The 130,385-nt window shown below is 35.7% G+C and overlaps 2 protein-coding genes across 5 annotated transcripts; both read right to left on the bottom strand.

The window, feature by feature from the left end:
- Window positions 1–7,037: 7,037 nt before the first annotated feature.
- On the bottom strand, window positions 7,038–17,022 carry LOC149779092 (uncharacterized). The gene is made up of 3 exons (XM_089938560.1): window positions 16,879–17,022; window positions 12,822–12,956; window positions 7,038–7,537 (listed from the first exon to the last, which is right to left on the bottom strand). The coding sequence occupies exons 1-3, from the start codon at window positions 16,928–16,930 to the stop codon at window positions 7,509–7,511; spliced, it is 216 nt and encodes a 71-aa protein (XP_089794686.1). The 5' UTR covers window positions 16,931–17,022; the 3' UTR covers window positions 7,038–7,508.
- Window positions 17,023–46,444: 29,422 nt separating this feature from the next.
- Window positions 46,445–121,105, bottom strand: LOC149779093 (tyramine beta-hydroxylase-like). Of its 4 annotated transcripts, XM_089939647.1 has the most exons (9): window positions 72,763–72,888; window positions 67,638–67,845; window positions 66,976–67,108; window positions 66,022–66,129; window positions 63,858–64,046; window positions 62,273–62,421; window positions 54,123–54,366; window positions 50,798–50,894; window positions 46,445–47,887 (listed from the first exon to the last, which is right to left on the bottom strand). In XM_089939647.1, the coding sequence occupies exons 1-9, from the start codon at window positions 72,771–72,773 to the stop codon at window positions 47,317–47,319; spliced, it is 1,710 nt and encodes a 569-aa protein (XP_089795773.1). In that variant the 5' UTR covers window positions 72,774–72,888; the 3' UTR covers window positions 46,445–47,316. The 4 variants fall into 4 exon arrangements, with proteins under 4 accessions (XP_089795773.1, XP_089795775.1, XP_089795774.1 ...); XM_089939649.1 differs by lacking the exons at window positions 67,638–67,845; window positions 72,763–72,888 and adding an exon at window positions 120,796–121,105; XM_089939648.1 differs by lacking the exon at window positions 67,638–67,845 and having other exon boundaries at window positions 72,763–72,816.
- Between the last annotated feature and the right edge of the window lie 9,280 nt (window positions 121,106–130,385).

The raw sequence follows: 130,385 nt of genomic DNA on the forward strand, positions 1-130,385 counted from the left end.
AATGATCTCATTTCACCTCCGTGTGTTTATGCTTTCTGTAATTCTAAATGTTGACCAGTGATGAGATTTATATCTGCATAGGTTAGTGACGTCACCTTTTAATATTGTAGCAGTTTTGGTATACAATATATGCCACCGATGTTTCAACTAAGAATTCCTTTTTTCAATAAAAGTTTTGTTTTGTTTCTTCTGTTCTTCAACAGCAGTGTAAAGAAACCATACTGTGACGAATTTGCTGACTCGGACTTCCCTGGTGGTCAGAGACTGAGTTCAATAATTTATGGAAATGTCAAAAGTGTAATTTACTCCAACATATTAGGTCATCCCAACCCTATTGATGACTTACGTCCCTTACATTTTTTTATGATCAGTCTGTGATTTAAATTGAAAGCGTCTGAAATTGCTCAAACGGCGTGTGTGGGTAGTGATGTTTTGAGTAAGAAGCAACTTTGGTATATACAAATACAAGATTTATATTCCTTCATAAATACTGGATATATTTCATCTTGTTGTACAAAAAGATAAATGTCAACTCGTGGCTTTGCCACTCGATAAAACATCACGTTTTTCGTACCACACGATAAAATAAAATGGCCGCCATCGTTTAAGAGTCTTGAAGCAGCTGCTTTGTATTTTGTTCCTGTTTTCCATGACTTATGTGTTTGTTGACTGTATTCATATACATTAGTTACTTCATCATGCGTTGGCTGTTCTTTGGAATGTGCTTCTTCTTTTATTTCGTTTTGAAGAAGAGAAAAGCTATTAGGCTTTTTCTCAGTGGTTTTGCCCCATTTATACTACAACCGTTTTTTTGTTTTTGACGTCATCACGATTGACGTCATCATGGTCCATATATGCGACGATGGACGCTTATCCATTGCTTTAAAGAACGATTGCTTGGCGCTCGATACTATTTTGTGGAGTAAACCTGTCAACTTTGGACTACGTTCATCAATTCTTAAATGTAAACGGCAGCTTTAATAGGAAACGTTGTTTCAAATGCGGCAGCATTGAACAGGAAGAAAAATTCAGTTATCTCAATTTCATTCATTCCTTCGCAGCATTCTGAAAACTCGACCGTTAGCTTGGAAAACTTAATTCAAATACTATTAAATCGTCAACCTTGAAGTCTGATCAACCACTGCGCATTGCTTTATTTAACGCGCAATCAGTAGGCCCACCGGAAAGGCGCACAGAAATTGTCAATGCTATTATCGGTCATTATATTTCCGTCTTTTTCTTAACAGAAACATGGCTAAAAATCAGGCGTTCAGCCAAAGTGTGTGGATCTAACATCCTCCGGTTACTCCGTCAAGTGGTTCCCAAGCCATGCTCGTGTGGGTGGAATTGCTGTCATCGCAAAGAAATCCATAATTCACCATCTTGATTAGACATCAACTTTCAATTTCGAACACACGTTGTTTTAGCTGTTCCATACCTTACTCACAATGGAACAAAGGTCAGTCCATTTTTTTCTGTCTCTTTCGCCCTCTTCTTAGTCGAAAACCAAACAAGCTGACCGAATCTGTCTTTTTGGAGCAGTTTCCCCACCTTCTGGAGTATGAAAATTCAACAGCTGGTATCCTGATTAATTATTATTGGAGATTTCAAATTTCACTCTGTCCTGGAAATCCATACCCATAAAAGAAATCATAAATTCTATTCACATGTTCCACCTCAAAGAGTCAGTTAGCCGACCCACCCATATACATAGTCACATTTTCGACTGGATTCTTCATAGACCTGATAATGATATGTTAAATCTTCATTGTTGTCCTACGAACTTGTATCAGATCAATTGCTTGCATTTATTGCTTGACAACAATGCCCTAGCAACCAAGTGCAGATTATCAATTCAAAAGTGTTCTCCATGGTATAGTAGTGTTAGGGAACAGCATCTCACTTCTAAAAGAGAGCGTCGTAAGGCTAAGATGATTTGTCTTTTCACTGGCCTCACTATTCATAAGCAGATCTATGAATCTGCTAAAAAGAATATTACAAATACAGTTCATGCAGCAAAATCAGCCTATTACTGTATTAGGATAGCTCAAAATTTCAGATGCAAAGAGCTCTTCGAGGATACAAGAAAGCTAATGTCATGAAATAAATTTACTTCACTAATAGATGTTACCGATACTTCTCTTCCATTCGGGGAATTCCCTTTTCCCCCAAAACTACCATTGTTAAGCTTCTGTTGATGAAAACTACACTTGAACAGAACGATTTACAGAACTACTGATTTGTTTCTAACCTCTCATTCATTTAAAAAAAATCTAAGTAAAAGTTGTTCTATCGCAGCTTGTATTTTATTTAAATTGAAATAGTCTCTTTACAATGTACAGCCTGCACATTGCCCTCGCTATTGTACTGGAAATGCCCTTCTGAGACATAATGACCCTCGCTCTGCTTTGAATAGCGGATAGATTACAGTCCTCGCCCTCTTTGACTTGTCCTTGGCATTTGACAAAATAGACTATGATATATTACTTCACCGTCTTAAGTATGTATTTGATGTTCAAGATACAGCCCTGGTATGGGTCAAGTTCTAGCGAGTCAAGAGGACACAGAGTATACGTAAATGGAAACCTTTCTAACCATTTGTTCTAGGTTTTGGTGTACACAAGGATCTGTTCTCGGCACCGTTCTCTTCAATCTATACATGCAGCCGCTCCCAAGTGTCATACATCGACATCCGATATCTCACCAGTTGTACGCTGATGACACGCCACATATAGAAATCCCCAGCTGAAGCTGAGGCTACAATCCGAAGCATAGAGAAATGCATGTCCGATGTGAAGTCATGAATGACATGTAACAAGCTGCAGATGAGTGATTATAAATCTGAAACCATCATGACAACCACGCAAAGACTTTCTCATTTATATATTTTACCTCTAACATTAAGTATCAACAATGCCAACATTAAATTTACGCAGTCAGTGCGAAACCACGGTAACATTCTCGACAGTACGCTCTCATTACACCTACATGCAATGAACATATGCAAGGCTGCATGCATGGAGTGGAGACTCATAAGCTCCATTCTCAATTTTCCTTCGGTTGATGCCTCTAAAACCTTAGTACTTTCAAGAATGGACTACTGTACTTCACTTCTATCTGGATCGTCTCACTATCTGTGAAATGTGTTCTCTGTGCTACGTTTCACTGCCGGACTCTAGTCCAACATACCTATCCGACCTTACCCATGTGTACACACCAGCACGATACTTACGCTCCTCTTCTGACAATTGTATACTCATTATTCCCACTATGAAAACAAAGTCATATGGACAGCGTTCTTTTGCATACAGGGCCCAGCAACGTGGAATGAATTGCCCACTGAACTTAGACACAAAGACACAGTGATCACACTCAAGAGTGCTTTCAAAAGTCACTTATTTTGACTGCAAGAACAAACTTAAAGACTTAATAATGTTTCCTACCTTAAATATTCTCAGCATGTTTTTTCTATGTTTTCTAATTTCATGGTGTATGTGTTTGTAATCATATCATTATATATGTTTTATCTTATAGGATGTTGTCTAATGTCATAAAGCGTTTAGAGCTTCTAAAGATTAGGCGCTATACAAGGTCCTCATTATTATTATTATCATTATTATTATTATCTACTACATAAACTTCATAAAGTCGAAATCACGGCTGCTCGAATTATCATTAAAGTACAAAAGACTGTACAAACATTTCCCCTGCTCTGTAACCTTCATTGCCCACCCAATCGATATAGAATCAAATACAAAATATGTTCATTATGCCACATTTCGTTGACTGGCCCCAGTTCAATATACATATATGAGCTCCCCCATGTGTACACCCCATCTGAACCTCTCCTCTTTCGACATTCGCTTTCTCATTGTTCCCATTATTAAAACGAAGTAATACGGACGTTATTTTGCTTACCAAGGCCCAACGGCGGAGATCGGTTTTCCCGTAGATCTTAGACACAAAGACACTGTGATCTCATTAAAGAGTACTCTTAAAATGCACCTTTTCTCACATCAAGAACAGACTTAAAGACTTAATAATGTTTACTTCCTTACTTATTGTCAGAATGTTTTGTTTTGTAATTTCATTGTTTTTGTTATCTTGTCGGTCTATAAGTTTTATGTGTTATCTAATATTGTAAATAGCTTAGAGTTCCTAAGGATCATGCGTTGTACTAAGTCCACGTTATTATTATTATTATTATTATTATTAAATATGTACGTTATTATCGAAGTAGAAGAACATATTCTCTATTTTTGTCATTCTTTGAGAATGTGAGGCTGTTATTTTTTTTAAAATCCAAATAAACGTGTTATTGACAAATGATCACCATCTTAAAGTATAATCTAAAATCATGGACAAAAGATAACTATTTAATATGTTGTTTATTAATGATCCCTTCAATCTACAATCATATATTAGCTCCCCCATGCGTACATCCCTTCTGAACCTCTCATATTTCGACATTCGCATTCTCATTGTTCCCACTATTAAAACGAAGTAATACGGACGTTATTTTGCTTACTAAGGCCCAGCTACGTGGAACGGTTTGCCCGTAGATCTTAGACACAAAGACACTGTGATCTCATTAAAGAGTGCTCTTAAAATACACCCTTTTCGACATCAAGAACAGACTTAATGACTTAATGTTGACTTCCTTACTTATTGTCGGAATGTTTTGTTTTCTAATTTCATTGTTTTTGTAATTATGTCGCTCTATATGTTTAATGTGTTATCTAATATTGTAAAGAGCTTAGAGTGCCTAAGGATCAGGCGTTGTACTAAGTCCACGTTATTATTTTATTTTTATTATTATTATTAAATATGTACGTTATTATCGAAGTAGAAGAACATATTCTCTATCTTTTGTCATTCTTTGAGAATGTGAGCGTGTTTTATTTCCTTTGAATCCAAATAAACATGTTATTTACAAATGATCACCATCTTAAAGTATAATCTACAATCATGGACAAAATGTAACTATTTAATATGTTGTTTGTAAATGATCCCTTCAATCTACAATCATGGATAAAAAATAAACACATACATACACATGCATGCATACATACATACATACATACATACATACACACCAGTTACCTGATGGATTTCGAAAGAGAAACCCCGATATGTTGCCCAGTAGTAGGTCATATGAATGAACACGAACATATATATATATATATATATATATATATATATATATATATATATATATATATATATATATATATATATATATATATATATATATATATTCATTTCTTTTGTCTTACGTTTAACAGTCCTTCCAATATTCCTACTTAATATATGCTACGAAACAATAATGATTCGGACATATTTACTGAACAAAATATGTCGCCGGAAGGCACCGAATCATATGCTGTCACCTAAAGGTAGGCTTTGTTCGGTGTCGCTTTCTCTCCTAGTGTATCTATCTTTATACAGGTACCTACGTTTATTTGTGCCGGTTCCTAGGTTACGAATATGTTCTTATTAAATTACGTATTGATTTGATACAAGAGAAATTGTGCGTGTTTTGGGTAACACGTAAACAACGTGGGGTTAGACGCATACTTATGCAGCAGATTATTATCCACGCTGTCAGTGTAGATATAGGAACATTGTAATGTAAACAACGATAAGAATATCACATTTACATTGAGGTCAAAGTTAGTAGTCAAAATAAGGTTGGAATTCGCATTCGTCTGGAGCAAATTTAAATCACCACGATAGCCATCTTCATAATATTTAAATCACTACTCCAACTCAAAGAATGTTATATTAATTTGGGTTTTCACCGGAAGACTTTTTATAAGGTCAAGTCAGTCTTAAATGAAACTGGTTTAGTTAGTCTTAAATGAAACTGGTGTCACTCGGACATCCAATATTTGACTTTGACGCAATCAGGATCTCACCTAACAATGAGGGTCCTTTAATATCAAGATAAAGGTATTAAGAATAATTATGAAGTGCCAATTATGTTCACCTCAGTAGAATTGTATACATTTTCCCGAATTTGTCATGCCTAACCATATAATATAAAGGCCCGTTATAACGGCACACCATCACAATACACAAATTCATACATATGAACACAACTTAATGAATTGCCAAACAAAAATATTAACAAATTATTATAAATATCGAAACGCTGGCTGTTGAACGAGAGCTCTTCACTCAGTGTCTGCCTGATATATAGACCAATCGACATAGTACCTGTTCTCTGTGACTAATTGCCAGTCTTTAAAAAGAAGTCCCTCTAATTTCTATGGTGTGTGTTGTGAGTGGGGTTGTTTTCTTTTTCTCTCAAATGAATAAATCGAGAAACAAAATAGGATTTGTTAGTAGTTCAAAATTATTTTGACTCTTCTAAAGCTACAGAAATATGAGTTGCAGATGTCCTTTTACGTAGATTCAAAGATTAAAACTCAATCACGGCGACATGCCAAACAAAGACATGAGTTTGCAAGCCATAAGTCGTATGATGGGTGATGCATCTTTATGAAGCATATTTTAATATCTCATGTTCATAGAAGTAAATTCCCGAATGTCCTTAAAAGGTGACATTAGGACTGGCACGTCACATTTTGTAACATTCATATTTAGTCAGTACTCGAAATGTCCAGACGCTGACAACCGGAACTCGTTTCATCCATGAAGTTTGTGAGTCTTAGGCCGAGGACATTCTGACTTTCTAAGTTAGAACCCACGATGACAGGGACCACGGGAACAAATATTACTCATATTTATTAGGAATAAAGGGTGGGAAGGAAAGTCTGTTGTTTGCTCTTATTATATTCTGCTTCACTGTTGACGTTAGCCACATATGATTGGTAATCAACCTTAGGTAGGAATGAAGGGCGGGAAAGAGAATGTGTTGTTTGCTCGCATTGTATTCTGCTTCACTATATAATGTATACCTGACGACTTGTGTTATAAAATAAGACACAATTTAAAATTGTATTAATATTCTGAAATAGAGCATTATTTATTAGTTGACAAATTAGTCAAAGTTTGATATTACAGTGGACAAAACAAGCAGTTTTGAAAAGTAGAAAGTTTTAAAAATCTTGATTTGAAAACTCCTGTGATATATTATGCTGGTAGTCGACAATTCATGTCAAAGATCAGCTAATAGAAAATGTTAGATTTGGATAGATCCATTTCATTTAAATATATGTTATTGTCGAAATATGATAAAATGGGATTCTTCGTACATAATATAATTATTACAATATATTCATCATTACAATAATGACTAATAATAATACAAAATGATGAGAGAGAGAGAGAGAGAGAGAGAGAATGACAGTAATCATGAGTTGAGAAAGTTATTGAAATCATTTGGTATCGGTCAAAAGATCTGCATACATTTTGTACAATTCTGTATTTTGTCTTTTTTTCGCCCTTTCCCCAAAGCAGTGATTCTCAACTAACAGTTGCATATGGCACCGTGATTAATTTTTTCACCAGCTCAGTTTGTTATCTGCTATACTTTGGACAGATCATGAAGATATGCATAGTGGTCTTGGTCCTACCAAAAGAACAAAAAGGGCGTCAATAAGTTGAACACGGAAAAGATCATCTGTTAATGACTTACACTACGTCGTAATCTACGTTACAGGAATAACTTCCCATATATATATGTGTGTGTGTGTGTGTGTGTGTGTCTACTACTCATACTTTACTCATACTTTTTGTGTTACTTTCTCAGGGGTACGATACTTATTAAAAATAAAACAGCAAAAGTTTTCTGTATCATTGAGATTTTTGCAAAATAAAATAGAGATCAGTTGTGGGTATTTGATAATTATTTAAATAATACCCGATCAATTAGACTTGGGGGTATTATTTGCAGTAACTAAACTGTTACTTGATCAGATATAACTGAAATTAAACATTGGACCTGTTTAATGGAAAGAATAGTTCAGTTACGCACAACTATATGGATTTTGGTGGACAGGCGGCTCAAAGCAATATACATCGTCAGTACAAATTTGGACACAATTGGAAATGTTTTAGCTAGTGGTCAAATAAATATCTTATAATCATACGCAATTAAATTTGTAAGCGAACTAAATTCTTTCATCACAAAAGGAGAACGTGCATATGAATTGATGTCTGATGTTTTACAAGAGGATATATTATTTTCTCTAAAGCACGAATGTATTCGGCAACAATCTGCACACAGATAAATAATGCTTGATCAACTCACAGAAATGCAGATTCAGTGTTAGTTTAAGCAACGCATCAAGAGAAAATTTATCTGTCGGTTCTATTGTGGAAATCATTAGCATTTTCATAATAATTCTTTATGAAACCGTTAAAACTCATTCTAACAATGAGGGGTAAAGGAGAGTTGCTATTTTTTTCTCCCTGACAATTTAAATACATGCCATCCATAACGTTTGGTGTATATAATAGCTTTGCTTGGTCGTACAGTTGGTTTACTTTGCAAACATGCTCAAATTGTAGTACCCAACGTTGGAAAAACAGGTTCTAAGCAGGTAGGTAAGTAGACGATAGGTTACGTTTAAATGGAACAATATGTCACATTGGAAGACAATGAAGCATAATCCTAGATAATTTAATAATGTATAACAGGTAAGAGATTATGATCGCATACACTGCATCTATATTTCCATTGAATCCTCGGTTTAGATCTTTTCAACGGCAAACAGTATTTTAGACAATTTTCCTATTCAGGCTTTAATTTGAAAACAGATTAATATATGACTGACTATGACATTTAAAGAGAGACATATCGAATCATGGGTTAGTTTAGCAGACTCACAACCTGTTGGTTGTGGTTTCGGCTCATATCTAGAACATCGCAGCAAGCTGTCGTGATGGTTCGTTTGGTCAGGCCCTTTACTATCTTCACCAGCTAAATAGTCTTTCATACATTTGTCTGAGAGAGGCCAAAATTTAGACGAAAGCAAATGTGTGGCAGCGTACACATGTTTGAATAAACCAAAAGCTTTTAGGCTTTTGTCAACAAGGTACAGTAGCATAGACTATCAGTCAGTTGATCAGAAACAACGTAGGATCACAGGATATGGCCCAGAGACGGATGACTTTCGTAACACATATTCTCCTTCATTATTTCTTCATCGCACGAGTCTAAGGCCTTGTAAAATGAAATAGATTGCTGGTTTTTGGTGATGAGTGCCATATATCTGTAATAAAGTCCAATGATTTCTTTGAAACATGGCTGCGTTTTTACTTCGTTTTCTACAGGTATGCATTAGGACTTACATTGTCTGTGGCGTGACCACTCTGAAGTTACATTGAAGACGACTTGTTGTAGAACAGAGGAAAAGCATTGAAGACTGCAATCCTCTATAATTCCATCAACCAAGTCACAGGCTGAGTTGTTGGCATAACTCTCGCACCTATTTGTTTTTATGTTTTCCTTCGGGTAGTACCAAATAAATTCCAAGCACATTTCATCAATGTTCGCCTCTCCATAACAGTGTAATCGGACCTTCATGTGGATTTGTATACATATGATACATATATGTCATCAATACAGTAACTTGATCTTCGTGTGTTTTGATCGCGTTATCGTTTGATAGTGGAAATACGTGGAGGTTTCGAGCAACATCCGATGCTCCTCTGCTGTCATTTCGATACGATACATACATCCAAATTATGTTACTGCACTAATGATATATTTATTTTATATCATAACAATTATTGCATAATTAAAACTCAACTTTTGTTGATTTGATTTCATCTATCCATCCGTATTAAATATAGTGTAACTTTAGTATGTCCTAACACGTGACTGGTTAGGCGACTTCACAGCGAGGAATCCCGATCTGTATCAGATGCACATCCGGTTTAAATTCAGCCTTTGGAAAATTAGTCTTTATCATGAGTTGTATAAGCATAGGTATATAATACAAAACAATTAACACACTGAAGAATGGGTCTTTATTGCATTTTCATCACTTTATCAGATTGGGATACATTCTCACATTTACCCAAAGGGCTACGTCTCCAGGGGAATGTCCGTGGTGTAGTTGTGTTGTTTATCTTTATATCCAGTTCGAAAGAGTGTACTCTGGATTTGTAAAGAAAAGTGTTTAAAGCTTTAATCTATATTAGCTACAAACAACTGTCAGTGGGTCCATTGCAGTAAAACTATTTTCCCGTCATTTTAAAATATGAATTTTTAACTGCTTCTGAATGCAGCATTTAAAAGAAGATGCGGTTGCAATGGATCTGACTCAGCATCAACAAAACTAAATATAACATAAATTAGAAATGCTTCATTGGTTTTGAATGACATCCAGAAGCATTACAAATTGCAGTGCTCGAATTTTATCACGCTCTATGTGGGAGCCGTGAGTGACCTGTGCTATATTTGAGGCAGCGTGTTATGGATGATAATCAAGTATAATTCTACCTTAAAAGTGCAAATAACCAAATAGGGTGTTTAATGATATGAAATCATACTATAATTGGTTCTCACTATCTTAGAACTAAATTAAACTGAAAGCATTCAATTAGAAATGTCAAAACAATATTCAAACAATTTAATGCGATACATGGCTATACCTGTCGTCAAAAGTGGTTAGCGGTATACTAAGAAGCGTAATAGTGAGAGCCCACTGCTATGTGTCTCCTCCCTCTCCACTTGCCGGGAATGCAGAGTTCCTTAAATATTGCATGATGTTACATGTCTTCCTGCAATTATTTCATGCATATTGCTTGGTAAGCAGATATTGAAAATATCATTTTAATTTACATTCTGTGCATCGAGCCTTTATCCCCTCCGACAATTCCCAGGAGAGGGAGTTAATATTACACCTTTTACTTCGATGGTTTTGAACTACTATTTTTGGTAAATTTCCACTTATCAGTTTAGATTATGTGAAAGTGTAGTGAAGAACGGACGGATAGACAGAGGATATCACAGTATCCCTTCGCCTGACGCTAAAACATGAGAGTTTTAATTTGAAAACAAAGCAGACTGGACCAAGGTGATTATAACTCAGAAACTGGGATAAAAGTGTCTCAAGATATACCACAGTCCTTCTCGTAGAACGTAAACTCATTTGTCAGCACGCTTTGTTAACTGTGTACTTACGACGGAAAAAATGTAAAAATAAATAATGTCAAATACATATTTCCTTTCTGAAACTTTGGATGGAATAGTGTCGTGGACGTCAGGTCTGAACCAAAATGTTTAATTATCAAACACAATCAGTTACAAACTGATACTGAATTAAACAATTAATCATCAAACACAATTCATAACTACACAATTAGACGTTTCCAGTAAGCATATACATATTAAGTTGCAAATTCAGCTACAGTTACATGTGTAATAGAGTACATTTAAATGAGATTGACCGATGTCTGGCCTGACGCGTTTTTTGAAATTCCATATTCTTCTAATTGGCGATGTAAATTTTAAGGATAAAATCTGTAAGATAGAATAAACAGCTGCAAGCAGCACACATGGTTGATTTATGTTCTTGGGCATTATTACTGGAGCAGCGTTGTTTCACGATGCCCTTTAACCATTACGGTTTCGAAAATTACAAAACTCAAGTGACCATGACATTGTTCTGATCAAAGAGCGGAGGTATGACAGAATATTCAAACTCTTCAAGGACAATAACAGTGAATGCAGGCAGCGAATTTCAAATTGTAATTGAATTGAATGCTTTCCTCTATCAAGATAAATATGCAGAAATTTAAAACGACCCCCCCCCTCCAAAAAAAGAGAAAAAAGAACAGAACATAAAAAGCAACAAAACAAAATCCAAGCAATGCCAATCAATAAAACGTCACCAAAGACCGATCATGACGCGAATAAACCAAAGCTGAATAACGATAGTGTTAATCAAATGTTTACAAGCAGTAAATAATGCAGTCTCTGGACCTGACGGATAGAAGTCGCAAAATCTCATTCTAAGGTTTTTAGTCTGGGGGCGACCTCTAAGATGCTAAATAAGTATTTGCTAGTATCAAGCAACCAGTGTCTTCTTCTCCAAAACATTTACACAGATAAAAATATCGAGACCACCATATATGACTGGCTTGTAACTGATTCCCCGTGAAGCCGGGATATTTTGAGCAGAAAGGAACTTGAGAGCTTCCTCCATTTGGACATGGGTTATTCAAGGTGTTTATTCTTTTGGTTCATATTGCTTCCGATTTCATCACATCCGGATCATGCCTAGAATGTAGTGTGACTATGCCTTTTTGGTTCCTTTTTATCACGCCATATATCTCAACTTCTGAATAAATCTCATCGTTGTTTTCAATTGCGTTCATTGTACAGAAAACACACTTTAATGATTTCAAATCAATCCTCAAATATCAGTTTTGGTGCTATACCAGAATATGAGATGATTTATCATCATTAACATAATTCATCTGAATTGTCATTTTCTTTTACTGCATTCAAATTGTTATCATGAAATTGCCTTCATACGTTTCGTTTAAAGATTTTGTTAGTGAAATTTGTATGTCTTTCGTCGTTTTCCTGTCTATCTTATTTTATAGAAAAAATTATTATTATTCGACTTATCTGAATGTCTCTTAGTGTTTTTGTGGAGGTGAAACTTGTCACGTTAAATGGAAACAACGGTAATGATGCAGGCGATGAAGGTGATATGGTGTCGAGAGAAATGGCACTTGCTGCTGCTGATTACGATATATATATATATATATATATATATATATATATATATATATATATATATATATACACACACACACAAACATTTGTTACTATTATAACGATTATAATGTTCATATTTCTTTCACTATATTACATTCTGATGCAGTTGACCTACCCAAGTAATGCATTTGGTTAAATGCCGCCGTTATATACACCGGACCAGTCATTATGATAGCTGTGCAGTCTCCAAGGCAACCTCCCGTTCCTGCCACGCTCTCCTGCCATGACGGAATGTGGAGATGATTTTGACCTATCAACAAAAACAACATCATACTGATGGAGTATTTACGTATAATAGAGTATAACTCCATAGCTGTCAGTGTAATTTTTTGACGTTCAATGTATGTTCCTGTGAACCTGAACTTGTAAAGGATTGACTTAATGTAACAGACATCAATCTTGCCTACAGTTTTGAATGCTACCAACTTTCATTCAAGCCAGTCACGTTTCTACTTCTGCTTCCAAACCTATATATATTATATTGTCTTAATATAGCCCTAATCTGCGACTGAAATCCATTGTTGTTTAAAGATACCGTCGATTCTTACTTATAAGTCCGATACAAAAACTAATTACAGGCCCATATCGCACAATGTGACAGCAGATCTGGGCCTACGCAATTTATCAGAACTAATCAGTATAACACAGACCACAACCTGCGAGCGCAGTGTGCGAGGGCAGATATGGGACTATTTTTCTTTTAATGAGATCCAAATTATACGTGAATACGTACGGTATATGTTGCTCTTAGGGCATTGTTGGGAACATCATAGAAAGTTAGATTTGACAATAAATGCATAACGAAATCTCTAACATGGGAAGTTAATGCAGTCTAAGCATCTAAAAGACTTAAAAAGTTATTGGGACATCGTGGTGTGTATCTGGCCACGTCATATGGCTTCCAGGGCCATGCAATGAGATAACATTTCATTTATTGATATGTTGTTAAATACAAATATCACAGATCCGTCTTAAAACTGAAATAATCTTGTAAATTGCTAACAGCATAATGACCACTCTCCAAATATCATTGATGATGCTACAACGTACGTATGATACCAATAAAATAAAAAGAGTTTAACAAGTGTTTGCCTTTATCTCATGCTTCTTGTATCGCGTCGTTTGGTTTTAGTTGTATTTTAGAGATATGCCGACATATTTCTTACTTTTGACTACCGGAACTGGATACTTGTCGAACAAAAAAGAAGAAATTGCAGTCGTTCTTTTGTTAGTAAACAAGATGTTACAACTTTTATGTGCGTTATATTTTAATCTCCACCTTTTCGCATAGTTAGAAATTGTATCAAGCAGCTGTTGCATTGAATGATACGAGTTAGACAGTACAGTTGTGTCCTCTCGTAATAAGATACAAGGCAGATAGACATCGACAAGTTTAGACCTCGCAAAGTGATCAAATCATCTATCATTACAAGAAAGAGCCAGGCAGAAAAGATACGGCCCTATCCTACACTCTGCCTAATATCGAAGCGTTTGGACAGCTTGCCCGCCAAAAACTGAGCTTGTACACTCTGTTCTCAAACGGGGCCCCGAGTGGCCGAGTGGTCTAAAGCGCTCTCCGTTACGGATCACTGCCATCTCACCTCTGTCTGCGCCGGTTCGAATCTCGGATTCAACCAGTGTGGGTATGTGAGAAAGCTTGCCAGTAGCTTCTCGTGGGTCGGTGGTTCTTTCCAGGGTTTTCCCGGGTTCTTCCTCCAACATTAATACTGGCCGCCATGTATAGCCTATCGTGTGCTGAAAAATGGCGTTAAACCACACACAACTCTTCTCAAACGTGTCTTTCGTGATGCGCCAGGACTTCCATTTGATGCCAAGTCTGTACCGTTGTGCCAAACTGTGTTGAAAGCTTTATCATTATCAAGAAATGTAGCATAGACAGGAGTATCTTTATCCTTATAGTAGCATATATATTCTTTAATACATACAGCTGCAGTGATACTACCACAATTGTTTCTAAAACCCTGTTGCAATGGATTTAGAAAAGAAATCTGCTTATAAATTACAAGTTGTCTATTATATATAATTTTTTCTAAGACTTTCTGAAGCACTGGAACTATAGTTATATCACGGTAATTATTCATATCGAATTTGTTCTTTCCCCCTACTTTAAACATGTATGTATGTATGTATCTATGTAAAATAGCTCTATGCAAATATTTGAATTAATTGGGTATATCGCGCTATGATTTGGATCTGAGTGTTTTAAACTCAATACATCATAGCCTGTGAAGAAATCAGAGCTCAGAACAACTATGCCAGGCTACGTTTCGATCAGATAGTGGATAAATGTACCTTTTAGAGACCTTGACATAGATTAATGATCAAGATACATTTGACTGTGTGGCTCGTTTGACTTTGTCTTCTCCCAGTGAGTAACGGCAATTGTTTCATACGTATGCCAAATGGTCAGGACGTATTTCAGTACCATAGTTCATATTTATCAACATATTAGTAGATATCAACATATTAGTAGATGGCATATGACAGCTAACACACTAGTTAATTCAGATAGATTGAAATGTATCGCATAAATAAAATTATTAATTTAAATGTCGTCTGTGTCGTATACTCTCTTCCCTCTAAACATTCTTATGAATGTATATCGCAGAGCTAATCCAGTTTATTTTATCGCCTAGATCTGAAATTGACATGTTGCCAGACGTATTCATTGATCTAGCCGTGCTTTGAATCGCATTAATTTTGGATTTGACATGATGTAGGGTTTGGTTATTGTGTAAAATCATTATTTTTATGCAAATCTGGCAGCGTATTAATATTAGGCGATTAGGCATGCTGTTCTTCATATATGTATTGTTTGATAATCATTTAGCATCCGTCTGTTTGATGTCATCATTCCGATCTCTGTGTAACATTTCAAGTTGAGATTATAAAATGCTGCACTTCTTCAAATACTTTTCTTCTGTTTTTATTCTCCTTGTCACTCTCTACGGCTTCTCTCACTATTTATCCTATATAAGATCGAAAACATTGCAATGCAAACATTTCTTAACGTTTGATGAATCATCTTTAATTTATCTTACCAGCAGCTAGTATCTCAGTTCCAGAAATATACACAAAAGAGTCGATTGATGAGCAGGAAAGTAGAAGCAATTAATGAGGAGGACTTGCACCTTCTGTTAAAGGTTTGATCTACTACTCAGAAGAAAGGACACGTAAGGACCTAGGTGGACACGTTAGGACCTAGGTAAGTACTGTAGAAGGTCTGAAGAATCTAGCCATAAAGGCTTTAAGAATGTAGGGATGGGTGGAAAAGGAAATTGGAGTGCTTGAACGAACATCGGCAAAGACAAAGACCCCAAACAGAAAGCTTGTATTATAAGAACATTTGAAATGGAATGAAATCATGAATATACATGTATTTGGAGACCTAACACAACTGGTGAAAAGAAGCCATTTGAAATGGAGGGATAAAGTAGCAATAGCAAACAGACAAACATAACGTTTAACAAAAAGGGTACAATAATAGCTACAGCTATTTTATCGCTCGAAGTTTTTAAAGTTAAAGTGATTTGGTTTTTGAAAAGTTTATGACCTTCTGAATGTTTTAGTTGCGTTGTTTGAGCTATGGCTAAACAGAATAGAAACAAATCTATTAAATCCAAGACTGACATTATAACGTGCTCAGCAGGAAACGTTTGCCAAGCACTATTAAATAATCATCCTATCACACTATCAGTAATATTTTGTGCTACTATTGCTGCACAATGGGCTAAATCAAATGTATAATCGGCTAATGTTTTCAACAAATGTTGATGATGCAAAGATGATTTACGTATAGTATTATAGGTTAAAATATTAGCAATTCATAGTCATAGCAGAGTAGATGGAGTTGAGGAGAAATTTGGGTAGTGGAGTTTTTGAAGTAGGAACAACAGCACTTCTTTCCAAACTTACTATTGACAGAACAATGATTGAGGTTCTTGTTGCAATCGCTTTAGCAAGTGCCCAAGAACGCTCACGGCGTTTTACATATAAATAAAAGGGACTAGCGGGAATGAGATAATACAATTGTAAAAAAAACAAAAAAAAAAACAAAAAAAAAAAACATATTGGAATCGCCAGATCATGAATATGGACATTTCACTGAAGACATAATACCAAAAACTAATTCCGCTAAGGATTAAACGTACCTGAATCTCTGCCTTTCTGAAGCTTTGTCCAATTCTGAAACCAGGTTTTCATAAACACTGTTCACTTAAGCTTACAGGCTATACTCCTAGGATATCAGTACAGTTATGGCGGACCGATATGTATCAACGGTACGGCTGATACACTGGAATAAAACACCGACCATTATGCATGAAACAAGGTCGTCAAAAGTGTATTTTCAAGGTTTTAGGATGTATGTATGTATGTATGTATGTATGTATGTATGTAAATACGTACGTACGTAGGTAGTTAGGTAGGTAGGTAGGTATTTTGGCGGATATGTATGTTTTAAGAAGAACATGTTTCGGCAAAGACATTGCCTAACAGTATCTTATTATTGAGTTATTATACCACACGAAAGGTAGATAATATAAATTGCTACCATATTACATCGTGAATGAACTCTGCTACTATATCAGACAGTGAAGTAATTCAACAGCATAATGTATGTCTAAAATGGGATCCCTTCACAGGAGTCTGGATAATTTCATATACATCTTTCCTCCTTTACGTCAACAGTATGCCTTCAGTACATCTTCGAAAGGTGAAGTTGCTTGCAATGTTAATGTGTGGTCACATGTCACCTGATGTAGTTTGCATCATATTTCGCAAAACGTTATTATCTTTAAATACCTAATAAATTATTCTTTTACAAAACCATGCGATATATTTAAAATGTATTATTGAATTGGTGTATGACCCAGATATCGGAGTCTGTGCAACATGGTGAAAGATGATTGAGAACATGGCGGTAGCTTTAAGGTTACGAGGGACTTGATTTTCTCAAGCTGATTTGAATATATACTGTCAGCATTAAATGAGAAAACAATGCTACACATTATCAAAATCAAAATAAAAGGAACTATTTGCATTAATGTACTTGCAGACGTAGCTTGCTGTTCCATTCGCGATATCATTTGGAAATAAACGTATTGATACAAATTTGGATCTATTTTCAACATCATGTCTAATCTGCAAGTAGGATACAATTTACAAGTCGAACCTTTGCCAACACGCAATTGTTTCCAAAAGGGCGTGAAGTATTCACGAGAGCAAAACTATATTCATTCCTAGTGAACACAGGAACATACAGAATACCTGAATTATCCTGAATGGTATGGATTAGGTTGAAGCCAGGGGTTTAGTGTGGCGCTCTGAATAAATGTATCTGTTCCGATGAAATATTGTTTCAAACAGAAAACAAAAACGTTTTGTTCACATGCGGAAACGGACATTGCAGGAACAAATATTGTGATCTCTCGTCAACCAGAAACCACCATACTTCAGTACATAAAATAAGGATACATACAAATTACCCCCACTTTCACTCCCCCTATCCGAGCTTGGTTGGAATAATCCCGTCACAAAACTAAATTTTCCCTGTACATTAGCCAAAACACAACCCTGATCTACCTTGGACGCTAAAGAATCATGTGTTTAATCAATTGCTAAATTATGTTTTGTTGGATTGTGATTGCTGTCACTATGATAGTATTGATATTGACTTTCATTGCTGTCATCTTTACGTTCGAAAAGTAACAACTGTTACATTATGTTAGCTGTTGCTGTGGTAGTGCTGATATTTACTTTCCCGAGTGACATCGTTAGACCCAAAAGTAAACGGTGGTGCATTGTGTTAGCTAATACTATGAAGGGGTTGATATTTACCTTCGGGAGTGATATCTTTACATCCATAAAGAAATATATTTTACATTACGTAAACATTGTCAAGAAGAGGCTCAGTTCCTATTAGGTGATATTCCTTGTCACTTGGGAGGTCCAATGATACACATATAGGTCATGTCGTTGGCGGGAACTAGGGTCAAAGAGAGACGAGTACTAACATTCCTTGTATCTAACAATAATAGAAAAGAGAAAGAAAATACATAATAATAATACACATCTGGAACAATACATGAACAATTTACGGTCAGAAAACAGTAATCTGTTTTAGATTGTATTATCTGTATTGACATTTTCTGTTATCGAATATTAGTGCCTTTTTGAGTTAATGTATTTTGACAGCATATGACGAATAATGTGTGTTAAAATTTCCGGCTCTCAGTTGTAGGTGTTTAATGAATGTTCATTTGAAATACTGCTTCATTTTCTGTATTTGTATTTGTTCTAACCTGTTTTGATCAATCTACTCCCCGATGTTTCCATCTTTCTAGCTTTTCACTATTTGTTTTTCAAACCAAAATTCCAAAACAATGTTATTAAATTTGTTGCATTTAATGATGCCCTAGTCTGACACCCTGTCCAACGGGTAATGAGAACAAGGAAGATATCGGAAATAAACTGTGAACAACATGCATTGTCCTGTAGCTCAATATTACCCAGTCATTAAGGGGTGGTATCAGTATTAATATATCCTATACATGAACCAATAATACTTTAATTCTGCATTTCAGATTTAATTGATCATGTTATATTTTAATTGATCATATCTTTGTAATATACGTCACTTTTCAAAACTCCAAAACGAAATATAATCCTTAATGTTTGGAAATTAGATTTTATAGGTAGTCAGTACATCTTTCTTATCTTTGTAGACCACTATCAAGATGACACCTAAGTTCAGTTACTAACTACCACTTCCTGGTTGTGTCATTTAATATGTAAACAGAATAATTAGAAAATATATGTGAGGTTTAAAATAGGGTAGGTCGTCATGATATATGTCAGCAGGTGACTGTTTCAGAAGATATGAACCGTAGAGAATGAAGAAGTGAAGGAAGATCAAATATATATCTTGTATCACTTGTATAAATACATTTTGCAAATGTTGCCAACTGATACAGGTGAACAAGAAACAATTCTACTTTAAAAGTGATACATATATGTTTAGTTTCTGTATTTGGAAGGACGAAACCCACTGGTGCCTTTTATGATCACAAATCATCTCCCAGCGATACCACTATGCTGACAGCACAAAGGTTAGATAAGATCGTGCAATTCATTCTAAGGAGGTATATTGTTTGCATTTAAACCTCCCAGTTATTGCTCGTTTGAACCAGATGGTGCAAACATGGAATAGCGAGAATATATTAAAGAATAATAATATTTTTATAAATCCTTAGGTTCAGGTAAATTACAAATCACCATCTCGAGTTGAGCTTTGGTCGCATAGCCACTCATGCATCCTATCTTCATAGTCATATCAAAATACGGGTTCAGTTGGATGAAACAATTTTAGATTTTTACCCCTGCTCTATACAAGGAAGTGTTGATCCAAATATCAAATATGTATCAGTCCAACATTATGACTAGAATAATTTATGATATAATTTAAAGATCACAAATTAGCTATTAAAATATTAACTTACTTGAAATTCTGTTATTGGAATTTGAACCCGTCGAAGTGGAACATATTATAAATTTGCTCACACGCAAGAAATAAATGACTCAATCGATAAATTTCATGTTCAAAACTGTCAATAATTATACTACACTAAATATTACTGGGACAATCAGACAGTAGTATTTCAAAACATTTACAAAACGCTAGACATGCCAGGATTGATTACCAAGCAAAATATCGTAGTTTGTAATAACAATAATACTAATAATTCATGTAAAGATGTAAGTGATATGTATTTGGAAAAATAGTGACGCTAAAATTACGTACGGTGACGAACTGGTGCCTGATTAGAACTTTGATATACCTGCAATTTAAGCCAAAATGTACAAAATCCAACATCATTCCTTACGCACGTGTTCTATCTCTTTCTTTGTTTTCTTTCTGTGTACATTTTAACAGAGAAGTTACTTCTTTGACGCCCATTCAATTACAAATGATTTGACTGATTTTCAGAGTTTATAAAATGATAGCAATTAGTAAGAAAAGGTATAGAACAAATTTTAGCAGCGGGGAAATCAGTTCAAATTAACAAGCATTGCAACGGCTCGGCTTCTAATAAGAATATAAAACAAAATACCTCTTTCCGAAGCAAAAAAGGCCGCCTGGTGCACTTAGATTTGGATAAATATCTGGAAGAGGTTAAAGATGGTATTTCTATCAGCATGACCCAATTATTGGTAATATGTTCCCAATCAATCTGAGACCAGCTAGAAAGAAATGCCAAACATGACATTCATGCACTTTAAATATTCAGTGAAATCATGAGAATTTTCAAGTTATTGTTAAGTTTTAAACTAATTAGATAGTATCGATCCCATGAACGTGCAATCACTTTTCTTGGTGGGAAAATCCATAAAATGCAAGGTTATGTACCATCACCTTCAGTTGATAAAGGTGTAGTAACTCTTATGTTTGGTTAAGGGAAACGGTATGATAAAAGCAAAGAATGGTCCGCTCTTTCGACAACTTACATTTTATCAAAAGACTTGTGGATATACTGCTTTGAGGAGGTCTGCCAATTAATGGAAGCAAAGTTAAACTCTCCTTCATTCATAAGAAAGGTTGCAGTTATTAATACGCAAGTAGGATTGCTTTGCTTTATTTCCTCTGTGTTATGGGTTACAAAAGTGACACTAGATAATAATTATTGTGCTCGTCGTGTATTACCATCTATATCGTTTGGACAGGGAACCAAAGTGTTGATTCGCAGAGAAAACTCCAGCGCTAAATAGCGTTTGATTATTTAGCAGCACCCATTCTAAAGCCCGACCCTAAGATATGGTGCAAGTAATGCTTTAACCTAAATCTTAAATCGACATTCACAACTCTGAAGGCAAAAAAAAAAAAAAAAAAAATAATAATAATAAAAAAAAAATATAATGTGTCAATGGTGCAGTATGTGCGTTATTACCCGTTTTGTATCTGATGAATACAATGTCATAGTGGTTCATATATAAGGCTGGATACTACAAAGGTAGGCATGTTTTTATATAATCCAAATGACATTGATAAATATATGCTTTCTTTGGAATTCCTGCATGTAATATAATGTCCATTTTTCTTTTAGTTTTTTCTAAACTTTAAAATATTGCAAGTTGAAGGAGGTTTTCTGTTTTATTTCTTCCGACCCTTTTATTTGATTGTAACTGAATTTAACTTGTGTACTTTCCGTGACTTCATCTAAATGCGGACTTCTCTTATTGTAACTGCAAAGCCAAAATAGGATTCGTGGAAAAGTTTGAATATCTCATCCTTTATATTCTGAATTTCCACATATTCAGGATAGAAACAGACATACAGATGGACAGTCTTTAGTGTTTGAGCTTGTTAGAAGAATTTCAAAGAGACTAAATTAATAATAACCTATTTAGAAATTATCTACGTCAGGCCATCATCCTGAATATAAGATGAGTTGTCAAATTGTAAAGCTAATACAGTTTAATTTGGTATATTTACATACCCGTCCAATGCGTACGTATGAGCTCAATTTCGCAGTCTGCGAATTTATTTATTGCATTGTTTGTTTGATTCTCTCTCGGTTGAAACATTATATACTATTACTGTGAATTTCCACCCTTGTATCAGTTTTAATTTCAAAAGTGATAGGTGTTTATTGCAAGCTATGTCAAAGTTGCATAAATTGAAAAGTGTTTTCGTATACTGTATGTCTACGTGAACAAACACGTGTTATAATAGGCACAATACCAGCATATTAAAAAGTTTAATTCTCCTATTCACCTGTGAAATATGAAAATCTTCATATTCTTCGCATTTGTATCCATCTCCTGTAGATCATGCTGAAGGTAAACATAGATCCCATAACGCTGGGCATGGGGTTTTCACTGTAATACAGGCGGGTTACAAATTGTAATTCTCTAACATATTTCACGTGTATGAGGATGAAATAAAACTCAAACGGCAAAAGCTATTAAAATGTGATGTCTTTAGTGATCGTCTAGTAGATATTGGTAATCTGAATTTCACAGTAAGCGGTTTGATTGAATACATTTTCGCCTTTGATTCTATCCTGGTTGAAACATCACATAATCGTTTAATGCGTATTTGCGAGTCCAATGAGTTGGCAATTTTATTTAATGCATTTTTAGCTTGACCCTTTTTCATGTGACGAATGAAGTAACAAAGTTATCAGTGTATATTTTCTACCTAATGAATGCGTAATTTTGAGCCAAGGACCGGCTTTCATTTCACAGGTTGTTTACGTTGAATTGGAATTAATGTGCATATAGCGTAAAGTTTAATAAACCCTTTGTGACTTCGCGAGGCAATTATCATAAGAGTAAATAAAATATCAGGATATTAAGAAGTTTGATTCCCTGAGTTACTTCTAATATCAAAATTCTTCAATTGTTAAAATTAAGCATGCGGAAGATAAGCATCATTGTTGTATGAGAGAGAGAGAGAGAGAGAGAGAGGGTGGGATGGGGGTGGGGTAGGAAATAGGTACCACATTTTTCAGCATATTTTCTTAACCCTATTTCCAGTGGGCGAAAAATTACATCTAATATGTTTGATATAGATAATGAAGATTTTCTATGTAGTTTCCTTTCAAAGTAATACGTTTTCTTCTGTTGGATTCAGGGACACATCCACTCTGTATAGAATTAGTAGCTTACAGTAATCACATATGTATAACTATAGTTTTCATTCTTCTTTAAAACGAATCAAGAGGACGTCTGGTGTTAGATTCGTTTATTAAATTCTCTAATGTATAACATTTGCTGCCTAGATGCACTGGTGACTGAGGAAATGGAAGGGATACACGCTGGAATGAGGGAAATTATTCAAGGGTTTAAAAGGTGTTTGTTTGATATCTGAGCTATATGAGAAAGTTGGGAAATATGTTATTAAGTATATGTTTGGCTGCTACATAACGTCGAAGACGTCATGATGGATGGACACAGTCTTAAAATGGAGGGACGATATGGGAGGATGGGAGGTTTCCAAAATACTATTGCAGGCTCCTGTGGAAAAATAAATAATAATAATAATCACAAACAACATGATAGTTATTGCTTACTTGCAGATAATATTTCGATTGAAAATATAGATAAAACAGCACAGTTTTTAAATACACTACCCTGATTTCTAATGTCTGCAGTACAAGTCTTACTGATGATGATCAGTTTTGTCTAAGTTTGTTTGTAATAAATATCTGTTATTTCTATCGGTCTTAACATTATGAAACCTTTTCATTGTTGCTAGACAATTTAAGTAGTACTAGTTCTTAAATATTCTCGAACTTCGCCCAAGTGAGTCAAAACGAAAACAAAATACTGCGTTTCTCACTAACATGGCGAGATGATTTTCGCTAGCCAAGGGTCATCGGTTCACTTCGTTCCATATCAACGCTTGGCACATGTAGCTAGCCAAAACAGCGCTTTGAACAATTAGCCTCTTGGGAATAAATTTTTACTGTCTATGGCAGTCAAACATGATTGACTACTTTTTGTTTGACTTTTTGTTTGACTTATTAGTATCTCTTTATGGTGACTTTCCATGCTATACGGATGTCTTGACTTGAAGGAAAAACATATGCAAGGTTCACAGCTGATGACGTATACACGACACATGTATCGTTCTCTAAAGAAGCTGCTGTTTGTATTTCCTACAATTTTCTCAGGTAAAAATAACGACTAATCTGATTGGTACGGTTAATTTGAGCTGCAGAAAGCGGAGTGACCGATTCTCTTATAACTGGCTACATATGTTCATGGTCGATGTGGAACGACGTGAATCTATACGCGCTGGCTAGCGAATATGGGTAGCCAGGTTTTGGCAGTTGTGCCATTGAAGTTTGAGCGCGAAGTGCAAATAATAGCCAGCTGCGAAAATATCTCAAATGGACATGACCAAACAGGGTTACATATTGTAACACTCTTTCTCTTTCTTAGGATTTCAGTACGTTAGTGCGTCACAACGGCTGGCACGCAGTGACCCATCATGTTCCAGCGCAATAAAAAAAAACTAAATTAAAATAATGATGCACGTTCTTTCAGAGATAACATATAGCAGAATATAAGTGCAAACAATCACTATAAATAATCACTGTACGATTTTATTTGTACCTATAATTATTATTAAGGTGATTTTTGATGTCTAAACATTAAAAGCGAATAATTGATGTTGCTAACTTCCCAGTAGTTGTTCTCCTTTAAAAGCTTACCTATTTTTTAACTAGCCCATTTAATTGTAAATAGCCGGGAGTGAACTATTTCTCCAGATTCGAATATATTCTTTAAAACGAATCAGCATTTTCTCAGCTGTATCAGACATTTCATTTGTAATCTCTATTCATATTATGCATTCTTCAAGTCTCTCAAATGGTTCAAGTAACCTCTTTTCTGTCTAGCAAGTATAGCCAAAGCATTGACCAGTTCGACGGGGACTTAAAACTGCGTGATTTCGTGGCTTAGATTTTAACTCTTGCATAATTAAGTTTAAAAATCATGCACGATGTTTGAAAGCGATGTGATGCTATGTACGTGCCGTTCACGACTCGGTTTCTGATTTAAACATTCTAGTATTTCAATGAATCATCGTCTTGATCTGCCAATGAAGTATACAAATAATATGGTGAATAACATTCCTTTCACGTGCACTAAATCACGTATGTCAGGGATTGATTAAGAAAAATATTTTTCACCATCATCATCCAGTTGAATAAAGCTAGATTAAACATGAAAGATTCAAGCTAAATTTTTTAACCTCAACGTGTTTTCTGTTTCTGTTTTTATCTCGTTCTGTTTTATGTATTGCCTTTGAAAAAGACGTATTTAGAGCTGAAAGCGCTGAGTGTAGTTATAGAACTAGTTTTGTACACTTTCGTTGTCAGTTTATAGCATATATATATATATATATATATATATATATATATATATATATATATATATATATATATATATATATAATCACATTAGGCTTAGTTTTCAAACTCCAAAAACTATTACAATTTAATATGCAATTTTTTTTCGTAAGCGACTAGTGCTCACACATGAGCACAGCTTCGCAGTCAACGATTTTCGTTAATGCATTTTCTTGTTTGATTCTCTCCCGGTTTTAAAGTATATATTATTAATGTAACATTTCCACCCTAGTATCAATTTCCATTTAAATGTTATGTCAATATAAAACAAACTTCGTCATCCCCTTATGTATACCGTATGTCTACGTGAACAAACACGTGTAAGAATCGGCACAATACCAGTTTATAAAACGAGTGATTCTCCATGTCTCGTGTAAACTATGAAAATCTTCATATTCTTCGTACCTATATCCGTCTTACGTAAATCAAACTGAAGGTGAACATATGCACCATAACATTGGGATACAAATTACAACTCTCTAATGCACCATAACATTGGGATACAAATTATAACTCTCTATCATATTTCACATGTTAGAATGGTGAAAATATTCAGGCTGCATACATCATTAAAAGGCGGTGTATTTGGTGCCCTGGTACTGCATGTCGGTACTAACAATTTCACAGTCAGCGGTTTGATTGAATACTTAGTTGCCGTTGATAATATCCTGATTGTATAATTATATAACCCGTTTAATGCATATTTAATAGCTCAATTAGTCGGCGATTTGTTCTTGCGTTTTCTTCTTGATTCCATCTCAGCTGAAGAATTTAGTAACAAAGTTATACTTGTGTATTTCTGACCTAATTAGTGTGTAATTTTGAGCCTAAGACGGGATTTACTTTCACAGATTATTGACACTGATAGGAAGTCTTCTAATATGTGTATACATTATTAAGTATTACATACCCCTTGAGCCTACGTGAGGAAATACTCGTCAGAATAAATCAAATATCAGTATATTACGATGTGTGAATTGCAATATGAAACGTGTTTCTTATTTTTCACCGCCTAAAATGAATCATATAGAAGGTAAAGATCGTAGTTGTGTACATGAGAGAGAGAGAGAGAGAGAGAGAGAGGTACCATACCTTTGAGCTTGAGTTATTAGCAATATTTCCTGTGGGCGACAACATTTATCTCATTAGCATGCTTCATATATACAGTGATAATCTTCTATGTAGATTCATTTCGTATTAACAGAGTTACTCTTGTTCGATTCAGGGATACATCCATTCTATTTATATAGCATTTTCGCTTAAATTATTCATTTATGCATGACTGTAGAATTTTGTTTCTAAAAGCTATCACGAGAAAGTCTGCTTTTAGATTCATTCTTCAAAAAGTCTAGTGTAAAGTTTGCGGCAGTGACCGATGAAACGAGCATGATAAAGGCTGGAGGCATTGAAGGATGGAAGTTAATCAAGGTTTAAAATGTATTTGGATTCTGCATCATCTTAGCATTATATCAGAATGTGGGACAATAAATATTATTTTTATTTTATATTTTATGCATGATAATGTCGAAGAACAGGCATAATGGATGCACACAAAACAAAACGGAGGGAAGACGGTTAGAAGAACTGTGGTTTCCAAACTACCATTGCACCCCCATGAGGAAATAATAAAAAATCATCATAAACAGGATTAACTCAGAGATAATAATGTGATTGGAATAATCGGCACAGTTTTGGTTGTGTTTTTTTTTTTATATTCCCATCGAGCTTACCATTGTGGAACATTTCAAATAGTACTAGTGTTAAAATAACTTCGAACTTCGCCCGAGTCAAAATGAAACTAAAAACTTTTCCACCAACAAGGCGATATGATTTTCGCTAATCAACGGTCATCTGTCCACTTCGTCTCACATCAATCCTTGACACATATAGCTAGCCAAAACTGTTTTGAACAATTACCATCTTGCAAATGAAACGTTACTACCGATAGCAATCAAACCAGATTGACCTCCAGTTATTTGACTTAGTATTTCAACTTGGTGTCTTCCATGATATCCAGGTGTCTTGACCTGAACGAAAATCACATAAAAGATGTAAGTTTCTGACATTTACACGGGACATGTATCGTTGTCTACAGAAACTGCTATGCTTATTTCTAGCTATTTTCCCAGGTAAATGTAACGAGCTATCTGCTTAGATCGCACTCTTAGATCAATTGACTTTGAGATACAGAAGCTGGGCGACATATGCCGTCTTAACTACTTACCTTTGCACAGGCTCAGAATGGAACGGCGTGAATCGTTAAGCTTATGGCTAGCGAAGACTGGCGGCCAGATGTTGGCAATTGTACCACTGAAGTTTGTGCGTGAAGCGCAACAAATACGAAAACAATGCAACATCCTATCGTATTGGACATGACCAAACATATCTGAAAATTTTCAATGCGTTAGTTCATCAGAACGGCTCACTCTTAGCCGCCAAGTACCTTCCAGTGTGTTGAAAAACTAAATTAAAAATAATGTACTTATAACTTCTTTAATATATTACCAATAAATGTGATCTTGGTGCACAAAGTCACTATGAATAGTGACGTTGTAGTCTTTATCATTATTTACGTCATTTAGATACAGTCAAATTGATTCTGATGTATAAAGCTTTTAGTAAGAATAACTCTTGTTGCTACATTCGAAATGATTAGTCATGTTTCCTACGTATTTGTCGTAAAGGTGCTTAAAATAGTGACTCTTGTTATGTCCGCGTTTAATAGCCTAACAAATCTTTCCCATAGCACTTTACAATGTAAATATCCACGAGAAACACGCCTCCACCGTTCGAAGATATTCTTTGTGATGAATCACCATTATTGAACATTTCGTTTGTAATCTGTTTTCATGTTAAGCATTCTTCAAGAGTCTCTTTAAATGATTCATGACTCTTTTCTGTACAGCAAATATAGCCAAAACCATTGCCCAGTTCCCCAGTACTAAACACTGCGTGATAACATGTTTTATATTTTAACTTTTGCATAATTAAATTGAATTATCACGCAAGTTATTTGAAAGCGATGTTATGTCATCAACATGTGCAGTTCTCTTTAACATCCTAGTCGTTTGTAAAGTGCCATTCACGCCCGGGGTTCTGATGTAAACATTTCAATGCATTATAGTCTTGATCTGCAATGAACCCTTTGTAGTGTCTTTCATAACCCAGACTTTTGCATAAATAAGTTAACTATGGCACATATTTGATAAAAACTTTTCCCGCACACTTACTTAATATCTGTATAAGTACATGCAATGAGATGTTCTTTTCCTTTTAGTCACCTGTTAATAAACATATTCAACCTTTGTGCCATTAAAGTGACATTATTTCTATGATATTTCGGACTTCGAATTTATGGTTCCAGTAATAATTTAGTTGATACTATTGCACTAATAAAACTATAAGTTCCACATGAGCATCATTAAAAAATGTTTTGTGAGCGATATTGTTCAATCATTTTTTTAGCAAAGCATCAACCTTTTGACATTTACATAGCTTCACTGAATATAAAGTTTATCAAATTTTATTTATAAGAACACTGATCATCTAATGAAATTGCCAATAATGCCATTCAAGTCGAGCAGTTTTTGCATTAATAGAGACATTTACGTCTTTTTTTCTTCTGGATAGTGGTTTATAGCCCATATTATGTGATCAGGCTTTGCATCCAACAGTGACTGTATAGGTGATCTTTTAAACCAAAAAACGGAAAAGGATTTGTTCATAAAACATGACTAACGTTTATCATAATGTACGAATGAAAATGTGGTTATTCAAATCAATCAATATATTGTCGTGTTTTTAGTCTTCCTATTTAATTATAACTCTCACATGATAAGAAGCTGTGCAAACTATCTATCAGTAGTGTCATCCTACTCAGTTTCAGGAAAAAAATCAGATAGCTCAGACTGGTTTTTATTCGTCTGTGCTGAAAAAATATACGAGTGGAATATTTCATATTAGCTTCTGTTTAAGAAGTTTCCGATCACAGGATGGATTGCGAATCCCTCACTTCCCAGCTAGATTAGTAACACGAATGAGTCATGTAAAAATGCTCTTGATACAATAGAATCATTTCTTCGCAAGACTCTGAATACGTTAGAAACTCAGTGTAGCTGAACACATATGATTAACACACGTATTGCACTAGCAGTGGATGCTGGTAAGATAACATAATATACATACTCCTAAATACATTTTCAGTAGTACTTCACATCCATAACGGTAATACTTTAGGTCTGTGGTGCCTATACTATTAAAACATAATAGTTTCAGCTTGTAGAGGTTTCAATCCTGTATATCGGTTCAGAACATCATGACAGAGGAAATGTCAAATGGAGCACAAGCCGATATTTTTCGCAGTAACTCAGATGCAGTAATTAACCATGAGCGTCTTCCTCTTTACGATCACACCTCACCATTTCAGATGTATGTTAGCTATTTTTGCTTCATTTTGCTACTAGTTTTACTTGCTACTTCTGTAGTTCTGTATATACCATTATATTATGTAGTTTTGATTGTAGGTTTCAGTCACTGGTAAACCTGTGTAAGATATTCCTACATAGTTTCCTGTGTATATTCTTAGTTGCTCTTAATTGCGTTTTATTGTTATATCCGTGTTTTGATTACAATTACACCAGTCGTATGTCAGAGTTCTTTACGTATATGCACAATCATGTCCACGTATTTGTCCATCAGAGCTCTCTGAATTGAAATTCTCAGCTTGTAGGACACTCACTGTTTGATCATGGACTCTCGGTGTTTTGAAAACCTAGTCTAAAGATTGTTATGATTGGACTTAATCTTAGGAAACGTGTGTGTGTGTGTGTGTGTGTGAGAGAGAGAGAAGATGCGTTACACACACACATATCTATGCTACATATTATTGGTGTAATGTCATTGCATTGCATCTTTAATTGGAAATTTAATTTGTCTGATGGATTTTAATCCTAGATGCAAATATTTAATAATTATCTATATAATTAGTGTGTGTGTGTTTTATATATCTGAAATATATGTTTTGGTATTTGTGTATGCGTTTGTCTCTTAGGCATAAATAAGCATGAATATATGCGTTCATGTACGCAGATAATTAGGTGTATATATATATATATATATATATATATATATATATATATATATATATATATATATATATATATATATATATATATATGTCTGACTTCCTTAATTTAACTAGGACTTTATTGTTTATAGTCTGAAGATAATTACTATAAGCTATCGTTTTAATGTACTTGGAAACTTATGTAAGTACATTTGTATCGTCCTTTCTTTGGTTGTAGAATATTAACATCTGGATTTTGAGCTGCACTGTTGTATATTTTCAATGGATTCGTCAAAAGACACAATTAACGTGGCTTTTAGAAGACGATGTTTGTGAAACGTGATTTGCTTCTGTGTCAACCAGGACATATTTAACTTACTTTAAAATCGCATTGTAATCTTTCTCAACATATTCAATCTTTCCTTGACAAAGTCAACGAGGTTTTCATATGAATTATTCGAAAGCGGATATACTATGTCTTCAAGTTTATTCTTTTGACAGAAATCGCTGAAGTTAGAAGTCAATGTCGATATGATGACATTCATTTTCAAACTCTAGCTGCCATCGAATGTTCATCAGCCAAATAACTTCAGTTAGAAAAAGGAAGAACGTCTTAAAGACAAAATGTGAATATGCATAGAAATGTAACTAGAAAATTTATTTTACAAAGAACATATGAATAATAAAAGACTTTCTATATCTAAATAGGAGAGACTGATGATATTCTCAAACTGACGGCATTTCAACAGCGGACATTCTCGTTGGCACAGCTACTAGAGAAGCCTATATTACAGGGAACGCCATGAAAATCAACATGATATAACAAGCATGATGGCATACATTTTTCTTTTGTTTCGTTTGTCATGTTGCTCAGTAAAAAATGCAGCAAGTTACTTTATCATAATTTGTATCTTTATCTACTACATATGGTTTATGTAATGTCTAAATCCACATAAAATAAATGACAAACGTTGACAGTGACCTTTTAAACATTGCTGTATTGTATTTAATAAAATGAAAAACAAGAAGCACAGCTTGTTGAGATGGATTGTAATGCCTTTGGAATACAACATTGACATTAGGCATATCATGGAAAAATATCATTTTATTGTACATGCATTTTCACCTGTATAAAGGTACTATATTGCTTCATTTTTTTTTTACATATTTTGTAGCATTAATAAGACATCTTCCTATGCAGTTTTAATTATTATAGTATCATGTATATTTTAGTAATATGTAAAAGAAAGCTTTATTGTATAAATGTTTCTTTTTCATTATGAGAGGAGGTGTTATGTATATATACATTATATTGTTTCCTTGACCTTTGTCCGTGATGAGGGTCGATGTTTTGGCCGATCCGACTATTATGATGTAGTTTGCACCTGAGTTTACTCACAGTTTACTAAAAGCTAAGTTCAAGTCCCCACCTTGTTGACAAATTTTATTATCAGAAATGACCCACATCAGGGTATTATTTTACGTCATAGGTCACTCTACAGTCTGTAAATAGAGGACTCGGTAAATAATAATTCATTCATATTTCGTTATGAGTCTGTGGAATCACTTTTAGTTGCTTAAAGATATAATTTGAGAGGAATCATTTATTTAAAATTTTCATGGGAATTACAAAGTGCTCATTGAGTTTGGACTAAACCCTGGTAATATTGATGACTCATTTATGAACATCTTGGATTACATCATTGTGATACATCAATATTATTGGCACATCATCACCTTTGAGATTATTGGAAATCTTTCGGAACATTCTATATGTTTGGATTTGTAACAGAACATTTAGGAAGTTTGTGGATTTAATTAAAAACGCTGCATGTGTCTTTTAAAGTTTCACTTTTTATTCTTGGAAAATAATTTTTTTAAAAAAATTCTGCTAACTTGATCTGTTTGCATTGTCTGTTAATAAGTGGAAAACGGATACCATGTGTCTAGGTTGAACCCTATTTAATCTTTATTAAATACGCATGAATTATACAGAGAATCGCTGAGGACAATCCAAGCAGCCGAATGAAGTATTTAAAGAAATCTCATGAAATAGTAATCACTGTTTCAGAAATCTCAGATACATTGTCCAAAACATCCTCGAAGAACTCGCACAAGAAAGGTATTCTAGAAACGTTGCCTGTATAAAAAACTTGAAAGAAAAATTGTAAATCTGGTTATTGCTTTTTCACTCTTAGGGCGATACAAGACTCTCTTGCTCGAGCACATGACACTTCAGCGACACTAGATGATATCCACACATAACGTTTCAAATACATTCCCGATAGACCTCTACATATACTGCTAAACATTAACAGTAACATTATAAAAACTGGCGACTTACTGCAGTCTTCAAGGTAAGCAATGGTCATACCAATACCCAATCATGGAAATGACCAAAGCGACTCTTCATCTATCGTCCCATAGCATTAACAAATTGAATTTTGCAAAACCATGATTAGCGATAGACTACTCTGGCAGTCTAGGATTCAGCAACCAACTATATGGCGCTCAATGTGACTTCTGACGCTAGAAAACGCGATCGATCATTTTGCTAAACTTGAAACATTTATTAGAAAAACTTAAATAAAGAAACGTATAACACCAAAATGGAAGTAACGGCATAATGAATGACGATTCAAGCTAGGTTTGAGAGGCCTCCTTCAGAATTTTATCTTCATTATTTGAAAGATAGAAACTACAGAGCTAACACAGGTAGCATCCTTTTTGAAGATTAATCCAAAGTAGATGGGTGTAGGTCAGTGCAGCAGATTGTTCGTCTCTGTATTCCTTAACAAAATTAACAGCTAGTGAAATTTAGTAATTCAAGACCGCTCATTGGATGTGGACAAGTTTTCAGCATATGGGCATAAACAACACCGAGAAACAGTGAATCGTAACTGGCAGAAATTTTCGAAAAGTAACGTATGAATCTCTGCCGATTGCAACCTATTTACGATGACCAAAACTCGATATTGACGGTTATCTTATTCGAGTTGTCGAGGAGAGCAAATTTGTAGGCCTTAGTTGTGACAGTAAACTATTTTTTCTACCTCATATTAACAACCATAAGGACCAATGACAAAAATAACTGGATTTAATAGGAGTCGTGGCCAGCACAGATTGAAGAGCTAATCGGAAGGCTTTTTTTCGGTCATGCACCACATTAATGTGATTGATGCTTAGCAATTATTTAATTGTGTTTAAATCCTACATATTGTAAATCCTACATACAGATGCTTTATTTAAACTATGTCTCACTCCATTTAGACCTTCCCTTTCAGAAAGCATATATTTAGAGGCAACTGACTCATCACTTTATGTCAGACTATATAAAATGGCTCTTCAATATTCCACCAAGCTGTATCTTAATCCATCAAACACCGTATATGATGCAGTTTTAGGCCCAAATACAACTCTTATGCGTTCAGAAACCAAGGTTCATTCTTCATTTTTGGAATACTATTATCGTCTTCACCTCGAAACAGATACAATCAATGCTGCAAATAATGCAAGAGTCTGTATTATCAAAATCACCCAAAATAATATTCGACATTTCCGAATTCATAAAGTCCTCAAGAAATTGTTTCTTTTTCAGAGTAAATTGAATAAATTCAGAGCCTTAGCCATACGTTGCCGTATAAAAACGGATCGAAAGATGGAGACAAAATTGTTGCTGCTATCGTAACCTCCCATAACACCATCCAAATTCCGGATAAAGGCTCAAATTTTATACAGAAATTACAGCTATACTCACAACTGTGAACGACACAGACACCTGTGCTCTGAGTGGCCTTCTTAAGGATTCATAGTTTGTCAGGATAGTAGTACTGCACTTATAAAGTTCTTATTTACTGCAGCATCATACCAGATCTTGAATTCTTAGTTAAAAACTCCATATGTTCCATGTTCTATGCTGAATGAACTTCATGGACTTAACAACATTTGACGTAAATATTTTTTGTTGGAAAAATAGAATATTATACTACATGAGAGAAAACCGTGCAGCTCTTAAAAAGCATAAACGTGAAAAACGTCAATCTACAAGCAAGCATATCTGTTAGAATTTAATAAAGTGCCGACAGTGATTTGATCTCCAACTAGTATTTGTTGCTTTGCTACACACAATTAGAAGCACATATGCTTTGTATTATTATGTCAATTAAGTCTTTTGTATCAAATCAAATAAACTGGATGGAATATGAGAAAGGTTATTAAGATATGATCAAATCAATCGTCCTTTGGTCAATATTCGTATCACCAATCATCCTTGTGATCAGTCGTCCGTGTGGTCAGCAGGTTATGATCAATCAGTCGTATGATGATTAACAATCAAGCATCCAGGTACCGAATATGGTGGTGATAGTCTACAATTATGTTGATATTTGAGCACACACTTTCAAACTTTAACGAACAGTATATACGTTTATCGAATTGAATATACGTTTATTGGAATGTATATACGTTTATCGAATGGCATATACATTTATTGGATTGTATATACGTGTATTGATTCGTATATATCTTTATCAGATTGTATATACGTTTATCGAATGGTATATAAGTTCATTGGATTGTACAAAAGTTTATCGAATTGCTTATACGTTTATTGGTTTGCATATATGTTTATCTAATTGTGTATACGTTTTTCGGTTTGTATATATGTTTATCGAATTGTAAATAGGGTTCTTAAATTTCTTGTGGATATTGATATTTTCTAAACTTCTTCACGTTAATTTGGCGGTTTTTCAAAGAGTTCGCCATACAGATGTGGTGTTCTATTTGAATTATATATCAATTTGCGAGGTTTGCTTGTAACTGCCCCTTCCCTGCCTTTATGGTAATTTGTAGGCTTGTTTATCAGCGGAGAATCGATTTGTCGCATTACAGCTGAAGATATCCGGGTGCTCAGTTGTTTTCCTTTGTTCTTTCAAAACAAGATATCACGTTTCGGTTGTATTGACCTTTGGTTACTCATATGTTTTCTGTACTGATCTTACTTTATTTTTGTGTCTCAGTAGAGATAGATTTACATCATCCCTGTGTTGTTTATTTGCATGCTTTTACAACCGGTAATAATATATTGCCGCTTTCATCACTTAGTTTCCTTTAACGTGTTGTACACACTATGAACATAGTGTAGATCGATGTCAAGGAGAGTAATATGAACAAATAATTGGGCCAATAATACGTAAAGAATATAACTGTAAGCAGGGCATATTAGAAATATTTTAAGTTGGATTAAATGCAATTTTTATAAATGTGATACCTTTGTTAGGCAAGGATGTGTGTACAACATATTAAATATGCTCCATTTTGTCAGTCATTGGTCCCGTTTTCAAATTGCTTGCTTGCTCTTTCTATATAGATGTCGAAATCATGGAGCCTAACGGAGCAAATATTAATTTAAACATAACGTAAGTAGCGCGTGCATTTTGGATCAAGAGAGATTCGAAAGGGGATTAAGAATTATGAACATGTTTAAAAAATTAGGCTCTCTTCTTTTAGGAATATCAAAGATGACTAATGTTGTATGCTTATAAATGTATTGTGTTGACTTAGAAGTCAGCTCTATTATTTTAGCACTGACGAAAATGCGTATAAAGTTAGCGAAGCAAAAATAAGCGTACAAAGGAAAAACATCTACACGTCGAGTTGGATAAGGGCTGGATATTTAACTAAGCTTGAATTCATCGAGATATGATGTAATTGCTTAGTAGTATAAAGAACTATACAATAGCATTTAACAAGGTTGTTTTAAGTTTTTATCGCTGTCAGAAATACAGTTTTCCATATTATTACCATATAATCTAATCTTATTACAAGTTTATTTTGTTTGCTTTGATTAAACCTTTCACCTCTCTCATCTCTAACCATAGTACCAGATTGATTTCCTAGAATATATTTCCATAAAATTATTTTGCTTAGGGCAAAACACCACAAAGTGACTAATATTCTTACGCAGGTTCATTATAACAAAATATATTTCTACACACACACACACACACACACACACACACACACACACACTTTGTAAAGTCTATCATTGAATGCTATCTTAGTTAGACAAACTGACTTCTTTTCTACATGATGAAACTTAGTACAATTGTCCATCAAAAACAATGTAGCAGCCGTACCCCGGAAGCAAGGTATTCAAGCTTGTTAAGCGCTGCCCTGAAACAAAACTTTTTCACTAGTTCCTTTTCGGAACCCAGTCTAAACCTGCGTCCCATCCTCAATAAAATATAAAAGGAAACAATCCAAATTAGCAAACACACAATCATAATCTATTTCTCTCTCTGTCTCTCTCTCATAAAAAAATGGCTTCAATTATCCTGTGTTAGGGAGTTATGATTAGTGTAGTTATGCCCCTTTGTACAACCATAGGGTAATGTTTAAAACTGTTAAATTGTATAATATTCTCACTAAAGTAAGAAGTAAATTACTAAAGATAACTTTGTTAATTTTGTAAAAATAATGTATAAATAAAATTATTCAAAGTTAGGTCAAAAAAGACGATATTTAATTTTTAAACTCAAAAATACCCATGTATTGTTATTTTGATAAGTTGTAGGCAAACAATAAATACGATTATAAAAAGGGAACTTTCCAATAGTGTAGAATGGCAATTTTGATTAGTTACTCTTTTCAAGTTTCTCTAGTGAGGCAGATAAACTGCCTAAAATATGCAAAGTGAAAAGAAATATAACCATTAGTACACTTTTAAGTGTAATTTAAAAAAAGTGTTTGCAGATAACTTTAATATCCCATGACTATATAATTTGTGGTTCATCGTAAGTAGGAGCCTTGCAAATAGCCTGCAAATTTCTTGCTATATTTAAATAAATTTTTTCGGACCACGCAGGACCCTTTCAACAATCATGGAGTAATTTGCTATAGCGGCAGTGGTGACAACGTGAGAGTAACTTCCTTTGATTTTACCTGTTAGTTCTGTTGGGACATAGCTCGGTCGTTTACGTCATTTCGTACAATAATTTTGGATGTCGTTGTAGGAATACGCGTTAATTTAATGTGATTGGTGGTACGCCTCTGGCGGCGTGCAACATGTGGTGACAGCAAAGGCCGAGATTATTTAGACTGACTTTGTCTACATCTGCCACCATATTTTTCGATGTGAACGAAAGTAGTTGAGAATAGTGTTCTTAATGGCGATGAATTGCATCCTAGGTTTCTATGTCGACTTGACATAAGAGGCATCGGGTGCTCCAATTGCTCAAACTCATCAGATATGTAGTGCCAGATTTGATGTCAATGTACCTCACGAATGTAGTTTAATCAAATGTATTCTTTGCTGTATGACCTCTCGCCTACATTTAGTTTTCAATGCCGCTATGATTTCCTCTATGCCTAATTTAAATGTACAAATTCTCCCACCTTACCAGAATGTTTTTCTTTTATCTAATTGAATTCTGAACGAATCTATAACTTAGGAAATCTTTTAGAGAACCAATTCATGCCAATATCATTTTTCGTTCTGGAGGAGTAGCGATAACATTTTCAAAACATGCGATGGCGGCCACAGTGAATGTCCAAGCGGCAGCGTGTTTATTTAGACGCACATAGAAATTCGGATGAATGTGTCTGTGTACAAAGTTTCATGGGAATCTTCAATATTGAGTACGGAGGAGGAGTGACAAAAGAATTTGTGCTAATGGATGGAAAATACAGACCACGGTTATACATTATAAGAGCGGAATTAAAGTATTTCCAAAACCAAAATAATCAAAGTCAAAATGTTTAAGATTACTCGAGGCTATAAATTGGTCTTGCATTCAGTTCCCAATAACAAAATAAGCAAACAGTGTTGACATGGTCCTAACCGATGTCATGTTTTTTTTTTAAAAATCGTATGTGGTTAAATGTCACCAAGGCAGAAGATGTGGAGTCAACAAATCTCGATCAGAACTAACGTATACTTTGAATTTATTTTCAATTTCATGACCCAGAACACCATAGCAAATAATTTCACTGGTCAAAGACCAGATAGCAGATAAAAAATAAAATAAAAATAGAATGAGGTCAAAAGGTGAGAAATGTGAGATGACAATACAACGTTGAAACTTCAAATGCTGCTAACTTTATCAGTGATGATATTTGGGATTGCCTGTTTTAGCCTCTAAAGCGTTTGTTTTCCTGAAAGAGTTAAGTGCTTAATATATAACTATAACAACATCATTGATTCCAACCATGGTTAAATAGAACACAAAAAATATAATTGATTATAAACCTCTAGTACAGTGTTGTGTTCCAACGTTCTGTCTGTCCTCTGTTGACTTTCAAAAGCTGACGATTTAAAAAAAAAATATGTTTTCAAGCTACCACTCAATGCACATTGAGATATTCACAATCTAAATGATAACATCTCTGCTAAGTATTTTAATGTCACGGATTTAAAAAAAACGCTTTCTCTGTAATTGGTTCACATCACCACTAGGTATATATTTTACCCATCAGTGGGAGGACGAGGAAACCGGATAATGACTTTGACAGTTCTCGTGGTCTCGATTGGCAAAAATCTTATAGATTTTCTGGATTGGTTTCTCCTCCATTTCTCTACCTCATTGTCTTCCAGTTATCTCCTTATATTTCCCTTTCGTTGTACAATTTGTCAACTCTTGGTCATAGTCAAAATATCTAACTAGGAGTTTGAACGTCATGTATTATCATGAAGTAGGCTATGAATTAATTTCTCTCTCTCTCTCTCTCTCTCTCTTTCTCTCTCTCTCTCTCATACACACCTATTTCGGGAGTTAAATTGCTCAAACATTTCTTATTCGTCAAGAAAATGTTTTGTTGTTGTTGGTCTTCTTCTTCCTCTTATTATTATTATTATTAATTTACGACCTGGTTTATGTTCATTTGCTATCAGAGGGTAGCAAAGACAGACGTGAAAAATATTTATTATAACATCAAAATTCATAATCCATGGTTTGGTAAATGTACCATTATATTTTATACACACGCCTTGCGAACATCGTAATGTGTTCATTCAATAATTCTTTATTAACTGTTAAATTAATAACACTGTTGTCCTTATTCGAAAAAAATATGACTGGCTGCCAATGAGAATTGTAAAAACATGAGGAAAATTAAAAATTATAAACTCCCATCCCTTTCCTCAGCTGCCTATAGAATGATTTATATTTAGTTCGTGATTGCAACTATTCAAATTTAAGATAGAAGTCCCTCTTCCCCTGTCGCTCTCCCTCACAGTTTTCACACGTACATTTTGAAACTTAATACTACTACTACTAATAATAATAATAACGACAATTCATCTATTACGGAATGTATTTCGACAGTATCGTGCGATGTCACAACTAGTGGTGCTATTCATCTTAGGAGAACAAGGTTACGTTACAGGTGAAAACGTCATAATTACATTCCAAGGATGCATATAAATGAAAGGGAAATGGACAATGCTGGATAGACCTGTATGATAGATATATAAATCATCTTGGGTCAACTCTAACATCAATACCCAGGAAGTGAATATTGTTATTGTGAAGGATCAGAACAAAACTGTGAAAGAATAACGAGTCGTTTTACAGGAATAGAAAGATATCAGAGTGCGCAAAAGTTGTTTATAAGAGATGTACGATGATTAAGATATACCTATCGTCACACCTGCCAGTCCTTTTCTGTCTCTTCACGAGATAATACATTATGATTTAGAAATGTCTAACAGTAATAACAACTAGAAATATATGAACAATCATTATGTTGATACACAAGGTTATATATATATATATATATATATATATATATATATATATATATATATATATATATATATAACAACACCAACACGTAGAATGTGTGACCGGTTTCGCTTTAATGCTTCATCAGACTGTCCCTTGTGTACAATTGGATAAGATTATTCTACTTTGCAAAAAATTTAATTGGTAAAAGTATAATCTAATAACATAAAAATAAGTTTACTAATTCTTTAAAAATGAAATTGCATTTGTAAATTAATTTTCAATACAATATAATTAATTATTTATAAAATACTTCATAGTAAGCGTTATGCACACCATATTTTTTATTATATAAATTGATCTCTAATAACCTATTTAACAGCTGTAAAAATTATATTAGTACATATATTTTATATATTTATCTTTCTAATTTTATTTTATTTTATTTATTAATATTTTTTCGTTTTTCCTTTATTTTCTTCTTTCTTTTTCTCATTTCTATTTATTTATTTTCTATACCTCTAATAAGTGTGCATTATACATAATACAAATGTTACTAAAACTGTTTATCTCTATTTATTAATAAATTTATATATATATATATATATATATATATATATATATATATATATATATATATATATATATATATATATATATAATAAAACTAGAGAAATGCCATAAGTTACTTTGGATTGTATTTCCTTATGTATTGTTTGGAGTCAGGAGCGTCCCAGTAGCAATATGTTAATTCTAGCAAATGTAATTACAGTTGTTGCTGGAAAGAACCCACGAAGGGAACGGGCTTTATAAAGACACTAAAATAGGCTGCTTGATACTTTTAAAGGAAAAATGGCATATAAAACAATCGCTGTCCTTTCAGAATTGGACTAAACGCAATCAAATTCCGATGAATAAAAGTTGCAACAATAGAGAATAGCTTGTATTTGCATTTATGTAAATGACTAACATGTTTGTTACTCATTAGATATACGTAAAGACATTGAAGCTCTTTACAGCGTAGAAGAAACACGCGCATTTTATCCGGGTGTAAACAACATTTTATTCATTGTAGCGAAAGCGATAAGGGGACTTCTTCTGTCAGGATGTACATTAAGTTGATGTTGTTGTTGCTCTGGGGTTTAACGCCATTTTCAGCACAAGATCGGCTATACATGGCGGCCATTATAGCTGGTGGAGGAAGAACCCTGGAAAACCCAGGGAAGAACCACCAGCTCATGATAAGATACTGGCAGGCTTTCCCACGTACCCACGCTAACCGAGCCCTGGACTCGAACCCTCGCAGACAGAGGTGAGATGGCAGTGATCCGGAACGGTGAGCGCTTTTGACCAATCGGCTACTCGGGTGTATATTAAGACCTGCTATATGTATCAACGTTTGTTACTCATAAATGGATTGGTCATGATAATTATAAGAGTATAGCTAACGGACTAGCATTTACAAAATGTAAATATAAGATTGATCTGTTTGGTCCATGTGGAGAAAACGTAGCTGTGATATGACTACTTCAGCTTGGATGACGATTTTATTCTACTCACCCAGAAAATGAAGTAATGACAAGTCAAGTCATTCAGAACAAACGGACTTTTACCTACCTTTCGTTGATCAGATGAAACATGAACATATTTTCATTGTGTATGTATTACTGAATATGTTGCTTTCATTCTTTGAAGTGCCCAGTTAGTGGATATTTATACACACGGCAAATGCATAACTTAAAACAAGCAGGATAATACACAACGTGGAATCAAATACATGAATCAAACATATAATTGCATCACACACACACACACACACACACACACGCAGCACCTAAACCGAACAATTTGTATAAAGTTAAGACCAGATATATTGGATGAAATGGGTGATTGTATTTTTTCTTTCAATACGAAGGAGGATGAGGAAAGAAACACTTTATTTACAATGATTGCGATAAAACATTGCGGTGAATGTTTTGCAAATAGAATGTTTGCAACAAATAGTTTTCGCTAGCGTTATGATTTAAAATACAATTTTATTTAAGACAAAATAGGAATGAAAGATTTTCGTAAGGTACGACCAACACGCTGAAGATGGCACTAAAGCTTTACATTAACTATCTAATGAGAAAAATTTCAAATTGCACTGGACTTTCAGAAACATTTTACTGTTTCCTTATACTCTTCCGTAGGAGTTCAGATTTAACATTTTGCTTGCAACGGATAGAAATCAAAACAAGGAATTGGAAAATATCTGCCTCCAGTATGATTCTGAATCAATTACACCACTTGTTAATGATTAATTCTGACCTTGATATCTTGATTTGCTTTTTGTAGATTGTATTGAGAGAGAGAGAGAGAGAGAGAGAGAGAGAGGATGAGTTTGCAAACAAGTGGAGAAAATGATTCTGAGAAGTTTTACTACTCAACAATTTATGACATTTCTATTTTTAGCAATGAAGTGTGGCTTGTTTTTGGGTTTCAAATATGTTCTATAGCAAGTGCAAAGCTCATGGTAATTCTCATTCGGGACTATAAATCCCATACATGGGAGTACCGTTTGATTGTATCTCATCCCACTAGACTACATGTGACAGATTATATTGTGTGCATGGTGCATAATGGCAATGATTAATATGCCATAGTTAGGTTGCAATTGCATACCACTCACACCTATTTAGTGATATCCTTCATCGGATATTATCTGTTAACCTTTGACTGATGATTGGACCGAGCCTGCGATTCATTAATTATTTTCGATACAGCCGAATGGCTATCAACAAACAACAACGATACAATAAGCAGTATAGAGGGAAACATTTTATTTTTAAATAGATTGCAAACTAAAGTTTGCTCGATGAAAGTTAAATGCATTTTGTTCTTTTTTCTTGTCCCTCTGGCATAGGAGAAGGGAGAGTGTCACTTCAATAATACTTTAGTATATTTCGAAATTGGTCCAATTCACATTTGTGAATCTCTGTCTGACAGGCATTTTGAGGAATGCAGGTGGTTTATTCCCTTTGCAACACCAGTAGTTATATATGGCGTTCTAGTAACAAATGATGATTGTATAGATACTCTTAGGTGGAGAAACTCTGGTATAAAACAGAAAATCCTATGTTAAAATAATTTGACATTCAGAGTACATGGTAACATTGTTTGAAGTGGTTGAATTTAACGAGGCTATATTTTTGTATTGTTAGAGTTTACCTCGAAATGGGGCAATGTTAGTGACTACCGGATATCCTGTGTTTGAAACATATACAGGAATAACACGCAGGGAAGACACTGGCCTCATATAGAGAATTAGTATTTAGGTGCAGTTTGCTATCTTAACCTCAAACTGGAATGTAACATGTCTGTGTGTGAATGTTACTACTGGGACACTTTGGGATCAAAAGCGAATTTAACACGTGAGGATCACTTTGGCATTGTAATGGAATGGTAATGTCAAATTGTGATGTGTCACATGATGGTTTCATGTAAAACAATATCTGGCCTCATATGGATAATATTATATTAAAATATTTTGACTTGAATCTAATATAGATTGTACAGGAGCTGCTTTCAGTTACAATCCAGCAATGACCTTACTATCTAGCAACTTCTCTCTGATATAGAATCCAACACATATCTACTATGCAGGAACCTCTCTCTGATACAGAATCCAACACAGACCTACTATGCAGGAACCTCTCTCTGATATAGAATCCAACACATATCTACTATCCAGCAACCTCATTTTGATACAGAATCCAACACAGACCTACTGTGCAGGAACCTCTCTCTGATACAGAATCCAACACATATCTACTATCCAACAGCTTCTCTCTGTTACAGAATCCAACACAGACCTACTATGCAGGAGCCTCTCTCTGATACAGAATCCAACACAGACGTACTATCCAGCAACCTCTCTCTGATACAGAATCCAACACAGACCTATTATGCAGGAACCTCTCTCTGATACAGAATCCAACACATATCTACTATCCAACAACTTCTCTCTGTTACAGAATCCAACACAGACCTACTATGCAGGAACCTCTCTCTGATACAGAATCTAACACATATCTACTATCTAACAACTTCTCTCTGATACAGAATCCAACACAGACCTACTATGCAGGAACTTCTCTCTGATACAGAATCCAACACAGACCTACTATGCAGGAACCTCTCTCTGATACAGAATCCAACACAGACCTACTATGCAGAAACCTCTCTCTGATACAGAATCCAACACAGACCTACTATGCAGGAACCTCTCTCTGATACAGAATCCAACACATATCTACTATCCAACAACTTCTCTCTGATACAGAATCCAACACAGACCTACTATGCAGGAACCTCTCTCTCTTTTACACAGACCTACTATGCAGGAACATCTCTCTGATACAGAATCCAACACATATCTACTATCCAATAACTTCTCTCCGATACAGAATCCAACACAGACCTACTATGCAGGAACCTCTCTCCGATACAGAATCCAACACATATCTACTATTCAACAACTTCTCTCTGATACAGAATCCAACACAGACCTACTATCCAGCAACCTCTCTCTGATACAGAATCCAACACAGACCTACTGTGCAGGAACCTCTCTCTGATACAGAATCCAACACATATCTACTATCCAACAACTTCTCTCTGAAACAGAATCCAACACAGACCTACTATGTAGGAACATCTCTCTGATACAGAATCCAACACATATCTACTATCCAATACCTTCTCTCCGATACAGAATCCAACACAGACCTACTATGCAGGAACCTCTCTCTGATACAGAATCAAATACAGACGTAATATCCAGCAACAACCTCTCTCTGATACAGAATGCAACATAGACATACTATCCAGCAACGTCTCTCTAATACTGATCGCTCCGGTGGCCTAGTGGTTAAAGCGTCCGCCTCGGAAGCGGTACCGCGTGGGCTCAAACCCCGGCCGAGTCATGAGTCATATCAAAGACTAAAAAAAAAATCTCCTAACAGCTACCTCGCTTGGCGCTCAGCATTAAGAGGTTAGTGTTAAGACTGGTCGGCCTGGTGTCAGGATAATGTGACTGGGTGGGACATCCTGCTTCGTGTCTGCGGCTTGATGCCCCAGTGCTACATATCACTATAAACTGCCACACTGCAGACATCGTAGCGATATGACTGATTAAAAAGAAACTACGTTAAAATCCCAATCACACACACACTCTCTCTCTCTCTGATACTGAATCCCAACACAGACCTACCATCCAGCACTCACATTTTGATATACAACACAATACACATGTTGATATCTAATAGCCGCTTTTTATTACTATCCACACAAACCCCATCTTCCCAACTAGGTGGTAGGAGGGTTTATACACAGACTATAATTAAATACATACAAATATACTATTATATACAGGCAAGCGGGCAGAAATTTTTAAAGTCATCTACTTTTCGCGGATAATATCAATACGCCTTGTATAGTGCTCAGTACCCTATTCTAATGTCCACCATGCCATTAAAATTGTAATCGAACTAAATCCTTTCTTCGCCAAATAGGAGGGTTACTAAAATATATGTTCAGATATGTTGTAGGACACTAAACGTTGTAAATATTGCAGATAAATGTCAGAAAACGAAAAGGCATTGAAAAGCTGGAATATAGATTATTTTAACCAAGGTACAATTGTATAAGGCAACAATCTGAACACTTGTTAAGATACCCTAGTAAGCTCACACATAAATAAATTCAGTCATAGTCTAAGACACTCGTGGAGAAAGAATTTACGTGACTCTCTCTTAGAACTAATTGGATTCTGCAATAATATGTTGTATGAAACTGATACAACTCCGTATGACAATTCTAGGCGATATTAAATACATAAAATCCACAGCATGTGGGGGATATAGTAGTTTTCGTTGCTTGTACAGTTGGTTTACTTTGCACGCATGCTTCAGGCTCGATCTTCAGCGTTTAGTCGAATAATCAGATTTGAAATAAGTGAGGAAATAAAACATAGCAACAGGTAAACTTTTATTGAGAAAATGTAACACATTTTACTTTTGAAGACAATCAAACAATCCTGTATTTTCTATATATAAAACTCAAATATATAACAGCTAAGAAGTCATTGCAGTTGATTTTTCACTACATACTTGATTTTGGATCTTTTCAGAAGAATGCAAATGTTTACTAGACCATGTTTCTATGCAGGCTAGAATTTAAAAGCCGATTAATGTATGGCTTATTTGACCATATGAAGGGATCCACAGCGGATTAGGCGTTAGTTGGCCTACTCACAATTGCTGTCTAGACAATCACAACTGGTAGTCGTGTTGTTTCTTAGGGTTATATCAGTATCTATGCATTTAATAGCCTTTCATGCACTGATTTACTATCGAGAACCAGCTAACATACCATATTTTGCTAGATCAGCAAAATGTTTAATGAAAGGCAAATTTATGTTATTAAAGGCAGCTTATAGGTCTTTGATAATGTCAAAAGCTTTGAGGCATTACTCAAAATGGTACATTGATATAGACCATCAGGCATTACTCAAAATGGTACATTGATATAGAACATCAGGCATTACTCAAAATGGTACATTGATATAGAACATCAGGCATTACTCAAAATGGTACATTGATATAGAACATCAGGCATTACTCAAAATGAAACATTGATATAGAACATCAGGCATTACTCAAAATGGTACATTGATATAGAACATCAGATATTACTCAAAATGGTACATTGATATAGAACATCAGGCATTACTCAAAATGGTACATTGATATAGAACATCACGCATTACTCAAAATGGTACATTGATATAGAACATCAGGCATTACTCAAAATGATACATTGATATAGAACATCAGGCATTACTCAAAATCGTACATTGATATAGAACATCAGCAAGTTCATCAGAAACAAAGTATGAACACTGGACATAGCCCAGAGCTGGATCCCTTCTGCACATACATTACTTTCATGACAAATATTCACATTCGCTATTTCTTTATCGCACGAGTCTAATGCCTTGTAAAATGAAATGTATTGTTCGTTGCTTCTGGTGCGTGCCATATCTCTGTAATAAAGATCAACGCTCCCTTTGAAACATGGCTGCTTTTTTACTTCGTTTGCTACAGGTATGCATTCTGGATGACATGTTCCAAGGCTTGAACAGACTGAAGTTACATTCATGAAGACGTCTTGTAGAACAGATGAAAACTCTTGAAGATTGCAACCTTCAACAACCACCTCGACTCTCTTACATTCTGAGATAATGCACTTGTTGTTGGTGATATTTTCCCTCGGGTAGTACCAAATGAAAGCATAGCACATTTCATCCCGGGCTGCCTCACCAAAATATGTATATTCGGACCTTGAGGTGGATTTGTATACGCATGTTGACGTCAATGAATCATACTTATTGAGTTTAACCGGTTCTGAAAAACTTTAGAAATAAATGAATAATATAAATACATAATATAACTACAATTTACTTTATTGTTCTTGATTCACAAACATAGCAGATATTTAAAAACTTTTAAAACTAAAGAATGACTTTTATTGTAGAAATAAAACCTTGTTTCAAGAAATATCCGTTTATAATATGTTTCGTTGCATGCTTTCAGTTAAAAGCATGACATCATGCCAACTTGTATATACACTTGCTTCGATTCTGGCAAGTTTAAAGTCTTCATGCGATTACACATTGACTTAATACGATACATGGGCGTAAATAGTCGACTGACTATTATAGGATTGAATGATCATGGTTGGGTATTTATCGATGAGCAAATGTTACCTAATCGCTCACACAAAGTAAATAAAGTCCGAAGGACTTGATGTAAACTTTGTGAGTGATTAGGTAATATTTACACATCGATAAATACCCAACCATGATCATTTAATCCTTATAATTCCAATTTACTTCGTTTCTTACATCAGATCAGCAGATTTAATCAAGAAAACATTCACTTTTATGTACAACGAAGTTTTCTTTGATTAGCCTCTTAACTGCGGTATAATACATAGCCCTCGCCAGCCTAGATTCATCAATTCTTTATACTGTTATACGGGGTAGAATGTCATTGCAGGTCATTCCAGTGATATACTGTTATGATCAATATTTTAATATATAAAGAAATGGTTGTTGCGATCAAACAAGAAATATTCCTATTTTTGGTGAAAATTACGCTTGCGTAAGGCACTTGTTGCTATAGCAACGTCGTTGTTACTTTCTACGCATTTCGATCTTTCCAAAGCAAAACCGTGTCCGTTTATAGTGACCCCCTTGGTTGAAATATGACCCTGACCTTTAATAACCGCTTTTGTAACATGTTGTCGAGGTGAAATGCAATAATTCCGAATATTGGCATCTAAAGCCTGCTATATGCCTGCTTCGGCAAATAGGATGAGTGTTGAAGTGCAAGATGGTCTGTGCAATTACATTGTTTTAACTTCTAATGGTCGATTTTAAGATGTGGCTTGTCATTTCTTTTATCGGAAATCACTGGAATGGGCGGGTGGGAGCTAGTTGTTATTATTATTAGGATGTAAGGGGTTGATATAGATAAAACTTCACATCAAATGATTTGGTAACAGGGAACCAAAAGTAGTCCGCAGAATTTATCGATGTGTAACAAATTCCAGATCAGTATCATGTGACCGTTTACATCCAATCAAGGTGTAGAAGACGCAGTCATTTCATAATAATTTTAATTATCAGTATTTAAACATCCGATACTCTTCATTGTGGATATCCCTATAAGCTTTGCAAAGGTAATATATATTAGCGTGGCCGCCATGTGTCGCAAGCGTACCGTATAACCATCACCAACTTGTTCATACTGACACATTCTGGTGTGGTTGGGTTGCTTCAAATTGTAATTATATTGAATGAAAGTAAGTAAAACAGCGATCCAGTTACTCACTTATGCAATATATCTCTCAGCCTTACAAAATAGATCAAACACATGTGTAGTCAGCATTCATGAAGTATAGAGACATGTACGTTTTCGGCAGTGCTTTTGGATTTATGGAGATTGCAAAGGTCTTGCGTGGAAAGAAATAACTTTTAATTTAAATACGGTTCCTATAATCACTAAAGTATTCGTTGTTTGTAAATCTTAAACTTCATCCCTACATTCTATAAAATAGCCAATCAAAAACAGTTTTCCAAAATCTAAAGAATATCTACCCGGAGAGATGAGTTTCATGCCATCAGCAGGAGTAGATCTATGAAACAGGATTTCAAGGCACAACAGTATAAACGTGGCTGCATTGTGCCTACCATAATTAGGACCAAATTACTTAACAATTGCTCTACAATATGTGTGTGTTTGTCTGGCGCGCACACACACACAGACAAACACACACACACACACACACTATATATATATATATATATATATATATATATATATATATATATATATATATATATATATATATATATATGGAAGTAAATTTAAAGGTTCATTGCTTGCATTTCGGGACATAACCTTTGCGGTCATGATGTTAGACATATATGCGACTGCTCGACAAGCGCATTTTACTGTGTTCAGTGAAGTTTGATTCAAAGTGTAATACCTACCTCACTATTTTGGCTATCATATATATATATATATATATATATATATATATATATATATATATATATATATATATATATATATATATATATATATATAGAAAGAAAGTTGTTTATGATGTTGGGTTTAACGCCATTTTTTCAGCACACGATAGGCTATGCATGGCGGCCAGTATTAATGGTGGCGGAAGAACCCGGGAAAACCCTGGGTAGAACCACCTACTCACGAGAAGCTACTGGCAAGCTTTCTCTCTCTCTCTCTCACACACACACACACACACACACACACACACACATATATCTATATATATCTATATATATATCTATATATATATCTATATATATATATATATATATATATATATATATATATATATAAAGAAAGATAGTCCATATAAAATAAAATGTTAAGAGAATAAAAAGTCATTATACGAATAGTTAGTGCCTATATTTAAAAACAAAAAGCTAAAAAAGAAACCAAAAAGTCTAAGTATCGTTATATACTTGTGTACATTTTAGTAGTTGACCACATACATTAAAGAAAGTCAATTTCATTTCGCGTTTAAATGGCTAGGCTGTACTATATAATATATATCTCGTATAAACACTATTGATGTTACTTTAAAGATACAAATGAAAAGCGTTAATTACAAATACAAAGTGTAAATTTAACAAGTGTTGCTCAATATTCACATGTTGCCATTTCATCCACGACTTTTGGGAAACAAACCCTGTTTTTCTGCATATTATCATTTATATTGTACTTACGTATGCACAACGGGACTGTCATAACTGTATAATTTGTCATAAGCGAGAGTCACTTCATGTCCACCGATATCGATGACACTTGTTTTCTGGGCTATTCCTGTAGTAGGTTTGTAAACAAACTGGACTATTAATAATTTGTATTTGGAGCAAATGCTTTAGAAATCTTGGGGCTCTCTGATATTCATATTTCTTCCTATTTCAATAAGTGAGAAAACGTGTTTACTCCAGTGCATTTATATCTACAAATATGCACAAAACAGTATGATAGGGTATTTAATGATATGAACTTATATTATAATTGGTTGGCACTATCCAGAAACTAAGATAAAGTTTTGGGGGTCTATCAGAAATTATGAAATAATATCTAAACACGACCATTTCCGCCTCACAAAAGAGGTTGCGGTATAGCGAGAAGGCTTGGGGGATCGGGATCCACGGTTCATTATACAAGTTCTTTAAAAATATTATGATGTCATATGTCTTCAAAGATTGACTGGATATCATAAGGCTGGTTAGCAAATACTAAATATGTCCTTATTAGTAACATACCGGTGCATTTAACCTTAGGGCAGCGAGTTAATATTGCAGCATATATGCAGATGGTTTTGAATTTGATGAAAAAATGCTGTTTTGTGAATTTCCACCCTTTGGTGTAGGATATATGGTATTTTAGAGACGAACGGGCGGACAGACAGAAGATATCACAGTATCCCAACGCTTGACGCTAAACCATGGGAGTAATAATTGAAAACACAGCAGAAGGAGGTAAGATCATAATGACTCAGAGTCTGGGGATAAAATCTTCAAGATATACCACAACCCTTCTCGTAGAAGATGAACTCATTTGTCAGAATCCAGTTTAATAGTACATTTACCAAGGATATAAATGTATGAAGAACTAATATTATATAGAATTTTCCTTCTAGACACGTTTAATGGAATATAATCGACGACAACAAGACTCAATGACTGTTTAATTAACAAAATCCATGATTAATTTATACAAGGCTAAAGGGTCCATTTAATTTATTTAGAAAAAGGCGATTTTACGACGGTTACTAGAAGAAAGTTGGGTATGTAGCTTGTTGTTGTTGTTGTTGTCTTTAGAGTTTGTACATTATTAAAACAAACCGTGGTTTAAAAATACACGAAAAAGACGTGTGTAAAGAATTAATGTGGACGAAAAGAAATTTAAATGAGATTGACTGACTCCTGCATTGATGTATTTATTTAGTGATAACAAGTGCTGTTGGTCGACTATCAGCATTACAGTCGAACAATTCACGTATATTCGTCCAATTGCAAGGATACAATCTGGAGGATATAACAAGGAGCAACAAGCAGTACTCGTACTTCAAATTCTTGGATATTTTTAAAGGATCATTTCTGTTTCAATATGCCCTGGAGATTTACTTTTCAGAATAGAACATGAGTCAAGCAGCAGTACCATCGTTCTGAAAGAGTGGAGGGGCGGGGGGAGGCAAAATAGAATCTCAGGTGCAACGCTTCGGTTGAAAGGGAAGATCGATCTCCGTGTGTTCTTTTGGTACTAAAGTCTTTCAATAATATTCTAAGTCTTCAGAAATAAATACAGTGAATGTAGGCAGCAACTTTAAATTGTAACTGGATTCAATGCTTTCATGTAGAAAGATAGATATGGTGATGTCTAAACAACCAACATAATCGAAACAAAACAAAAGAAACAAAGCACCTCCCCCTAAAAAAATTTTTAAAAAAAAATAAAAATAAAAAAAATCCTGAAGCGGCAGTGGCTATTGACTCTGTTTACCTAAAACGATACTAAGTACCGAACATGAAGTGTATACACCATGGCTGAATATTGTTTAGCAATTGTCTTATAGAAGACCAACATTAAAGAAACGCAGTGACAGCAAATGCAAAAAAATTATAAGAGTCGCAAAATGTAACGTTGCAAATCTACGTGCCAATATTATTGAAAAAGCATGAGATGGTTGGTCTTTATGTGGATATAACAACCGTCAATGGTTTAGAGATGGTATTAACCAACGAGTATCGTCTTCGCCGATTAACAGAAACATTTAGGATTTTCTATATGATTGGCTCTTATTGATTCCTCAAACAGTTGAGGTATTATTGTAACAGAAAAAACATGAAGGTCTCCTCCATTTAAAAATCTGATATTCTCAGTGTTTACCCTTTCAGTTCATTTTGGTTCTGATTTCGTTTTTATCAGGATCGTGCCAAGAATGTAGCGTGCATATGCTTCTTCAAATCAGCAAGGCCAACCAGGCCTTCGCAATGCTGAAGCCCATCTGGAGGTCATCAAACCCCAGCGACCACACAAAGATCCGTATCTTCAAGAGCAACGTGCTGAGCGTCCTTTTGTACGGGTCAGAGTGTTTGAAGACCACTGCTAACATAGAACGCAAGCTCGAAGTCTTCCAGACCAAATGCCTGCGACGGATTATGAGGATCTTCTGGCCAAACATGATCTCGAATGAGGAACTCCGGTACAGAGCGGGCGCAAACACCATCGCTGTGACCATTGCAAGTCGTCGATGGAGATGGCTCGGCTACGTCTGCAGAATGCCCCCCCCCCCCCCCCCGACTCACTACCAAGGGTGGCACTGAGATGGACTCCACAGGGGAAAAGGAACCGTGGCAGACCCAATGAGACCTGGCGCCGCACCGTGGAGCGAGAACTTACGACCAGAGGCCTCACCCTGCAGACCGCCCCCATAACAGCAGCCGACAGACCAAAATGGTGCTGCCTTGCTGTCGCCTCAAGCACCAGACGGCGCAGAGAGGACTGATTGATTGATTGATATGCTTCTTCATGGCTTCTCTTTTCACGTGGACTGCATCTACTCCTCCCTAAATCTTCACGCTATTTTAGGAGCATCCACCTTGCAAGCAACAATCTACCATGATTTTACAACCACTCCTTAAAGATTCGTTTCTTAGTGAATCGCTATGACGGGATAATCAGAGATGTTGCAGTTGGTTCAACACCATCGATTAACATAATTCATCTGCAACGCTGTTTGTTTCATTGAACTCGTTCTGATGAAATTACCTTCATAAGTTTCATTTAATATTTTCGTTTTTGAAATTTCCTTTAATGTCTCACTCCGTTTGTAGAAAATGGAGTCTTATTCTACTTACTTGAACTTATTTTGGTGGGGTGTTCGTGGTGAAGAGGTAATGGCTGTAACGATAAGGGCGACGAAGGTAGAAATGGTGTTGAAGGTGGCGATTACCATTAGTAAAATATATATTACTGATAACAATTATTATGTTCATTTCTCTTTCCTGAAATCACATTTTGATACTATAGACTTACCTAAGTAATGCATGTGGTTAGTTACCGCAGTGATATACACAGGACCATTCATTATTGCAGCTGTGCAGTCTATTGGGCATCCTCCATTGACATATACGCTCTCCTGCCGTGGCGGAATTTTGAAACATGTTTGACCTGTCACTAAAATCCCAGCATCATACTGACGGAGTCTTTCCGTGTAGTAGATTACAATTCCGGAGCTGTCAGTGTAGTTAGAGTGAAGCTCAGGATTGTTCCAGTGCAGCTGAAATTGTATAGGCTTGGCTCCATGTAATAGACATTTATCTTACCGTACAAACTTTAATGCTATTAATCTTTGTTCAAGTTAATCTCTTTTCCCCTTGTGCTTTGACAACTTTATAGATTAGGTCAAAACATCCTAATCCCCCACTGAAACCCAATGCCTTTTAATGCTACCTTCGGTATCCACTTATTAGTCAGATCAAACTGAAAACTACACAGATACAAAGCTGATGTTGCATAATGTGACGGCAGATCCGGGTTTACATAATATGTTGGGACTAATCAGAATAAAACACAAGATGGCAGATCTGCTATGTTGTTGTATACAGATCCAACATATACACGAATAAATACGTTGTATATGTTCATCCCTAACCCTTACATATTTGGTTCAAAACGTAAAATAAATTTAGAATTAATGCATAACAAAAACTCTAACATGTGAAAAAAGTCGAGTATAACCACGCAAAATCTTAAGATTCATTAGGTCATCTTCGGAGCCGACAACCCAAGCTGTCTATCTTGGCTTCGCGTGGAACCGTATTTGCCATTGTCAGATTGTAAAAGCAGTTCGCAGCTACACTACTGAATAGCCTAATAGTGCTTCTTGCGCAAACCTCGACAGAAGACGAGTGCAAGTTCAGATACTTTTTCCAGGCTAAGTCAGGTTGCCACATATTCTTTGCGACTCTATGGCCTTAAGCTAAGTAACAGTAAACAGCGAAAACCAACACGTTTAGTAAAATTCAACAAAAATGAATGATTTTGGCTGAAAACAAAGTCAAAATTGACGCAAAATGTATGATGAAAATGCATGCATGTGAAGAAACTCTAGACGCAGCATGTCAATAACGTACCAGGGTATCGCCGTGGAGCGGTTTAAAAACAAATTTCGCATCTATACAAAGATAAAGCCATGTTTATTTTCTTTCTTATACAAAGTGTTAGGTTCATTAGTTTAGTGTTTTACGGAATATCAACTTAAATATGACATTTATTTCCGTGGGAACGTGACAAGTTCTTCCACGTCAGCAGAACAGCGCTAATCCGAACTTAGAGCTTGAACCAAGACCCTTTTGGTCGTAAACCTATATCTTTAGCAGGTACATGAGCTGAGCGCTTGATGCGCAATCATCGCCATAAGACTAGTACATGTTCAGATCATGACCATACCAGGTCAGGTCGGTCGCCATGGCGTCAATCCGGCCATTTCATATGACTCCATTGGCCTCGGCACCATATATCATTTTATTTATTGAATTCAACACGGATGATGCCAAAACGTATGCATGTACGTATGTATGTATGTATGTATGTATGTATGTATGTATGTATGTATGTATGTATGTGTGTGTGTGTGTGTGTGTGTCTGTGTGTGCAACAGAGTGCTAGCTAATAATTGAATGAACTGGGTATGCACTTCCTGGTTTTGAACTAATTGATGCTTTTTAAATATATACAGTATTTGTGAACAACGCAGAACACAAGCTTACGATACTAGCCTTCGTTTCGATGATGAAGCTATTATTGGGCATCAAATCGCTTAGTTAGTGACCAAGACTAATCCAGAGTGGATTTGATTATATAACTCTGTCTTCTCCCAGGATACCCTTTTCTTAAATGCACCAAACATCCGTAACGTATTACTATAGCATGGAATATAAGCAGTGAGGCACAACCCGCGTTAAATTTAGATAGTTTAATTCGTATGTCGCAAAAGAAACATACACACTATTAAAAACAAAATGACTTTATATCTAAATAATGGAGGACGGTAATATGTGAAACACAGAACACAACTGGTTTTCAGAGTAATTCGAATGTTTTAGTTGTGTTTCGAATATTCAATATTAATATCTAATTCTTTGTCACCATCTACTTTTATTCCCTCTTTGACGTTTTTCATGTACATTTTGAGGTTATACTAATATTCCGGATAAAAACAGTCATCAGTTTTTTCTTGGCACTGATACAAGTGAATAAGTCACATTTTCATCGGAAAATATTATAGTACTGAATGGCACATTCTGTTATCGGTGATGAAATGGAGAGTTTTAAATTTCTCTTATCCATTGTGTTGGAAAACTATATTTCTTTGTCAGGGAATAAGGTATATGTAATTTCGCTCTCTTGATTTGAAACGTTCATTTGAATAAGACATTTTCATTTTAACTTACATTGCTGAGAGTTCCTGTTTTATTTCTCCTCCACCATATCTTTCTTTTCTATATTTATATTTGCCTGATTTCGGTTGGTTTTTTGCTATCTGACCTATGATGAAAATGAATTCCTTACCGCGGATCTCATTTTAGTATTCGCTTTTCTTTTCATGTCATCTATACTGTTAAATGTTGTGGTCGCTGATGTTACTAGTTTGTCATATTTTAGCACTTTCATGAAATTAACTTTTTCCTTCTTGATTTTTCGTTTGTAGTAATGCCTACGAGTGTTGCGCTAACAACAGTAAAACGCAAAGAAGATGTATGCTCGTACCTATTCCGGATAAATCCAATCCAGGTGCGGAAATACCCACACAAAATGAAACTGTATTCAAAAACGTGCCTCTATCCATTTCAACACTCTGCATACAACTCTGATTTTTCTCAATAAGGTGCTCAAGATCAACGACCAGGTCGTGTATGATAGCTTTATTAATTTGCAGAGTAACATGTGTTTCAATTATTTTCGATTTATACATTATCATTGACGTAAAAGTCCAGAAATGCTATGTATTGAGTAACAGTTTTGTCAGGAAACAGTTCAGTCGTTAGAATTTAGTTGGAAGTATCACCCGGACATCTCCAATATTTACTGTTAATGATGGATGAACTTCAAAACGTCAATAACATTTCAATGCACTTTGTAGACAACGGCAAGAGTAGAATTTAACTCCTCGATGAACTTAATAATAATATGCTGTTATTACGCTTGACATCTTGTTATATATTACTTACATATGAAGTCCAATGTACGCAGAATTAAAATTTCGCTTACAACACAGATTCGGATTGGCATTCAATGTACAAGACTTATCATGTTAAAGGCCATGCACTACCAGTTAGTCCATTGTAAACTACGCTAACATTGAATAATTAACGTTACAAAACCTTGAAAGTTGAATTCGCTCAAAGCTCTGTTAATGTATGGGATTGCATGATACTATAATTATTTCTATTTTGTCTTTTTGGATTGCTTGATTTGTACATGTTTTGCAACTAATTTGTTTTTGACCCTGAAAGTAATCAGTTATACGTTTTGGCTAATGAATCTAAAACTGTAACTTCACCACAATTAAATAATATAAAGTGTTTGTTTAATGCTATTATCTGTGGGATTCCAGGATGTTGTACAGTTGTGGAACATTGTTCCTACTTTATTCGTTTAGCTGGTACTTGTTTAAATACATAAGAACTTTGTCCACGATGGCTTGCTGGTTCAGCTGTAAGTGGATCTTTTGTTTTGTGTGAATATACCTTTATATGCGCTATTCCAGGTTCTTTGTGTTGTGCTCAATCCAATTAGAAATTTGGAAATTTAACTAAATATTAATCTTAGTTTTAACAAAGTTGTACCGTAAATATTAGTTTGCTTAGATTAGTGAAACATACTGTGAAATCAAGTTGGGGGAAGAATATATTTCAAGACTTATCTTATGTGAAGAGAAGAAAAAGACCTAACGGAGTTTTATAGAGTTAGCAACCATCTCAACCATTGGTCTAATGAATACAAATAGTTCCGGACTGACAAGGTACAGCATGAAGATATTGCAATGTAGGTACGTTCCAACATACATACGAAACAATGATGAAACAAAAACGAATGCTTTATATTTCATAATTTTCAAGAGCGTAAAGCATTGAGAGGCATGATATTAAATAACGATGCCATTGAAGTAACTAGATATTCCATAACTTAATTTTTATCAGAGATGGCTAAAACATCTGCAGAGTCGAAAATTTGTGTGAAGATGAGCTATACACAGATCATGTGATACTTTCTGCTTCTTTTGAATTAGTGTATCTTGAGCAGCAATGACGTTCCTTTTGTACAATACAAAATGCATGGCAGCCAGCGAAAAGAAATATTAAAATAATACAATTCGTTCAAGTTAACAGATTACTATAGAAACGTGAAATAATTTATTATTGATGAAATTCTGAGTAGTGTTCAATCATCGTAATGGATGTTGTATAACGCACAACTGGACTAACAACAAAGATTGCAGTTAAGTCCTTGGGAATATCCTTATTGCTTTTCATTAGTGTCCTTAAATGATGAGACATTTAGTGTTTGCTATTAAAGTGGCATATGCAAGATTTTGGTGCCTTTGCACTCCAGTGAGACTCTTTCTTTCTGCCATCAACGAGGCAATATTCGCATTGCTTTATCTTGTCTAGCTGTAACCTAAATTTTTAAAATTTTCAAACTGTCACTCAAATTAAATAGAGGCAAATAGATGACAACATATTCGGTAAAGTATCTAATTCCACTAAATAACACGTAGCCATCATTCCACTTATTTTGCAAATGAAATTCTCTATCGGAATAGGTCTGCTAATCAATGATGTAAGAATATAAATTATGACACCACTACAACTAATTTGGAGATTATACCAGCTCTGGACAATTATTTCAAACGTGTTTTATTTCTTTTCCAGCTTTACCCACTCTGTTTCAGTGAAACATTCGCAGGTTATTTCTTTCTGGTTCCAATAGCAATTACGATATTTAATTTTGGCTTAAACATGTCAATATTATATACATACACTTTTCGATTACATATACTGTTCCACTTTGCCACATTGTTAAATATATTTTGCAATCGCATGAATGATTTCAGATTTATGTCATATTTGTTTCAGATTAAAAACAGCTAGTTCATATATTGCGTTTGTGTTTTTTAAATTGTGTTTTGTTTTCCGTGCATTATTGATCTATATTTTTGTGTATCATAGCCGTCTGATCATATCAATATTGTATTTATCTGCATCAAATTTGTACATTAATTTTTCGTATTGCTTCCCATGATTTATTCTCTCGCCATCATAAGTGATACTACCTATCTTGTTGGTGTGAACATCGAATATAATCTGTAAATCCACATCTATTCCGAACTTTACAGGATATATGTTTTGATGTTTGAAATAAAGAACTCAGCATGTTTTCTCTTGTTTGTCGATTTGTATGATTTAGTTTTGAGGATACTTGTATCTTACCCAAGCATCGAAACAAAGTTGATTATCTCTTGAAAAATAGACAGATGTCTAGTTGTTAATATCACTGCATATTTCTGACATCTCTCTTCTTTGTAGAATATATTTGTATCATTATTGATTTTGTGAAAACGATTTCACATTATTTTGGAGTTGCGATTTTCTACAAACAAAAAGAATACTATTTGCTAAAGGAAGTTGTATAGTGATAAATGTTTTTACATTTACAAGTGTTCAAGTTCTGTTAAATAGGTCGAGAAAGGATTAATGAGTGTTGCACCTCTTTCATATATCCTCTACTAATGCCCAGTCAAGAAATATAGACCATGCTCAAAGTATGAACAATACGCTTTCAACTGTCAACTGAAGGTTCAAATTAAATAGTCCTGCATCAGATCTGTAAGTTCTATCGAATGTTTGGACGTCCGAAGACACATAATTTAGAAACATCAACCAAAAACCAAAATACGAACGAAATAACAGCAATTATGAAGTAACAAAAATCTTTTGGATTTGACTCATGCTTTTAATTGTTGCAGCGATTCTTCTTTATAAATAGTTTGTGAACCTGCTTCTGGTGCGTTGTTTACAGCATTGACCAAACATTGCATGTAACAGCCATACCAATTCCAAGACACCTAAAATAAGGTGTTGAGCAGGTGAAATCTATTAGTCAACACTGTTCAATAATCAACCCGTCGCACTACGAGTATTATTTTTTGTTTTGGTTGCACATTTGTCTAAGCCATGTATAACTGGCTAAACCAAGCACAAATTGTTCAAGACTTTTTCATTATTTACTATTCTTCACGTTTTTATCACTTTTCCAGTATTTCCTCCGAAACCTCTCACTGGCTGTGTTAGACAAAATCTCATGTTGAATATTTAACTGATATTGTAACAGTTTCCATCCTTGTCGTAAGAATATGTGTTGTCTACATATGTGTTCATGCGAAACTTTATACACCCAAACATTCTACCTGATAATTATTTTTACAAATTACAAAACCGTCTTTAGATAGCTTCGATCTAACTATCTTTTTATTCAAATAATCATGCTTACAGTCAGGACATTTGTATTATTCAGTTTCAAAAGCGACACCTACGTGAATCGGTTTTAATTTTTTTTAGTGAAGAATAAAATGGATAAGTTACAGCTGATAAAAAGGCTTATAGTGCACAACCGCGCCGCTTATCTCAATCTCTGTATCTCGTACTGTCGGTTTCTGTCTACGTCTGTCTCTTTCTCCTTCTATCTATCTATTTATCTATCTACCCATCTGTCTGTCTGTCTGTCTATCTATCGATCATATATCTAACTAACTGTCTATCTATCTATCTATCTATCTATCTATCTGTCTATCTATCTATCTAACTAACTAACAAGACAGACATAGGATTTAAAATAACGTCAATTTAATTCCTACCGTATGGTACAAAAAAGCTGGGTTCCAAACATGTCAAGGAAACAAGAAACAACATCCCCCGCCAAAAAAAGAAAAACTTAATAAAAAAGAAGCAAACAAGCAAAAAACAATAAACCAGTACCCCCCCCCCCTCCAAAGATAACATCATCTTCCTATTAAACGTATAGATGTAATCCTTTGATGTAAAATGGTGAAGATATTACAATGCTTTCAAAGATACAATAAAGGATAACTGTATAATATTCAAACTACGTACAGGGTAAGAAAAAGTTTTGTATTAAAATTCATTGTTTTAAAATGTTCAAGATTGTCACTAGTGACGCATCATCAAATAGTTTCATAATTGAATTAACATTTGAAAAACCTTATATTTCACTGTGTGGAAGCCAATACAATCAACAATAATATGTTTCGCTGTCAGTGGAAATCGGTATCGTGTACATTGTCCAGGTTTATCTTTCAGGAGACACTAATTGTCAGGCATTTGTGTCTTATACGCGACTGGCGCAATGTTATAAGATCTACGCTATTTGTCTTATAAGACGGATGCAAGTCCTTAGAGATGGGTCTGATGTCTTGAAGTTTGTGGACTTTTCATTATACACACGGCCGACAAGGATATATCCCCGGGGCCCGGGCCCGTAAGGGGAGCACGGGCCGAACAACACTATTTAATTTATTGAAAGAATTTTTTTGTTTGAACGATAATTTGGAGAGGCCCGGGTGTTTCTTACTCAAGGACCCGTGATCGCCCTCTACGGCCCTGATTCTACAAATTGTGCCAAGTTCATGTAACATAACCATTAATATAATATTTGAAGTCATCGTATTAAATGTTCCGTTTAGAAAAGGGTGACTTCATACTTTACCTGCCCTTAATTATCATTAATACGACTGTTTATTGTCAGCCAACAGTATAAAATAAGGTCTTTAGTTTGACTTGTTAAACATCAGGGTTCTCAAAGATTTGGGACATTAACGGGTTTTCAGAACTTTAGGGCAACGCGGAATAAAGATTAGGTTGGAGGGTTTTACTAATCAAGGTAGTACATTTGGAATGGGGAATTTTGCAGTATTTGCAAGAACGCTGACGGCAACTGCCTAACGTTGACAGTGCTGACGACATTTTACATATAATTTTATAGGACTAGCAGAATGAGATAATACAATTTTGATAAAGAAACTTATTGCAATCGCCAGATCAATGATGTGGACATTTCGTCTGAAAACATACATACAAGACCTAATTTCATTACAATACTCGTACCTGAATCGCACCCTTTGTGACTCCCTTTTGTCCAATTCTGAAACCAGCTTTTTCATCGTAACACCGTCCACTTAAGCCAACAGACCACAATCCTATGATACCAGTACAGTTACGGTCGGCCGACATGCCACAAGCATACGGCTGGTTCACTGGAAATAAACACAAACCGTTGTGCATGAGACAACGTCGACTAACTCTATTTTCAAGCGGATGGATGGATAAATGGATGCAGATTAAATAGATATGTGTGCAGGTACGAAGATAGATAGCTAAGGTGGTAGAAGTGTGTGTTTGAAGATGATCATCTTGTAACTGGGGGAGGATAACTTTTCGGCAAGAAATTGCTGAACATATATTACTTGAGTTACTTTAGCACATGAAATATAGAAATTTATAAGTCGTTTTCAAATGACATTACAAATGGAATTTGCTGCTACATCAATTAGTGTATTAATTCAAAGACAAAATACGTGGGTAAAATGGGATACCTTTGCGGGAGTTTGAATAATTTCATATATATTATTCCTCTGTTAGTCCAACATAATGTCTTCAGTTCATCCTCTAAATGTTAAGTAGCTCGTAAGGTTTTTATGTGATTCTGCAGGTACTATTGGATATAGATTGATATAACCGTACATGTTTGAGTTGAGAGCACATGATCGGTCAAGTGATAACGTAGTTTGCATCATATCTTGTTTTTAAATAAGTAATACAAGTCTTAATAATTATTCCTTTTATTAATCCGTACGAAATGTTTAAGATGAATTATCGAAATGGTAAATGGCCAGATATTGGAGTCTTCGCAATTATACGGTGAAAGCCCCTGGAGAACATGGCGTCAGTTTTAAACGTTATGAGCGAATTGTTTTTCTCAGAATAATTTTAATGCATATTGCTCGCTTTAACAACGCTACAAAATAGGCAAAGCCGAAATAAAAGGAACCAATTTTCGCCATTTTTAGACTTTTTGCATTAATCTGCTTGTAGATGCAGCCTTCAGTATCATTCGTGATGCCACTTGAAAACAAACTGATCGATAAGAACTTTGTATTTATTTTCAACAGTATGATTAATATTCAAGTAGGATAAAGGTCTTAAGTGCAACCTTTTGCAGAAAGCCTTGTTTCAAAAAGGACATAACTTATTCATAATAATCAAAATATATTCATTAATGTTGAGGAAAGATTTACAAGCACATATAGTTTGTCATCCAGAAGCATTCCGAATGGTGTGAAATAGATTTAAACTAGGGGCGTTCCGAGCTAACACTAAATCAGAAAAAAATGAAAACAACGTCTTGTTCACACGAAAAAACGGACATGACAGAAACAAGGACTGTAATCTCCCGTCAATCACCAATCCTACTTCAGAACATAAAATAAGAATACGAATAAGCCTCACCCCATTATGGTATTGCAGCTTGTTTGTAACAACGACATCACAATATTACTTCAAGGTCGTTGTATCGTCGCCAAAACACGCTACTTGGGATGCTTATTGATTTTCCTTTTAATTGATTGGGAAATGACCTTTTGCTTTATCAACATATAATGGTAGCTGTCCGTATGATGTGGTTTATATTTACCTTCGTGAACGACATCTTTACATCCAATCAGTAGTATATGGTGCATTATGTTCGCATTGTCAATAACTGGTTCAAATGCTATGAGGTGATAATCCTTGTCACTTGGGAGGTCAAAGGTCATACACATATACGTCGTGGCATTGGCGGGAACCTTGGTAACAGGGAGACGAATTGTAGCCTTCATTGTATCTAAAATATTTGAAAAATGAACGCAAGTAGATAACAATGTGAAAATACACATTTGAAAAATACATTAAATACTAACAGACATAGAACAACAATCTCTTTTAGTTTGAAGGCACGTTATTATCTTTATTAACAACTTCTGCTATCTATGTGTCTTTTTCTTGACTTTTTCAGTGAATAAATATAGAATATTGAGATGATAACAGTGTACGAAATAAAGAATTTTCAAAGACTTTAGGTTTGCAGCGAACAGTGCATAAAAATTGTCTACGGCTTGCGATTTGCCGCTGAACGTGCAGCGATGCGCCCTTTCGGCAAGAGAAAACATCCACACCCACTGCGTTTGAAGAAAGATGTAATTGAATTGTTGTCTGTGTGTGCAAATATCGTTGCAGGCTGATGCGATCGAAGTACTCACTGTAAATGTTATTATAAGGTATTTCAACGTGTTTTTATTTAGCTGTATTGATGTACACAAATAACAGGAACGTGACACCATCCATTAATATCTGAAACATAAGATATCTTCTACAATTAAATAAGCACCGAAAAGTTCCGGCGACGGAAGAATTCTTACACTTTTAGGTTTGCAAGGCAATTTCCGCAAGAGGCCACAATTTCCTTGATATGAAAGAAGTAAGCCCAAATTTCTCCCGTTTAACGCAAAGGACACCCAGTGGGGAAATAAAGCCGGGAATTAGTTACTTGTAAATATAGACAAAACGCTTGAACAATGAGATTTAACTTTCTACGATCAGATGTATGGATTCAAAACTTAACAAGCTGGACCAAGATCTGATGTTGTTAAAAGCGTTGCGTAGGGGCAAGTATAATAGATAAATAGATGAATGCGGAGAATGAATGACGCAGAGATCATTATTGCAGTTCCACTTAAACAAGGCGGAGGAGTTTGAGACATGACATCCCTTTGGAAGGAACGTGCATAGATAATCTCTAAAGAAATCTGTGTATAAAATAATAAAAAAAACTAAAGTAAGTAATGATGTAAAGGAAGAAACAGTGGCTTCTTAAGTTTGAAAAGCACTCAAGACAGATGAATCTGCCTTTTTACGGTGTGCTTCGTAAAAGAAGTATCGACAACATCTACCACGCCGTTAAAAGCTTCCTTAAAGAGCTAGAACAAATGGGGCAGAGATATATAGAAAGCATGTAGATGACTAATGCACACATGCTCCCCATTGACAGATCTAGATGCAAGCTAAACATTATACTGTGTTAGAGAACAGAGAGGCGGTGCTACTATTAATAATCGGCAACCCAAGGGCGTGAGGATTGCACGAGATGTATCCCGCAATCATTAAGAATAAGATGGACGAGCTTGCACTTGCCGTTTCTAAGTTACGACGCCCCCATAAAAGAGACAATACAATTAAATCAAGGATCAGAGACACTGGAATCATGAAAAAGTCCAAGGAGCACTGGCAGTAGAGAGCTTTTGTGAGTCTTGACTAGAGCTGCAATCCATCTTATATGTACGGATGCGATACACTAATGTCCATGGGTTAATTCCGGCTGATGCAAGCTCATTATAAATTAAATAGGAAAGGAAAATTGGAAGGAAAGAAAGTATACAGCGCACAAAAATATGAATGAGTGTTTTTATGAAGATATAATTCATGGTATGATATTGTTTAGAATCATTTATACCTATTTTACATATGTCACAATGAATTGAAATAAGTGACTCTTTCAAACTTTCTGTAAGGTAGTCAGTTGAATGGTACCCTGAACCAAAATTAGCACATAGTTTATAAACTATTTGGATGAAATGAAACATAGGAACAAATATTCTAGGAAACTGACGGTGTTCTGTAATTTGAAAATGATGCCTTAAATCAAGATCTAGTCAGAGCATGCGGAAACTGACGACATTATGGGCGATTCAGTATATCCGCATCTATTATATGTGTGTGTTTGTGTGTGAGTGGAGAGAGAGAGAACTGTTTTAGAACAGTACCTGTTTTATTAGCAGCGTCACATTTAAAATCTGTATAGTTGCAGTTCACCCACTCACGCTGATCAGTCTTATTTGTACAAGTGGGACTATCGAGTGGCTGGCAAACACCTAGGAAAAGAAAGAGACTAATCAACATAAATAAATAAATAAATAAATACGTGAATTTTGGATCCGCATATCTTCAATAGCCTAAACTTCCTCCGTCATATTATCGTCCTTGTGCCGTAGTATACATTATGACTACTCTACCTTAATGGTTGCAGATTGTAACCACGATTACAAACAAGGTAACGCATTTGCTATAGATCTGTAACTTTTGTACCTCACCCACCCACTACATCTTTACATAGTGACAGCATTCGATAGCGAGAACGATCGACATTTTCTTGTTATTTTTTTCATCCTCGTGAAATCTAACAAGCAGCAATGATAACTCTTTCTGTATTGAACTAGAAATATTTTAGACAATCGCTGACATTTGCAATGAAAATTTGGGGCACACTAAGAGATGGAACCTTGGTTGAGATTAATGTAATATTAATTATGATAATTAAATCTTTCGTTTTTGGTTTGTGTTGCACAGGTATCCAGTAGTATTTTATATATTGTGTTACACAGTGTCATATGAACAATAAGTTATCAATGTCATTAAACAGCATAATGACTGACATATTCACATTCGTAACTGATACTTTCTTACGGTGATCCCAGTGAACTCCTGAGTCTTACCAATTAGAGGAGTCAACTAAGTGTCATTACGCAATGACACGTCCGGAGTTTGTTTTTCCGAGTCTCCGTTGATTGGATTCGGAGAAATCAGCAGGTTGTAATATTCAACTTGCTATATATGTCATATTTGATCTAATATGGTGGAAAAGTTTCATTTAATTGTTTGGAGAAAACATTTTCATTAAGAAGAGTTAAATGATCGTACGAACCATAGTCCATATTTACCTGGGTGGGAAAGACCAGTGGTTCGGTTAGGAACAGCCCCCATTGTCCACACACAGTCTGGATCACCTAGCTCTTGACCGTTGCTTAAACCATCCCCATCAGAATCTGCCTGGCACAGGTCACGTGTCCATGTCTAGAAGAAAATCATTGCGACTCGTATAGAACTCCTAGTCCAGATAAACTTTTATTACAATATAAACAAATTCAGTATCGTGATGATGATATAGGTAGGAGTATGTTAGAAAAAGTACTCAGTCGTTATTCTCTACTTTCTGTTGGTAAAGCATCAAATTTGTAATTAGAGTCGAGAGTTCTTAACTCGCCCAGCCCAGACCGAGTATGCCGCCTGGATGCGTCGCTGGAAAAGGCATTTAGCTTCCATCTCCTTGATATGATATAGCCAGACAGAATGTAAAACGTACCGTGAAAAACCAATCAATCAACCCATTAAATGCATTTTATCTGGGACCACTGACTTCAACCTCTCGACATGATTATACCATGATTGAAGGAATCTAAAAAATGAAACTTGAGAATTTCAAACAAACGCTCTGAAATATTGATTCAAATATTTACAATTCTGATGTTAAATACATAACCTTAAACTCACAGTGTCGTAGATATCTACAGAGTATGAGGACTCAATCTACTCCATTATATACCTTGCCAGCTACAGCAAAGGCCCTCCCGAAAGGGTTTCTCTCGCCTCCGCCATCGGATCTCTGATGGCCAACCCCTTTCCATATGTAGTTGGGCTTACATGGATGCGGGACTGTTTCGGCATTTGGAATCAGTAACTGGTATTGAGAATATGCAACGCAAGTTCCCATGCATACGGCCAGTAAGCACAAAGTGCAATTTGTAAACTTCCTGTAACAAAAATAACGGGGAAATTCAAAAACTATCTATCCACCGCCTATTATTGTGTCGACCTTTCAGACAGATCAGTGAAATCGCTTGGCTGATATGTGGATAGAATAAATAACCAGAATATCGTTTGTGGCGATGGTTGTGGCGGGAATAGCAGGGTAGCTTGGAAATAAACAAGAAATAGGTATGTTCTACTACGCCCTCAGAAGTACCCCCATTTTAAGCTTTTCCAGTGGATGTCTTTAACTATTAACTTTACAGAAAATTTAAATCTCTGCTGTTGCGCTCTCAATGTTGAACCCTGATCTCAAAGATAAAATATTGTGCTATACAATATCTATCTCTATCTATCTATCTATCTATCTATCTATCTATCTATCTATATATATATATATATATATATATATATATATATATATATATATATATATATATATATATATATATATATATGGGGCGTATTGACTCATACATAGATAGATGTGTGTGTGTGTGTATGTGTGTGTGTAGGCTGTAGGAGTGCTATCAGCGTCCGCTACCGAATATCAGATCTGTCATTTCAAGGTCAAAATCCATATCGTGTGAAAGTAAATATTACCTGCTTTGTACCTTGTTGACGCAGACCAGCAAGTTTTCAAATGACGAAAAATACACATACCAACCAATGTTGAAATATGATAAATCAATACTGACCTATGATGCTTCCAACATATGGATGTAGGGATCAAGTTAAACATGAACATAGAGACTGATGTCCCAAGGGCCTGTGTTTCTATTACTGATTTTTCAAATTAGACATCATGTCGAGCATCACTTGTAATGATTAGGGTTATCGTGCCAGCCTGACACGCTTACATGACTCGTGCATGCATACTCTCGGGTGGATCTAAACATGAGCTCACACACTACCAGACGAGCATGTTGTTGCAGAGTGGGTCGACTTCATCCCTGTGAGACCAACGTATTTTCATTTGAACTGTATGATGTACCATCCGCAAAAAAACTCCTGGCCCTTTGAGGATTGTTAGCGTATATAAAAAGAATACTGAGAATATGTGTTAAAGATTTGTTTCCAGAATTTTAACATACTTATGTTTTATTTTTCATCGCGTTGTACTTCATTTTTGCATTAATTTAGGGTGGCTTATCTTCCTAAATTATTTAGCAGTTTAATTTTCCTTTTTACACAACCTCTGTTGTGCTGATGTGCCTGATAATTGCATTCATATTTAAGTCGATCTCGTATGCTCCTGTTCGTTCGCGATTACTTTAGTTTATACTCATTTACTCCTGCTAGATCCCCATTTCCCGTGGTCAGAATCCGATTTTGTGTCCGGAATCTAGACGTTTTGCCTCAGATCTGAGGCAGACCGGTCTTAACTGCACACAGATAGGCAAATGTTTGCAAAAAGTAGGACAAGATGGGCATTTGGAATAAAGAGTGGTCTCGGTAATGATAAGCATAAAAGGAAATAAAAAGAACTCTAACTTTTACCCTTCTGCTCATGCGAAAGCCAACGAAAAACATTGTTCGTAACACAACTAAGTATTGGGTTAACGGGAAATCTTCTTGAAGTCGATATATTCAGAAATAAACCCTTTAAATGTGTTTCCTACTCACATTTCAGGCGAACACGACAAAAACCTCCAGGGGTTAATGAGTTAACAAGAAATAGCTTATTGTTGCATAACTGATTATTTGAATCTCATTATTTATACGACCGCTTCATTAGAACGTCCGCCTCGGATGTGGGAGGTCCTGGTTTCTATCCCCGGCTGAGTCATATCAAAGACTTTTAAATACTAACAGCCGTCTTGGCGCTCAGCATTAAGAAGTTAGTGTTCGGACTGATCGACCTGGTGTCAGGATAATGTGACTGGGTGGGATACCATGCTTCATGTCTGCGGCATGATTCCCCAGTGCTAGACATCACTGTATACTGCCACACATATCGAAGTGATATGACTGGATAATTGTTAAAGTTACCATAAAAAGCTCCAAATTGCACAAATCGCATTATCTGTACAATATGCTGTAAAACAGAACATCATTCAAAGTTTACATGTATCAATATGTACATATATATTTCCATATATATAGCATATGTCGATAACATTAGAAAAACAATAAAATTCCAGATCGTAAGAACACATGCCACCGCAAAATATTGATAAAGTTTACATTACGAGGAGAGCATTTACTGCACCATATAGAATTAAAACAAACAAGCACAAACAGCAACATCAGAAGCAACAGAAGCAATTGCAACAACGATACAAATATTTCTACTCTATGCAACACAAAGTATGATTAAAAATGTGATGTCTTACTTGAACTCAGTCCATGTATGTACGTTTCCGGGAAACGAGCATAAGTTACACCAGAAAGAAGACTTTCTAGCTTAAGCTTTTCGAAAGTACAGCTGCCATCTTAAAGATTTCATTTTTAACAGAACGTAAAAGAACACTGTTCCGACTTTTATTTCACCACAATTAAGTATTTTAAGGCCTTTGCGAACTAGGTTACGCATGCTCAGTTCTCGAAATACACATATATATCTTGTTCTTACTTAGGAACAAGCCTTGTTTTGTTGGTTAAATGCTAATTTTTCAGTGTATGATAGGCTATACACGGCGACCAGTTGAATTGATAGAGGAAGATCCCGTGAGATCCACGACAAGAACCACCAACCGTCGGGAAGCTGCTGGGAAGCGTTCTCACAAACTCACATAGGCCAGAAATAGCAATTGCTTAGCGTGGAAAGGCAACTCTCAGCTGTAGGAATCTCAACTCAAGTATTGAAATCATAGTTTAATTGATAAGGAATAAGTCGCAACCTTAAGTACCATCAAAATGTTTATTTATTTTCTTTTTCGTTTTTAAATAGAAATTAATTGAATTAATTAATAAAGTCAATGTTACACGCAACTCTCAACCACACTGTTATTTAAACGCAGCTATTATTAGAGGTGTGTGTTATTACCTGTACACCGATTTATAAACTTTAGACCAAGTGCATGACAAATGTTACGTAAACTATCATGGCGGCCGAAAGGGCGGTCTTGAAAGATGGACACATTTCGGATTAAGAAAGGAGAAATGTCATTATCAGAATTATTTGTTAGTGTATATTAGTGTATTAAGGACATGTATTCATTTGTAAAACATATACTCATCCTGAGATTTTCAGGAGACCAGTTGTTTGTATGAGAAATGACTTAACCTGGTTATGACATCCAATAAAATGTTTCCATTCCAGTTAAAATAAAGCGCAGATACTAAATTAATGTATTCAGTGTCAATTTAATTTAATCAACAAATCGTATAATGCTACTCTAAAGGGTGTCATCTATAGTGAAAAATTAATCATTTAATTTGATTTAAGGATATAAATGTATTTCTCACCTTATAATCTTCCAGAATGGAACATTTCTAATGAGTGACAGAATATGTTCAGAAAGATAAATAATATCGCTTACAATGGAATTACTCATTCTCGATTCAACATCTGAAGTAGAATCAGTCTTATTGCTGTGTTCTGTGCTGCAATTGGTCGGATTTATTTATTCAAATTATTATTCAGTGTAATTACAAAGTGTTCGATACTATTCTTGGACTTAAACATTATTTGGAATTATAGTGAATTCGGAAAGGGATGTTTTGGATTACATTATTATCATACATCAAAATCCTGTTAACACATCACCACACTCCAGGCCTTTAACACATTAGCAAGTTCGATGCTACAGGCATATCAACACATTCAATATTGAGTGTGTGTGTGTGTGTGTGTGTGTGATTTGGATTTTTAACATAGTTTGAACAGTTTTATAATTATATCGCTAGGATGTCTGCAGTGTGGCAGTTTATATTGATGCATTGCTCTGGGGAATCATTCCGCAGACATGTAGCATGATGTCCCACCCAGTTATATTATCCTGATACAAGGCCGACTTCTCCTAACTCTAACTTCTTAATGCTGACCGCCAAGCGAGGCAGCTGTTAGTACCATTTTTTTAATATATAAAACTGGTATGACTCAGTCGGGGATCGAACCCACCACCTCCCGCATCCGAGGCGTACCCTTTAACCATTAAGCCACCGGAGCGGTCCATTCGATCTTGGAATTGATAGGAATACCACTGGAATTCAATTGCAACTTGTGATATGACCTGTAGGACTATTTGGGATTTAATTCTCTAAGTTCTTTTCAAATTTTCACTTTGTAGTTCGGGAAATACATTATTTACCATATTTTACAAAACTTATTGTTTTTCGTTCTATTCTGTTTAGTTTGAGACGATGTAATCGTAAAAGAAGACAACATATACAGTAATTCACATATATATGATTTATTCGTCTACTAAATGTTACTGAGAATGTAATTTTCGAGGAGGGGCACTGAGAGTTTATTTCATGCTGGGATATTTTATTTGTTTTAAAGACCGTTGTTTTTTATATTGTAAAGATATAACACAGTGTTGTCTTGCTATAAATAAGAGCAAACACTTTTTTTTATCCTTTTCAACTATTTGAAACCTTGAAATTAAAAACATTCCAGACCCTGCCCTAGAAACTTAAAATGTTGATCTCGATTATAATTATGGTTTACCTTTGCACCTATCGTGGTATGTTTAGAACTGTGCGAGGGCTCCTGCTCTAGGCAATAATAAAATAGACATTTCATCTTCGACATTCATGCAATTTAGCGTGGATATTTCCTTTTAAAATACAAACCAGCTCTGAATTCGTTTGGTTTTATTTTGTTTCTCCAATTAAATCGAATTGCAGTTTAAAAAGACAACAAATGAACGTATCACAATCTGTTGTAATACAGTCAAAGTAATTTTTATCTCTCCTTTACAAATACAAACGGAAATAAACATACATACAGACACAAAACTTACGAAACCTACCTGCTCACCATTAGGTACTTCCTTTCTTTAAAGAGACCTTGATATACTAAATTATTCTCGGTGTTAAACAATTTCGCCTTTATAAGATGTATGTTGTGTTTAATGAACACCAATCGCGTCTGTTCTAGTTTGTAGATGCCCAAGCAGCCAATCTCGATATTGTGATTCCTGCATAGGATCTCATATTTAGGGAATAAACATGAGCATTGAGCCCTGACAAATTATAAATCATACGTGAATAATTTGAGTAGCAGTCACAGTTGGTTGAGAAAGACAGTTTACAGCACAAATGGAATACTTTTACAACGATTCGACTAAAAGCCATCAAAATGTAGAGAGGAAAATGAATTCAAAGAACATTAAAATAAACTCTCTACTTATAAACAGCTCGTGATAGCAGTAGATGTCTCGAATATGACTAATGGAATGGAGCCAAAGCTGATATGCAAGTACATGTATATAAAGATGACAACAAATTATAAAATTAAATTTTGGGAGGAAGAAATATTTTCATTAAATAACATTTGATTTTTGAGAAATCGTTCAAGAGAAAAAATCGGCTAAAGTATAAATTTTAAACGTTTGAAAAAGGTTTACCTTCATAACGTTACAGAGGAGATATATAAAACGAGTCTAGTAATTATACAAATTAGACTGTTTCAAGAAGAAAGTAGAGAAGGCGCGTTTCACAGTCAATATAATTTCTGCACAATTCACAAGATGACATATACAAAGTTGAAAATAATTTGAAGATTAGAATAATAAAGTGATATACTCACAATCGTTATACTTGACCCGAGATGTGCTTATGATCTCAGATTGAATGATTGTAAATACAAATTAACTAAAGTTCAATAAGGCATCCATCCGTAGATCACAATTCATATTTATTTTCTGTCGGGTGTTTAGGCAAACATTATAACAGTCGACTAGAATCATTCTTCGTTTTGCTACGAAAATGTAATATTGTTTTTATGCAACAAAAATGTATTTGAAAGAGCATAAATTAATAAATAGAGCGACATAAAAGATGGTAACGGGGGCGATTACAAAGGAGCTTCTAAACTCTTCAAGCTAATTAGCCTCTTCCTTTTTTGGAAAAAATAAATGATTCAAGAATAGAATACATATTTATCAGTCATATACAAAGTTACTTTCTACATAAATATGACCTAGATATTGTAATGGTAAACAACTTGTTTCGTTCCTCTGCGGTTCCGTGTCGACAGAGCACAATATATCAAAATCTGAACTTGGAAAGTTCCTCGTGCCCATTGGTGTTGTTTAGTTTGTTTCTAAAGGAAATTTCAGCACTTTCAAACCTACGAAATGGAAAAATATCGATGTAACAGAAATAGAGTTTAAAGTGAAATATGGCCAATACTACAAGCGATTTGCGTGATAGCTTCTGCCGTTAGCGTGATGACTATGCCATTACGTCATCTAGATAAAACCTAATTATTCTAGAAGTGTGAGTACAAGATACTGCTGGAATCATGTAACCATTGACAAAAAGACATGTCATCCAAACTGAACTTGGTTAAAATGTTTAATAGAAAATACCACTATATAATTACTTGGCGATATTTTTGAGAAATTTGACTAAAACACGGAAATATGACTATTTTCTCGTTTTGCAAACATGTCATAATTTGCATAAGGCGTAAATGTTCATGTGTACCAATTTCCGGTTCTGCTTCCTCAAGAGTTGATACAAATTTAAACAGCATGCACATTTAGATAGTGTGCAAATCCGCTGACATTACTAAATTTACACTGAAGTTCTTGTTTCTCATTTGCACATTCAACAAAAAGTTTATAGGACTCTTGGTTTTTTATGTGGATGTAATAAGCGAAGATAATTTCAACAATTATTTAAAAGCTGTTAAATTCCTAATATAAGGTTCATTAAAAACTGGTGAACTTAAACAAATTGAGATTCATGACTTTGCAAAAGAGTATAAAAAGACTTACTATATGCCTAATGAAATTTAGTGTGATGAGAGAGAGACACAACGACATACAGATACATACACATTTTCTTGTGAATAAAGTTTGATAAAGACTGCGCCTAACCCACTCTTCAAATTAACGAGTACATTAATCTGAAAATGAAACCAACAGAAACTCAATAATCTAAGTGAGGAATGCAAATACTGTCAATTTACAACCCAGATTCGACATGAATTTTGCGTGCATAACGTAGGAAGCGTTTTTCGTTTTTATTTGTTTGCAGACATCGATGACAGAAATAGAACGCTTGTAGTGAACAAGGTACTTACAATGGGGGAGAGGTATCAAATAACCTGACATGAATCGCAAGAGAAAGTAATAATCATCATCACAATATCGTTTGAAATGTGTAAAGCTATACAGTTAAAAGCCTAATAAAGATAACGCCTACTACTCTATAAGATAATACTCAATAAGGTCTACCATTTAATTCAGTAAGATTAATGCTCAATAAGGTCAACTTTTCAAGAAGAGTAATAATCAACAAAGTTTAATATTAAAAAATATTAATGTTAAATAACGTTTGCAAAATAAAATTGATGCTCAGTAATGTCTACTACTTAGTGATAATAATACCCAGTAAGGTGTACTATTCAATAAGAATAATGCTCAGCAAGGTCTCCTATTCAATAAGATTAATACTCAATACATTATACTACATACTAAGATTGATGCTCAATAAGGTCTACTACTTAATGATAATAATACCCAGTAAGGTGTACTAATCAATAAGATTAATGCTCTGTAAGGTCTACTATTTAATACGATTAACCCTCATTACGATCTACTGTTCAATAAGAATAATACTAAACAAGGTCTACTATTTAATAATATTAATGCTCAATACGTTCTACTATTTAATAATATTAATGCTCAATAAGGTCTACTATTTAATAATATTAAAGCTCAATACGGTCTACTATTCAGTAATATTAATACTCAGTGAGGTCTACTATTATATAATATAAATAATCAATAAGGTCTACTATTTAATAATATTAATAGTGAATGAGGTCCAGTAGTCATTATTCTAGGCTACCGCATTTGTATGGGAAAATATGAACGAGTTTTTCGGATGTAAATACTGCACTACCTTGGGAGTGCACTATATCCATCAGATCAAACGATTTCATATTTCCCCACACAAATGCAGTAACCTTTTTATTGTATGCTCATTTTCATATTCTTCCTAATGCTTAATTATATTAACACAATACACCACAAGAAACAAAGTAACTGAATGTATGCCGTATTCCAAACTGAATACACAAGCATATATTCATCATGAATGCGTATTGCAACAACTTTTCCATTTGATCTGGAATGAATAGAGTTTGCTATATATTTCAATTCTAAGAAATTTCGTGATTATGGCCTGGATTTATATATGACAATACAAATGAAATTCATCGGATTGAAGATGCGAGGGAGAAGCGTGTTGACATCTGCAAATATGTTTCTGTTTCCGTCACTGAATGTTTGAAATCATAATGTGGGAAAATATGAAGTCTTCCACTTTAAATTATCAAACAGACGCTATTGAATTTAATGCATATTTCACTTTGAGTGCAGTAATAAAGTTTAATTGCACTTATATTCGAAATTCCTTTACAATTTTGAAATGTGTAATCAAGATTAAAACCTATGATATGGCTCATGTAATACGGATTTGCAGAACTAAGAAAGTACATTTTGAAGAAATTCAGGATGTAAAACTGTAAGCATGTTTTGCCATTCTTATTAACAGCTAAAGAAGACAGTTTATGCCTTGTCACTTGTATGTTACTTATAAGGACAATTCTTGCGTCTATTGTATAGCTGGCCTAAATCCAAAACATTGTATAAAAAAAGTTAACTTGGAATGTGCCTAAGCAACTGGTATGTGGCATTCCACGAAACATCTGCCTTATTTCATTCAGAACATTTTTTTAATCAACTAAAACGTAAAGCGCATAATACGTAAGTGTACATGATTTGTTTACGAATCAAAAGTGCTGGCGTTTGCGTCCATTTTTTGTTTACAATACAAATTAGATCCTTTAAACATGTGAATGCAATATGAAGGTGTGCAATATCGTAAAATACTGAACGATTCTGACAGTATAAAGATAACAGAGAAACAAACGAGCATATCATAATGATTAATACTCTGTAATGTTTCGTATTTAATATGATTAATACTCAGTATATTCTAGATCCACGACCATGACCATCTAACGCAGAAAGTAGTTATTGCTTAGCTTTTTCGCGTTTGCCAAACATGGTTGTTTGTTGTCATACTGGATGACTCTTATCGGATATAGCCACATCTCTGGTTTTATATTCATATATACAAATTACAAAACCTTTTCTCTACATGAACATTCCGTCTTTTCTATTACGCCAATGCGAGGGTTGTTTACATAATTATATCTCTTAGTACGCTGTGCAACAAAGTTCTTTATTCGTTAACAGAAAATCAATGCATCCTCTGAAAATACTCCCCATGTACTATGCACACGGTCTCAGACCGTTATGTTCAATTATTAAATTACAGTTTGTTTTCACGTCTTAGCATATTGTTTTTACACTGGAACTGGCACCTCCAAACCGCATGATTGTTTTTAACTTGTCTGCAGTTCAGTAAATCTTTGCTAAATGGATTCAGCCAAACATCACTAGGAGCTAATTCATCACTGTACAGAGGATACATACATGCTAGCTAAAAAGCAACAATCTAAGACAAACACCTTGGAAATGTTATAAAACTAGCTATCCCGAAGGATACTTTGACTACCCTCTCGCAACCCTCCCCCCCCCCACGGTTATGAAGTAATACAGATATGGAAAAATAACAAAAATACAGGAAGGACTGGGTTCATGCCTTTTAGGCGCTCAAAAGAGGAAAACCCAGACCCACCCTTTATCAAATACAACAAACAATATGACCAAACACTTCAATACAAAAACACATTCTAATGAACTGTACAAGCACCAAGGTACTGAACAACAAAAAACTAACAAGCAATTAAAGGTAACATATAGTTCTTAGACAATCTGGAACTCATTCTCAATTTGGCACAATATCGCATACAAAAAGTTTTCACGGTAGCCCCAGACCGTCCATCGAACTGTATGTTTATATTACTTATATATATTATTTATTTATATTATTTGGTACACGCAATCCCAAGCCTAGCAACTATGTCCAAAATTAGGTAATTGCATTACTCTCGTGATCCTGTTACAACATAACTAATAATCTAATCTAAAACAATCTTGCGCCCAAACTAACACGCAAGTTTTCAATCGCACGGACGTAATTAATCATTTCAATTCCTTTTCAGAAATGAACCGTCAAGATGCTTCAAAATGAAAATCTAAATACAAAAATGGAGGTTTTCCGTCACGTCTGCGTAATGGACACTTTCAATCCCTTTTTGTACATAAGGTGCCAAGGTACCTACTCATATAACCAACACATAAAACAAATAAAACAAATACTAAAACACAAACAAATGCAAATATAAAATAAATACTGATCCCTAATGGAAAATCCAGATTAGACCAAACAACAAGTGCTATGACACAAAATATACAAAACCTTTTGATACACACAATAAACAAGTAACATATGCAAAGGCACAAAATAGACAAGCAACACGCACTCAAAAACAGTAAAACAATGCAGTATAGAGATTTTATTATTTTATCATTTGGATCTAAAGGCAATGCCTCTTTTCATACATGTTAAGCCTTAAATAAGGAACACAAACTGAGACGAATTTGATCTAGATAATGCCGTCCATACACAAATATGGGGACAATATACAACATCAACACCATGAACAACACACACTGGACTTTACTGACTCTGACAGAGTCACTAATATAGCAAACAAATAAACAAAATACGGGGAAGAAAACTACCTCAAAGTTTATATAACTTTAGAGGGAGCTAGTACTCTTCTAAGTTCTTGTGAGAAAAATGGAAATCAGGCCCACTGCCAGCCTAGGCAAAGGGAAGTACATTCTCTCCAAACCTCAAAGGGATAATCAAACCAATAACATTTGACGAACAAAACAGAGCAACTCTGCTAAATTAGTCATACTATTTTATTAATTTTATAACACAAAAAATTATAACACACTGGTGGGTGGACAGGGGAACCCATAGCATACAACACTATTTGGAGAAAAAAAAACAGGGTGTCACTTCTATGTCCTAACCAACCATATATGTTTGAATGGGACTAAGAGGTGTTAATACCTTCTCTTGTAAAGCAGATAAAATGCCTAAATTATGCAAAGTAAAAAATGATAAGTAAACTTTAAGTTTAACTAGAAAAGTTTTTGTAGATAACTTTCATTTATTTGCCTGGACTGTATATATTATGTGGTTCATCCTATATACGAGCCTTGCAAATAGTCTGTGAATTTATTGCTGTTTTTAAATACATTTTGTGCACCACGCAAGGCCCTTTCAATAATCATGGAGAAATTTATTATAGCGTGGGGCCACGAGTGGACTAAAGCGCTCTCCGTTACGGATCACTGTCATTTCACCTCTGTTTGCGTGGGTTCGAGTCTCCGATTCGGCCAATGTAGGTATGTGAGAAACCTTGCCAGTAGCTTCTCCTGGGTCGGTGTTTGTTCCCGGGATTTTCCCGGGTTCTTCCTCTACAATTAATACTGGCCGCCATGTATAGCCTATCGTGTGCTGAAAAATGGCGTTGAACCCTACAACAACTTCAACTACTATAGCGGTAGTGGTGACAACGTTGAGACTAACTTCCTTTGATTTTATATGTTAGTTCAATTGGGACATCGCTCGATTTACGTCAGGTCGTACAATAATTTCGGATGTCATTGTAGGAATACACGTCAATTTAATGTGATTGGTGGTACGTCTCTGGCGGCGTGCATCATGTGGTGACAGCAAAGGCCGAGATTATTTAGAGTGGGACTTTGTCAACATCTGCCGCCATATTGTTCGATGTGAACGAAAGTAGTTGAGAATATTGTTCTTAAGGTCTCACTGGATAGTTTCGTATTTTGACACCACCCTAATTTTTAAGGTAGAAGGCATGAACCTAATTACCACAAGCCTATCACTTATAAATTCTCACTTAAGCTAAATCTATAATGTGGTTTAGATTTACTTTGAGTTAGGCTTGGAAATAGGTTGGCTTGTTGGTGACTGCCTGTCACACTTAGATTTGCATTGGAGATCAAATGCGTAACTTGGGCTGCAAATGAGCTGTCGACTTGGCTTACGTATTTATGTGTATCTGCTACAGAGGTAAATAGCTAAAAATCTAGATGGTTGAGGGGTGATGAAAAGTATGCTAATTTGTTATAGTACTAGTGAACTTTGTTCATGCATAAGGCACATACTGACTCTTTTAGCTGCCTTGTCACAGAAAAATGTTCAAAATAGCTATTTCTTGTCAAAAATGAATGTAAAATTTAGGGGTTAGTGGCAGTGTTGGTTCAGTATAAAAACCACCAGTTGCATCATGAATTAACCTGATTACTGCAGTCAAAATCTCATATGTATGCTTTCAAAAAAATCATTAGTTTGTTTTTATTTGTATCTTCAGTGTAAAATTATTCTCATTTTTCTGTAATTGGTCATTGTCGGATGAAAATTCACCAGATAACCTGTCCAGTGAGACCTTAATGGCAAAGAATTGCATTGGAGGTTTCTTTTTCTACTTGACATAAGAGGAATAGGGTGCTCCAATTGCTTAAACTCATTTGCTGCGTGGGGCCAGATTTGATATCAACGCACCTCACGAAAGTAGTTTGATCAATTGTATTCTTTGCTGTATGACTAATAAATCCACTTCTCGCCTACATTTAGTTTTCAATGCCGCTATGATTTGCTCTTTGCCACATTTAAATGTAAAAATGTTTTTCTTTTATCTAGTTGAAATATAGCACGAATTTATAACATAAGAAATCTTTTAGAGAACCAATTCATGTCAATATGAGTTTTCGTTCTGGAGGAGTAGCGATAACATTTTCAAAACATATGCAATGGTGGCCGCAGTGAATGTCCAAGCGGCAGCGTGTTTGCTTAGACGTACATAGAAATTCGGATGAATGTGTGTGCAAAGTTTCAACGCTGTTCTCAATATTTATTACAGAGGAGGAGTGACAAAACAATTTGTGTTAATGATTGAAATACAGATCACGGTTATATATTATCAGAGCAGAATTAAAGTATTTCCAAAACCAAAATAAATAAAGTCAAAATGTTTAAGATTATTCGAGGCCATAAATTGGTCTTGCATTCAACTCCCAATAACAAAAAAGTAAACTTTGATGACATAATCATGACCGATGTCATATTTGTTTTTATAAATTGTAGGTTGTTAAATAACTCCAAGGCATATGTTGTGGAGTCAACTAATCTCGTATGAGCTAACTTATTCTTTGTGTTTATTTTGACTTTCTTGACCCAGAACAAAAAAGCAAATAATTTCACTGGTCAAACACCAGATAACAGATCAAAGAAAATTAAAACTAAAAATAGAGAGAGGTCGAAAAGTGAGAAATTTGAGAAGACAATAAAACGTTGAAACTTCAAATGCTGCTAACTTTTTCATTGCTGTTATTTGGGATTACCTGTTTTAGCCTCTAAAGGGTTTGTTTTCCTGAAAGAGTTAAGTGCTTAATATATAACAATAGCAACATCATTGATTCCGACCATGGTTAAATAAAAAACAAAACAAATAATTGATTACAAACCTCTAGTACAGTGTTGCGTTCCGACGTTCTATCTGTCCTCTGTTGACTTTCAAAAGCTGCCTATTTTTAAAAAAAATGTTTTCACGCTACTACTCAATGCAGATTGAGGTATTCCCATTCTAAATGATAATATCTCAGCCATGTCATTCAATGTCATACATTAAAAGAATTCTTTCTCTGTAATTGACTGACATCAACATTAGGTAGATATTTTACCCATCAATAATGGGATGAGGAAACCGGATAATAACTTCGACAGTTCACCTGGTCTCGAACTGCAAAAGTCTTATAGATTTTCTGGATTGATTTCTCCTCCATTTATCTACCTTATTGTCTTTCAGTAAAATCCTTATAATTCTCTTTCGTTGTACAATTTGTCAACTCTTGGTCATAGTCAAAATATCTAATGAGGTGTTTGAACGTCATGTATTAACATGAAGTAGGCTGTGAACTCATTCTCTCTCTCTCTCTCTCTCTCTCTCTCTCTCTCTCTCTCACATACACATTCATTTCGGAAGTTAAATTGTCCACACATCTCTTATGCATCAAGAAAAAGTTTTGCTGTTGTTATTGGTCTTCTTCTTCTTCTTCTTGTTATTATTATTATTATTTAATAATTTACGACATGGTTTATGTTCATTTGCTATCAGAGGGTAACAAAGCCAGACATGGAAACTGTTAATTATATGCTTTGCGAAACATAAAAAATCATAATCCATGGTTTGGTGACTGTAAGATATTTTTTACACAAGCCTTGCAAACATCTTAATGTGTTTATTCACTAATTCTTTATTAACTGTTAAATTAATAACACTGTTGTCCTCATTTGAAAAATACAACTGGCTGCCAATGAGAATCGTAAAAACATGAAGAAAGTTAAAAATTATAAACTCCCATCCCCTTCCTCAGCTGCCTATAGAATGATTCGTGATTGCAATTCTTCCTATTTAAGATAGAATTCCCTCTTCCTCTGTCTCTCTCCCTCACAGTTTTCACACGTACATTTGGAAAATTACTACTACTACTAATAATAATGATGATAATTCATCTATTACGGAATGTATTTCGACAGTATCGTGCGATGTTACAACTAGTGGTGCTATTCATCTTAGGAGAACAAGGTTACCTCACAGATGAAAACATCATAATTACATTCCAATGATGCATATAAATGAAAGAGAAATGGACAATGCTGGATAGACCTGTATGATATATCAATCCATTCATTTCAGCTTCGGTCAACGCTCTAACATCAATACCCAGGAAGTGAATATTGTTATTATAAAGGATGATAACAAAACTTGAAAGAATAACGAGCCGTTTTACAGGAATAGAAAGATATCAGAGTGCGTAAAAGTTATTTATAAGAGATGTACGATGATTAAGATATACTTATCGTCACACACGCCAGTTTTTTCTGATACTAATAGATTATGATTTAGAAAGGTCTAACAGTAATAACAACTAGAAATATATGAATAATCATTATTTTGATACACAAGGTTATATATATATATATATATATATATATATATATATATATATATATATATATATATATATATATATATATGAATGATAAAACTAAAGAAATGCCATAAGTTACTTTGGGCTGTATTTCCTTATGTATTGTTTGGAGTCAGGAGCGTCCCTGTAGCATGTTAACTGCAACTTTAGCAAATGTAATTACAGTTGGTGTTGAGAAAGAACACACTAACATAACGGGCTTTATAAAGACACTAAAAATAATCTGCTAGATACTTTTAAAGAAAAAATGGCATCTAAAACAGTTGCTGTCCTTTCGGAATTGAACTTAGCGCAATCAAATTCCGATGAATAAAAGTTGCACACAGTAGAGATCATGTAGCTTGTATTTGTATTAATGTAAATGACTAACGTGTTTGTTATTCATCAGATATACGTAAAGGCATTGAAGCGGTTTACAGCGTAGAAGAAACACTTGCATTTTATCCGGGTGTAAACAACACTTTATTCATTGTAGCGAAAGCGATAAGGGGACTTCTTCTGTCAGGATGTACATTAAGACCTGCTAGTACTATCAACGTTAGTTACTCATAAATGCATTGGTCATATTAATTAGAAGAGATTAGTTACAAAATGTAAATATAAGATTGATCTGCTTGGTCCATGTGGAGAAAGCGAAGCTGTGATAGGACTACTTCAGCTTGGATGACGATTTTATTCTACTCACCCAGAAAATGAAGTAATGACAAGTCAAGTCATGTATTACTGAATATGTTGCTTTCATTCTTTGAAGTGCCCAGTTAGTGGATATTTATACACACGGCAAATGCATAACTTACAACAAGCAGGATAATACACAGCGTGGAGTCAAATACGTCAATTAAGCATATCATTGCATCACACACACACACACACACACACACACACACACACAGAGCAGCATCTAAACCGAACAATTTGTATAAAGTTAAGACAATATACATGTATATGAAATGGGTAATTCGATCTTTTTTTTCGATACGGAGGAGGAAGATATACCTACAATGTAGTGATAAACACTTTATGTACAATGATTGCGATAAAACATTGCGGTGAATTTTTTGCAAATGGAATGTTTGCAACAATTGGTTTTCGCTAGCATTATGATTTAAAATAAAAAAAAATTTTAAGACAAAATAGGAATGAAAGATTTTCGTAAGGTACGACCAACACGCTAAAGATAGCACTGAAGCTTTACATTCACAATCTAATGAGAAAAATTTCAAATTGCACTGGACTTTCAGAAACATTTTACTGTTTCCTTATACTCTTCCGTAGGAGTTCAGTTAACATTTTGCTTGCAAAGGAAAGAAATCAAAATTAGGAATTCGAAAATATTTGCCCCAGTATGATACAATTGGTTCTGAATTAATTAACACCACTTCTTGTTAATGAATAAATCTGACCTTGAATTTTAGATTTGCTTTTTAGTAGATTGCATTGCGAGAGAGAGAGAGAGAGAGAGAGAGAGAGAAAGAGAGAGAGAAGTTTGCATGAAGGGTAATATGCAAACAAGTGGAGAAAATGATTCTGAGAAATTTTACTACCCTACAATTTATGACATTTTTGTTTTTAGCAATGAAGTATGGCTAGTGTTTAAGTTTTACATATGTTCTATAGCAAGTGCAAAGCTCATGTTAAATTCTCATTTGGGACTATAAATCCCATACATGGGAGTACCGTTTGATTGTATTTCACCCCACTAGACTACATATGACAGTTTATAGTGTGTGCAATGTGCATAATGGCAATGATTAATATAGCATAGTTAGGTTGCAATTGCATACCGCTAACACCTATTCAGTGATATCCGTCATCGGATATTATCTGTTAACCTTTGACTGATGATTGGACCGATCCTGCGATTCATTAATTATTTTCGATATAGTGGAACGCCTGTCAAATAACAATAAATATGGAGGGAAACATTTTATTTTTTAAATAGACTACATACTAAAGTTTTCTCGATGAAAGTTAGATACATTTTGTCCTTTTTATGACCCTCAGGCATAGGAGAAGAGTGTCATTTCAATGTTCCTTTAGTATATTTCGAAATTGGTCCAATTAACATTGGTTGATATCTGTCTCACAGGCATTTTGAGGATTGAAGGTTGTTTATTTACTTTGCAACACCAGTGCCAATTTAGTAACAAATGATGATTATATAGATACCCGTAGGTTTACATATGTGGACACTCTGGTATAAAACAGAAAATCCTATTTTAAAATAGCTTGACATTCAGAGTACATCGAAAGATTGTTGTAAATGATTGAACTGAATCGAGGCTATAGCTTTATATTGTTAGAGTTGACCTCAAAATGAGGAAATGTGAGTGACTACCCGATATCCTGTGTTTGAAAGGTCTATACAAAATAATAGGCGGGGAAGACACTGGCCTCATAAGGAGAATTCGTATTATGGGGCAGTTTGGTATCCTAACCTCAAACTGGAATATAAACTGTGTTTGTCTGTGTGTGTGTGTTACTACTGGGGCACTTTGGCATCAAAAGCGAATTTAACACGTAAGGATCACTTTGGAATCATAATGGAATGGTAATGTCACATTGTGAAGTGTCATATGATTTTTTCATGTAAACGTATATCTGGCCTCAAACGGATAACATTATCTTAAAATATGTTGACTTCAATCTAATATACATTTTACTATCAAGCAGCCGCGTTCAATCACAATCCAACAACGACCTTGCTATCTAGCAACCTCTCTCTGATACAGAATTGAACACAGACCTACTATCCAGCAACCTCTCTCTGATACAGAATCCAACACAGACCTACTATCTAGCAACCTCTCTCTGTTACAGAATCCATCACAGACCTACTATTCCACAACATCTGTCTGATACAGAATCCAACACAGACCTACTATCCAGCAATCTCTCTTTGATACGGAGTCCAACACATACCTACTATCCAACATTCTCTCTCTGATACAGAATCCAACACAGAACTATTATCAAACACCCTCTCTCTGATACATAATTCATTACAGACCTACTATTCCACAACCTCTCTCTGATACAGAATCTAACACATACCTACCATCCACCAGTCTCTCTTTGATACAGAATCCAACACATACCTACTATCCAACAAACTCTCTCTGATGTAGAATCCAAAACAGACCTACTATACAGCAACATCTCTCTGATACATAATCCAACACAGACCTAATATCCAGCAACCTCTTTCTGGATACAGAATCCAACACAGTCTACTATCCATCAACCTCTCTCTGACACAGAATCCAACACAGGCTTACTATCTAGCAGCCTCTCTCTGATACAAAATCCAACACAGACCAACTAACCAGCAATCACTCTCTGATACAGAGTCCAACACAGACCTACTATCCAGCAACCTCTCTCTAACACAGAATCCAACACAGACCTACTATCTAGCAACCTCTCTTTGATACATAATCCATCACAGACCTACCATTCCACAACCTCTCTCTGATACCGAATCCAACACAGACCTACTATCTAGCAACCTCTCTCTGATACGAAATCCATCACAGACCTATTATCCTGCAACCTCTCTCGTATACTTAAATAAACACAGACATATTATCCAGCAACCTCTCTCTGATACAGAATCCAACATAGACCGACTATACAGCAACCTCTCTCTGATACAATATTCATCATGGACCTACTATCCAGGAACATCTCTCTGAAACAGACCGCTCCCGTGGCCTAGCGGTTAGAGCGTCCTCCTCGGAAGCGGGAGGCCGTGAGTTAGAATCCGGCCGAGTCATACGAAAGAATTACAAAAATGGTACTAACAGCTACCTCGCTTGTAGCACAGCGTTAAGAGGTTAGTATGAATGCTTGGCCTTGTGTGAGGATAATGTGACTGTGTGGGACATCATGCTACGTGTCTTCCGCATGATGACCCAGTGCTAGACATCACTATAAACTACCACACTGCAGACATCGTAGCGATGTGACTGAAAAGTTGTTTAAAAGCTACTTTCAAAATCCTAATCACACACACACACACACACACACACACACACATACACACACACACACACGTCTGATGCAGAATCCAACACAGACCTACTATCCAGCACTCACATTTTGATATTCAACAAAATACACATGTTGATATCCAATAGCCGCTTTTTATTACTATGCACACCCCGCCCCCATCTTTCCAACGAAGTGATAGGAGGGTTCTGCAATAATATGTTGTATGAAACTGACACAACTTCTTCTGACAACTCTTCGCCATATTAAATGCATAAAATTCACAGCATGTAGGGGATATAGTAGTTTTCGTTTTTTGTACAGTTGGTTTGCTTTGCGCATGCTCCAGACACATATTCAGCATTTCGTCGAATAATCAGATTGTAAATAAGTAAGTAAATACAATACAGTAGCAGGCAAAGTTTTAGTGAGAAAATATAACACATTATACTTTTGAAGACAATTAAACATAATCCTGTATTTTTTAAATATAAATCTCTTTACTCTATAACAGCTAAGAAGCCATCGCAGTTGACATTTCACTATGTGCTTGTTTTTGGATCTTTTCAGAAGAATAAAATTGTCTACTAGACAATATTTCTATGCAGGCTAGAATTTAAAAGCCGATTAATGTATGACTTATTTGACCATATGAAGGGATCTGTAGTGGATCAGGCGTTAGGTGGCCGAACTCGCAATCGCTGTCTAGACGATCACAAGTGGTAGTCGTGTTGTTTCGAAGGGTTATACCAATATCTAGGAATAGAATAGCCTTTCATGTACCGATTTACTATCGATAACCAACTAATCAACCGTACTTTTTAAATAAGCGAAATTTTAATGAAAAACAAATTTATGTTTGCATGCATTTAAAACGTTATGTAAAACAGCTTATAGTTCTTTAATCATGTCAAATGCTTTGAGGCATTACTCAAAATGGTACCTTGGCATAGAACATCAGGCATTACTCAAATCGGTACAGTGGTATAGAACAGAAGGCATTACTCAAAATGGTGCATTGGTATAGAATATCCGGTATTACTCAAAATGGTACATTGATATAGAATATCAGGAATTACTCAAAATAGTACATCGGTATAGAGCATCGGGCATTGTTCAAAATGGTACATTAGTAAAGAACATCAGGCATTACTCAAAATGGTACATTGGTATAGAACATCAGCAAGTTGATCAGAAACAAAGTATGAACACTAGACATATCCCAGAGCTAATTTCTTGACAAATATTCTCATTCACTATTTCGTCATTGCACGAGTCCAAGGCCTTGTGAAAGGAAATGTATTGTTCGTTACTTCTGGTGCGTGTCATATCTCTGTAATAAATATCAACGCTTCCTTTGAAACATGGCTGTTTTTTTACTTCGTTTTCTACAGGTATGCTTGCTGGATGACATGTTCCACGGCTTCAACTGACTGAAGTTACATTGCTAAGACGTGTTGTAGAATAGACGAAAACTCTTGAGGATTGCAACCATCAACCACCCCTCGACTCTCCTACAGTCTGAGATCATGCACCTATTGCTGGTGACATTTTCCTTCGGGTAGTACCAAATGAAAGCATATCACATTTAATCCCTGGTTGCCTCACCAAAATAGGTGTATTCTGACATTGAGGTGGATTTGTATTCGCATGTTGACATCAATGAACCGTACATATTGACTTTAACCGGATCTGCAAAACTTTAGAAATATATGAATATTATAAATACATAATATAGCTACAATTTACTTGATTCACAAACAGAACATATATTTAAAAACCTTTGAAACTAAAGAAGGATTTTTCTTTTACAAATAAAACATGTTTCAAGAAATATCCGTTTATAATATGTCAAGTTTCACGCTTTCAGTTAAAAGCATGACGTCATGCCAACTTGTATATACACTTGCTTCGATTCTGGCAAGTATTAAAGTATAAACGCGATCACACATTGACTTACAACGATGCATGGGCGTAATTAGTCTACTGGATATAAATACTCATCTGATACTCTTCATTGTGGATATCCCTATAAGCTTTGCAAAGGTAATATCTATTAGCGTGGCCGCCATGTGTCACGAGCGTACCGTATAACCATCACCCACTTGTTCATACTGACACAATCTGGTGTGATTGGGTTGCTCCAGATTGTAATTATATTGAATTCAAGTCTATAAAATAGAGATCCAATTACTCACTCATGAAATATATATCTCTCAGCCTTACAAAATAGAACAAACACATGTTTAGTCAGCATTCATGAAGTATAGAGATATGTACATGTTGGGCAATGCTTTTGGATTTATGGAGATTGCAAAAGTCTTGCGCGGAAAGAAATAAGTTTCAATTTAAGTACTTTTCCTAATTTGATCAGCTATCATCACTAAAGTATTCATTGTTTGTAAATCTTAAACTGTACTTTATGTAGAGGATATCTTCATTCCAACATTTTATAAATAACCAATACAAATCTGTTTTCCAAAATCTGAAGAATAACTTCCCGGACAGATAAGTCTGTGGCATCAGGAGGAGTATATGCTTGCACTGGATTTCACGGCACAACATTATAATCCTGGCATCATTGTGCCCACCATAATTAGGACCAAATTACGTAACAATTGCTCTACAATATGTGTGTGTTTGGCTGGCACACACAAACACACACACATGCATACACATACAACAGACACACAATACCTACATTAGGAGGACCTGGTAAATCCACATACATTTGGAGGTCCACCTCAAGGAAAGCATTTATACGCTTCCTTAATAGAGAATTTTATTTGACTGTAGATGAGACCATGACCCAGGGGCCTAGATGTTTTGACAAACTACATTTTTGTTTGACTCATATATGTTTTCCACTGACATGGGGGGGATGACACATCTGAGAAATGGCATACATTACGGGGAAACAGGTTTACAGACTTGTAGTACACCACTCATGAGAGCATGTCGCTTAATTGCCTGCTCCGTGTCCAAGAGAAAATTTAAGAATTCAAATTGCTTCATAAATTGTATTTATTTAATTCATATACGTTTCCAATTTTACTTAGTGAGGTATGAATACAAACAGAAACGACAAAATATATAAGTAAATAAATTTTCCAGTATTTGTTTGACTTTAGTATAAGCCATTCTGATGACTACAAATGACCCAGTAACAGCTAAATATCAATTGTCTTTTCTAATTAAATGAGACAGTTAAAAACAATTTGGATTTAGTGGATACAAGAAAGGCAACAAAAACGTGCCAATATACCAGAAAAAGTTGTTTTGGTAGTATCATATTTTCAAATTGTCAAACGTTGTCAATTTAAAACTATTCATTACTTGAGAAATGTAAGCTCAAAAATGTTAAAAATAAGGCAGCCAGAATCGTAACCAGTACAATTTTGTTTTGAAATATTGACGTTTTATGTCGAGAAAAATAGGACTGAAACGTCATGAATCCAGACTAAATAAATACCAGCTTACATTTCTATGCAGAATGGTAACTGATTCAAGGCTTCCTTAATTATAATTTCCCCGATTGCACCAGTTGTCAGTGACAAAGCTTACGACGTAAATAGCTTCCAATCAATACAAGCTGTCTTGGCTACAACTGTTTCTTCCTTCAGTCAACCGACAAATAAACACATGATATTCAATAATAAAAGGGTCCTTTAACAATCGTAATAATCATGTTCACAGACCCTGTTTTTGGATAGAAGGAAATATAAAATTTTCTCCCTCGACTTATACAAATTGCATCTCAATTAATGAACAAGCTTTTAAAAAGTGTTTAATTGGATTACCTCTATATCGATGTTTAATTGAAGAAGTACACAATACATATTTTTCTCTTGCGCATATTACCCAGAACAACTCCATATAATGTTTCAAACCTTACTCCATATAGTAATATAACTTTAAATATCTAAAGTATGGTGATACAATGCCCCATATAATTAGCATTCTTTTTATTCAGGTCATTCAAAATTTGTTTGACAATCATGCTTGCTAAGATTCGAACAACCTGCCTTTAGCTCATAAATCAGATCACAAAAAGACGATATTTGCCTTTGATGAACTGAGTTTTAGACTATCTGTTTGTATGTGTTGTGGCATCTTTTGGCAGTTTAAATGTTTTATAGAAGAACATAAGGGATGTTATTGTATTTGTAAACAACAGTGCTGAAATTCATAACTCATTATGATTTGCATTTTAATTCTTACGTGTTAACCATGTTTGAAAATGATTTATACTGTCGAAATGTATTAGTTGTTAACCAAGGATATATAATTGTCTCAGTTCTAGAAAGACAGCTCCTGTGGCTTAAGTGGTTAGAGCGTCCGCTTCGAAGGACGCGGGTTCGAACACCGTACGAGACATACCAAAAACTTATAAAAATGGTACTAACGGTTGTCTTGCTATGCGCTCAGCATTAAGTGATGTGATGTGATTTGGATTTTTAACGTAGCTTTAACAATTGTTCAGTCATATCGCAACGATGTCTGCAATGTGGCAGTTTATAGTGATGTCTAGCACTGGGGCATCATGCCGCAGACATGTAGCATGATGTCCCTCCCAGTCACATTATCCTGACACCGGGCCGACCAGTCCTAACACTAACCTCTTAATGCTGAGCGCCACGCGAGGCAGCTGTTAGTACCGTTTTTTTGTAAGTCTTTGGTATGACTCGGCCGGGGATCGAACCCACAACCTCTCGCATCCGAGGCGGACGCTGTAACCACTAGGCCACGTGAGCGGTTCTTAGCATTAAGAGGTTAGTGATAGCTGGCTAACAATGACGCACCAAAGAAGCAGTTGTAATTAGTTATTGTTAAATTTATACTATATTTTGCATTTGTTAGATCGCTATATACAAATGTTTCAAATTCCTTATTTTTCTGTTAGGTTTTAGTGAAGTGTACATATTTATTGGGGTTTTAACTAACATGTTTGTGTAGTTTCTTTGCGTTTATATAACTGATATAGTCCCATAGGTCACTTGTATGTTTCGAGTTCTATTTAGACGATACAGTAACGAAGCACTTCCAAGATATGCAAACTAAACTTTTCATTTGTCACTATTTGGGTTTTGATTATGAAAAAGTATTAAAACTCTTTAGACCCGTATGGTGTACAGTAACTGTTAGAGAGCCAACTGGACACAACAAATATTGATGCTAAAAGAAGGAAAAGACACATTTTCCAGATATTTTGCTGAAGGTAGCTAAATCGCTATTGAAACACGGGAAACATCCTACTGGTTAAAAACTCTGTTCATAAACTTTAATGAGAAATTTGAATATGAAATTTGAGATTTGCCACAATTATACCAAAGACTGTATAATCGCGTTGGAAACACGATTTACTTTCGAATGGATAAAACTACATATACTGATCTTAAATGACATTGTGTGTGCGTATGTGTTTGTTGGGGGCTGGGATATTGCATGGTGACCAACGCACAATGAAGATACATTGACTTATCATGACAATCATGTTGTTGCTGTTGTTGTTGTAGGGTTTAACGCTATTTTTCAGCACAAGATAGGCTTTATATGGCAGCCAGTATTAATGGTGGAAGAAGAGACCCGGGAAAACCCCCTGAAAGAACCACCGACCCACGAGAAGCTACTGGCACGCTTTCTCACATAGCTACATTGGCTGAATCCGAGACTCGAACCGCCGCAGACAGAGGTGAGATGGCAGTGATCCGTAACGGAGAGCGCTTTAGACCACTTGGCCACTCGGGGCCCCGACAATCATGTAGAGCAACATAAAATCTGTTGCATGAAAGGTCTATAAGATTTATGGGTGGATTTAAGAATATCGAACAAGCGACGGTAAAGGTGCTACGTCAAACTTCTGAAACAATCGCTAGTATCGTATCAGTTCCATCAGTTCAGCTTTTCATAAAGACGATGAAGCCAGGTATTTTGACAGACCAGTCAGACAGATTTCATGTTGAAGTCATTCAGGAAAGATAACCATATCACGTAAATAAATAAATGTAATAGGTATTCTATTTTATGGATCAATAGATGACCTGTCTGATATTTGAAAATTCAAAATGAATACTGCATTTGTTCACTTTTTTTTGTCTAGACTTACATTATGGGTTAAAAACTGGTCGGAAAAGCATAGATGAAATTTCATGTGCTAATGTATGTATTTAGATCTCATTGGATTTTCGTCTGCTTAAACAGTTTTCTCAGGGTGGTGTGTTCGTATCTTTTTCATTGCTGCGGTGTAGTTAGCAGATTAGTTAAACCTTCAGGTGCAAAGGGTTGCTATAATTTGCTTCCTAATGTTAATTTAATGACAAGCTTTTATTCATTTATTTATAGTAAAATTAATTTATTCCCAGTAATGTCTTAACTTAGTATTTCTAATACATTGCCTTTAACTCACTAGTACAGACCCCCAAAGCTATTAAGTAAGCAATGGTACAACGAAATCAAACATTACAAGCTGTGCTAAAAGGGCTAAGTACAAAATTGTGTTTAAATGTGTACATTGGGATTTATTAAACTACCTGCACGAAATAATAAAGTAGGATGAAATAGATACAAAAGGTTCGTTTAACCACCGATTTTAGAGCGTTAGCCATGCCTCCTCAGGTATTCAGGTGTGTGGCTTAGAGTTGCATGATAAAACGCTACAACATTACACCAACCAAACATACTAGATAATAGAAATGAGGAAACAAGTTTTTCTCATTATCATACAATTATTTGCTATTGTGACAACAGCCAGTTGTAGTTTCTTTTTATGACGGGGAACACTGACTCGAAGATGAGTATAGTCAAATTTACCGCTAGCTAGAGTCGTACATTTCTTCAGTCAGGTGGATTAAAGAAGAATATGGGCAATAATGCGACACGCACCGGACACGACAAAAGGATGTGGGCGGACAATGGAAGATGACCATTGGAAGCTTATCTGGATGACTTTTACTGAAGCGTCTGATGCTTGCAGTAAGCTAACAGAATGCGGTTGCAAATCTGAATGTTGTCGAAGCTGAAAGTGTCCCAAAGCCAGACTGACGAACACTGAACGTTACAGTTGCAGCAATCAGAAATATTTGGATGTCTTTGTTTGACGCAAACAAATATCATGATCACATTGTTTTATTTATGTTATCTTGGTAGAAATAAATGTGTTACTATAACCCTTGCTGCAGAACGTTTCTCTTGTTTTCACTCAGATCTTTTGGAGGTATTTCGGTCAATAAAAGGGTGTTATGATATCATGATGACACCGCCTTATTTTTTCTACAATTTATATACAGACTAAATAAGACAAAAGTGAAACACCCAGTTCTAAGCGCTATAATACTTGTATGGTATTTTATATAGCTTTTATCTGTGTTTAGAGATATATTGATAGAATTAACATCAATATCCCCCTGTATGGTATTTTATATAGTGTATATCTGTGTTTTGAGATATATTGATAGCATTAGTACCTATATCCCCCTGCTCATATGACTGTCTGATGCTTACAAGTTTCTGAATATCTGATCCCATGTGATACTTATGTGAAAATATGGTATTTTTGTCTGGCGCCTAAGTTTAATTTCACTAAGCTACCTGACTACTAGCGACTACTTCAGCTAAGTGGTGTTATGCTTTCCTCTTATATTTTTAGAGTTTCATTATGCGAGCTCTTATAAACTATTATGTGAGATCAACTTCTCAGATCATACATGCGCATTGATACTCATTGCAAACAAATTGTCCCTTGGTTTAAGTTTTCATTTTTGACCTGAAACAGACTAAATGCAATATGCTTCCAATAATAATTGAACGATGCGTATGACATTATATATATATATATATATATATATATATATATATATATATATATATATATATATATATATATATATATAGGTCAAACTGTTAATCGTTATGGAAAACCTGGCAGTGTATGGCAGTGTCAGATGGGCTTTGGTTATCAGACAATGGTCAGCTTTTGCATTATTCTCCTATTTCCTTATTTTGAGTGTGGACAGTTTGACCGTTTGGCAAAATCTAAATTAATCTATGGGATTCATGTTTATGTTTGATACAGCGTATGCTATTGTCCCCATTGTTGATTTGATTCCATGATCCTTTAACTGAACCTCTTTTTTATCCTCTCTAATACATTGCATAAGCAAGGCAGAACGCAAACCGACATTGTCCTTCTACGAGTACATTGAAAATATTTAAAATAGTTAATACACTTTACAGATAAGGGTAATATTGTAACAAATTTGGCGTATGAGCATTTTTTGATAGATCTCCATTCATTACATGCTTTTGATTATGTGCTTAATTATGGGAGGTCGGTGCTAAGAGTCTAGTCCTCATACCGAAATAATTAGCCAATTACTAGTTGCGAACGTCACGGAGCGAAGTGTTAGTGAGGTTCCATGATGCCATGGTTTACTTCACAAGAATTCAGGTCAGAACAGCATGAGTATCCCTGTCGCACAGAAGTCCCTATTAAAATCTAATTGTGTGAATTGATCGTATGACACCCTGTGTAGTATTTATGATTGGAGACTAGCAAATTATTCAATGGAATAAAGAGACTGTTCCGCCGTCAACAGGCGCCATTTACTGTTGTTATGGTGGTAAATATCGTGCTAATTTAGAGACAAAATGTGGCATAAAATCATAATTTGACTGGCCGAAGGTGGCGTAGTAAAAATAGTTCCCTGTATTTTGTTGTTGAGTTGCATAGTTTCTTGGCGTGAAATACAGGCGGTATGATAACGGAAGGTTAATGAGGAGAAACCATTCCGTTGTGCGGTTGACAGACAATTGGGAAGTTGCCAGATTTGTGGTCATGTATTAACTAGTGAAATATTATTTATAGAATGGATACTTTGGACTTCCCAGTTGACAAAAGTAGTTGTATGAGAGTCTTTGGAATCTGAGGAAACGTATGACTCCTAGCGGGATTCGCGCAAGGATTTGACATAGTTTGACATAGCTCGGTCATGAAACCCCTCTGGTTGTTACAATGTTTCTTGTGTGAGCATAATGCAAATATGTATACTGGCTTGCGCTGTATTCAGCTGTGATGTACAATACTGAAATCTAAGTTGGTCAGGATCTTCTTTAACCTCGATATCATTTATCCTAACACTTCGGTAACTGTGGATCCATTTCAATACGGTACCATTTACACTTGCAATAAATTATATCAGTCGGATTTTGAGGATGAAATTATCGATTTTCACTGACTCTAAGTACTTGTTTGGTCAATGTTCTGATCCCATTAGCTGGTTATTGCAAAAACATATATCGGTTATAATCAATGACAACATTAGTTTTATGATTATTCAAACATTCGATATCAATCCAGCGTGGTATTAGTTAATATTTTGACGTTATTGTTACATGTGTCCAGTACATTTGAACAGCTCTGTTTGTAAACATTAAAATTAGGCATTTTAACTACAGGAAACCAAATTCTCCTGGAAAATGTTTCATCAGCATAAAGAACTCAGGTTTGTCGAATCCAAGAGTAGACAACATTCGATAGTACCTTTATTTGCTATTTTCAAGCAGAGTTTTCACGTAATGGCTCATTTTAATAGATATCTGAATTCTCTTGCTTTTTCCCTTGTCCCACACAAAATACGCATGCGCGGAATTTCATTTCTTTTGCCTGGATATTTAAAGGTGAGTGAATTGAACAACATGCTCTTGAAGCACAATAATATGAAGAGCTGTATAATTTATATAAATGAAATAATTTTAAAGTTATAAAATAGACTTCTCTTTGGATTTCTATATATTCGTATTTACGCTATAGATGCAACATTTCTCGGGTGTTAAGGACAAACATTTGACAGTAAATTTTATAGATTTAATAATATTTATAATACAGAGTTACCTATAATTTCAAATATTTATAAGTGTTTTTCCCTGATATAAATATTGTGTGTCTGTGATTTGGATTTTTAACTTAGCTTTAACAATTGTTCAGTCATATCGCTAAGCAGCAGAGAGGACGAATCCCACAAACTATTTCGCTTAATAGAGCCTTCTATCGAGAACATTTTAGATAGAGCGGTTCTTTTCACAAAATAAACCCTTCAAGTCAGTAAACATGACAAAATAGGCTTTCTCTGCTGCCTTGAAGGGTTATCTCATGAAAATATCTACCTATACAACTATTTCTGCTAATACAAGGGTCTATCTTGCGAAAACACTCGGTGTTGTCGTCGCCCTCTCTGCTGCTCTCTAGCTAAAAATCGTATCTATCCAGACTCGATACCGTGTTCGAGGATCATGTAAATTTATTTTTACAAATCCATGTGGTTTTGCATGTGCACGTCTAAAGAAATGTTTAAACTTATTTATATCCATATCGCCGCTGCACCAAGTCTGATATATATTTCGTAACGTGTGTGTGTCAACGTCGTTAAATAGCGCAAGGATGTTACAGTTGTCCCTGATCACTTTCGGGATTTGTGTATATCGTTGAGTTACATAAATCACATCCACGTTTTTATGTCTGCCGCGTGAAAATATCCTGGCAGGATTTGATTGTTTGTCCAACATCACATCGTCGTACACGACTAAATTATTAATTGTCCCATCAAAATCATCGATACTTGGTGATTCATCAATGCTAGTAATAAATTCAATAACATCATCACCGTCGTTTATCGATTTTGCATTCTCGTTAAAATCTTTTAGCACGCTGTAGCATCGCTGATCGTCCACAGATGGAGCTACCAAATACAACTTATCCAACTTCATCCACTTCTTTATCAAATTAAGTAACAACTGCGTCTTACCGTTCCCAGATGGGCCTATAATTATCATTCGAATTGAATTTGGTAGCACCGAGTTATGTTTGATTGGTTCTCGTCGTTTTGTAGCAGAAAAGTCAGTGATCTCCATTAGATATATTATAAAATAATATGGATTTATATTGTGTGAAATGTAAAACACGTACCCCAACTGCAATCAGGCAAGTGTGAACGATGCGGTACATAAAAGTTTAAATTATTTCGTCAGGTGGAGCGCCAAAGTCAGGTAAAAAAAAAAGAGGTGATATCGCAGCCAAGTTTGGAAAATTACCAGGAGCTCCGTGGGCTAAATACCCAGGAGAAAAACATCTCCCAGGTTATAATTACTGTGGTCCTGGAACCCGACTTAATATCAGACTTAATGACCAGAATCAACCAAACCCCGGAGAAGAACCAGTAAATGCTATCGATAGCGCATGTCATGTTCATGATGTAGCTTACCGAAGTAAGGATTTGCAACAGCGCCATCTCGAGGATGTGAAATTAATTTACGCGTTAAATGCCATCACTGATAAATCTTTCAAAGAAAAGTTAGCTAGCTGGTTAATAAAATCTGCAATGAAATCTAAGCTTGCATTAGGCACTGGTAATTAATTATAATGGAGTCAATTTATTATTTCCCAAGAGGATACTGGAGAGGTAGCGCAGCAATTAGTAAACTTGCCAGTGCAGCAGCGGTTACACGTGATACTGCTAAAAATTGGTTATCCCGACAGGCAATATGGCAAATTTACCAACCGCGGCCTAAACAAATTCACTTTGCACATTTTGATGTTAGTGTGCCAAATGAAGTTCATCAGGCTGATATATTATTTCTGCCACATGATACCATTCGTCACCGAACATACAAGTACGCGTTAACTGTAGTTGATGTTGCAAGTAGATACAAAGATGCGGAACCGTTAGCGACTAAACCAGCATCTGAGGTTGCTTCTGCGTTTGAACGAATTTATCAACGAGGTGGTCTGCGATGGCCACAGCTGCTACAAGTTGATCCTGGCATAGAATTTCAAGGTGCAGTATCGTCGTTGATGAAACAACATAACGTCACCATCAGACGAGGGCATTTTGCAATTCACCGTGATCAGGCAATTGTTGAGCGATTTAATCGAACACTTGCTGAGCGGTTATTTGGATATCAGTACGCAAAGGAATTCATTCAAGATAAAAGATCGCGCGAATGGGTCGCAAGATTACCAGGTGTGATAGCTGCGCTAAATAATGAAATTACTCGAACAACCAACATGAAACCTTCCATCGCGATCACAAAAAAAATATATAAACTTGCCAAGGCGTAATTTCCCGACGCAGCCAGCGCTGGGTAATGTCACTGTGAGATATTTATATGAACCAGGTGAACTTGAAGGTGGTAAAAAAAAAAGCGACCGATCCTATCTGGAGTATTACCGCGCACAAGATATCCACCGTAACTAGGTCCACTGGCAGACCAGCAATCTGCAGGCTGGATTCGACTGCTCCTCAACGTGGATTCACACGTGAACAATTGCAAGTAATTCCCGAGGACACACAATTACCACCCCGATCACTTAACTAGCACCCAACGTCGATTACATTCAAGACAGGTCAGCCTCACATTATCACGTTTATGACCGCGACTGTTATCTTTTCTATCTACGGTAAATTGTCTTGAATTTTTATTCGAATACTGCCATAACATTACACAATTACAGCTCGCACAGTGATTGTTCTGCTGTTGTTTCAACGCGCTGATAAAATCAGTGTCAAGGTCGAAATCGCGCTTATTGTTTTTGTCGCTCTCTTTGTAACCGGCTAATTTTTTTCTTGTTATGTCACTGTTGTTCTCATCGCTATCAGCGTTTGACTCTTCCAAGACAATTCTTCGAAGTTGAGATATTCTTCTGACTCTGGACACCGCCAAGTAAACTAAATTTGATCATTCGATTCGATCATCAACGATCCAGACAGTTTTATCACTGATAGTCAATCCTTGAGATGAATGAATTGTCATTGCGTATCCTAGCGTCCACGGGGATTTGTTCATTTTTAGTGTGTCTTTGACAGCATCAATGTCAACTAGCACAATATCATTCAATGCTAAATTCTGTTTCTCTGTTTTTCCAGGAATATCAACATCTATATTCTGTAGCCGTGTATCAGCTGGTCTATAACATAACGGCACTGGCAGCATTGGGAATTTTTCTTGTTGTAACTGAAATAACTGCTGTTGAAGTGTGTCTCTGACTATCTTTCTACTTGCCACTATCAAATCGTTTGGTCTTCACACACTCCAAAAGTCGCTCATTGAAGTTTCAGGAATCAAATCGCGTATAATTTCGCATTGAATTTTATTCGGTTGTAATCTGATTAATGTTTTAAATTCCTTCAACGTTGCATCAAGTGCTCTATGATCATCAGACACTTCTTCATAATAATCAACAAAATCTTTTAACCACACATGCCGAGATGGACCAACAAAAGGTGGTGGCTGACCGTGATCGCCACACATTATCACTGCAGTATTCGCTGTTAGCAGCCAATCCAGGAACAATTTTAATATATATAACGGTACCGTACATATCACATCCCAAATTATTTTCCCGGGAATATATTTTGTTCCTATTCGATCTGGAGTCCATACACCACCGCTGTATTTGAAAAAGATGTGATAAGTACAAGAATTGATTCCTCGTTGTTTCATCTCCCTGGCGAGCCTGTTTGTAGGTGTTAGCACAATCATATCCGAATTTCGAAATAATTCAATCGCTCGTGTTGTCTTACCAGAACCACCCGGTCCGTTCAAATAAACAGTTTTGTGTCTAGTAATTGGATCATTCATAGATGGTGCGTTCGACATTTCTGATAATTCTGATTCACAATAATCATCCTTAATTTCAACATAAGCGGATTCACAATATCCATGTAACATTTCCTTTTTTATTCTCCAAGAACTCCATGATTCGTCGCTGCTTGTAAAACGAGCCAGTGATTTTGAATATCTTTTACTGATATAAAATGAATCCGTTGCAACTCTAATTGAGTGTCAGGAAGTCGATTTATCATTGATAGCAAATTTATAGAAACATAAGCTAGCATCGAAGATCTTAAATGTGTGTATTGAGGCGATTCTCCGCAAATATAACTTACAATTGTGCCCAACTTTTCCCTGTCGGACAAGCGCGCGTCCCCCCGATTACAAAATATATTTCTCGCAGTGGTATCAGCAATTATAAAATTCAATTCAGCGTCATCGATAATCAATCGTGAATGATGTAGTTTATGATCGTATGCACCACCTTGAGTAAATTCACCGATTATTCTTCGTCCGAGATCTTTTGCTGTTTTTTCACTATTGCTGAGTTTAATCTTAAGAATATTAGGAGCCTCACCGACAATGACATCCATGGGAGCATTTGGACTCTCTCGTGCATACTCTTCAATGACTTGATCTACACTGATACATTCCGGTGTTGGTAACCACAAAAAAAAAAAATAAAAAAATAACGACGTTGCGCTGAAATGTGAGCGCGATTATTTAACTAAGTTTTCAGACAAATTATAAATTAGACAAATACATTATTATATAAATGAGCCAAGAATTTGTCCCACATCCTATCATCGAGAATTATGAAGCGAATCGTGAGGGAATAGTTAGGCACTGTAGATTAAAAAAACAGTTGGTGTTGTTAGTAATGCTGGTTATCTTATATTTACTGTTGGGAAAAAGAGGTATCTTAATCACAGGGTCGTGTTCGAGTGTTTCTTTGGAGAGATCGAAGACGGTCTTGTAATTGATCACATTGATGGACAAAGACTTAATAATGCATTAACTAATCTACAGGCTATCACGCAGAGAGAGAATTCTGCACGAGGTGGTACTGGTAAATTTGTAAAAATTCTCAGAGCTGTCAGATCTTTCAACATAAGTACCTGTGAAGAAAAAATATTTCACTCAATGAACTCAGCTGCCAAGTATTTCGGTATTAACCCCCGTTCGGTTCAACGTGTCGCAGAAAAAATACACAAGTCTACCCTCTCAAAAACATGTGGACAAAAGATTGTTTTTCATTATTGTTAGGTACTTCACTATAATCCGTGGATTTTTAATGTAAAAAGGGAGATAACTCCGTTAAGCATATCTCATGCAATTAGTTCCCTCCCTTTGTCAAGGTGACTGCGCAACACTCCTTGAGATTGTGCAATACCCAAAGCAGTATAACAATTGAGTCACAGTCTATAACACTTCCGCGTTTACAGGTATTTTTCAAATCCAGTTCATAATTTAAATTCAGCTTAGGATTTTTTAACGATATATACAACAGACGGGTAAATGGTTCTCCGTGTTACCTATACGATCTCCATTTACTTCCCCTTTGACTTCGTCAAGGTGACTTTATCAAAAACTGTCAGCGGGGGCGGGCGTGTAATAAATAATATTTTTTTTTCACAGATAAAATCCTTATTTTATTACATTTGTTCGGTTTTATGGTTCATCTGTATTTTTTCTGCGATTATATTTAAGAAAACAAGCATGAAAAACCGTGTGAGCTATTTTTGAACTTCCAAGTATCGGTAGGTTTATATACTATAGCGTCGGAATTATGTACGGGGTTTTCGAAGCCCAACAAAGTTGCACAACTTTCCGCGTTATCGCCCTAACGGGTGACATTTTGCTCCCCCGTGGGATTGATTTTGGGGGAGGGAGTGCAACTTTGTTAGGTGTAGAATATAACCCCGTATCTGTCTGTGCCGTCCTTAGTTACTATACTATATCCTACTGTAAATATTATGTATAATAGTGTAAATACTATCTGTCTGTGCCGTCCTTAGTTACTATACTATATCCTACTGTAAATAATGTAAATACTATATGTTATACTGTCCTACTGAAAGCTTGCTAAAGTGCGGTGGCACATTAGAACCTTTACAAATTTAAATACTATATGTTGTACTGTCCTACTGTAAGCTTGCTAAAATGCGGTGGCACTTTAGAAGCTTTACAAATGTAAATACTATATGTTGTCCCTATATGAACCTGCTAGCATATCATTTAATAAGCTAGGGGTTCAACACGGGGAATGTCTCGTCGTTCGCAAACACGCCCTCTGGGCCTTCTAGACTGTTATTTGACAGGTTAGGGGCTCACATGGGGGTTGTGTTTCCACTTCTGAGTTTGGTAGTCTATCATTTGATTAGCTAGAGACTCAAGGAGATGTGGTGTCAATTTTTTTCTTTTAAATATATAATATTATATATATATGAATTACGAAAATATCAATGATGTGATTGTTGCTATTAAAAAAATTAGAAGAGCGTGGATTTAATATCACTAAATTCTGAAACAATTATGTCTGATTTTGAATCATTACATGAAGCTGAATATGCAGGTCGCTATATTCTTCCTGCTCAACATCGATTCATAAAAAGGATCCAGACGAGTTTACATAAATCGTTGGCTACAGTAGAAGAAGCACAAATAAATGAATTTGTTTCATTGTCTCGTGCAATTGAAAAAATTAGGCTGGAATTAGCTCAAGAGTATGAAATAAAAAAAATAATAAATACGCGAGTAAGAAAGTTAAAAAATTGTATGTCCGCTGAAATCAAGGATGAAATCAAGGCTGACGAAATCAAGGAAGTAAATATCTCACCTTGACTTCGTCAAGTACTTGGAAATGAAACTGAAAGTAAAAAAGTGATATATTTTTTTTACTTCCTTGATGAAATCGCCTTGATGAAATCACCGAGATAGTAGTTTCCTTAGTCGGTGGGGTTTAATGCAGGAGTGTGCATAATTGAGAATTTGATCTCTGTCACATACAATTGAAATAATATGCTCGCGTCTGAGACTATCAAACTGTTGCTGTGTTAGTAAGAAGTCTTCGTCTCCGTATTCGTCAATAATGAATTTAACGTTAATTTCTTCTTGTGCAAATGCAGCCCTAACTGCTTGCTTGAGCGCTTGTTTGTCATACACGAAAACATTTATGTGGTGGTACATATAAATCTAATCAAAGATCTAAATACGCGTATATATTCGAGGATTTGATGTATACCGCAATGTGCGATCACAACATGATCTTTTGTTAGTTGCTGTAGTTGCGCATCAGTCGCTTATATTTACGATGCCCGGGGATACATGCCGGCCGTCACCCGAAATACTATTGTTGTGTCTGAGGATAGTTGGCTCCGGTAGTGTTCGCCTGTGCCGTGCAAGAATGTCATCAAAGGACTTATTGATGAGGTCGGTGACTGATTTCTTTAGCTCGGGAGCATTATACCCGGGAAGTTTAAAATTTGGCAGCGTGGCCGTTGTCAGCGAGTATTTAGTTAAATATTGTTGTTTGGGGGATGGCTGTCATCGTAACCAATTACTGCCTGAATTAATTGTTGATTAAAATATTCCATGTCGGCGGCAAGCTGATTTAATATCTCAATTTGTTTAATAATTTCACTGCGTGAACTTGTTATGTCAAAAAGGTGTTCTTGGATGAGCTTCCGTATTCGCGTTAGGTGTGTTTTATGTACCTCATTAATTTCTTTAAAATATCTGATTACGCTAGACATGCCAAAAGAAAAGGAAATTTGCTCAGTATTAAAACCCCACCAAATATCGCCCAGATGGGTAAAAATACCGCCACCAGGCGATTTTTTTCATGTTATCTAGATTTTCTTTATTCGGCGGAGTGATTTCATGATATGATTGCTTGTCTGAGATATAATCAGACTTCATAGGTTCGCCAGGTAGCGGTGGCGCTGCCCGTGGAGCGACTTCAGGCCATCCTAACACTGTTCTGATCGAACTATTATATATATCCACGGCGTATTCTGGGGTGTTTGTTTCGATGGCCGCCGACAGCGTTGGCTCATGAACAGTTATTGCTATTTTGGATTCCTTTGTTGTAATATTTTTTATTCGACGTTGTAATTCCTCATTGATTTCTTCGATTTCATAAGACCCGGTTGGTAACCCAATGACGTTCCAGTCTGGTCTGCCATCGGGTTTATTTTTATATGCAAATACCAGTGAATTATTTGCTGGTAATCCATCAAACGATTTTGATCTGATATTGGGCCAACTGTGATATACTCGTAATTGTGCCAACGCGATCTCGCTTACTGGAATCGCAGTTGAAAAATTAATATTAAATTCTGGCTTAGTTGAGGTTACTGTTAACAAAGATGTTCGCGCCGGGTTTGTATTTACGACTATCTGTTGAAGTAATTCCGTCGACATTGTTATTTATCTGCTGTCGTTTCAAATCGAAGTACTTTGTACGCTGGGTGTAGTCGTTGTACATCTTTGCCATTTTAGCGAATTCGGAATCTGATATTGTTGTATCGTCAAGACTGGATGATATCAGCGCCAACAATTTCGAGTAGGTGCTCGTGGCCGCGTTGTTTAACTTTTCATACTCGTGCATCTTTGTTAGCGCACACGAGGATAATTTTTTCGCGATAATATTAGCAACTCCTGCAATTGTCGTTGATGTTGAAACTGTAATTGTTATCGCGATTGCAGTTGTCACTGGTGTTAGCGCTGATAATAATACTCCCGTAGATGCAACTATCGCGAATACCGAATATACTATTGTGTCTAACATGGTTACACGCCGTTTGTATTTTTTTACCTTTGCTGTGTATTTGTTGATGGTAATTTTTTAACTCTGACTGCCATTCGCGTACTTGATCGTACCTATATATCTGCCATTGTTGCCATTTATTATATTACGCAGTAAACAATTGAGGTGTTTCAGCTACAAATTCCAAACATCACTAGTAAGATGTTGCAGTTAATTTCTTGTCGGCGGATTCCAGTATAAATGTTTCTTCGGCTCTGCTATTTAATATGATAGTCACAACCCCGGAATACTTGTCGGTGGAATGTCTCCAGGGATATTTTGTGAAGATTTAAAATTTAGCGGCACTGAACACAGACAGTCTATAAACTCCAGTGACTGTTGCTGTATATTTGATAGTATTATTTTGTTTAGACCATGTTGCAAATCCAGATGATACCGTGTATGCTATGTTGGTGATATGCCCAGGAGTAACTCCAGATGAGATTTTAATCAAACTAGTTTTGTTAACGATCTCAGGAATCCCCGTTACGATATCCTGCTGTGTTTGTTTGATTGTGTCAATGTTGGTCTTGATATCAAAAAGTTTTATGTCGATGACGGGAGGAGTTCCAAAGAATTTATCCGTGGCATCATCGGTTTTTTGAAAGTTTCTTCGAAGTCTTGTGAACGCGTTTACATGAACATCATACTCGGCCCGCAACATGGTTAGTTTACCGTCAACGGCGCTAGCGCTTGCGTCAACATATTGTTTGTTTGCGGCATCTTCCGGGGATGTTGGATCTCTCAACACGGTTATTTTGTTACCGTTGAGATTGAGTTCACCTGTCATTGTATCACCGGTTTTTTTACACGTTCCCCTGCAGCTTTTTGAGAATCATCTCGCAACGCCGCGATTGATATCAGCGAATATCTGATTTTCGGCTATCAGTGAACACAGGAAGGTTACCCGAAGTAGCTCCAATAACCCTACGAATTATTTCATGCCATATGATATCGCTGGTTTTTAGTTTTCAGTGCCGGTCCTGAAAAATAACAACCTCATCTGGGTCTATTCCAGTCAGACTTAAAAGATTATCGATTTCATCCTTGGTCGCATATTTTGATAAATCTATGTCGGCGCGCTTCACTTTTCTGTTGAGAAGAGATCGTCCGTAAATATCAACCATTATTTGATAGGAAACTGTTTAAATCGACCCATGGTATACTCGTGCACAACTTTGTGAGGTGGTTTGGTTGACGCTGATATCGCATCAAGAACATTCAATACTTGCTGGCCACATATCGGAGGATCGGTCAGTGTTTGTGTTGGCAGTGTAGAGTACCACACTTTTGACCTTGACCCTGTCAAGGACGCGGGGACGTCTTTTGTATATCGGAGAAATTCAACTGGCGGTGCTAACCCATACGAATCAAAATAGATAATTCCACGTGGATCGATCGCGTAAGCGACCCAGTGAGTTCTTGGACCATCGCTGTTATCAAGATTAATAATTCCGGTTTCTGGATTATTCGGTTGTTGTGGTAATTGATCTCTCATAAAGACACCTCTGAAATGTTTTATATTTAATTGTTTAACAGCAATGAACAAATCAAAATTTGACATCGGTAGAAAACCAGCGGTTTTCAGAACCGTTTTGGGTACCATGATGGTGGAGTTCCTGGAAGTCTTAGCCCTCGTCCCTATTTTTTTGTATCCTTTCCCTGTGGCTTTCTTTAGTGCCATTCCATCAGCGGTTCCAACAGCTCTTAACGCGGGGGCTTTGGCGACTGCGGGAGCAGCAGCAGCTATCAGTGCTGGTACTGCCGCGAGAAGAGGAAATATACCGCCGGTTTTAATCATGTTCTTGACCGCGGCCGGAGAAAAATCAAGTTGAGTTCCAGTTTTTGTTTGTTTTGCTTTATTAAAATGGTTAAGTTGTGTTTTAGTTAATGACAGTTTGTTTGGACCACCGTTAGCTATTTGATCGTGTTTTAGTGTTATTTTTGTACTCGCGTTCTTCGATTGTAATTTCTTGGCCTGACCAGGAGTCAGAGTGACATTAACGTGACTGTATGACATTTTATTTAATACGAGATTGATCTAATTGTTACATATTTTCTACTGGTGCATCAACGAATCTCATTCGGCCGCCAGCACCTTCAAGTAACATTGCTTTATCAGAAAGTATAACAATGATTGCTCTGTAATTAGCTACTTCAGCCACATTTATATTCACGGTAGCCCGAAAGTGAATGTCAACGACAGACTGTCTGGTTAAATCAAGATGCTCTTGTGAGAAGTAATAGATTGGATAATGAGATATAAAATCCAATTGTGATATTTGCAAACCAGTATCAATATTTAGATCGCGCGCTAGATATTTCGCCAATCGTTGATATACACGTGCAACATGATTATTATCAAAATTTAACAGTATGTTCTCAGACGGCTCTTGATGCCCGTTTATTCTCAAAGAAACGTCAGTGATACCAAGTCTGTCAAATATCATATGCGAATGTGTTTGTGAGTTTACTCGTGCAGCATTTTGAAGAGCAATAAAAATATGTCGCGGCGCGGAAACCCCATGATGTGATGCTATATGCCATGTAAATAAACCACTGATGGCACTTTGAATGCTATCTGTGGTTGTTGTAAGCCACGATAACAACAATTTACCACCTTGATCCATAAAAGAAAGCAGTCGCTGTTCTTCAGCAATTGCCGGAGTCATTACCGGCATCCACAGTGATAGTTTTGTTATTGATACTTTACCAACATCACCAGCACCACCAGCTTCTCGCCATAAAGCATCATTATCGTCATTTTTTTTAATAAGCACGACCGTATGTTTTGCTCCGAAAATTACCTTTCTGACATCTCGGCAAAATCCAAAGATATGCGACAGCGGAGTCGCACAAGAAAATTTTCTACTATTCGTTTTCAACATTAATTTACGCGTATGAAAACCTAAATTAAAATTTGAATTAACGCCAGGAACCACCGGCGTCACATCAACGTCGGCGTTTCCGGCAAAGTTTCTTGGTCGTCTAATATCGTACTGATCACTGTTAGGATGATTAGAAGTGTCCTTGGCAAACATCATTGATGGACCAGCTGATCTTGTATAATCATCAGAATATCTTGCTAGACCAATTATTGTTGTAGCAACATCAACATCATTTTGAATCGATTTGATATTTTTTCCATCAATCATATATATGGCGCTACTAAATAAAGCCATACTTCCGTTATTGACAAAAGCGATTTTAAACGCATCCCCGTATTCTGTGTTATCTGTTTTTATAATTTCACCTTCCACTTCAATAAATGTTTCAGCGGGCAAGAAATATCTACTTGTATCCTAAACCTGTAACTCAGTTCGTCCTCGTTGATTTGGGTTTCGTGCGTCATAAGAATAATACTGAAAATCACGCACTTATTCATTTTTAAGAACCGGTTCGTCTATGTCGAATGCTGTGTCGGATTCCCGTTTAAACATTTTAATATAGAAGTTATCGTCTAAAACGAAGACCACTTCCGGCCACCAAACTTGTGTTCATTTGTTCAGGATTTTTCAGCGCTGCTAGTTTTTGATTTGCGGCTTCGTTTATTACCTTACTAACAACCGCGGACATGTCTGCGGTGGCTGGTAATTTTACTGGTGGTGGGACCCTGAGTATTAATCGTGCTAGTCTGTCCTTGATTGCCAAGAATGCTTTACTGGCGGCGCTACCAACAGCGCCAGTAGCTTTATCTTTGATAACGTCAATAGCTTTCATTGATAATTGCTTTGCGATTGGTATTGCTTTAGGTGCCATCCTCGCGAATAAACCCCGAACAACATCACCAAGTCCGTTTCCATAAGTCATCCTGTATACGGGTACTTGTGAATTTACAACCCTGACCATGACTGGTCTACGATGAGAATTGTGTACGATCATTTTATTTAATTAGTTATTTCTCTAATCGCTATCCGTGAGTTCATCAATAAATTCTCGGTCGATGTGAGCATCCATGATACCGCCGCGAAATAATCGCTGACAGATATCAGCTGCTTCATTAATTATTTCTGGTGAATTATTTCCAGCCCGCGCTCCTCCTAAGAGAACTTCTAACCGCGATACGTCATTGATAATATTGTTAGGGCAGGGAATAAAATCACCTCCAAAACCACTGCCAGTTGCGCCGATGTCGGGGGCATCGTAAAATACTTCTGGAGATCGTGGTTGTTTTTTGGTTTCTACATCTTTTACAAATTCTTTATACCCGGGATCTTTTGGATTAATAGGTAAATTTTTAGAAGTAAAATATAATAAAAGGGTCCAGTCTTCGGGTTCTATTTTTTTAACGTATTGAGGTTTTAAAAAATGTTCTCTGGAATCATAACCATATGCAGCAATATCGAGTAATTAATCCCGGTTAGTAAAAGTATTAAGAACTTTACGGGTAAAAAGTCCTACATTTGTAGACCAAGATTTCTCTTGTTGCAGCATCGATGAAGTTTGCTCAGGCGGTGAATAGGGAGGTGGAGGCCCTTGTGGTTGTTTACCTTTGTCAATCTCCTGCATTGCCTTTATAAGTTTTGGAAATTTTAGATCGCTAGATTTGACCGCTTTTTTGTTGTAGTATACACGATACGCCCATCTAACAAAATTGTCATCAGTCGTGGACTTTGGGTTTAAAACTTTACCTTTGTTATATAAACCCGCTAATATCAATTCAGGTAATTTTTCTTCTGGTGCTTTCTTAAGGATTCTAATAAAAGACGGATCAAATTTTGCAGTCAGTTCAACACTTTCTTTTACTGCTTTGGGTGCAGCAGCTTCGGGGACTTCAGTGCCTTCTTCAGCGGTGGGTGGAGGTTGAGCTGCAGCTATATCAGCTGGAAGATCTCGTAAAAAATCTTTTTTGTTTGTTTGGTTCTTCTAGCAATTTTTTCAGTTTGCTCGGCGGTTTGTTTTAGCACTGGAAGAATACCCTTTTTTCGTTCCTCTTCCTCCTTGATATCATCCTTAGGATCTCCCAGTAAAGCTCTTTCAGTGACCACCACAGCTTTTTCAGTAGCTGTTGTAACGGGTCTAAATAATTCTTCTACACCTGTTGCAAATTCAACTTGTGCTTGCTGACACTCTTGTAATTTTTTCTTACAGAATCTCTCACAGGAAGAACTTTTTTTATTGCTTCTAGTCGCTCTCGAGCCAGTCTAGCGGAATGTGCTTCTCCAATGTTGGCCATTATTGTTAACTTAAATTTTTAATTCACAGCAGCAGAGAGGGCAACGACAACACCGAGTGTTTTCGCAAGATAGACCCCTGTATTAGCAGAAATAGTTGTATAGGTAGATATTTTCATGAGATAACCCTTCAAGTCAGCAGAGACAGCCTATTTTGTCATGTTTACTGACTTGAAGGGTTTATTTTGTGAAAAGAACCGCTCTATCTAAAATGTTCTCGATAGAAGGCTCCATTAAACGAAATAGTTTGTGGGATTCGCCCTCTCTGCTGCTCGCTACGATGTGTGCAGTATGGCAGTTTATAGTTTCATGCACTAAGACATCATGCCGCAGACATGTAGCATGATGACCCACCCAGTTACATTATCCTGACACCAGGCCGACCAGTCCTAACACTAACCTCTTAATGCTGAGTGCCGAGCGAGGCAACTGTTAGTATAAAAAAAATTGTAAGTCTTTGGTATGACTCGGCCGGGGATTGAACCCACGACCTCCCGCATCCGAGGCGGACTGGCTAACCACTAAGCCACCGGAGCAGTGATATAAATATTAAGCAGATGCCAATAATTTCTTTAACTGTATGAAAAATTAAGTTTATATAATCTGAATTATTTTTAAGCGTTTGGAAATTTTTATGAATACTAAGATTCGCATTTAAAACGGTTTTCTGCCTATGCCGTTTGGTTAAAAATATATTCAATGCTCATAAATTATGTGACTAGAACTTTTTTAGAGTGTCATTGCTTAACTTATAACTAATTGTTTAGCTTTGAGAAATAAGGGGTTGGGTATCATGTTGAATATTAGTAATAGTTGTAGTAGGAGTATTAGTAGTGGTACAAATGATAGTGGCAGTAGTAATATTAGTAGTTGTTATCGAGGCTGTCCTTTGATAACAACAACAACAGCAACAAATAATAATAATAATAATAATAATAATAATTATTATTATTATTATTATTATTATTATTTTAGTGAGGCGCTTTGGCTCAGTGTGTCTTTGAACAAGACAATTGACTCCTCATTAAATAACCCATTTGTGGTACTTTGCCGTAAAGTATATTCGATTTGGTAACGGATACTATAAAAGTAAGTTATTGTTTAATGCATTAGTCATAAAGATAGAGCGAAGGACAGATAGAGTGAAAGCGAGAAATAGAGAATGCCGTATACACAAAAGCTATTTACGTTTTCAATCTTCTGTGCGTATATATACCAACTGTTTTATTATTTTGGTGCTAGGGTTATTTTGAATAAATAGTAATGTTTTTATTTTATTTATAAATATGTACGTCCTTCTCCAAGAAACGAATTAGAAAATTATCACAATAGCTTGGCTCTGAAAGTCCACCACGTTATATGGATTAAAATTAAAAGGAATCTTTGCTGATTAAACAGTTGTATTTTTTTAGGCAGGGATATCATTTGTGCAAAGGGCTACATTTAGTTTACTGTATGTAAGGTTTCACACAAACAGGAACTGTGTAAATGATCTTGAGTGTGGTACATGAAGTTATTCATTAATGCGCATGTCCAGGCAATTTTAAGGTTGCATTATTAACATGGCATTGGCACAGCTACATCTAACAGTATGAAGAAAGAGCAAAACGATCTTAAAGATGTTTTACATTAATCAGCAGATAACGTCATTTTCGAACATTCTTATAAAATTAAGCATGTTGTATTATATTAGAATATTTTATTTGGTTTTCCTGTAGCTAGTTTCAACGGTACTTTAACACTTTTTGTAAAATAGTAATATGATGTATCAGATATTAGATTTAGTACGTTTCCCAAGACCCAGTTTGGCTAGCCTCGGATGGTATCGAAAACTACAATTTTATTTAACGTGTACGATACTCTAACAAGTGATCCGGTGCATGCTAATATTCTAGCAATGACAAATGAATACACTCGTATCCAGTCTTTAAACATGTATAAATTCTCAATTACTTGTATGAATAATATCCTGGGAGAAGGGTGTAGCTATCTTTAATAATATATTATAAAGTCAGGACTGTGACAGATAAACTTAGTTGCACAATTGACACTTCTGCACTAAACTATTTCGTATAGGCTGAAAAGTAATTTAATATTTGCTGAGCTGTGGCAGCAGTGCGAACCGATTTTCCAACTTAAATGCAAACATTTTTCTGAATAAACCACGACCTCCTTAGACGTCATCACAAGTGGTTTATTATTACCCGTGTTAGAAATTGTACTTCGTGGACTCGTCTCTTTTGTAAACGATCCAAAAGGTAAATGTCACAAATGGTTTACTTAAGTCCTTACAAAACGTGTGGATGGCAGACACGTGTTGCATTCATTTCTGTAACAATCCATTACAGATGTATATTTCTATTCTCTGTGTTTGCATACATTTATGCAATACAGTCTTATACAAATTATTGAAATTAATTTTAAAAAAAAAACTAGACTGTTGTTCACATTGATATTATTTAACCTAACGAATAGAAGTATAATTGATTAATCATACATGACAGACAGATCAATATATATCCATTGTGGTATGTCAAAAAAGTCAGGACTTTATTAGTCCCACGAAGAAAGGAAGTTATAACACTGGATCAGTTGTTACACGCGTGATTAAATATAACTTATATTTCAGGCTTGTTGCTGAGGTCCTAGTCTATTTTTAGGTTTGTTTTTGCGGGATTGTTAGGTCGATGGTACTAATACTAACAGTGCTCCAATAAACAACCCCTATTAGAATAACTACGACACATAAATTAAAGAAACAGTACAATCAGAGCTCTTTTTGTTTCTCAAGAATACATGCATAAATCATATCAATTTGCTAGAACAAAGCATTGTTTACTATATTTGCAACACGAACTATTCAGTTCGCCTTTTTCCCATCTGAGGCCTATCCATTAATAAACATAAGTAAATTTTTGTATCTGTGTTAACATTAAACTATATATTACATATTTCATATTTCATACCCATTTTAATTTGTACAGCTGATACGGATTACGATACAGATCTTCAATTTTTTTAATTCTATATCGCACATTTCATAGTTTGTAACTATTTTTACAATATAAAAGATACAATTATAGCCCACTTATAGAATATCTTGTATGATTAATTGCAATACATTTTACGTTATTCGTAAAGTTTGAAATTTGTAGAAATGGGGTCATATGTGCTGAACAATACGGTTTTTGCCGTTGGGGATAACGGGATATTGACACAAGTAGCGACAAGCAGTTTACGGGTACTTCACGATATCTGCCGCATAGAAATGAAAGTTCAGGTTGTAAACAGTTTGTTGGACATAATATTTGACAATAGTTTCTCAGATGATGTTTGCGTGCATAGTGACACCAAACTTGGCACAGAGAGAGAGAGAGAGAGAGAGAGAGAGAGAGAGATTTATACCAATGACTTTGCGCCTACAATCTTGAATTCACAGTTCAATAATGAGAACTACAAAAAAGTCAGGGATTAAGGGATCCAAACCCATGGCAATAAACTTGCAGCATCACGATTCTTACAATAATAATAATAATAATAAAGTAGTTTAGTTTTGAATATCAGTCAAGTTAATCCAACAGTATATTTTACAACTTCATTATTGACCTAACCACATATCACATTTGTAAACCAAATGAGAGAAATAAAATGCCGGGTTTTAACGTTCTGAAAAGAATTAATTTCATGGAGATAGAATATGCTAAAGGGAAGACAGCAATCCTGAGGCCAGCATAAGCTATGGCGTTAAGACTAAAACTTCTGATTCACAAGCTCGGGGAATATGGTAAAATAGACAAAAGAAGAAAATGATGCACTATTGACAGCAAGAAAGAAAGAGTGCTAGGATGCTATGACAAATATCCTATATTGGCAGGCAGAAGCTGGCGATGTCTTCTTGTTTTTGTTTCAAGCGCAGAACTTGCTTGCAACAAGGAAGATATTATAGACAGCGTTTGTGACATCAAGGAATCCAATATGTCATATGGTTTACAGATATCTTTTTAGCACTGTATCGAATCCTATAGAACTGAGCTTATAAAAAAGCATGAACACACTGCAGACCAAACGAATATTTGTCCAATCCATTCAATGTGTCCACAATTGATACAGTTTGCATATACTTACACCACTACCTAGTCAAGTCATCTATCTACACATGAGCACACATATTTATACTTAAACTCTAACTTTCACTACGTCCAGTAACTATTGCTCAAAACTGCTAAAGTTGTTTATGTGAGAAAGGTTTAAGTTCAAACCCTTCAAGAATGTGTCAAACAAAAGGTAAAATTGCTGCATGAGCCTAAATATATAATCAAATCGTCTACATTTGCATACCAATACACCTGAATTTATTTATGTCTAACTTGTCTTTTTCAACTGTACTAAACGTTGCTACACACTATATGTCTAAAAGTTTTCTTATAACTCCACAAATAATAAACATTTGGAAAGACAATGCTGCGAAGAGCTGAAACTCTAAGCAGGTCTTTGATATTTCCTTGAGCACCTTTTGGTAAAAAAAAGTGTAAAACAATAAATTTACAAACCGTGTACTTAAAAATTGATGTAATTGCCTAAAAATAGAAAATGTAATCTATTTAAGACAAAATTAACAAAGTTGTCGATTGTCATGGCTCGCAGCAAAACAATATACCCTCCTTATGCTGTTATAGAAGGCTCAATAATAACACGAGATATTATAGTCCAAGAGCTCAAAGAACATTTTTCTTGGTGTGATGAAAATGTTATTTTTTCAAGAAATGCGGATAAATACAAAACACAGTATGTTTTACAAAACTTTTATATAATACTGAGGTCGCGTCTGATATGATGAAGAATAACCTAATATATTTTGAGACTTTCAAATTAATTACCTTAAAATAATGCGCTCGGTACTATAATTTGGTAAAAATGTGATCTGCACAATTTCTATGGTAAAACTTACATGTAGTGATAAATTGCAGTACGAAATAGAGTTGTCAGCGAATATATGAGATATTTCCGCAATATGATTAAAGTTCCTTTTACTTAACAATCTGAGGCAAATGTTTGATTGGCCTTCATTGGCTGCACTTAAAATTGTAATGTGCTTAATTTACTTGTAGTCTAAAATTTATTTACGCTGTATAAAATAAATAAGTTTGTTTCCAAAAAGGTTTCGCTTGTGTATTACGTAAATATAGATTAATATAGTAGAACCGATCTTAAACAGTAACCTCTGGCAAGTGAAACAAGTGGCCCCTGGAAAAAATTGTTCGCTTTAAAGAGGATGGTCTTTAAAGAGGTTGATTTCTTCTACATGTTTGAAGCAAAACTCATGAACTATTAATTGTTGAAGAAAGGTAGTTTCATAAAGGTAGTAACCTTTAAGGTAATTTCGAGTAATTTTAGGTCTCATTGACATCATGTGTACAATTTCGTACCGCGAATGTAGTTGCATATCATTGTATGAACTCCATGTACCTTAAGTTAACTCGTTCAGTGCAAAACAAAAATTCAAAATAACCGCACTGAACATTGTCAAAGAAAGTTTTTGTTTTGTAAGGACAATGTTTCAGCACTAGCTTTAAATATTTATTTTTACATCTACTTAAAGTGACGTGAAGGCCAATGAGGACATGTGCTACTTTAAAATTTAAATGAATTGTGTACACGTGCCATTACACAATCATACGTACTTGATTGTTTTAATACTACTCTCATCGCAACTATCTTAAAGCCTAAATACACCAAGATTGTATTTTGTTGCTTACATGAACGTAATTCATGTTAAGATTAGATACTATTTGGCCTGGCACTGGCTCAATATATATATATATATATATATATATATATATATATATATATATATATATATATATATATATATATATATATATATGTGTGTGTGTTGTAATAGACCTGGAGGATCTAAAGCTGTAATATGATGGATTGGAAGGGTAGTTTTTCTATGTTACAAATTTTAACATTTTAACATGTTGTTCATGTCAGTGAATATTTAAACTGCTGCTGAAAGAATGAATTTAAACTTTGTAATGTATCAGAAGTGTATGGATCGCGAGTTACCTTGATATCTCTATTAAACGTTCATGTTTATGTCAAGTGTGATTGCCGGTCATCTGGTAATATGAGTCAGCAAATTCAACCTCGCACATCGTTAAATACTCACAAATTCTTCTGGAATATTATTTCATATGAATTTATCACACCAAGAAATATGTTTATCACCCTTAAATTCTCATGTCAACTCATCATTCGAACAGTACTAAGCTCGATGACTCCAACAGCTAACATCACGAAAATACATCTGCAGGCAAGATGGCCAACTCTAGATCACATGATCGGTTCCACACAGAAAATTTGTCAAGTTCACATTTGTTATTAAATTTCACTCGTTGATTGTAAATGCTTGCCTTCTTTTATACAAGACTAAGTATGTTTTGAATATTTAATGGTGTATTCTTCATTTTTATGCCGGTCAATATATTTTCAATTTTATCAGCGTTCATCGGTAGTTGAGTACTCTTCGACCAAGCTTAACTGTCTTGGTTCCGATTTCAAATACGTTGACGTTGACATTTGACGGACACGACAAAATACGTAATGTTTATATATTTGCTAATGACAGAGTGTGAACGGACAAGTGATGATAGTTAAATTGTATATTAACCGTCCTTTTGTGTCGCTGGTTGTGGAGTATCTGTTAGACACCATCAGACCCGTTCGGCGTCCAGGACAATCAATGATTGGTTAAATTTACATCACATGACTACTTTCCGAAGAGAATAAATTGGAGTGAAATTGGAAATTCGGCAGATAGCTGTCAACATTAGCGCTTCTATCAACATCTCCCCACCCTATAAAAGAGCACTGCATTGAGGTAGTTATATTTACAACTTTATTGGATGGCATTAAAAAGCTCATAGATACTTATAAAAATAAGACAAGTCTACAAATTTTAATTTCTTTATTCTCACAAATAAACTGGAATTATATATAGTACAACAATAGGAATGAATTCAATTCAAACAAATAAAATTCACTGCTATTGATTCAAGCTTAATATAAAAGTAATATTGTGCCACATTCTTGAAAGTTATTATTACGTTTACACAAGTTAGCCCATACCCCCACAATATGTTACAATCTCTCTCTCTCTCTCTCTCTCTCTCTCTCTCTCTCTCTATATATATATATATACGAAAGGAAGACCTACAATATCAACGTTATTGGCTTGAAATAATACATTTTATCTATAGTTCTAGCGATAATTAGATTGGACATTTGCGTATTATCACAAAGGATAATTATATTTAGATTACTTCAGTCCATCTTGGGCAGTTCCATGATCTTCCGAAACATTTATAAAACTTTTGAAACATTTAGAAATCCATCTGCATAACTAAATATATGAACTTGCGAACTCAGATTTATAACTTCATACTTTATTAAAGGTAGATGACACCCACACATATTGCATCCCTGTAGGGTGGTATGTATGCATGCAAAAGAGGTTACGATAGAGCGAGAAGGCTTGAGGGATCGGGATCCACGGTTCATTATACAAATTCTTTAAAAAATATTGACTGGATATCATAAGGTTCGCTAGCAAATACTAAATAAGTCCTTATTAGTAAAATACCGGTGCATTCAACCCTTATCACTTCCAAGAGTCCTAATGGTAGCCAGTAAATATTGCAACATTTATGCATATAGTTTTGAATGTATGAAATAATTGCTGTTTTGTTAATTTCCACCCAAAGGTGTTCGATATATGGTATTTTAGAGACGAACGGGCTGACAGACAGAGGATATCACAGTATCCCGACTCTTGACGCTAAACCATGGGAGTAATAATTGAAAACAAAGCAGAAAGAGGTAAGGTCATAATGACTCAGTCAGGATATAAAATTCCCAGGATATACCACAACTCTTCTCGTAGAAAGTGAACTCATTTGTCAGCACCCAGATTAACAGTACATTTACCAAGGATAAAAATGTATGAAGAACTAATAATACACAGAAGTTTCCTTATAGACACGTTTAATGGAATATAATCGACGACAGCAAGACTCATTGACTGTTTAAATAACAAAATCCATGATTAATGTATACACGCTAAAGGCGTCCAGTTAATTTATTTAGATACAAGTCGATTTTTCGACGATTACTTGAAGAAAGTTGGGTATGTATTATGTTGTTGTTGTTGTCTTTAGTGTTTGTACATTAGTAGTGAAGGGGGACACTTTACGTATAATGGGAATTAGCATTAAAAACACCCTTGGGACACTTTACGTATAATGGAAATTTAACATGGAGAAAAATCGTGGGACACTTTACGTACAAGGGGAATTAACATGGGAATAAATCGTGGGACACTCTACGTACAAGGGGAATTAACATGGGAATAAATCGTGGGACAATCTACGTACAAGGGGAATTTAACATGGGAATAAATCGTGGGTCACTTTACGTACAAGGGAAATTTAACATGGGGAATAGATCGTGGGACTGTCTAGGGACAATGGGAAATTTAACATTACGGAAACCCCTGGGGGATATAGCCTCAAGGGAATTTAACATATGGAAATTGAACATGGTGGATCTGTATAGCGTCAAGGGGAATTGAACATGGTGGGACTATCTAGGGACAATGATGGTAGAGGGTCAAACACAACAGAGACAGAAACATACATACACTAGTACAAGCGTGGGATTTATATATAAAGCATTACCAAGACCTGAAATCTTGCTGGGGTGTTCAAAAATTTGCATAATTGTAATGATGCTATAAATAGCTATAATCAAGGAAATGCTCAACGACAAAATGGATGTGACTAAAAGTAACGTTAAAATGACGAAATTGTCCCAGAATTTAAAGGAAAATAAACATATCCCCGAAAATTAAGTTACAATGGTTTAGACTAAAATGGATAAAATTAGTAACTACTTACAATATCAACTTCTGTGACGATCGTGGATAAATACCTATGTATCTATAATCAGCTGAAATTCCTATGAAATCCCACTATCTATTTATAGCTCCAACTTGTGGGTTTTTCCTTTGGAAAATCCCACTATCTTTTTATAGCCTCAGCTTGAGTGACGTTCCTGTTTATGAATTCTAGTATATATGTATAGCTACAAAATGTGGAAATCCCCAAGTCGATATTTATAGTCTCAAAATTTCCAAAAAATGTGGAAATCCCCAAGTCGATATTTATAGTCTCAAAATTTCCAGCGTCAGTGACGTCACTGTACTGAACACTAGGGGCTAAATGGCAACAGTGTTGCAAGTGGCTGACCTGAATACGCGCTACTGTAGGTAGGTAGGTAGAGTGTATCTGATAGGGATAAAGTGAGTTTTATAGGGACAAACAGAGACCAATACACACACGCACACACACACACACACACACACACACACAACATACGCGCAGACACACTCACACACACACACACGCGCACACACACACACACACACACAACATACGCGCAGACACACTCACACACACACACACACACACACACACACACACACACACAGAGATAGGGAAGAGGAAAAAACAAACCCCAAATATACTATCCACACTCGGGAGGAAGAAAAAAAAAACAACCAAATATACGATCTACACAACGTACGCTAACACACACACACACACACACACACACACACGCGCGCACACCACAGAGGGAAGAAGAAGAAAACCATTATACACTATCCACACGGAGTGAAGAAATAACCCTTTATATATACTATCAACAGAGAGTGAAGAAAATAACCCATTATATTCCATCAACACAGAGTGAAGAAGAAAAAGTCTTTTGAAAGCACCTAAGCCCTCACCTGCAATGACCAACTCTGCCAAACACCTACACCCCACCCCACCCCCACTCCCAACACTACAAAACCCATTTAACCCGTTATTTTATGGCATCAGTGTGTGCTTTAGGAAACATCAAGACACAAAAATGATGGATGAATAGACTGACTATTGTTTACGGACTTGCATGCCTAAAGAGCGTGCGTGAAGGAAAACATCCTTCCATTTCAATTCTAACTAAAACATGATCCAGAGGGATAGAGAGAGGTGAAAGAGCACAATTTCATAAAGTGTGAGTAAAAACAAAACACGCCATCCTTATTATACAATGTCAAGACCAAGAGACACTTACGTTTTCTTTCTAGTCTATTCTCTTTTAGAAGGTAGTATGAAATTTCACATCAGGGCCAACGCATCGGCTCACATTGTCAATTTTTCCATTTCCATGTCTTTACTGGTACAAGTTCTTCATCATCTTCAATTTCTTCTTCTTCTTCTGAATCCCTCTTCTCTGTTTCGTCTTGTATTTTGTTTATTCTCTTTTCTCGTAGGGCACTCTGAATTCCAGTGTCCTTTCTCCTGACAACGATATTAGGTATCTTGACTTTTGTCTCTCTTTCTTAGACGAAGCAGGTATTTTGGAGACAAATACCCATTTACCTTTGCAGATATAGCAAACTTCATTAGCACTTACACACTTTCGTATGACTCTCATCAAATCAACGACCAAAAGAGTAAGTTTTGTTGCCACTTTCGCATGTGAATTATGCTTTCGTATGACTTTTAGCAAATATTTGACCAGCAGGTCGATCTATGCTGACTCTTCCATCTTTGATCGTTTGAGAGCGGAATGAATACTCTGACGCTAAGACACTCTCCTTATATACAGAGACCTGCTGCGTATGAAACCTAGTCAAATGTAATTTTGCAATAAGATGAAACGATTTCATTGAGGAAGTAAAAGGCAATGATGTACCGTATCGCCTCACACAAAACCTGAAGTGTTAGTTCAAATCCGTGTCAGCGATTTCGAAGACGACATAACTGGGCTTTAATCAATGCGCTCCATTTCTGCCACAAAACCACGAGTCCTGATTCATGCCAAAAGAAATTTCGTTCGGTCCATACAAAATAGTATCACATCTGATAAACGCAAAAACGAACTTCCAGAAAACTGAGAACGACGGCTTACACCTACAACGTAAATGTATGAGTTCAAGTAGTGCGTAAAACTTAGTCAAATTAAATTTTTATAGTCAAGACGAAACGATCTCTTTTCGAAGAAGAAAGTAGACACCAAACGACAATGGCGATCCGTGTCACACAACACTTTTCAAAATGTGTATTATCAGAGGTTTGTTTAGCGATCTGCACGGTTAAATTAAATGTTGATGTATTTTGCAATAAGACGGACACAGTTTCCATGGGATCGCCCATGGTACGATTGTCCGTGCATTAGTTTAATTTTAAAAAATATTTTTTTATATAAATCGCCTATAGGATAGACCCAGTAAAGCATGGCCATTCTCGTCACTGTGTGAATAGCTACTCAAGTCAATTCGAAGCGAACGCGGTAAAAAAATAAGTATAGCCAATGAAATGGCTTACAACGGGTGATGCATTGTTTTGTTCTAGGACTGTGTGGCATAATAATCCCTATGTTCTTGCGTTGTTACCATTACAGTGCAGACACTGAAATGTGAACTTACAAGCCCTCTTTGTGTGTGTGTGTTGTACCATTTCCTCTTACCACATCAAAATACTGAGCGTCACAGTATTGGTTCGCGTTTTCAAGCTGACCATTTTTTTTATATCTCACTTAAACATTTCGACATAAACACTCACACTCACATCGGTAGAATCAGAACAAACGTGTTACAGTATTGAGGGGCATGTTATCTTTTTTTTTCAAACTAATAAATTTGGGGTTTGTATGAAGTAAAGAACCGAAAGTACAGTGAAACTCAAGGATGATGACCCAATCTGTCTGTCTATTGATGCGTGTATTTACTTAAGAAGAAATATGACCTCTAAAACACAAAGAGATACGGCAAGCATGATTAGATTAAACACAACGATGTTTTTCCTTCACGCCTGTGTAATTTAGAGTTTCAATCGTCTTTGAAGACAAACTTGGTCTCCTTTTGTAGGGCTTGAAATAATAAAAAAAGCTGAAAAATCTTAAGCACTTTGCTATAGATAATTTCATCAACAGACTAAACAACATAAATACCGTTACAACAATAGAAAGCCTTAAATCTTCTATCAAAAAGAAATGCATGAAAAAAATTAAAGATTAACGATAACTAACCAATGAAACCGAATTTAACAAAGGCAATGACATGTGAAGAAATACCTCTCACTTTGGAAAGGTAGGCGAATGTACTCTGTCATGCACCATAAACTTGAAAAAAATTATAAACAGAGAGAAACCTGAATTCAAAATTCAGTTGTTTTTTTTTTTCTTCAAAATTATTTCGTTTCTTTTTTCTTTTTGTTTTGGAACAAATCTAAGCACTAATATAGAGTGGAAAAGGGAAAATGCACATACAAGCTTTGATATTTCTGAAAAAATGAGGGGATATTCCTAATGTTCATAACCACCTATATATGCTTGGACTTGTCTGTGACTTATCCACAAAACAAGATGTACATATTTCTGGTCAAGCTGCAAGTGTGTGCGTGTTTTTGAAAATGGTAAAATCTTGGATATACAATTTTCTCGTGACACTTATAAAGTGAAGAGTCTGTGCAAGTGTCGAAAGCCAAAGTCATATAAGTTTTGTATTTTGTACGGCTTGTAAAGATTTCCACTTTAGGAAATGTGAAGTATCAGAAGTTATTATCACAAACAGAAGTGGAACATAGGGGCTTGCAAGAAAGAAAATAACCCAGACAGTTGGTGTCATCAAGAGTGCTAGAGACGGTACCCGAACTTGCTTGCTTGCTTACTTGAATTAAAGTGATTTTCGCTCTAATGGAGCATGTATCACTGGTTCAATAACGCACCGCGTGATTTTTAATTACTCCTGGGGAAGGAAAGAGAGCCTCATCCCCCAGGCTTTTATGTACTCACAGACTATTTTTAAATTTAGCCACTCAGGTGTAGGACTAACTAGTCCTTAACAACCTGACTGAAAGGCTTTACACATGAGTGGGAATTGTCTCACCACACACTCATTTTTTCTGTCCGAGCGTGGTAAAGGAGGAAAAAGGTGCTCAGCAAGACAGCCATGGATGTTAAGTACTCACCAAAACGCTAGCCCGTACTTATTTCAAATCAAGTCCCGTTTTTTGCTAATCGACAATAATAAGTACCAATAATGTGTTAACCACCTGTGCAATTAGTTCAAATCTAACGAGTCTGTTAAATTTCCTAACATATCTATCTAATGTTAGTACTTAGTGTACATAAAAATAGCCATACTGATCTTATTTAAATTATTATGTCTAAGCGACATATACCAGTTTGGTCACTGTTAGGTTTAAAAAGTTAAGTTTGTTGCAGTGTTCCAATGGGTCAAGTTTGTTTCGAGAATAGTTTAGTCAAGGAGGGATACCAAGCCAAATATGGTTCCCTATTTAATAAAAAGAAATCTTTTGGAGCCCTAAAAAAAGTCTGTTTTTTCTGTTCGAAGGTAACACGTCTCTCTTTTGCTTTCACGTTCTTTCCCGCACTCCTAGTCTCATGAGTCTTGATATCAGGAAATGCGTAGCCATGATGGGCGATAATGTAAGCAGCGGCTTCTACCAGTTGACTGAGGGGGTATCCAGTGTAGGTTTGTCTGTAGAATTGGGGAAGAACTCTGACCCCTAATCCCCATTGAGAAGGTCTTGGTTTAAAGGTGTCTAGAGATCTGTAGGCAACGTATTGTATGGCTCTAATAAACTGCCCTGCTATGTTGACGTCATACAATGCTTGATCTAGCCCCATTTCGGTGTACTTTTCAACGAGGGTCAGCGTCCCCCTCCTCCTCCTCAACCGCCTCAATTTCTTTTTCTGGTTCTGATACTAATTCTTCAGTTGATGTAGATAGTTTCAAATCCGCCGCTATGGTGTCTGTCGCTGTTATTGTTGTTGTGGTTGTTATTTCAGCTGAGATTGCCTGTAGTATCGGAGTGAGAAAAGAACGTAGTGCCACCGATAATTACTTTTGAGTTTGCCATACCGTTTGTCTAACATAATTGGACCTTTGTTTTGCCACCACTCTTTCCGGGACGGGTTGTTTGTTAGGTATAGTCGGCTGTTGACTAGATGTTATTTGTGTTCTCGAGGTGGGTGGAGTGCTAACTAGCAGAAACCGTAAAGTGGGCAAACGACGTCAAAGAAGTTAAAGTACGTTGGAAAGGATATCCGACCAGTTATCATTCTTGGATCGACGCTTCGCACGTCATCGACTATAAAAAGAAGCGACCATCATGCCCTTTCACACAGATTCAGCTACTGCGATCACTCCTTCACCCAATTCTTCTCTGCAAGATTTACAAAAACAACCCTTGTGGGTGAGGTATAGAGAACGTGTGCCTAAAACGCAAATCGTCTTTTTCTGCCAAATCTTCGTGGTGTATTGTGTCATCGGGGCAGCCATCGCCAATTTGAGTTTGCAACAAGGAGACAAACAATTCTGGACCATTGTATTGAGCAGTTACATCGGTTACCTGCTTCCCAATCCCTCCCTGAAATTCTCCTCGAACGGGAACCACGGGAACCTTGTGTCCAGTGTCAGTGCCAGCCACCACTCCAACAACAACTCCATTTTGGGCGGAGACACTCCTTTGACTTCCAGTATCGCCTCGGAGAGCCACAAAACTCTGGAATTATGAGCAATAACAGCCAATTTTACTTAACCTTACCCAGTGACAGTTCCATGGAGGTGTTTCCCAACAACACGTTGTGCTGTTACACGGTCAAATACCTCAGACCATCCAGTTAGATCACGAAGCCCATTGGGAAGTGGCTTTAGTGGAAATCATTCACCCAACACAAATCAAAAACATCACCGAAAAGCAAAACACTTTCGAGGTGGAAATCCTGAATGCCCAATTGGAGGAAGAAATCAACAAAATCGGGTTTTTAGGGGACACAAGACCAGCCAGCAATCCAGCCTTCATTATCTACACCTTGAAAATTCCTTCAGGTTATTATTTTAGTGGTGAACATTTGGTGGACACTATTGCGGACAGGTTCAACTTAGCCTTTGGCAAAGCACTGAACAGAGCCAAAAAAAGTGTGAAGATTGAGTACCATAAAGTGGCTCATCGTCTCGTGATCAAATTTCAAGATACGGACACATTGTCCCTCAGGTTCAATGGTAGTTTGTTTGAAATTTTGGGTGGACATGCAGAAATGGTCGCAAACAATATGAGCCCCAAGATCAAAAGTAATATGGATTTTTACAGAGCTTTTGGAAACCCGGTAGAACTGAACCAAGGGCTTAATTTGATCTTTGTGTATTCCGATGTGTTGGAGTACAACGTGGTGGGACACACCTCTGTTCCGTTACTGCGTGTCATTCCTTTCAAAGTGGATAGTACCACAAACAATGACCAGGAAGGTGCAAACACCTATCACGTACACCGTGAATTTGTACATCCTCACTATTTACCCGTCAGTAAGTCGTATTTAGACACTGTCAACATTGCTATAAAAGGAGATCTGGGACAAAATATTCCCTTCTCCAAAGGGAAAGTTACAGTGAAACTCCATTTTCGAAAACGGTTCTCTAACGAATTGTAAGTCAAGACAGCGAAGAGGGACATTTTCACCCTATAAAATCCGGCCAGATGCGTGTGGAATTTCAGTTTGCAGAAAATCTACGCGCAGATAATACGGTGAACGTCCTCCTGTATGCTGAATTGGACAATACGATATAAACCAACAGTTTGAGAGAAGTCATTCTACACTATTAGAAGTCATGGAAGACTTTTATCAATGTTTGCATAGTAGGGATTCTTTGGACATGGAATGTGAAGATCCTGAGGAAGGAGAACCCCAAGACAAAGACGAAGAAGTCATCATGATGAAGTCTAGATGGCCAGAACAAGAATCACATATAGTTTCCTATTATGCTATAGTCTTGACAGAAAAAAAATTAAGGAATTGATCAAGAAAGATTGCTATGGATGTCATAACGATCATCCCAGTCAAATTCAACACGATAAATGCCTAATGCTGAGTCAAGAAGAAAAATTGGACGAATATCTGGGCGAAGCTTGGAGTCTCATCTCGGACGAAGTCGTGTTGCATCAGTGGTATAAAGACTTGCGTGAACATTCTTGTCCACCATTAAACACTCAAGAGATCGATCGTATCGAAGCTCTCCTGAATCAGAGTGAGGAAACGAAACGAAGAAACTGTTATTTGTCAGACATTTTCAAGCAAAGAGTCAGGATCGAATTGATGACTTATTATTACCTGTGAAGAAGAAGAAAAAAGCGCACAAAACATGGATACCTGGGAACTTTATTACCTTTTGAACCACAGTTCGTATACGTCTTCTTGGAATCCCGTCGTCTGTGCTAAAGATGAACTCCCTCATCGCAAACCTCAAGACCATCTAGCTTACGTGATCAACACGGACGACAGTCATCTCCCAGGAACCCACAGGGTAGCCGTTTACTTTCCTCAAGAAGGATGTGTGGAATATTTCGATTCGTACGGATTGCCCCCTTTGGAAGACGATATCATCGACTTTATGAGAAGAAATGCTCAAACCACCCGATTCAATAATGTGAAATTACAAGGCACAGATTCCTTGGTGTGTGGACAATATTGTGTGTATTTTCTGCATCATCGCAGCCTGGGCTATTCCTTAGAACATTTAGTGACTCATTTTGATCCTCGTTCTTCTTCTAGAAATGATGTGAAAGTAGATCAATGGTTTTGTGACCATTATGCTTATCTTTTGTCTCAAGCTAGGAAACCTAGTGTCAATCAATGGCCTGATGACTTCCAACAGTGGAAATCACAATTTCATTCACAACGTTGTCAGCCCTGTTTAAAGTAGAGTGTGAATTGAAAAAAAATGTTTGGTATTTGAAAAAAATGTTTGATGTTATAGTGTTAGATTATTGTTAAAAAAATGTTAGAGTTGTTTGTTAGTATGAATAAAAAATGTTGTGTTTTGAAGAAAAAAATGCCTTTGTGGTTTGTTTGGCTATAGGAATCTTGATTCATGCTCTTTGACTTCTTTCTATCCCTCCCATAACACTATTTGAACGTTCCGGCTCGAAAACCGTGTAGCAATATTTTCCTTCACGTCCGCGCTTTGACAATAAAAACGGGGAAGTCTCCAGTCTGCCCATCCATTGTTAACTTATCTTCCTACGTAGATGTGCTCAAGATTAGCCAAGTTGAACGAAGCCTATGTGAATTTGCATAGGGTCATGACAAGTCTGATACCGAGACCTGAAGAGATAGACAATATCATAATGTTGAAAGTCACTGAAGACCTGAAAGAAGAGCTCTTCAAGGAGGAATTCAAGAAGGAGAAAGAAGAATGGATGGAGAAGTACAGACTTCATAAACGGCAGAGAGAGAGCAGCAACAGCAGCAGCATGAACCTGACAAAGGCTTTGTCGATTGTCGTATCGACACCAAAGAGTTCTTCTTCTCTTTTCCGAAGAAGCAGATCTTATCCTGTGAGAAAGCCTGTCGTCAGAGGAGGCCGCCATCTTATAACCTAAGCGATCGCCATAGCTTCAAGTTCCCAAAAACATTTCAGGGCTACCCCATACTCTCGAAAAGAAATAACATTGCATTGCCTATGATATGTTAGTCAGTTAGAAGAAAAAATACAGAAGTGAGTCTATCAGCACATGATTTCTTTATCTTGGTTAGAAAGTGTGACTCTAAGTTGTTCGTTTCCGTCGCTTATCAAAATTTTAAAAATAGTAATGTTCTGTAAAAAAGTGAGTGAGTGTTTCTTTTAGGTCTGTGCGTTTTTGTTTTGTTTTTTTTTGTTGGTGATAATATGGATAATGTAAGTTCGGGTACAACGAAATTAAAAGAATTAGGCCCAGAACTCGGTGTGGAGGGAAGAAACATACGCAACAGCAGCGGGAGCAAGAAATGCAGACCTAGCCAGTTAGCAATGAGGCATTCTGCGTTTGACAATGCCTTTGATGTCGTACACGTTGTCTTTTTTTGGTGACACGACTTGATTTGAAATAAGTACGGGCTAGCGTTTTGGTGAGTACTTAACATCCATGGCTGTCTTGCTGAGCACCTTTTTCCTCCTTTACCACGCTCGGACAGAAAAAATGAGTGTGTGGTGAGACAATTCCCACTCATGTGTAAAGCCTTTCAGTCAGGTTGTTAAGGACTAGTTAGTCCTACACCTGAGTGGCTAAATTTAAAAATAGTCTGTGAGTACATAAAAGCCTGGGGGATGAGGCTCTCTTTCCTTCCCCAGGAGTAATTAAAAATCACGCGGTGCGTTATTGAACCAGTGATACATGCTCCATTAGAGCGAAAATCACTTTAATTCAAGTAAGCAAGCAAGCAAGTTCGGGTACCGTCTCTAGCACTCTTGATGACACCAACTGTCTGGGTTATTTTCTTTCTTGCAAGCCCCTATGTTCCACTTCTGTTTGTGATAATAACTTCTGATACTTCACATTTCCTAAAGTGGAAATCTTTACAAGCCGTACAAAATACAAAACTTATATGACTTTGGCTTTCGACACTTGCACAGACTCTTCACTTTATAAGTGTCACGAGAAAATTGTATATCCAAGATTTTACCATTTTCAAAAACACGCACACACTTGCAGCTTGACCAGAAATATGTACATCTTGTTTTGTGGATAAGTCACAGACAAGTCCAAGCATATATAGGTGGTTATGAACATTAGGAATATCCCCTCATTTTTTCAGAAATATCAAAGCTTGTATGTGCATTTTCCCTTTTCCACTCTATATTAGTGCTTAGATTTGTTCCAAAACAAAAAGAAAAAAGAAACGAAATAATTTTGAAGAAAAAAAAAACAACTGAATTTTGAATTCAGGTTTCTCTCTGTTTATAATTTTTTTCAAGTTTATGGTGCATGACAGAGTACATTCGCCTACCTTTCCAAAGTGAGAGGCATTTCTTCACATGTCATTGCCTTTGTTAAATTCGGTTTCATTGGTTAGTTATCGTTAATCTTTAATTTTTTTCATGCATTTCTTTTTGATAGAAGATTTAAGGCTTTCTATTGTTGTAACGGTATTTATGTTGTTTAGTCTGTTGATGAAATTATCTATAGCAAAGTGCTTAAGATTTTTCAGCTTTTTTTATTATTTCAAGCCCTACAAAAGGAGACCAAGTTTGTCTTCAAAGACGATTGAAACTCTAAATTACACAGGCGTGAAGGAAAAACATCGTTGTGTTTAATCTAATCATGCTTGCCGTATCTCTTTGTGTTTTAGAGGTCATATTTCTTCTTAAGTAAATACACGCATCAATAGACAGACAGATTGGGTCATCATCCTTGAGTTTCACTGTACTTTCGGTTCTTTACTTCATACAAACCCCAAATTTATTAGTTTGAAAAAAAAGATAACATGCCCCTCAATACTGTAACACGTTTGTTCTGATTCTACCGATGTGAGTGTGAGTGTTTATGTCGAAATGTTTAAGTGAGATATAAAAAAATGGTCAGCTTGAAAACGCGAACCAATACTGTGACGCTCAGTATTTTGATGTGGTAAGAGGAAATGGTACAACACACACACACAAAGAGGGCTTGTAAGTTCACATTTCAGTGTCTGCACTGTAATGGTAACAACGCAAGAACATAGGGATTATTATGCCACACAGTCCTAGAACAAAACAATGCATCACCCGTTGTAAGCCATTTCATTGGCTATACTTATTTTTTTACCGCGTTCGCTTCGAATTGACTTGAGTAGCTATTCACACAGTGACGAGAATGGCCATGCTTTACTGGGTCTATCCT

This window comes from Sinohyriopsis cumingii, chromosome 17 (genome assembly GCF_028554795.1).
Source record: "Sinohyriopsis cumingii isolate HCF-2022 chromosome 17, ASM2855479v2, whole genome shotgun sequence".
In the NCBI taxonomy this organism is placed as follows: domain Eukaryota; kingdom Metazoa; phylum Mollusca; class Bivalvia; order Unionida; family Unionidae; genus Sinohyriopsis; species Sinohyriopsis cumingii.

Bases quoted from the DNA above. Each gene is read 5' to 3' on its own strand.
- LOC149779092 (XM_089938560.1), bottom strand. From the start codon at position 16,930: ATGAAAACCTGGTTTCAGAATTGGACAAAGCTTCAGAAAGGCAGAGAT. The intron at 12,957-16,878 runs GTACGTTTAATC...TTTTGTTGATAG, and splicing joins TCAGAAAGGCAGAGATTCAG to GTCAAAATCATCTCCACATT. The intron at 7,538-12,821 runs GTAGGTCAACTG...TTCTTTTGGTAG, and splicing joins TAACCAAATGCATTACTTGG to GACCAAGACCACTATGCATA.
- LOC149779093 (XM_089939647.1), bottom strand. The intron at 62,422-63,857 runs GTAAATATAAAC...GTTTATTTCCAG, and splicing joins TAAAGATGTCGTTCACGAAG to TGAACCAGCCGTATGCTTGT. The intron at 50,895-54,122 runs GTAAGTCTATAG...AACCTACTACAG, and splicing joins TAACCACATGCATTACTTAG to GAATAGCCCAGAAAACAAGT.